This window comes from Strix uralensis, chromosome 14 (genome assembly GCF_047716275.1).
Source record: "Strix uralensis isolate ZFMK-TIS-50842 chromosome 14, bStrUra1, whole genome shotgun sequence".
Classification (NCBI taxonomy): Eukaryota; Metazoa; Chordata; class Aves; order Strigiformes; family Strigidae; genus Strix; species Strix uralensis.
This window is the reverse complement of record NC_133985.1, coordinates 9,477,133-9,621,311: the sequence shown is the minus strand read 5'-3', so window position 1 is coordinate 9,621,311 and position 144,179 is coordinate 9,477,133. Positions and strand designations below refer to the sequence as shown.

Below are 144,179 nucleotides of genomic sequence, written 5' to 3'. Positions count from 1 at the left end.
GTCGAAATTAACATTTTTCAAGATGGTACGTAAAGCATCAAATATGAAATCATTCAATACAGGAGTAAAAAGCCATGTTCTCAAATTGATTGGATTTTCACTTCTGTTTTCCCCTCCCCCTGAATGAGAAAAGCTACATTTAAAAAAGAAAAATAAAAAAACCTAAAGCTACATCCCCATTAAGAAAGCTTTTAATCTCTCAGAAGGATAAAATAAAGTTATTTTTGTTCCCTAGATTTTTAAGGAAAAATGGATTTTAAATGGCCACGAACTGATCTATCAATCTCAGTCATTCCAGTTTACTGAAGCTCATGTTAGCAGAAAATACATAATGGCATCCAAAATTAGCTGTTCCACCCATTTATACTTAGCTTTATAAGATAACTTAATTTGCAGACTTAGACATCCATCAGGTAAAAGAAAGAGCAAAAGGACACTTGGCTTTGAAGAAAATCCTGCCTTCACAAAAAAAAAAAAAAAAATCAGAGGAAAATAATGTCTGTCAACTGGATGAGTTAAGAAACAACAAGAAACCAACTACTCTAGTGGAAAAAAGTACACAGATTTAGCATTTTATTTACTCAACGAATCACAAGAAATAGGGTTCAACATGGTCAGTCTTGCTGTAAAGATTAAGGACCTCGATCATCCATATGAATGAAAAAGCAGAGAAGTTAGTTTGTTTCTACAAAAAATGTTCTTGGATTTTTTAAAAAAAAAAAAAAAAAGACTCCACATACGTGACACTTCCTCGAACTTTCAGCAGGAGAGATTTCCAAACAGGATCAGGTGTGTCAGTAGGAAGGAACTAGTGATACCTATAAAGTTCTTTCTTTTAACTGAGCTAGTTGTTGCATTTGATTCTTATACAAGTCACTCAATTTACAGTACTAATTTACAATCTGATAAAAATACTAGATTATTTGGAAGTTGCAACATTCTCTCTTATTAGCTTTATACAAAAAGTATATGTTATAGAAATAATTCCCACATCACTTAAAATTAATCCATTCAAGGTGAGAACAACTCCGCTAGATCATGACAAGACAGATTATTACCAACATACTTCTTCCCTCCCTGATCCCAAATACAGCTCACATAACTGGGTTTTTTCTTTTAGAGCTCCTTCAAAAACTCCACTTCAAAGGCATTTATGGGAGTAAAATTCCGCAGCATGTCCTGAAGCTCTTTCAGACTATTATGGGCCAATTCAGATGAGTACACATGAATATGCACACACATAACAGAATTTTGCTTACATTTAAAAAAAATATTAATTGATAGAAACTCCACTATAAGCATCATATTATTAGAGATTCTTGGAGATCTAGGAAGTTATGACCAGAATTTGGGCACCAAAGAATATTCTCCTGCTTGGCAAACTGAATTGATTTACACATTTTGCCTCCGTATAATAAATCAATGGTTTCATGTCTAGCTAACCTTAATTACAGCTACCTTAAAACAGAATGAAGTATTTTCCCTAACAAAATTATCTAGAGAAGCTTCACTATGATAGCTGTACCACTGAAAGCATATAAGCTTCACAAAAGTATTGCACTGTCCTATTATACCCATGCTTCCCATGCCTTCTTGATTTTTAAATGCAACAAAAAGACTGTAATCTGAATGTTACACACTGCTTTTTTCTATTCTTTTTCACATGCTAGTGTCACCATATGTACTGAAATATTCCCCATGCATACAGTGTCCCTCATGCAGTATTATTTCATTTTCCGTCACAAAACAATGTCTTAGAAATCAGGTCTGTAATCTATACCTAGTCCACACATACAACTCTTGATGATGCTGTCAACAGGGGACCAGCATAATAAGAAAACCATGCAGTGCTACAACGTGCGAGATACTTGGACCTAAATCAACATGTATGTGCCTCAATGCACGAGGTGAGTAATTCGCATCATCAAGGACAAAAACATTGCTTTAAATGAGTAAGTGTAAGGCCAAGTGTAAGTAATTTTTGAGTCCTAACTCCAGTTTTGATCAGAGATAGTAAAGAATTTTCTGACAGAAGATTAGCTGAAACTCAAATGAATACTTTATAAGTTATGTTTTGATTGGGAAGGAAGAGGAAGAAAAAAAGATTTGGAGAGCTGTAATGTAAGTAAAATCAATATGGTCCATCCATCCCAGAAGAACCAGCAACTGAATGCAAAACTGCCACATGCTAGTTGGGCCCTTATCACTGAACACATGCACACACACAGTAAGAGTCTTTCTCTCCTTATATTTTCACTGAATCTCTTTTAATTAATGTAAATGATACTCAGAGAGAAGAGTGGAGAGAGAGAAAGAAAGAAAAAAGATATTATGTCTCAGAACAGTTGGAAGTCTTATTTAAACTGTTCAAGGAAGTGGAAAGAACAAAAGCACCGCTCCTCTTCCCTACCCCAAACACCTTGGGGGTTCCAAGCTTATACAGAATGAAACCAAAAACTCCATTTGATATTTTCCAAAACATTTTCATTTTCCATCTCATCTTAACTCCATTATTATTTTTAGCTACTTCAGAACTGGGTACCTTCTCTGTGTCAATTTCTATTCCCAGCTTTCCCCGCCTACTTCTTGTTAGAGACAATGAGATTAAATTTCCATTAACATTAAATAAAGATGCTTCTCATAGTGCAGTTTTGATTTTTTAAAATCACAACGAAACCCCACTTACATTTTTGTGGTGCAAATGCACTGGTACTTGGAGTAGTACTAGTACTTTTGAAAATCATGATACAGCTCTACTCCCTCAGACAATAAGAAATACCACCTTCCTCCTAGACTACTGTCAGAACAGGATTTCACATAATCTAAATGTCTGTATTATTCAGGGTTCATAATGAGCTTAGTAGTCCTGAAACTGATAACTTTATATATAAACTGCCACAACATCCTTCCTACAAAGAGCATAAGGGGATGCAATGTCTTCATATGTCCATCTTCCCCACTTATAGAGTGAATACAATTCATCTTTGCAGGTTATCCTGAGATGCATCCAGAGGTCAGGTGTCAGAAGCGAAGAATTCCTCAGAGTACTCTGCTAAATCGCCAAGGAAAAAAAACATATACCACTTTCATACACAGAACATTTATAGTACAACTTGTCTCTCATGACTTATCAGCAGTGTTGTCAGTGATAAAATTTTAAAGAAGTTTTTTAAATAATTTAAGCTATTGCTTTATCTGCAATCACATTTTAAGTACAGAGGTTTTAGGAAAAGTTGTTACTAAATATTGAAGACTGAGTTGCATATCAGTTAATAATACACTTGCTGTCTTCTCTAGAGATAGCCAGTGATTGACCAGACTGTTCCCATGCTGACCCAAAGTAAGAGTTAACACTATCCTTTATGCATAAAAAAACCTCTCAGAGCCTGAAATCACTATACTTAACCTCTATTAATTAAGGTCAAAAATAAAACCTTAACTTGGGCACGTCAAGTTCCTTCAGCAATTTGTATCTTTCTTCAGGAAAGAAAAATTGTCCAACATTTTTGAGATAAGAGTAGCTTCATTCATCATTAGTTTTCAGTTCACGTAGTCAAGCAGACAATGTTTCATTGTGCAATTGCTCACACCGACATCCCTCGTGCTCCACGTTGCTCTGCGCTCCTCCCCTGGAGGAGTGATACCTTCCCCCGGGAAGTATACGCACCAGGTACATCCGATTCTGAAAGTGGGACTGTGACTATAAATAGCTTGAGCACAGCATATGCTGAGGAGACAGACTGATGTTGTAAGAGGAGACCGGGCAGGAGCCTGTCCTGTTCCACCAGCTCAGGTTGCAGATTTCCCCCCTAACCTGGCAGAACACTAACAGCTGCATTTTGAAACGTAGCAAAATTGAGTGCAACCACTAACTGAAGTTCTCTGGGTACTGGCTGGCCAGAGCAGATCTCTTGGATTTACCTACACAAACCAATTCCATCTAATAGGTCTTTTGATGTTTGCTTATCAGTGCTAGATATGGAAGCGTCCTAATACAACAAGCTTTTGTCAAACCTAGTGCTGCTACGCATCGTGACTACTGCAGCAGCAGTAACAATACAGGCTTACACATTTAACTGCAAATGCTGAAGCACAAAAATATTTTTACCTTGCTCTCACTGTACCCCCAACCCTGCTCCCCAAGAATCGGTAATAAAAGGCACCAGGATGACTGTGCCCTAGGTCTGTTTCAGGAACAAACACTGGGGTTTTAAAGAGTAACATTAAAGAAAATTGGAGTATTGGAAACCCTATTTTACATTTACATTCCTGTTAATTTGAATTTATACAGAAATAGTAGACTTCAAGACTTCATTTCTCCACCACCTACAAATACATAAACAGAAAAAAAAAAAAAAAAAAAAACAAACCACTTGTTGGCCTTCAGTAATCTTCCCATCATCAACATTCTTGAAAACAATTTATAGGACATACACCCTTTAATTCTCTCTCCAAATTCATGTAGATCCTTCAACAAATACCAGGCCGTAACCTTCAAAAGGTGAGACTGAATTCATAAAATAGCTGTTTTAAAAAAGGAGAGTGTGTTAAAGAGGCCAGGCACAAGTGTATCTCTAGTAGGTCCATTCCACACACAAATTATTGTCCTCTCTCAGCTGCCACAGAAATAAGTACAAACTCAAAGTTTATTCTCTTTGTGCTAGTAGTCTGCAAGTTTTCATTGCCTACTTTTAGACAATTGGAAAATTGCACATATTGAAGTCTTAAGTTACTCAGGCCCAAACCTGATGCAGCCCTAGTGATTTTAAACAGATTCTCCCTACTGAAAACATAGAATCACTAAGAACCACGTTTTGGCCCAGAACTTTAGACTTTCTTTTTGTTACAATAAATTTTCTGAGTTGCTCTCTGCACGGTTGTGCCAAAGCTCTTTAACCAGAACCTGCAGCATCTCTTCTTTCTTCTACCAGTGACCTCCAGGGAAAAGGCCAGCTCTTTGCTCAATCATGTCAAATACCACAGTGTGTTTGTGACTTGGTCAGAGGACTGCTGGGCCTTTAATTGCTACATATTGTCAAATCATTTTGAGAATTTTTAAAGACCTGATAACTTATGAAGAAACACTATTAAGGAAAACACCAAACGCTATTTCCTACATATTAGTAAGAGAAAGACAAGCCTAATTAGGGAAAATAACTTCGAAGATAAATCTTGAGCTTTCATCAGACTTATTACAAAATTAATAGACCTAAAGTTAATTAAAAAGAGTATAATCATCTTCACCTACATTGTTTTGGACATGAAAAAGATGTTGATAATTTCCAGCAATTAGTAATGTTTTTCACTTTCCCTGCCTTTGCCAACGCTTCCCACAAGATGAAATATTTCACATTTTATTTCCCTCAAAATACCCCTCTTTGGGTCAGATGTTTCATGACTTCTTTTTGTAGACTGTATGCAATAGGTAATTTAAGAAAGATCGTGCAAGGGAGGCGATTGGTCTTGAGCCCAGAAACTTGCCCACAATCACACAGAGCGGATGAGGTAAAAGCTCTTTAAGTCATATAAAAAGCCTTGCCACAAGCCTAACCTTCTTTCCTTCAGTTGCCTGTTTTTGTATCCTTTTAGTCACCAAGACATGATCCGAACTTCAATTCAAACTTTGTCATTTTCTTGCCTTAAGTATTTTAAGGCTTGCAGTTAAGGTTGCATTCAGATGGTTATACTTCACCTAAAACATTATTACTAGATCTGGCCAAAATGTATGTAGGGGAAGCAGAGGAACAGAGTAAGAAGGTACAGACATTATAAGAGTTTCATAGCGCCATCTGAAAGAAGAGTGAAGATACAGGAGCTAAAACACAGAACAACTGTAGCACCTGAGGTTTTCTTTGCCATGCAAAATTACAATCAACTTCTGCAACAAAGCTTTCCACAAAGGTTCTTGTTTGTGTCTAACATTTGCACAGTTATCTGACTGGCAACACAACTTCAACCTATTTTACTCGATGCTGTATGAACACATAGCAATACAGAAGAACAGAAATAGGGTAATATGATTCACAGAATTCTGCAAAAGCTCTTTGTAAAAAACAATACAGAATAAACTTGGATTGCAAAATATGTTGAAAAGCTGATAAGTGGATATTCACTCCCAGTAAACTGTCAACACCTTCACATGAGAGAAGTGATAACACAATCGGGATTCGTCAAATGGGTCCAAAAGGCAAAACAAAATAGTCTTACTAGATTGCTATGCTAGCAAGTGTTAACTGCTTCCATCAAAAGTGACCAACCCAAAGATCAACCATACATCCCATAGAATGCAGACAGTACTATGCAACTTAAATTCAGGCTGAATAGAAAATGCAACTAGACAGTCCGTGAGTAATAATAGCTGAAGCATTTAGAAACTATCAAAAAAGCAATGGCAAATTCTTCCAGAAATTCAGCTGTAGAGGTATCATCTGTATAGGTAATTCATGAAGCAAATCACCTTAGTAAATTGGTTATTGGTTACCAGCTCCAGCTGAAACAGTGTTCTACATCTACAACAACACAGTCTCAGAAGATAAAAATCAGAATATGTGGGAGGAAGTTGAGAGGGGGTTTTTTAATAAACATATTTAAGTCTTGTTCTTTAAAACATCCCTGAAAATTCTGGAAGCAGTTTTTACTGAAAACCACTATTTTATCAATAATGATAATTAAAAAAAAAAGTCTCTTCTACTGTCATTTTATTTTTGTGACTCAAAGTGCCCAGACCCTTAAAAAGTATTTTATAAGAACTAATAGATTGCATAAATGAGCCATAATTGTTTTCATTAACTGGTCATTACAGCAACATTCCATCACTTGCTAGACTACATGTCTTTTTAAAATTATGGAAATAACACAAGTCAACTAAAAGCCAGACACACCCTCCTGAGAGCTACCATGCTCGGGCATTATCACTAAGAATCAGAAAATATTTTAAAACCTACCACATCCATTTATATTCTAAGGAAAATTCTGATATCCCATTGTGTTCTAATTTAACACCGATATGCCAGATAACATTAACTGCAAATACACTGGAGCTATATTTTAATTTTTTCATAGCTGCTTAAGTTTTAAAGTTGCTTCAAACAGAATGTAGATGACCTGTCTGCACACCCTCTTCCAAGTTACTCAGCAGTCACACCGCCTACCCCCAGCAGCTGTCAGCTTGGCTTTCTGATCTCTAACAGAAAGACCAGTCTGAAGCCCATTTGTCCTTTTTATCCTGAGCCACGTTATGTGGCTTCAGAAAGATTCATGGTTCCAATGGTGAGGGAAGTCATATTCACCTCTTCTCCATGAGAGGATAAGTTGGCTTCTGTCACTCACAAGTTCTGATTTATTAAGAAGAAAAAAGGCTGAGTGGGGATCCTTGTCTCACCAGGCCAGTAAGGTTTGCAGGTACAGTGTTTCCTCACCTCAGAACTTAACTCCTTCCTTTCCTGTAGCATTGGCAGTTTCATTTACAGGTGACTGGCATTGAGCAAAAATGATAGCTTCTATCTGAAAGCAGCAATTTGCATTACAGAAAAACAATCTCTGCGTTCTAGCCTACCATAAGAGACAATATCAGTGCTGTAACAGCTTTCAGACACAGGAAACCACTCTTCAGTCCACAAACAGAGAAACCTTTTTTCATAAGAAAAGCAAGTGCCATAGCATCTCTCCATCAAGGCAACGCATAGTTACGGAGAATATAGCCCTTGATCTGCCAAGTTTTTGGATTTCGAGTGTAAAAGGTATTCAATATATTTACGATAACCCATAGTTCACATAACCACCAGTGCTTTACAACTGCCTTACTTAAGGGAATTCCAGTTTTATACTGTCTATGACCTTCCTTCCCTAAGATACTTACGCCCAGATCCAACAAAGGACTTACAAATTCCAGTCAGAGGCAACTCAACTCATTAGTGCTTCTGTATCATCCCCAGATGCCCAAGACTGTTCCAAACTGAACAGTTATTACTGATATATAGTTAGGTGATTTAGGTGAAAAGATCACTGCCAAATCCTCCCAGAAAGTCAACCACATAAAGACACTTTGAAGAAAAAAGGGAATGGTTACCCCTTGGATGCCTCACTAAGACACTACAGAATTTGCTATAATTGAAATACAGTGACTCCAGCTGGCAGTGATGCTCAACCCTTTTTAAATGACTCCATGGTCTGAGCAATGAACCAGCAAACAGAACTCAAATTAGCTCTTACCTTCATCTAAGAAGTTCAAGCTCCTATTTCCTGGACAGACACCACCACAGTTAACTGTAGTAATTAACGAGGTTGAAACTGTTCTTAGAACTGAACTTTTAATTTCCAGTTCATGGACAGTTACCTGAAATTTGGTTATTTCATTGCCTTTCCTTTGATCTGGACCATTATGTTCCTTTAGCTTGAATATAGCGTAGTTTTTCTTTGTATGACTGCAGAAGAAATATAAAATGCCATTTCAATACTGGGCATAGATGCATTTGGACTACAAACACGGAGGGACTCTGTAGTTTCCCCAGACTAAAGGGTGACAGTATTTCCTTCTCAGAGATCTGCGTGAAGACTGTTCCACTTATGTTTTGCAAGACATTCCAGCCCCAGAACGATAGGGGTAGTACTAGTCCACACACTAAAAAGTACATTTTTCTGTGCTTATTATGGTACAAGGCAGAATTGTGTTTTCAACATTCAGAGCCAATGAACTGACAAAATAAGGTACAGAAGAAAGAAGTCAGCTATATATTCTGGTGAAAACATTCTTACACAGAGTATCTTTCAAAAAGACACAGAAGCATTCCATAAGGAAAAAAAAACCACTATTTATTGAAGAATAGTTTTAAAACTATTACGAACTGTTTCAGCTTCAAGTTGCTAAGCACAGCACAAACTGCTGTAGCACACAAGGTAAAGACTGATTTCATGCCTCAGTATTTTCTTTTGCTCATTTCCTGTGAGGGGAAAACCAAATTTATACAGAGATGATGGCAGATTTGGTCTTCCAGAAAAGCAAGTTCCTTAATAGGTTTATTTGGACTTGAGCCCTCCTCTAGAACATAGTTTACACCAGAAGTTCTCTTGTGAAAGAAGGACAAGATTAAGAAAGTCAAGCTTCACTAACACTTTAATGAAAAATTACGTAGTTGAGCTTGTTAGATCTTTTTCCCTTCAATTGAGCTGTGCATTGGGATAATTCATTGCAAAGCTTCCAAAAAAGCTTTTAGTCAGCAGCACTTCTGTCTGCCTTAGGGTAAGAAAAGCCTCCTGCCTTCATCTCCCACAGAGCTTTAAAACTGGGTCTGATTTCTCTTCATGTGGAGAGCTGCCATCTAACTTTCACTAAAGGCTAGATTAGGGTTAGATCGGAATCTGTGGTTGGTCAAGGAAAAAAAAAAAAAACCCACAGGAATGAAGGATGTCAGCCTGAGGGAAATTCTAAACAATAATAATACTTTATCATGCAGCTTTCCTTCCTCCTTTCTAGCAAGCCAGCCTTTCTGATTCAGAGTTCAGTACACCGAAGATCTTTGTTATTACATCAATTCTTTTCATACTCTCATTCAAGGGGTTGTCTACAAGTTTAAAACAAAATGACCATAGGTTATCACTTGTGTTGCTTTAATTCATGAGAGGAAAGAGTAAGGTGCATTTCCATAACAGTCCATTTACCAAAACTGCTCCCCTGTTCCTCTCTCAAGAGAAGCGACATTTGTGTGACTGCCCAACAAGCAGCTGAAAACTAATCACTAGTGAGGAAATGTAGTCTTGGTTTAGATCACTTAAACCAGTTCACCCTAGGGTCACACACATGTCAAATCCAAGAAGAACATTTGGCAGGGAAAATGGACCTGCAACCACACAAAATTAAAATTGACTTAAACCACTGTAGGTCCATACTGTGAGACTCCCTTTACTTTGCCTAGTTCAACTAAAGATTAATGGTGCAAGTGATCAGATTATTAGATGCTGATTTCATTCTAGAATTACACCCCCATTTTATCTCAAAAATTAAGTCAGGCCCATGCTTACGCCATTCGGGTTTTGAAATTCTTTAAGTGAAATACTGATACAAGAGCACGACTGATGATATTTTACTGTATGATTTACACTGAGACAGGACTGCTTTCCTTATTTCCCTGCAGTCACCTAAACTGCATTCCCTGTACTGAACTGAGTGAAGCTACTGTGCTGCACTTTCCAGTCATGGGTTTTCTCTCCCCACCTTCCCTGGTGTATTCAAGTGTTCTGCTGAAATATGCAGCATGAGGCAAACATGCATCTTGCAGAGCATAAACTTAAAAGACAGATTTTGGGGGTCCTGATGGGTGTGTCGTCATCCCCCCCGCTTCCCCCAAAGTAATTGGGAGAGAAAAATTTTCCACAAATGCCAAGTTTTAGATTCAATGAAGTCTTAGACCCAATCATAGTTGCTAAGATTTTAATACTAGTTTAATCCCTTAATATAAAAAAAGGAAATTACTTATCTAACTTCAGTAGTTCAGAAAAGTCAGCAAAGTCTATTTGATTAAAAAATAATATAGGCAGGAAATAACTTGTGCATACAGTGTTAAGATGTCAGCTCAGTCTGCTTCTCTTAACAACTGGTCACCAGAAGTTTTTCTTTTCTCAGTTTCGTTCAGAAAATTACCCTTTCCAAAATGTACTCCAAATTCCAGACCTTTATTATTCTAGGTCCTGCTGATAAAGGTTGGAAGATGAATAATCATAAACCCCAAGAACTGGGATGCCCCACTCCCTCCTCAACCATCCCCCTATGGATCTATTTATGTATTTGGCAGAGCTGTTAAAGGAAGTTGTTTGTATTGTGCCAAAGTGTTTTCCAAACTTCTTGAACATCAGGGCCATGATCCACGATGGGAAAAAAAGTTAAGACTATAGTGATCCCACTCACGCTCTGAAAAGCTACTGGAGGGAGGGTCTGGGTGCTCAGGCAGGAACAGAGCATCCTGCTGCAGCTTTGCTTTCTTGGGCTCAGTAAGAAGTGTTGCTCTAACTGCTGCACAGCTACTGCCTCGCTTCCTCACAAGCTAATTGCTACTCTAAATCCTAGGGATTAAGAAGCTGTGAGGAAATATTGAGAGAAGCAAGACTTAAAAACTGAAGAACCGAAGTAAAAAAAAAACACCCTCGTTTCATCTGCTGCCATCCCCTGTCCCTTCCCCCTAACCCACACATTCCCACCTGTAGTTGGGAAGCGTTAGGAATTGCTTCTCCAACACAGCGCAATATTGCCACCTACGGGCCTCGGGAATCAGAACCACTCCACTCAGACAACAGCCTAAAATTGAAGAAAAACGAGCATGAAACAGGTTGTGTTTTCCATATAAGTTCAGGCCTTTTTTTATCATCTCACTACTTTGACTCAGAACGTGAATCTACAGTTCACAAGTAGAGTAAAAGCTATGGGCTCTGGCACAGAGAGATTAAGTAGACATGATAAAAATCATTACATTTTCAGTGAATTCTTCTACATATTCATGCCCCAGCTCTTATCTTCTTATAGCTCTAGGAGATTGTGATATGCTCTTGCCTTTTAATTTTTTTATAGTTTTACGTTCTCTGTTCATATTTTGGTAATAAAGCAGAAGCTAAGAACATATCCACCAGGACTCTCATACATAGCAGACAAGATTATCATAAAATTGACTGGGTCCAGCCTGACTTTCAGAAGGAAAATAGTTTTTTATTACTACTGTTATCTTGGACTGACACTGAAATGATTTTTTACAAAAACTGTCACCGTGCCTGCCTCTACACACAAAAACCTATATCCCCGTGTACCCACAGTGAATACCAGTTCCACATAATATTACTGAAGGAGGAAAAAGCACCAGAGATTTGCTTCATATATGCTCTGTATACTTCAAGTGGACATAGGTTTCAAAAACATCTTTTTACCATTACACTTTTCTCAGTAAAACAGTGTAGAAAAAGTTGGCGAAGAAGATGACCAGTATGCAACTTAAGAAGCGGCATGTAGCAGTGAAAGTGGTCAATTCTACACGCATCATATATAAGTTAAATGCTGAACACTTTTCTGCTTCAGGGACGAAGCAAGCTAGAGCAAAAACCCTTGACAGGGGCAATTCTAATCCTTAAAACAAAGAGCTACTTTAAGTCACGGCTAAGATCACATACTGGGGCTCAAGAAAAACAAGCATTACAGGGATACAGATATCCTCTACAAACCAAGCACCACCAAGGTCAGATTTTCAAAACTAACTACATTTAACAGGATCCAACCATTTGAAGGTAAGCAAGTACACTGGTAATGCATCAAGCAATTTCAGACTCAGTCTGAAGCGAAACCAAACCAACAGCTGGTGTTTCTAGACTTACAACGGTACAGTGACTTACTGGAGAACTGTATTTTCTGTATTTCTCCTCTTTATGAAGAAAGATCAATCAACCCACAAAAACTTATCTACCTACCTCATTAAAAATCCAGAAGCAAATAATGAAAGCACCTTCATAAGGGACCATGCACTGTACACAGAATGTACATTGAAAGTGAAATGTCTACTTGCTATGTAAGTGCTTTCAGCAAACAGAGCTTTTTTTTTTTTTAATTTAAAGATGTGCAAATCTTACCATTCTGAAACGAATTTATAATCACTACCACATAGCAACAATTCACCAAGCACATTACACATCTTTATCTGAAGTCAAGAAGTATGGGACAAAGTGACATTTAACCAGATCTATTTTGTAGTTCCTTTTTTGCTCTGTTTTTTAAAATTCCAAACAACCATTAGAGATTTCAGTACCTTACCTGAAACACTGAAATCATCCTGCTGGATTTGGTCACCAGTCAATCAAGTACCACAGATCAGCGATCCAAGTGTAACATGGTCAATATGATTTTAACAAAACAGTGCAAATTCAGTGTATTTCAGCATAATGTTTTAACCAGTTTAGATTAAGCCACTTTAAGGATAGATAAAGAGCTTCAAATCTAGGTTTTGGGGACAATTTGCACTGGTTTATTTTGGTGAACTTAAACCAGTGCAATTTTTTCTGGATACACTGACCTGCCTGCTAGTAAGAAAGTGGTGGAAAGCTCAGCGAAGACTCAGTTAACCTCATCCTAGATTACATTTATTCTGATAGCTTGCTCATTTCCAAATGGAGAAGTAAACACTAACAAGAACATGAGAGACATGACTTGCTGAACACACAGAGCTTCAGCTGAAATAAATGGGGATGCTGAGCCCTTCTCAAGAGCACATCTTAAAACACATAGTTGGTCTAGATATAAATGCAGGGAAGATCTATCTTTGAAAGCAATAGGAAAAGGAGTCTTACCAGCTGAATAGCAGCCTTTCTTAAAGCTGGAAACCATGAACAGAGCAGTGACAATATCAAGAGAAATCACCAACCTGAAAGCAGGTTGCAAGAAGTTACCTTAAGTGAGCCCTGTATTATCAGCCATTGTTGTTATTTCTGGCTGAAGGAGGACTTGAACTTATTCCTTTCCTTCCCCAGCCATCATCTACAGCCCGAAGCAGAAAACATGAACACTAATCAAATACACCAAGCAGAAATAAGGTGAAAAGGGAAGCACTGAGTGATTGCTACTAGCAACTGCAAGCAGAGATCACAGAACAAATTATTAGGAGACAAGCCCGATTAGAGTTAGAGATGCACAAATAATGGAACGAAGTGGTGGTGGGCAGAAAACCCATCCCACAGGTGTAATAGCAGATGGACCAAACTAGTGACAGCACAGAACCCTGGAGAAGTCATAATACTTCTTTGTTTGACTTCTCAAAGCAGAGAAATATTACCTTTTATCTTTTTTTTTTTTTTTTTTTTTGAGAAGTGACATGAGCTCAGAGGGATTGAAAAAATTACAAGAAGCAAGAAACTTTTGGGGGGGGTTTTTGACTGAAAAGGAAAAATAACAAAAGATGTCTGAATTGCAATCCCTATGCCTTTAACAAGTTCATCCTTCTTCTAGCTACTAGGAGTTTTCAATGGCAATTATCTTATGAGCAGGGGGAAGCAGGCATTAGTAGTGTGTTTGCTGGTAAAGAGGGCAAAGTATGCAAGAGTTCACAAATATGTTGGATTGAAATATCTCTGCTTATGTTGAAGTATTACCTGAAGACAGGTTTTCCTCATACTCATCATAGATACATGATTCTAAGTTAAAATCGAATACATTCTCCAGATTGTTTGTGAATACCTACAGATAAGCCCAGAATTTTGTGTGTACATCAGCTGTACTCTTCCAGCACAGCCTCTAGTTAGCAGCTATCATGCACTCATGCTTCATCCTACAAACTAGAGCTAACAAGCTCTAGTCAGACATTGAAATCTGTGGTTAAAGCTTAACCATTACAGCAACTATTCTTTTATTTCCTGGTGTTCGTCACAAAAAGTCACTATAAAACATCCAGGAATGGTAGAAACACAGGATGAAACACAGAATACATAATAATTAATACTTTGACAAAAACACTACCTTCAGTCAGTACTCCTTTCACACTAGGTAGTACCCAAATATTTGCTGTAAATATATTTTACACAATAATGCATAAGCAGCAAACTAACTTCTCTGCTTTTGCTAGGAAGGAAGCAGAAATCCTCCTCCTTTCCTGCACCCCCCTGCCAGCCCACCACCCAGCTCGATTTCTAGTTTTCTTTTAGAATATCAGTGACCTTTGTTCTTTTCTGGAGAGCCATAGCTGGAAATAATGGCCAGGGATCAAGGGCTATAGCTGTTAGTTACAGCTGGTAAAGCATTTCCAAGAACATCAAATCTGTGAAAGGCTTGTGTTGCCTTATTCACAAAGAGTGCACGACAGATTTGTGAACTCTGCAGTCCCGAGAGATCTCACCTGCCTCTCCTTGAGAGTTGCTTTCACTTTCCCTCAGCATTAGCTTGCTTGGCCCCTCTCTCTTCCTATGACCATCTGCTCCCTATATCTCAGACTGCAGAATACAGGAAGGAAAAACACAAAAAATCAAATCACCCTTCCCTCCCAGGTAGACAAATGCCTCTTCCTCTTCACATCCAAGGCTTCTGATCACCACTGTTTTTTCTTGAAATGTATTGATCTTCCTGCTCACCTCAAGTTTCCTGAGAATAAATACTCCATAAAAGTGTTTCCAAAGATTTTCAAACCTGTCTCCTAATAAGATCCAGAAAAGAGACTGAGGAAATACTATATTCCATCAGTAAAATCATCACAAAGTGTTACTTGTATCACGTCTTAGAGGTTTGAATGAAGAGTGGCCTAAGATTTGTCATACTCTAGGAGGCCAAATACTTCGTGCAAACCTTCACTGTTATTCCATGACTTAACAATACTGATGATCACGTAAAGTACCATGTATTAAAACTACCTATGTACCTATCAAGGTCTTTTCAGAGGGATTTTAGTTAGACCCCTGGTATCCCACCAATCATTCAGAACTCTGGAATTTAAAATACCTAGCAAATAACTTATACTAATGTACAAAACACTCTGCCTTCAAGGCCATACTACAAGTAGTAGGGTATTTTCAGTTTTTAAGGGCAACAGAAGGGCTGAGGAGAGAAAGGAAAAACAGAACATTTAGAAATAGTGAAGCAATGCCTGGGAACCCAATGTATGTTTTATCTTAAATACTATCTGGCAGATTTGTAATGTGGTATACAACTGACCATCTTGATACTGAACATCAGGATCAAGATAGGAAGAGATAAGGACATATGTTGGCCCTACAGTGTGGAAGTAAGGCAGGAATTTGCCCACTAGAAATTCTAAGAAATAATATTGATGGATCTCTGGTTTTCACACCCTTCACAAAAAGAATCAGAGTATGATCGGTTTGCAAAAGCAGGCTCGGCTGGCAGGGGTTTCTCCTTATTACTCAGGCACAGTGAGACTAGCTGCTGGCCCATAGGGACCGACAATCAAATCAGTACAGAAGGCATCACATAGTACCATGTGTTCCCTTCATACCACAGTCAATTTCCAGAGTTAGCAAAAAGGATACAAGCAAGTGAGTATGCCACCCTATCCTTTTAATTGGGAAAAAGATGTGCTAGATGAGCATCATAGGTAAGCCCCAACACAAAGTCAAGGGAATGCATTAATACCAGTTGATAACAGTTACTCTATCCTTCACAGAAAAGCACGTGCATGTCTAAACAGAGAAATCTGAATTAACAGATAAAGATTTTTAAAAGATGCTTAATCTTTGAGAGACATAGGGCACTATGCATATTTTCAAAGGGTCGTTATGAAATAGCTATAAATGTCAGAGCAGAAAGAACAACAAAAAGCCTAAAATCTCCGTGGAATGACTATATCAAAAGCACGTGAATCGAGATTGGTAACCTGCAGGTGGATGAGAAGACCACTTAAAAATGTACACCCTTCAGTCATATCTTTGAGAGGCTGCTGGGAGATCCAGTCATTGCATTGCTTCTGATAACAAGCATCTTTAAAGTCATCCAGTGAAGAAAGCAGACCCCTTTGGGTAGCTTGCTTAAAAAAACAACATTGATTTCACAAGTTGTTTAAGGAAATGATGGAGAAAAGCTGTCTAAGCAGGGACAACGACCTCTTGTAAAGAAGACAGCCTGGACCACAGGACCTTGCTGAAGCTGAATATAGTAGCGGAAGGCAGTTATGGAATGAGAACATCTGTTTGTATTGGCAGTTGTATAACTTAATTGGTTTGCAGTTCATATTGGTACCACTGTTCTTTGTTATACTACTCCTTTAAGTTGCCTTTCTGTAGAACCACAGAATCTCTGAAGTTGGAAGAGACCCATAACGATCATGAAGTCCAACTCCCTGTGCCTCACAGGACTCCCTAAAACTAAACCATATGACTAAGACCATCGTCCAGACGCTCCTTGAACTCTGCCAGGCTTGGTGCGTGACCACTTCCCTGGGGAGCCTGTTCCAGTGACCGACCACCCTCTCAGTGAGAAGCCTTTTCCTAATGTCCAACCTGAACTTGCCCTGACACAGCTTCATTCCATTTCCACACATCCTATCGCTGGTCACCAGAGAGAACAGATCAGTACCTCCCCCTCCACTGCCCTCCTTGAGGCAGTTGTACACTGCAACGAGGGCACCCCTCAGCCTTCTCTTCTCCAAGTTGAATACGCCAAGTAACCTCAGCCACTCCTTGTAAGTCTTCCCCTTGAGGCCTTTCACCTTCTCAGTGACCCTCCTCTGGGCACACTCTAATAGTTTGACATCCTTCTTATATTGAAGCACCCAAAACTGCACACAGTGGCTTGAGGTGGGGTTGTAGCAGTGCAGTGTAGAGTGGGACAATCTACACATTGAATTACTACTACATTATGTTGTAGTAATACAATGTTACTTCTGCCTTCTTACAGAAAAAGATACTGTCTTCAAGATGCATCAGCTCTCACTATATCATAGAAGAAAATTATAAAATGTAAAATTCAGAAAAAAAGCCATGCTATTAGGACGCTTACAGCGACAACTTCTAGACAACCTGCATAATTTGTAACAAGACCCAAAAGGCACAGATGTCTTCCTAAAATTATATTCAACCAAAATTTTTGCTCATAACATCAGGTTTGATCATAATGAATGCTTTCTGGCACTGCAGACTGAGAAATCCAAATTACATTAACTAGTTCAAACTGACCTCAGCTATGTGGCTGTAACTGCAGAGTAACCCTGGCTACACATACAAACTACTCCCAAGTATCAGAAATCAAAGTCTACACGACCTTCCAGACAGGGGAGTTGGTCAGCAGTAAGCCATTCATTCTGTGGCAGAGCAGAGGTGATAGACATCATGAGAACATTTGCTTTGCTGCAGTATATTTTCCTGCAACCATTCTATCTGTTCTTCCAGATTCTATTAATCTAAATACCATGTCAACCTTGTAGTCTTGTACTGACTAAGATCCTTCCTACCACATTAGCACTTCTATTTAATGTATTTTTTAATTCAGAGTAGAATATGAAATCATTTGGGAAAGCCATGCTTGGCTTTAATCTTTTCTGGGAATAATTTGCAACTTGGCAACAAAGGACACACTCTCTTTCTGGATTGACGTGTATTCCAGTGTCAAGACATCTGCATTTTCACCAAGGGGCTTAGTAATACTCTGTTCATTGCATTTCTGGTTTTGCAAGCTAAAAAAGGAAAGTGAAGTTTCAAGGAAGAATCCAGGTCCAGTTTTCTTTTAACCGTGCTTATTTACCAGTGTAGTACAACAGATTTGTTTGTCTTCCTGAGAAGTAACATTCCTGTCATCCAACTACAATAATAATCCTGACACAGAGACAGAGCCAGAAACAGCTACCAGATGCCAAAGTTAAGTTTATAGAAAGCATTCAGAAAACTGCTGTTGATTTTAGGTCAGCGTGCACACAACTACAGTTCTAGGAAAAGCAGCTACTCCTCTCAGACATCCCCAAGCCACAGCTTGGTACAGCTTTCAGTGCGTGCCACATACTTCTGGGATCTTTGAACGGCACCCATCCTGATTTCACTGCTGTTAAGCAGTATCGTATTTGACATCCATGAGCTCCACCACAAATATCAGAAATGGCAGCAGTTTATTGCTGGTGCACATCTGTTAGGGGATGTAACAAAGAATCACCACTTCGTACATACAGAGGAGGGAGCTGTTACCCGTGTCCTGCCTGCCTCCTCTCTGAGGAAGTTGGTCACAAGTGACCTTTGTTTGGACATAATCCAGTTGTGATGTCTCCGCCATTACACTGTGAATTTGAGATTTTGCAAAGCCTAGAATTACCACTGAAGACAAGAGAAGTGAGGTGGAGCAGAAGGAGAGAAAGGTCAAGTAAGAAACCAAAGTTAAGGAAAGCAATACAGCTGCCTGGAGTCAGTGTCAAAGCTGAAAAAGCACAAGCCTGTGGTTTTGCATTCTGTTCACTAAGTGTCTCTATCTGTAGATCTGGCAATGGAAACAGCTGAGGTGCTCAACAGCTTTCTTTTTTACCTGATGAACAGTCCCCACATGCTGATGTCCTTTTAAATTGAGGGAAATACTTTGTATCAAAGCTACTATCTGGCAAAACTTAATCCCATATGTCCCTCCAACTCCTCTGTACACAAGATGTACCAGTACAGTCTAACAGAAACGCTATTTATGGTTTGTTCAAGGCAGTAGTTAATTCAATTAAGTTAATTGAAGGGGAGAAATCAAGGAAAAAGAGTACTCAAAAAAAGTAATTTAAACTTTTTTCAGCTCACTCACCAAGTGAGACAGAGAAGCTCTTCCACAACTAACAGTCACAGTCCAGGATATCTAGTATGAATCTGGAGAAAACAGTAACTGGCCTTGAATTACCAAAATGGTGACTATCAAGGCCGATAAAACCTTACTCTCAATTTCACAGTAAGGACAGAGGCAAACTAACTTTTCATTAGTAGATCAGGGTTGGCCTGCAGCAATCTAAATAAACCAAGAAAAGGAAATAACACCAAAAGAATTAATTTTTCCTCTGCTGGTCCTTGCAAATCAATTGGAAAGTCACTTGGATAGGCTTGTGTTTGATGGGGGGGAAGAGTGGAAAGGAAATTAGACCTAGTAGGAAAGAATAAAGAACTCCTCTAATAAGATGTGCAATAGTAACCACAATAAAGGACCAACAAACATTTTCTCACATTTGTTTACAAAACTAAATCACTTCAGCTAAAGCCAATCTGTAAGCTGTTCAGCTAGGAGCCCTGATCCTCACTCACTGAGAAGGTGGCCTTGCTCTCTCAGGACAACTTCCTGTCATAATGGATAATAAAGAGAGATTGAAATTTCAGAGGTCACGTTCGCTGCTCCTTACACGAAGCATAGAGTTTGGATTGAAAAAGGTATCTGTGACTCTTGATGTGGATCCCTTATACCCTCTTTTAAATTTTAAGTAATGAGATTTCATTTTTCTTCCTTTTCTTGCAACAGGAGTAAGCTATATTGTCTAGTTTTGTCTGCATGAACTGCAGTTACCAGATAAAACACGTATTAAACATACAAAATTCATGTGGTTAGGGCAAACAACTAACCCAAGCTTCTCCCAAGTACTTGTGGACAAAAAGGACCCATATACTTAGTCCAAGTGAAGTCTCTGCAGGCTCTCCAATCAGTTCTGAATTTAACACCTCTTGCACCTTTAATACGTTTTAGCATAGCATTCTTGAAGAAATCCAAGATTCCTACTTTGCAGATACATCCCAACCTGGAGAAAATATCCTGGCCTGGAAAGCATCAGTTTTGTCATTAGAATGTTACAAAGGCTGAGCCTGAAAATACTCAGTTTAATATTTTCAGAATTTCCTGTCTCCTGGAGAAAAGAAATACAGGACTGGTATTGCATAGACAAAAGAGGTTATCCCTCAGTGTCAATAGCATGAAGGTTCTAGTCACACAGCTATAGAAGTAAGGTAGTGAAAGCATTTGGTTGGTTGGTTGGTTTGGGTGGGGGCTTGGGGGTAGTGGTAGTTTTAGGTTTGTTTCTTTTAAACTGAGAGGCATTTTGTAATTTAATAAAAACAAATTCACAGCAGTTCCTATGACAAGGCTACTGAAGATCAGGTGTAATTTAACACAGTTATCTATACAAAGAAAACAAAGAAAAAAATAATAGAATTCCTCTTCAAATGAGGCATAAAGATAGGAAAAAACATTTTACTTTTTCTTCCATACTACCATGCAGGAATACTGAAGACATAACTTCAATAATATGGGAATGTTTTGTACAATATAAATTGGTAAGCAATTTCTACGCTTAAGATGTACCAGTTATATGACTGAATTCCCCCCCCCCCTCCTCTTTTGAAGAAGGCTAATCTTTGAATAATAATTTCTTAGGCATTTACAGAACTTTAATTCTAAAAATTCTTTAAGGTGCTTATAACCTTTCAGATTGCTGTGAGATGTGTCAGGCACACTTCATACCCCACTGAAATACATTCTTCAGCTAGGGTGGAATACAGCGACTGTTCAACAGGCAACAAGAAGAGACATGAAAAATATCAATCTAGGAAATTATATGGATACCTGAGGCAAGGAGAACAAAATTACCAGAGCTAGAATTTGATCAAGGTACAAAGATGCTACTGTTGGTAAATGGTTTGTGATTAACAATGGTCTGAGGGTCATTCTTTTCAGCGCCAGCAACTTGAAAATGCAGGGCAAGACGAGAGAAGAGAATTACAATTGCAAATGCAGTTACTTGAACAAAAATGAGAAGAGAGCGCATTGCATTGCGTTATTGTGACCATCCACATTCATTGTGTAATTCAGAAGTTCATAGATTACAGGTTATACACAGGCATCCTTTTTAGCATCTGTGTATTTTTAAATACAAACAAGCAGAATCAAACTTTCCAATCTCAAGTATCACCTTTAACCTATGCTCACATAAATTGGTTCAAAAGTATTTAAATGAGGAAAAAACTCTTTAAATAGGAAGCACCAACATTAAATCGTTTTATACACAATGCTGCTGTTTCTGTAGATGTCTTCCACCTGACAGGAAATAACACAAAAACAATTTAAAGACAAATAATGGTACAGTGCAAACATGTATGAAAGAAAGGGGAATTAATAATCAGGTGGCTTAACTTTGTAGTCCACTTGGCCTTCTGTCAGATGTATGTGATGACACAATCTTTGTGAAGTGCTTAAACTCTTTATGTTATGCCTCCATCCTCAATTTTCTTTTCTAATGGTGCATCATTCACTATCAAACCTGTAAAAAGGCACTAGTGTTTTTCTTTTGATTGTTAAAAGAGAAGCCTATGAGAGTAAATTTGCCATGGTCTTTGTGTCCAAAACTGCACCCACCTTAATAAAACTTAGTCCAAATTTGGCCACTTTTCCTTCCACATTTCTCTAATGTTCTCTTCCTTCTTTCTCATACATTTATACTTTCAAGAAAAAAAAATCTTATGTCAATCTCTACTGTCTACTCTCTATAGCCACTTCTAAGCCTTCAGTAATTCATTACTTGATAGTATTAACATAAAATAGTTAGAATTCAAGGCAAAATCATGAGAAAACTTGCATCAAAAAAAATTCACTTGAAGATTTCTCCCCTCCCTTCCACAATTTGATGTGTATGTAACACAGCTGGATTATGTTTTAAGAACACTTAAGACAAATGCTTTCTAAACATAATTAATAACTGGTTTTCAAACCTCTTTTACTGACAAGCTGAAAATTTTAACAGTACTACTTCAGTGCTCAGGAACTGCATTGCAACCTTTGCATAAAGTAAGCATGCAAAATCATTCAGTGTTGCAATTTCTCTTTTGAGTGCCTGAGATTACCAGCATGCCCAGTATTCATCTCAAAGAGCTTTATTTAACATACAGTACCTCCTTTCAGAGCAATGGACTTCGCCTAAATTGTAGGTTAAAAGAATAAATCTGGACTGACAAAATCTAATTTAATTTTTAGTGCTGATTTAGTGCAGGATTAAGTTAAGCCTTCAGTGAAATTACTGCAAATTTGCACTTAAGTATCAGATGAAAATTTCATCCAATATCTTTTACTGAAGTCAAATAAAAGCTTTGGTTTCTAAAGACAAGTAATCACATTTACACTCTACAGATTAAGTCAGCACCTCTCCTACTGCTTCTGGTACTGTTTTCATACAATGATCTTCTCACTAAGTACGTACATGGACATACTCCCTCAGCTATCTTCTGCATATGACAGACACAAGCCCAGAAAAAGAAGACCTTACTGATATATTGTCAGGTACTAACTTTTACAGGCAAATCATTTTATCTCCTACTATACTTACCAGCAAAGTTTCAGTAATGTACCTTCTAACCACATTCTAATATGCAGAATCTTCTCATAGCTTCTGAGTATGCATAGGTCCCAAGAGTCATCTTATTTCCATTAATTCCTTCCCAAATCCCTTTTAATATTTTAAGTTACTTATTTCTGTAGTTATTAGGCATTGATTTGTACACTTGCCTTACCACCTAGCCTTCAGAGCCCTAGAAGGCAAATACAAAATTTTTATTGCACATCCTACTACTTTTACTGCTGAAATAATGAAACCTTCTATAAGTTATTAATTTCATTGTAAAAGTTTATTACACTACATGTTCCAGAAAAGCCATTCAAAACAAAACTGTGCAGTCAATTACCCAATAGAATGAAGCATTAATGCTAATTAGCAAGTTAATGTTCAATTAGATTTAACAAAAATACTGCTGGGAACTTGAGAAGAGCCATAATACTGATGGCCCTTTATTATTAGAATGATAGCATACAACAATGCAAGTCCTGCTACCAACAAGACCTCAGACTATATAAGAGTCCCAAGAACAGATGACTTTTCCTGAGATTTGAGCTTCCTACAATCCCTACAGCTCCTTGGGGAGCCATGTCAATTATACTATCATCAATGCAAATGGCATTTTAAAGAGTCTCTGCAACAGGCAGAGAATGCTAATGCTGATCAGAGGTGCCAGTGGAAAGCACATTTCTCCCAAAAGCTCTTTAACCTGTTGTGTGTCTATTCAATTGGTTCTAATCCTATCATTTTTGTGACAGGCCACTGGTGCCCTCTCTGCCTTTGTCAGTCAAAAATCAAACATTACAACCAATCCATTTTCCAACATCAGAGCAGTGGGGAATGCAATAGTGGTAGCAAAAAGATAAACTCCTGTATAGAGAGTGGGATAATGTGAAGTCTGCTGGCTGTCTTGCTTGATAGGTTATTCTTATTAAGATAAAATGTTTTTTTCAAAAAATACTCTAAATAGAAAGTTAATAAAAAAAAGGAGTGATGGAGCATGAAACCACTTAATACTGCTATGTGGCATGAGCAGTAAGTGAAACTTTTCCCAAAATTTAATTATCACTATTCTCCAAAAAAAAGAAAAATCCCACAAGCTGATTTTCCAATGTCATTTAATCTCTATACTCCTGATGCTCCACTCATCATATAATAGGGCTCTTTTGGGAATAGATGCAACGAGTATAAATGAAGTAGCCATACAAATCAAAAGGAAAACACAGTATTACAGAAACAACTGGCACATCACTTTGAAAACAAATGAGAAGCAAGTCATCCCACTGCAAAAACATTCATATATGTGATATATCCACTTGACATTTACATATCAAGGAAGGCCAAAGACATTTTAAGTTTCCTATGATTATAAGCATTGAGAAATTTTGATGTCTACCCAAAATGTTAAAGCAATTCCTTCTGCCTTCATCAAAATTTTGTACTGGCTGGCAAACTACTACAGTTTTTGAATGATGTAGTTCAGCTAACCAGCATTAGTTTTTCTCTAAATTACTTATACATACTACTTACAGTTTCTTTTTTTTTCCTAAAGGTTGTTTCTAATACTGGTTCACAGATGGACAAAGGTGAAATAATTTCGTAAACCATACAGATATGCACAAGAGAAGCAAGAGCAAGAACAAAAATACTGAAAGAAGAAATCAAGAGCACAGGTGGAATAAGCATTTAAACCTTCAGTTTTAAGAACAGCAGAGAGCAGCTTTTGAACTGTGCAGTGTTAGGAGGTGTTCAGAGAAACCAAGTACCTGATTCTAACATCAGCTTTTTACTAAATAGCTACTCCCTTCTGATCTGAATTTTAGCCATACTTTGGGGTATCTGTAGACTGTTTAAGCTAGAAGGCAGGGGAAAGGGGAAGAGAAAAAAGATAGGAACTCAAATCCAAACATACTCATAGAACAAGTGTTACATTCAAAATGGGGTGCAAGGTCCCCGCAGTGCCTACATCAAGGGTGGGATTATCTTTCTCTTAATTGCAAAAAACATTAAGAAACAAGCTCTATTTCAAGGACTGTAAAACCTTTATGGTGACACTGAAGTTCAACAAAAATAGAAGACGGCACAGGAATGTGACCTTCAAAAGGGATATTTTACCTTCCAGAAAGTCATTCCTCTGTTCAAGTTGTTCTGAACACCTTTCCCCATGCACACTCTTTCACAGTACAGAACGGGTGCTAATATGCTCTTTCTCCACATAACTGTAAGCATAAGTTCATGTAACTTTCTGGAAACAAGTTGTAAGCTTTTTTTTTTTTTTTTTTAAACTTTCTGGCAAGCAGAGCTTGACAATGAAGTAGATGACTTTTAAAATTCTTATACCTTTTAAGAACTCAATAGCTCTACATTAGTTTCATGGCCTTTAATAAGACATAGTCTCTTTCTGCAAGAAATTCTGTCCTTCTGGAAAATAACACATTTTCCTACCACGAACTGAACACCATTTTTGGCTTCAGTAAGAGCTCCTGTTTTCAACACTGAAGTCTGATAACTCCATATGTCAGTACCAGAGACTCTCCACTAATCAAGCAGCACAAGTATCAAGTGTTGTATTTCCCACACAGCAGAAGAAAACTTTCAATTAACATGAAGTTAGTATGACATTCTGACCCTGCTCCCCTGCCCCCACAAAGGTAAATTCTCCAACTCCTTCGGAACACACTTACTGCTCAACTGACCAATTTATATATCAAAATAAGACATTGGTCTCTTATGCACAGCATGACAGCAACAGTTACTGCTGGTAGTGTTACATACCTTCCATTTTCACTTTGATGCTCAGCTGGAGAGATATGGTGGGGTGGCCTCAGCTGGGCCCTCCCATCCCACAGCTCCTTTCTGTGCCTGTGCAGATGGAGCCAGGAGAGCTATACAGGCACTGCACGTCAGCAGTAGTGATCCCAACTCCCATCCAAGCACAACTGCACAAAACAAAAGCTGCTCTGTCAGACATGTGGCAGCATCCGTGATTTTTCCTGGCTGAAAGTTCTCACACATTCAAAAGCACTCTGGGCACATGGATCCCTTCCCTGCAATTAGGTTCACTGGTTTATAGATTTCTATGCTTTAGAGAAATATTTTTCTTCCCACACAAAGGGTTTTATCAGAATATGACACCGTTCATTAAAGAATCAGTTTTATGTATATGCACCAATAGAAGATTTGATGTTACCAAATGCAAGTTAATTTGGGGAGTTTTTAGAGTATCTACACCATATTTCTAAAGGAGTTTATTCTGTTCACCTGGATTTAGCTGTAAAGAAAGAAAACAGGTTGCAGTTATACTCAGCTCTCCAGTCTGTATTACTGTCTTTATAAACGTATAAGATTATTCCACAATCATACCCATTTTTCAAAAATCAAAGCACAAAAACTTCACCTGAAACCATGTGAACTGAACTTTTCATGTCCACTATGGAACAGGAATCCCTACTGCAGATAATTTAAATTAGCTTTTAAATGAGTGAGATAATCCCTATTTTTAATTTGATATTTCAGTAAAGGTTTTCATTGATCTCAGTTTTCCAAGTACACTTGAAAGCTAAGTAACAGCGGTAGGCTGATTTTTAATTTTGCTTTCACACCACTTGAGTGGATTCAAATTCTATGAGGCAAAATGATATTTGGCAGCAAATGACACAAGATGCCACTTGGCATCATATTCTAATTTTCAAGCAGAAGCTGTTGGAAGGCTTAAAATAATTTCTTTGTCTTACTCCACAGTATCTGAAATACAGGTCTAATTTGTTAACTCCAATACTAGAGAGAGGAAGTAGCACATTAAAACCTCCTTTTTCTGTAGATTAGAAGGACATTGATTACATGAATTTGGGGAAGTTCAAAATATTGCAGGGTAGTATGTCTGAACATTAAGATCTACTACATGGTCAACAAAGCTACAGACAGAGTTTCTGCAGTTCAGTGACATGATAGTCAGTTTAGTAGTTACATGTATATTTACAGTCCACTGCAAATTAAAAGCACAATTTGATCAACCGAGGGTTATATTATGTACACCATTTAAATCAGTATATTTGACTTTGTTTTGTTTAGCTGTCACAAACTGTTCGTAAACAAGAAACTCTTCATAAAGTGGATGTCTCAAATAACTCGAGTGGGATGCCCTGTGGATGAGAAGCAGAGCAAGCTCTGTGGAGGTGGAATGTTGGGCCATTTCTCTTCCCCTCCCTCCTGTGGTTGCCCAGAGACAGAACTTGCCTCACTGCACAAGTACAAGCCAGAGAAAATGAGAACCTTCTGGAACAATCTATTGGACATGCCTAAGAAAGACTATATAAAGGCAACACCCCATGTGTGTCTGTCGACCCACCACCTACGGACTAAACTCGCTACTCTACGACAATGCGGGATCCGAAGGCGGTGATTCCCCTTTTCCTATCCCCTCCTCCTCTCTTTGCTCTTTCCTCTTTTTGCTCTCTCTCTCTCCATTTCTTATATATATATTCACATATATAAGTTTTGTATGAATTGTGATCAGTTCATCATTGACAGGTTATTAGGAAAGTAGTCTCATGCCAAAGTGTCTTTATTTTGTTCTCAGAGGTTTATCAGTTGATTGTTGCCACACTTGGTCATTTCTCTGTATCAGTTTCCATCCACTCACTGAAGTGGTCAGTTAATAAAGTTACTAAGTAAATTGCTCCTCTGAGTCAGAAGACCAGCTCCTCCACCAGCATGCAGGCTCTCAGAGAATTCAAAAGATTGACCCTCCTCGTATCCCACCACATGGGATGAGATACTAGCCCACATAAACACTTATGCTATCTCAGTTGAGCTGCAGTACCATGAATATTATTCTCATGCTTCCCTCACCCACACCCCACCTTCCACTATTCTTTGTTATCCTTGCTTTCATCTCAGTGACTCCGTCATTTGTATGCCAATTTCTTCTAATAGATTTACTCATGCTTCCAGAGTGTGCAAAATGCTGAACAAAGCAGAACAAGTAATTCAGGCACTTGGAATAGCTTTAGGAGGAGTATACAGTCCTTTACAAGCATTAGCTAAGCTCCTGAACAAACAGTATTTATTCTGCAGATACATTATCCCTACGGTCACTGAATTCCACAAGATCCAGAAGAAAAACCGGTAATGAAGCATCTACAAGGAACACCTTTTCTGTTGGGGCATCCCTCATTTACTTGGAGAGTACACAAACAGACATAGCAAAGAGATGAATGGGATTTAATGCTTTAAAAGCAGCACTAGTTCTTACTTACATTTGCTTCTGGTAATTGAGAAACTTACTGGGACAAGAGAAGAAAAGAATAGAGCAGTGATAACATGCCTCTCCCAGTCTTCCTCTGGTACTCTAGGGAAGGATCCATCCTTAGCTGTTGAAGTGCCAGGAGGTCTTAAGTGCCATCTCTTGATACTCACACATAATACAGTGGTCCAGGGGTAGAGTTCTTCACATCTATACTTGGTCAACATACATTTCATATCATTAAAGTTGAGACATTTAAAAAACAGTAATGGAATTTGGTTCTGAATATCCAGAAGGACCCAGTATTAGTACATTCTTCTGGTTTATCACCAGGGATGCAGAAACCACCCATTCAAATCTCTACTTTAGGAGTGTCTAAATAGTCTAGGGTTCAACCCAAGTTCCCCATAACTGTAAGTATAGAAGTAGAGCATATGAGCTGCTGGTGGTAGGGGTCTCTCCTTTCAGTTTTGACCAGAAGCAACATCTTGACCTTTTCAAATCAAGCTTTCGTTGAAATGGGCCTATCCTAAGAAGAGTTATTTTGTCAGAAATTTCTTACCCAGCTCTCACTCAACAGTTATGCACTTAAGTTTCACAACGGCAGATTTTACTTTTTTTGCAGTTGCTACTTCATACAGCTTCAGTAAAAATACCCCTATTTCTCTCAAGTAGCTCAAGACTCACTTATTAGCATGTCTCTGCACAACTGCCTAGTAATTCAGTAAATGCATTTTCACATTAAAGAGTGAGAAATAAGAGCCTGGCAGTTGCTGTTTGTATACACAAAAAACAAGAATTATTTTTGATAGCTGACAAAAATGTAAAGCAGCATAGATTTAGAAGTTTAAACATCGCTAAATAAGCAGAAGGAACCAAAACCGACAATCAGTTCAGACTGGCCAAATAGCCCTTGATTTGTAGTTCGAAGTTATGCATCTGTTAGGGTTTGGGGATCTGGAAATATCCAGATGAGATATTGCAGTAGAACACTGACTCATAAAAACAAAGCAAAAAACATAAACAAAACCAAAAAAACCCTTGTGCTTACAAGTGACTGGGGTCCCATTGCAAGTCAGCTCCCCAGGGGATGAAACAAGAGCCTTTTTCTATGTAAAAGAACCTGAAAGTTACACTGGTGTGTTTACTGCCTACATAGAAAAACCCTTGCCCTGCTGCTTTGCATTCAAAAGAGTATTCATGTACTCAAAGGTCTGTCCAAGAGTACTGAGAAGTCTCTCAGGTTCATCTCCTGTAATTACTTCTTTTGAACAATAACCAGAAAGCCTGGCTCAGACACAGTGTGCTGAACAGGACATTGAAAGACAGACCTGGACTAACTGCAGAGGGGAACAAGTGCAAAACAGTCTCCATGGGATTACGTATTCACTCACTTCATAGCAAGGGCCTGTCTGCTTCTGTCTCTCCAGATAAATCCTGTGAAGACGACAGTTCTTAAACCAACAAACAGCACAGTTAAACTTTATAATTTTTCACAGAACAACATCAAAAAGACACAAACAAAACGTTGCCACACATGCACTCTACAGAGTTTGTGCCAGCCAGTGCGAGCTCTGAAATGCTACATTTGGAAGTGCTAAAACGATTGTTCAAAGAAACAAAGCAAAGCAACAGAGGAACAGGGCAGGCAGGCAAGCACAGCCTACCTCTGGACAATAGCCAGCACTAGAGCTGGGCAGGAACCCAATATTTCATGATATTCCTACTCTGACTTTTGCCTCAAAAGACTTTTTGTCCTCAGTCCAGCTCCTACTGCTGCCAGCTTTTCACCAATTTCAGCAAAAGGTTGATTGGGCCTCAGGGCTTAAGTTTCAGACATGCTGGATGTGTGTTGACTTCAGCTGTCATTGTGAATGCTCAGGAACACACATCTGGAAGAGCAAGTCCTTAGCACGCAAAACAATTCTTTACTGCTCACATAATCGCCTTACAGAAGTCCCAGAAGCATAAAAATCTTTTAACATGGAAGACAGCCCCAGAAGCACGGTGACCGAGGAAACTGTAACAAAACACTCAAGACAACCAAGTGCAGCCTGTAGGCTTGCAGGAGGACAGCCCACATCTACTGGTTTCTATCAGAGGTTTCAAAAAATAATTACACATCCAATAAAGTTCTCTATAAACTGAAGCAGATTATGAATGGGGAGATGGGAATTTCAACATACTGACCTTAAAAATCAATGTAGTTCTAAATAGCTTGCTGAAAAAAAACTTTTCTTTTTTTCCTGGCTTATGGGTAAAGTCAGTCATGACTTATATTTTCTTCTCCATTCAAATATGACTGCCTTCTATTGAAATTCTTGTTACCATTAAAATACATAAAAGGCACTTAGGTACTTAAAAGGTACTTCTGCAGTATTTGGTTTGCATATATCCACAATAGTGATCACTGCCATTTTTTTCCTTAAAATATTATTTTTATTACATGAGAATTTACACAAAAGCATGTAGGAGACCATCTAGAACATGGTAGGCACTGTACAAAGCTTTTTTTTAAATTTTTTTGTAAGGTTGAAGTCTCCCAAAGCCTCAAAGCACCATTTCTGGTGGAGGAATAAGCAGGGGGTTCAACTTAACTGAACCTATTAGGAAAAATAGTTCCAATAATTACATGTTGTAAATATGTGATTTCTATGACATGAGGAATCCACTTCACATTTTCTCAATGTTATCAACAGTTCTCTGTTGAAAGAGTTTTATTTTAAATGAAAAAGAAAAAAACAAAACACCAAAAAGGAAAGCCAAAACCCCATCTATATCTTCCTTTCTAAACCCTTTTGTCCTGCCTGTCAAGAATAGCCTTTTTAATCACAAACTAAACACTGTGATGAGTTGTAGCGTAGAAGCTCTGGAATAGTTTATAAGATCTACTGGCTTTCAGTGCTGTCTCAGATATGTATCAAGCAAGAGTGACTCCATTAATTATGAAAATCTGTAAACTAGGATACAGGTACAAGGATTGCTAAATAGAAGCACTGGGTTTTTTTTAAAAAAAATGCAAGGTATGTTTCTGATGAAACATACTAATGAGGATTTAAGGATTCACAAAAAAAGCTGCCATTTTACTTCACCCATAGTTAAGTCTTGACTAGTTACCAGCTATCAAAGATAGGAATTCTTGTATTACGTCTAGTCAATGCCTGGTACCATCATGACTACAGGTACTGTTAGAAGCATGAGACTGCAGACATAAATATCATAGGTCCTGGCTAGATCCTGGGATGTTTACAACTTTCCATGCACAGAGAAGAATTGAATACGAGTGTCTGAAATAGTTTCACTTTAGTAAACTGTGTACCATCAGCGCATTGACATGCTGCTGCTGCTTAGCAGACAAGCAGCAATACTGATTTTGAGTAAAACTCTGGGTGAAAGTAAATAAAAAGGCAGAGCTGAAAATCTTTGGCAAAGCAGAAATCCTTGTCACATTCCCAGCAGCAGGGTGGGCCCACACTACCATGCAAAGTAGCTCTTGTTTGAGGCATGTGGGTCCATGCAGATTTATCAGCATAACAAACACTGGAACTCACAAGTATAGGCAAGAGGTTGAAGAGAGGTCTTGGACCAGGACAGGCAAAGGTGGCTGATAGTACACCACCTTGGCTACTTAGTCCTGCCAGAAACAGGGCAACAGACAATTCACAACATAGGACCCAAGAAATTACAGGTTGGGTTGCCTGTGGATCACATTCAGAAATAATCTAAGGGATTTTAATATCAGGCAGTTTTTCACTTTATGCCTTTCTCAGATAAATTGTGAGACATTAGTTGCCTCCAAGTTTATGGAAGTAGCTGTTGATCTTGCCTTTCTTTCTATTTTAAAGTTTTAAAATACTTCCTAAAAAATTATTTTTTTCCATATAGAATCACAGAATGGTTTGGGTTGGAAGGGACCTTAAAGATCACCTAGTTCCAACCCCCTGCCATGGGCAGGGACACCTTCCACTAGCCCAGGTTGCTCACAGCCCCGTCCAACCTGGCCTTGAACCCTTCCAGGGAGGGGGCAGCCACAGCTTCTCTGGGCAACCTGTGCCAGTGTCTCACCACCCTCACAGGGAAGAATTTCTTCCTTATATCTAATCTAAATCTACCCTCTTTCAGTTCAAAACTGTTACCCCTCGTCCTATCCCTACACCCCCTGATAAAGAGTCCTCCCTGGCTTTCCTGTAGCCCCTTTAAGTCCTGGAAGGCTGCTATAAGGTCTCCCCAGAGCCTTCTACAAGACACGCTGGAAACAGATTTTATCTGTTTATCTACTGGGATAAAGAAAACAGTTATTTGTAATTCATCTCATCCTTAAATTATTTTTTTTCCTCAATAGGAATTGGGATGCTCAATAGGTAAGCATAGAAGGGAAGAAAAGCAAAAGCTCCTTCCAACATGCTGTAGGCCTTTATCTCATGGCAATGATCATGAGGACAGCCTCTACAGGTCCCCTTCTGTCAATCTGAAAAAAGTTCCATGTAACAATTAAATTAAATCAGATGCAAGAAAAGCACAGGCTAGAGATGCAGAGCTTAAAGATGCTCATTACTCTGAAAGAAAAATGAAACTGCCTACAGAGTAACTGAATAAAGCATTGGTTCTCATGTCACCAGCTGATACAAGAGGCTTTATTGATATATATTTTTTAATCTGACATTAGCTTGAAATAACATTTTCAAACAATAGTTCTTTCCTATTGATTTTCTGTGCAATCCATTACAGTGAATGCTATCACCTTTGAGCCAGCTACAGGGCTTTAACCTTCCAAGATGTCTGGGAACAAAAATATGACAGTTTTCCCAAGCAGCATTGATTGCCATGTATTTTAAGTTATTCTGAATGGGAACACCAGGAAAATAGCTTCTAAATGCATAATGTATAAGCTCTTTTACAGGAAGCAAGGAACAAATTGAAAAGAGAGAAGTGACAGAAGAAACTGATAGAAGCAACAGTAATTTTGTCAAGATAGATAACATCATGGAAATTTAACCTTATGGAAAACTCTATTTAGAGCAGGTACTTGATAAACAGCTTTTAAATTTGCAAACCGTGCTTCCCAGAGATAATGAAGAACAACCAAAATTACAAGAAAGAGTACTGCCCCATGTTTCTGAGCCCACTGCACACAGATAACCTGTTAAAGCTCCAAAAGGCAGGCTTCCCTCCCACAAACCCCCACCACACATGGAACATGGTACAAAGCTTACTGGCCATTAGACATATTCACAAACCTCATGATAAATGGTAAATAAAGGTTTTGCAAGCAAAACACTACCTTAATCATGGTAATACATGAGCAAGATCTAGCCAAACTTCCAGTAAACTGACCATCCACTTCTCCTCACCCCAATTCAAAGAAAAGCAACTCAAACATGCACAACAGTTTAGCTTTTCTAGCTCCCACATTTGCTGCAGTTCCTTGGACCTATATTTGTGCTAGATTCAGATCAGCTGCTAGGTGTAAACACCTACTAGAAAGGGCTTCCCAAGCAAGAGCAAGCATAAATTCTATTTCACAGTTTTAACCTGAAAACCACACTGTAACATATTACAATGTAACAAACATCCAGTCAGGAGTCCCCAGATATTTAACTTGTCAATTTAGGTTCTCTCAGCTGGCTTGACAATTTACAGCTGGTGTGCTTAATGAAGCACAGATTCTCCAGGCAGCCACAAGGCTCAGTAAAACAGGGGAGGGGTGTTTTCCCTGCCTACTTTCTAAGAAAAGATTCCCATGCTCCCATCACTGACCACTGTCCTAACCATGCACGTATACATCCACTTCAAAGGAACAAGCCAGTCCCTCTTGGCTCCAGTGCACATGTGGCAGACTGTGCCTCACACGCTACTTCAGGCACAAGCGTCTAGCAAGGATGCTGTAACCTACACATTCCTTATAAAGAGAAGGTCTACAGAGCGTCTGAAGACATGCAGGCACCAAAATGGCTGCTTCAGAACAGAAGGTGTATTTGTACTAGCAATAAATTCCCACACAAGAGTGCAAAGTTCAATTAAAAAGTGCCACTTTCTCTTTTTACACTTTGTGAAGGCAGCAGCCACACATTACAGTGCAAACTGTAGCGTGCAGTTACGCCTTTGACAGCCTATTGACACCCCCCAATGCTTTCCTCATCCCATAAAAAAGTTTGCTGCCTACATATATTTGAAAACATGATGTTGTATTTGCCAGTTTGTTTTTACGCAGATTTAGTTTAGACTCCTAACTTCAAGGTCCATCCACTCCATTGCTTACTATGCATAGAAAGCAGGAAGCATTATTCTATAGTATGTTAAAACTCCACTGACATACTGGCAGATGAATACAACAAAGGAAAATTTAGCTAGATAAACTTCTTAAATTATAATTAAAATTATGTGCAACCAAAGCTAATACACTTGCTTTTCTTTAGCCTAAAATAAAAGCTCTACCTAACAGTTCACACTTGAAACAGAACTGGGTCTGTGCTTCCCCGGCACACCAAAGCAGCAACTCCACTTTAACACTTTTCATCATCCAGGGACTAGACATATATCTTTCACATTGCTTTAGCAAAGCCTTCAGAAAACTCTCATAATCTGCACTGCTGTTAGCAGGGATGTAAATACACACACCCCACTATTGACAAGTCAGCAGCAGTTGTGCTTGCATGGAGTTACTCTTTCCACTTCATTTAATAGATCGACGGAGTCTTCTGTAGAGAGACCTCAGTTCACTGTTCTGCATGATTATTGCCTTGCAATTGCAGAGTTTCTAGATTCAGTGGAGCACAAGCACAAGCTTATGTAAAGCTGAGCAGACATGCAGAACAAACAAGAGCAGACTGCACATCATATCAGCAGTTTCTTAAAACCATAATACCCAATTACATCATTAATTCTGTTAGTGATTCCACTAGGCCAGTCCTTGTGCCACCTCAGCAAGACACTAGTCCAGTTATAAGATTATCTTCACTGCTATATTAACTGCCCCCAAAATCATGTCTCTAGTTGCCATATCAAGAAGTACTCCACTGGTAGAGAAGTCATGCTTCAGAAGATGACACTCATTAAGTGAGTGTCATCTTGACACCTACAACGACATATATTGTTCTCTCCCTAATCTACTAAACTACTCAATACTGAGAGCCAATTAAGAAAACATGACAGGTCTCATATTAAGGCAGAGGGAAGGGTAATTATTCATCTAATACTTCCATAACTGCTGTTGCAAAGCAGCCACATAAGGATGTAACAATTAGAAGTACATGATTTAAATACATGTAAATAGACTTTGTGGGTATTGAACTAAACAGTGAAATTAAACACTGTGGATGGAAAAGCATCCTTCAGTAAAAATTAAGTTTCATTCCTGTAAAACTTGACCATCTCCTGAAAACCTAGAAAACTTTGAATGCAGATTTGCCAACTCTAGTTGTCAAGTGATAGCATTTTCTTCCTTTCAGCAAGTTGTCTTGCTTTTCTTCGGAACTCAAAAATCATTCTAGTGGGAGGTTAAGTTGAAAGTCCTCTTTATAAAAATATCTCCCTTCACAGTCTTTTCTGGTATTTCTCAACTCTGAATTTATAAAAGTAATTCCACAACACATTCACTGAAACACCTAATATAAATACACCAAAGCTCACAGTCTTTAATGAGTGTTACATGAAACATGAATAAGGACTATACATATCATGTGCCACTACTGCCCTCATTCGGGACAAGCCTGAATCTCACACTCTTCTTTCTCAAAAGACTATAGTTTTCCACACAATTATTTTTATTATGAGTTTTGAAAGTATAGATCTGAGCATATGTATTGTTGTTTACACTTTCTTTCAACTTGAAGTGTCCTCTCCTAACAAGAGGGATTTCTATTAGATCCCTGAGCAAGACAGGGAGAAAAACCTGCTAGTATACTAAACCAAAAACAATCCATGAAACCCATGGCATCTGCTTAGACACAAGTAATCAAAAGCAAGTGATTTCAGTGCTGAATCCATCAACGTACAAATGTAAGTACCAAATATACAAAAAAAAATTCAAAACCTGAAACAACTTGGATTCAGATCACACAGAAAGAGGTATTAGAACAAAAAATAATGACAATGGAAATAGTTTAAATATGCTCCACTCTTTCTCATAAAGGCGTAATCAGTGGTGGATGGAAAACAAAGCTAAAGGGGACAGGGGAATAAAAGCTGGTATTGAAAAGACATGATTTTTTTTAAAAAGTGTCAGAAAAAGCAGAAAAATGGAGGCATAAGCGACAAGAAAAAGTTGGTTAACCATTATTTTAAGGAAATTGATGTGTCACAAACAATAAGGAGCCAGATCAGTTTAAAGGAGCAGAAGGAATCTAATAGCCTTGGCTCACTATGACAGACAGTAGAATTATCAATGGAAGAAACACCAATCAAATATCCCTCTGCTCTCCTCTTTAGTAAAACACAGCCCTATCAAAGTAATTTTGCATTTTAAACAATACATTTGGGTATTAACATTTGATTTATAGAAAAACACTTGAAATGGCTCTATTCCACAAAATGTACATTCATAAAAAGCATTCTGTGCTATCATAGTTGATTTCTAAACACTTCTAAGCAAGTTGGAGCCATCATAATATTTTAAAGGAAATAAAGAGTGTTTTGTCTAAATCAGTCCCCAGTAATACCATTAAATATTTGGCATTTATTCCTTCAATGCACTACTCATTTGATCCTCTTTATCAAAAGCTGACTAAATCATCCCTTTCCAGACTGGTAGCCCAGTCTGTAAAACTGGCAGAAGATTCTAAGATCCACAAGTTAAATTTTAATCGTTTACTAATCAATGCTGGTTTCTACAGAAAATACTTCTCTCGACTTTGTTTCAGAGCTTGTAAGGGGGAGAGAGATGCAAAGACAGAAGTCAGATTGCTCACACATTATATTTATTTAACCAAGGAAGAATGCTGTCTGTGTTTTCATCAAGCACAGCCAGCAGCTTTGGCCAGCTGCAAGTGACAGGGCACTTACCCCACTACATAATTACTGAGTACTTCTACAGCTATTTGAGTCTGAACAAAGTGGTATCAAAGAAACCAGTAACCAAAAAAACCTTTGAACTCCAAATGCTGTCATTTAACAAAACTGTGCCAAAAATAAGTAGGGACACATGGATTGGAGGGCAAGGTAAGGGTGGCACTAAAGCAGCTGCAGCAAGCTCTTTCAGGTACCAATTAATTTTCAGAGCACCTCTAACCTATTTATTAAAAAGTAAAAATAAAAAAATAGACTACCTTTGCCCTCCTCTGGAACCTGCTTTCCAAATATGCAGTACCAGACAAGCAGCAGAACAGGGCTCATATGTTTATCTCAGAGACAACACTGTCACTCCAGCTACATTTGTCTGACATTTTACATTCACACATTAGGAAACGATGACTATTTCTGGACTGCAAAATACTATCTGAAGGACAGACAGATTATATACCATGCATTCTAAAGTGGCAGGTTGCTATGGTTTCCCACTGCAAGAACAAAATCCGCTTCATTAGGTTATCTGAAGATCTCCCCTACTAAACCAAAAGGGTCCATCAGGGAAGCAGACTGTCCTTTAATCAAAGCTTTGCCTTTGTGAAAACCAGTCCATTTTTCTCCTAAAACAGCTTTTGAAAAGAAGGATGTAGCTCTGCACATGAACTAAAATATCCTAATGCTTCATGTTCTGAGCTGTGCACTAACCACTGAGTTCTCACAATAGCATGGATGCTAACTGACTTTCAAGCTGCTGTACTCAAAATCTATGGTTTGGAAAAAGATATTTAATTCTTGATTGTTTAAACTACTACCTGAAATATTTAACTCATTCATTTGGTAAAGCACATTAGCAATTAAAATAAATGAATTGACTCTCTTGAAAATAAGAGGGAGATAACAGGAATTGAACTATTTCCTCTTTAAAAAAGAGATATATAACTCTTTACTGGGGCATTGGGAGAATGACTTACTCCAATCTGACATGAAGCAATCTTCTGAATACTCAAGTTATTTATGGGACTTTGCAGAGTGTGACAGAGCTCCACTTTTGAGGAAAATAGCAAGATTTACTGGAGGACAGCCTACAGCAAGGTATAGGCCTGGCTCAAGAGGCTGCTTCTTTTCCATCAAGCTAAGACATTCACAGGATTCAGCCCTTAAAGATACTGTTCTACTGTCGTTTTAATACAATGATTTAGAGGGGGGGGGAAAAAAGTATCAACTCAATCTGCTCTCTGGTCTAACTTATGTGACAAATGCTAAAGCTGGGCCAAAAGAGGCCATTCATGTGCAACCAGAGACAATCACCAATACAACAGTGTGGAAGCACACCCTCAATCCCATCATTTTAAAGGTAATAAAAAGGAATTTGCATTACAATCATGAGACAGTTACATTTCTCAATCAAAAAGCTTAAAGTATCTTTGCTGTAGAGCTCATTTATTTGCAAATACATCTGAGTTAATAGCTCTTGATGTTGGATGGAACTAGAGTGAGAGGAAGAAGCTTAAACTGTAAATATTACTCTATGGTGAAATCAAGGCACTAATTAGTTAAAAAAAATTGGCCACAAGATCAGATCCTGGGGGTGGGGAGGAGGATCAGCTCAGAACTAAGAAGATGAGTGAATGATGGGAAACTTAACCCCACATATTTCAATGCATTCAATTCCAGTGCTTCAGAGAGCACCTAATCTTTGTGACACAAAACCAATCAATATGAATTCCCTGAACAGCGCTGCCAGGCTGTCACCTTGCTTTTGGAGGGTGTGGCAGGGAGAATGCCTTCACCCAGTTACTTTTTTTTCAACAATCTTTTCTGTGTATTTTTACTTATTTCCACGTACTTCATGATCCATCAAACTAAAACAGTTGTTCAATCCATCTCTTTGGGTTCATCAGCCAAGCACTGTGCAAAAGATCCCCAGGTACTGCTTTTAGCAAACTATTTTCAAACACTTTTAAGCCCCTGAGCTCTCAATTAGTCTTTCAAATCTATTGAAAAGTAGAGTTTTTGTAAAAAGCTTCTAAATTCCATTACTTTGCTTCCTAATATTTTTTAACAAAAACGTATTTCTATGATGAGATGAGGAGCTAGGAAATTAAAATAGGATATAGAAATTAGGCACTTAAGAAATGAATATATAACTTAGTTTAGAGATAAAGATGGAAGACTCAGAGATCAGACTAGGGGCTAGAGGCCCATTAGTTAAAAGATAACTAAGATTAAATAGGATAATAGACCATAGTTGATGGGCCAGAGAGCAGAACAATATAGAAACCTTGATTAATAGAAGCTGTGAGGGAATGCTTCCCGATGGAATAGGAAGACAGCCCTAAAAACTGGTCAAAACCAACCCTGTGGTCTGGCCTGAGTCCAGGAGGCTATAGAGACTGCGCAAGAAACGGAGGTAAAAAGTTTAACAGTGAGGAAGAGGAGCTACTTCATCTCTGCAACCCCAGCCCACGACCACCTGGACACACTGTGCAGACGCAACTAGGAGGACACCGGGGCGGAACATATGAAAATGACTTTCAGGCTCATTATAATACGAAGCAGGGATGGGTCATGCATATGTATAGCTGTGTTATGAATACGTGATACTTTGTAGCATAAAGCCAAGACAAGGTGCCACTGAGAGGTGGGCACGTTTGTGGTGGAGCGATCCCCCATGCGTCTCAGCGCTGAATAAACATACCTACTTTATAACCTTATAGGTTGTGGAGTCGTGTTTCCGCAAGTCAATGATGTCAAGATGCAAGATGTAACTAACAGGGTTCACAAACTGGTGTTCCAGAGTAGTCAGGAACAATCAGCTCATTAACAGTAAGCCTAGAGCAACTGTGCAGCACCCACACAACCGTTGCAAACATTTAGTCTGCAAGCCAAATAATACTGAAACATGGAATGTGACTTTGTATTGTCTTGTAATGACTGAACTACTTCAAACTGTTCTCTCCCAAGAAAACTGACACTGTCCCCAAACTGCTCCTCAGGGTGATTAACAAAAACACACATACCTTTGCAGGCTTATTGTTAGTAATCACAAGTCCCTGGTCTACGCTTTAGCTGTCTATTCAGGAAATTACTCTGTGTTCTGAATCCAGCTGATGCTACTCTTCCTAGAAAAGCAGTCCTGCATCTTCTCAAAGTGGGAGGACACACCTAGATGAAAATTAAGGGCAGAGAAGATGTAATTATGAAGACCTCAGGAGTGCTGCTATTTTTTAAGTTTCCACCACAAGATTTAAGATTTCATACCCCATGCCCTTTCTTTCTAGGACAACTACACACTAGTACTCTCACAGAATCGTCTAGGTTGGAAAAGACCTTGAAGATCATCCAGTCCAACACTTAACCTAACATTGACAGTTCCCAACTACACCATATCCCTCAGCCCTATGTCCACTCTCCATGATGTTTGTTGACTGCTTTAACAAAGGCTGAGAGAAAGGGGTGTGAAACAGCAAAACATTTTCCTGCATGACTTTCATTTTAAATACCTTCAGAGTAAAGGGGGATTATTTTTAAAATCAATGCATTACAAAAACAACTCAAAAAGATCACAGTAAACATATGCACAGATACAGATCAGATACATACAAGAGACTGAAGCATTCAGATCACATGTTATTCCAATACACTAATAAAAAAAGCTAACAGACTGCTATTATCCCTACCCAAAACAGGGATTTGTGCATTAACATTGCAATCAAGGTGGAGAAACACGCAATAGTCTGCTTAGCTCAGCAATTTCACATAAGTTTGAAAAAGTAAATATTGTGTTATTACCTTTTAAATTTTCTTTATTAAGAAAATAAGTGGAGAAGAAAGCATGGAACGGATGTTTGACTAAAATCAGTGTAAGAACATCAAGTAAGAGTTAATTACAACTTCCAGATCCATTCCAGGCTTTAGTATTTATGGAAAGTGTTACAATCTCCATATTCAGTCTGACAAAGTGTCCTTCTCCCAGTTGATTTACAGCAAGGAAAAGCAGAGCCCACTGCCTTTCTTTTTGGCCTGTAGAGTTCTTTCTGTGTAAAAGCTGAAGAATCCAATGGAAAGCAAAAGTCACAACAAACTTTTGAAGTCATTTAATCTAAGTTTCAGTCAAATCACTCAGTGTATCAGTGTCCGGGCTAAGGGATGCCCCCTCTGATTTCGATGACCTTTCTTCTCCAGTAAAGTTTAGACATCTAAATCCTTCACATTAAGGACAGTGGGAGTTAGGTGTATAAACACCTTTGAAAGCCTGGATCTCTGTGAGCTTAAATGAAGCCTTTGAAATTAGAATTCCACAGTTCTCCTGTGCCTATGCTGGACTTCAAATTACAAACAGACTTTCCCTACAGCAGGTCCAAATGGCTTAGAGACTTGTCTCCTTAGCCTCCCAGGTTGTATTCACAAGCACTTGTACTTAAATCCACCCCAGAGATCTTTACTCTCTGACATATTCGATATGACAGGCTTCAGTAAAAGAGTAACACCAGACAAAGCAAATCTCTTACAGGGCCTTGCATTTACTTGAGAAGCTTCACCTCATTTTTATTTCCCTTTCTTTCTCATATGCACTTCTTTACAATTACATTAATGAACTAACTCAGGACAATTATTACAATTAGGGAACAAGCACAACATAACTACTGACAAATATAATCAAAACCCCCATTCTCCTTGTGTGTGTGGATCTACCTGAATTGTATATGACATACAAGAGAAGGGGCAGGGAAAAACCTTTCTGGCTCTTACAGTAATATTTTTTTTTTTTAACTGAAATCCCAGCAAAAATAGTTTCAAAAAAGATTGATCTTAATTCGGATGCTATAGTCATAAAACATTATACACTGAAGCGTGAAAAGCCAGCATTAACTTCAGTAGTTGTCTTGAGAACACAGATCTCTTTCCACAGAGAAAAAATAACAGTATTTCCCACTCCCAAGGACTCAGACTGCATACGCACATTTCTCTAATGAAGACAAACATGTTGCAGTGTTTCCTCATGCTGTTCAGGCAAGTTAGTAACTGTAACCAATCACAAAACAATCATATTTCTGCTACAACAGAAATTCCTCTAGCTGATAACAACAGGTTTTAAGTCTCTGAAGGACTTAACTATAGGACCTGTCCTCTGCCAATTAACCATAAACTCTTAATTTTGTCCAGAACAGCTCACGGAAAAGGAAGCCTTATTCATTTCTGCAAGTATCCTTACAGAGGCATTTTTTAAAATCTTACATGAACATGTAATGGGAATTGTGAATGTTACTTAAGATAAGTACAGCAGAAGGATAATGAGAAAACTATATACTAAAAAGTACTAAGATTTCTGCGTGAAAACCTGCTTTAGATTAAAGCACTCTTGTTTATAATGCTACTATTCACAGCAAGACACATAGAGGATTTTTCCCTTTAATACAAAGCATTTCTAGACAAAGTGAAGTGGAAAGGACACAGGATTTTCTGTAGAATCAGTCAAAAGTTTTCAGGTCTGATTCATAAAGATGAAAGAGCCAGGGAGCAGCACTGCTCCACCAGGGAAGGCTAACCAGAAGCTGAGGACAGCCCTGGCAAAGGCAGAGCAGGCCCTCAGCCATAAAGACGCCATGCCCAGCAGAGCAAGCGTCAGTCTGGTGACAGCCATGTGTTACTGATTTGTTATTAATTTGAGCTGATCTTTATGATTTTTGATGATTTGGATTTAAATAAGGAATGATTTAGAGTAACTATATAACCAGTTATGCTGCTACAAAGTTCTTTTTAAAGTCCCAGGCTGAGGCCATGTAGACTAGTGATAATCATTAGCTAGATTTCTATACAAAGAGTAAGAGTCATGATGAGCTACCATTGTTAGACTGTTTGGTAAGGACGATTTATTGCCCTGTAGACCAGGTGTTCCAAAAGTTACATTGTGAAAGGGCCTCAAAGCATGTTAAAATTGCCATGTGAGCCAAAAATCCTTGAGTCAAGAGCACTGCAGAGTCTTTTTTTTAGGTCAGTAGTCCATGGTGGTCACAAAAGCAGCCCCCTGACTCATTTCAGGACTCAAGTGCACATGACCAGAAAGAGGTGGGAATAAGAAAATGAGTTATAGGAGTTAACATGTTTATGTATGAGACCTTGATTAATATGTATTACTGTGTCCTATATAATCAGCATGCTACACAAGTTAGGCATGTGTTGTTGGTGAGACGACTCCCGTACACACCTGGCCGTTAATAAAAGAGCGTCTGCTTATCTACATCACATTGGTGCATGGGCTGCACTGGCACTCCTGTGATTACCAGACAAACAAGAGGTGACAAGGCAAGTCCAAGGTCAATCCAGGAAGCCCAATCAACAAGTCTAGACAAGGAAGAGAGAGGGCTGACCCTAGTCCTTCCTAGACCATAGCTCTGATCTGAAGTGAGGCTCCTGGAGCCCTGGGCAGGGAGTGTGAGTGGAAGTCCCAGGTGAAGCTGGTGCAAGTAATTAAGACCTCCTGGTGCTCTCTGACTCTGGCAATAGGGATTAAACAGACTTTTACACAGATTTCTGAAAGACATACAGACATAGATTAAATAGAAAAGAGGTGAAGATGTCACTCCCACAGCTATCCACTCTGCTCCTATGGCAGGATCAGCACCCACCCCTGCAACAGTCCCAGGACTGGCACAGCCACATACAACCGGGTCAATGTGCCTTCATCCACCAGACTGATTCACAAGAAAATTGGATGTTCTTGCTTCAGGCATGACAACCACCAAAGAGGTAGAATAGACATGTAGCTGAGAAGCTGTAACACCTTTAGCTATCCAGCCTTAATCCTCTATCTCATACCTGCCAGAGCTACTGGGAAACATCTGCAACACATTTGAGAAGTTACTGGTGCCCTGTCTGTCTTCTGCTACTCTCCTTCAGGAGCCTTCTACCCCCACACAGCAGACTGCTGAGCAGATGGAGCGTGTGCAGTCGCTTCAGCCACTTCAGCACAAAGTCTGGCACCTTAGAGCCAGACACCTCACAGCTGCTGCCCAAGAGACTAACAGCAGCCTAGACTGCACCAGGGATGTTAACTACATACACTGATGAAGGTGTTTCGGGCTTCCATTTGCTAAGTATCTAAGCTCTAGGAATGTTTCTGAATCAAAACCTGTACACCACATTTAAATGACATAAATTGTTTTTTCTTAGCATTGCTTCAGTCCTGCCTCCTTACTGCAAGAACACAAAATAGGCCAGTGGCTTTGGCGGCTGTGGCTGGCTTCCAAGGAGCTCCATGGCCCACTGCTTTTTAGAGTTCTCAGTCTATTTTTAACAGCAATTTAAGAAATATAAGCTATTTAAAACAAGCAGCATAAAAAGAAGTATCATTTGCTTCACATGATTATTATGTGCATAGTAATGACAGGAAGACTACTGCAAATGTTTTCCAACTCTTAAAAAAAAAAGAAGAACGCTTCCTTTGCAATATATAATTTTGAATTTTAATTTAGATAACTCAGATTATTTACTGGCAACAAAAATATGCATATTCATGAGATCTGATTTACTATAATCTTTATTTCTGATGTTCTGCATCTGTGAACACTTGAAGTACTTGAGTTTGCATTCATGGGCAATTACACAGGAATCTCACAGAGTAGCAACAGATTGATTTATAGTTAAGCGTTTGTAGCCAATTCGTTTTCTTTCAGAAGGGCTGTGGCATGAGATTTGGGATTGATGCTTCCACCCTCATTTTTCAACAAATTACTTCTTGTCTAATAGACATACAAATCAAGGTCATTATAATGAGGGTCAAACCAGGGATTTTTAGATGCAGTCACTCTACTAACAGAAAGTTAAATAGACAGCAAGTGAAATAAAGGTTAGCTTCTATGCAAGTGAACGGTGCTTTAGAGAGGAAAACTAGACACACTATTTGGTCATTCTAACTTCACACTCAAGGGCTCCCTCAAGTTCCCTCACGCTGACTTCCACTGAGCCTTCTAAAAATCCAAACACTTCCTATGCAAAACACGTTTTTCTTAAAAACCTCTGCTTCCCTAACCATGCTTCTTTCTGGTCTTGCCTTTCTTGTCATTCATTCCAGCCTTCTGAAGTACAAAGATTCTTCTAATAAAACAAACTTTAATTAATTTCCAAAAGTAAGTCATAGGGAGAATGAAGTAAACCCATAATAAATCAGCAGTACAATGGAAGAAAGTACGATGAACACAGCTTTTGATGCATAGCATATACCGAGTAAATAAGATGATAAAGCTCACTGATGCATTAAATAGTCGCTCTGTTTTACACTCAGACTCCTTCAAATGAAGGAACACAATGGCAGAGGCTTCCCAGGAAAGCTCACCTTCCTCTCATTGTGTAACAATAGACCAATGAATGCTGGTAATGACTGCCATTAACACCGAAAAGGGGAGGACGTGCAAAGTGTTTTAAAATCGAGTTTGGATCACTGTATTTAGAGCAACTCAGGCTAACAGTTGCTTTGGTAAATCTCACTCTTGGTGCAAACACACATAATGTCCTTGCCAGTATTTAGCCAATGTTTCTAAACAGTAGAAAGCCCACACATACAAGCAATTTCTGCTGAACAAAATTCTCTTATAATTAATCTTCATTTTCCACACAGTCTGCTTTAAGGTGAAAGTAATTCCACATCATTACCCCAAGCTATATGAAGATAATGAAAACAACTGCACTTTCTGGTAGCCATAATGCAAAGACTTACCTCTGAGAGCAAATTATGATGCTGTTCACTGGGGGTAGAAGGGAGGAGAACTTATGCCCACCAGATCATAGTTAATCGTTGGGCTCAACTATATTAGACATACCTCTGGCTAGCAAAAATACAGTACTGCAGTATTATCTATCACATGGCAGCAAAACCGTCTCATGTGAATAAATGACTTATTTTTTGTTTCACAAATATTATGCTAATTTTACCCCAAACGGCTTTAAACTCACCTTGTCCTCTACTCCTGGCAGATGTGACAAGCTCTAGTGTTGTTTATAAAGAAAACACTGTGCTATAGGGGAGGGCAAAACACCGCCTGGTAAAGGTGATGGCTGTTTGCAATTTGCCACCACTTAAAGTGTAACTCATCCTCACTCCATTTTTAAACAAAGGCATAAAACACTTTAGAAATAATGCTTAGAGCAAATGCAAAACAAACATGTTGGTAAGCAGAAAACGTAGACAGAAAAACATCCTGTCGCAGGGGACAGAGCAATATAGCAGTTATAGCTATCTGCTTTTCAGGTAACAATAGGGTGACTTTTTTGACTTGTGCTTTCAGTTGTAGATTATCAGTAGGGCTGGCTAAAAGTGGTACCAGTGGTGCTGTCTAAAGGCTACACAAATCATTCAGCCTTCCTTTCAGCAAGATTTTTGAACAAAAGAGAAGCTGATAGCAGAAAAGCATTTTTCTCGGATAGTTATCACCTAGGTTGTTCTGAACTACTGGGACTGGATTTGAACTCTTCAAGCCCTTCTGAGATTCAGAGAACTTCCTCCTATCTGCAACATGCATATATCTTCAACATCTATATATTTAATGGTAAAAAAAAATATTGAAGCTGCATATCACCTCATTTATTAGTCACATATCATATATTTTCTCTAAGGACTCTGAAGATCAAACATAGCTAAGAGTTTTGCCTTCCTAAAAACCCTGCATTACAGAAAATGTTGTTGGTTCACTCCTTAAGAATTTAATTTTAAGCCTTTCAACCAACTCATAGTAACTATCACAACATATCTTGATAGTTTTAAGACTAAAGTAGAAATAACACCACAACGGTTTTAGGAAAGCAAGTACTTAAGCACCTTTGACCCATTGGAAAGACATAGCGTCCATTATAAGTCTGCAAAATTCCTCCATCAGCCATTTCTCAGCCTTTATAAGAGACTGGTATTTATATTTGATAAAATAACAGATAATGGAACATTAAATAAGTCAGTCAGCTGTGTGCCTCGAGCATGCTCTAAACAGAAGCTCGCTATAGTAAGCAACAGCCTTTACTTGCCTAAAGTCAGTTCAGAAGTGGAATACTTTCTGCTCAAAACAGTTTTAAACTGTTTTAAGTGTTTTCAACAATACCGTATCTTTTCCAGATCTTGTAACGTATCTACTTCTCTCAAACAAAAAATGCATGTTTATACTACACAACCTGACCTGATACCTACACAAAATAAACTTTCACTGGCAACACATTCACCTTAACATAACCCTGAGTAACTCCTGTCAGTGTTCTGAGCAGAAAGAGTATTTATCATTTCACTTAAGCAAACCCACATGCACAAGGAAGGGGGAGGCAGGTGTATTTGTGAATGGCCACCTGAATCCCCAACACCGCTAGCCAGCTCAGGTTGTGTTAAGCAAGAGGTTGATCAGGTCTTTCAGTTAGTTGCGACCTTCAATGAATATACAAAAATATTTCTGAAGGACTGGAAGGTGTTAAAAAAATAATAAAACTAAAAATCCTTACATATTTATACCTAAATCTCAGCCGTGTAGGAGGCAGGACCCGTCACACAGCCAACTCCCTCCAGTCCTCAGCCCGCTAGGAAAAGGGTTTCCCCTCCCCTGAGGGCAGAGCCCCGCGGAGCTGGGACAGACGTTCCGAAGTCGCTAAGGCGGGGGCCTGGGAGCCGGGCAATAGGCTGCAGCTTGCCAACGACCGGCCGGACCGAGCCCCTCACGGCCCCGGGCGCCGCGTGGCCAGACCTTACCGGGGCTGCTGCCACAGGGGGACGCAGGCTGCAACCTTGGCGCTCAGGGGTGAAAGCTGCAACAGGGCGGGAGCCCTCGAGGGCCCGGGCCCAGTGCCGCGCGGGCGAGGGCCGGTTCGACGCCCGCTCAGCCGCCCGCCCCTGAACTTGAGCCAAAGCGCCACCAGAGGGCGCCCACGAGCCCCCCCTGCCTGTCTCTTAGCGACAATGCTCCGCCCAATTTCCGGCATCCGCGCCGTGATTGGTGTGTGTGGACGCCTATCAGCCCTCAGGCCCGCCGCCCGGGCCGGGCCGGGCCGGGCGGAGCGGAGGCCGGGGGCGGTGCGGGCTGAGTGCGGGGCGGCGGCTGTATGGCGTTCTGCCGGCCGGCCGTGGTGCCCGAGCAACCGGGCAGCGCCCCAGAGTGACCCCGCAGCGTTGCTGTGGTTGTCGCCGCGGCTCGCACCGGCTCCGGACCCACCCTACGAGAGAAGGGGCCGAGGCTACAAGGACAAGGTAAAGGGCGCGGTGTCGGGCCCCACCAGCGGCGGGTTTGGGCTCCTCCGCCCCGTGCCCGGCCCGGGCGCGGCGCGGGGCGGGCGTTGTGTTGCCCGGCCCGGCCCGGCCCGGCCCGCCGCCGGCAGACCGCTGGGCCGCCGGCCGAGCCCCCGAAGGGCGGAGGGCAGGCCCGGGCATGTCCCGCGAGGCGGCGCGTGCGCGGTGCGCGGGCCCGGGGGGCGGCGGCGGGAGCTCGCGGCGGGACCTGCCGGAGGGCCCCGGCCGGGCGGGCCTTGGGGCTGGTGTGGCTCAGCGGGGGTATCCCCCAGGCCGGGGGGGGCCGTGCAGCATTGAAGCGTGAGTTAAAAATTACTGTTGCGGTGAAGGGCAGGGTGCCTGCGCCCCCCGCCCCCAGCCCCACAGCCGCCCGGCCTGCGCAGGCCCAGCTCGCTGCTCCAGGGGGAGCTTCGCTGCCAGCTGCATCCCTCCCGAGGGTTCCCCGCCAACGGCAAAAGTGTTTAGACTTACAAATGAGTAGTTGTCATACCTACAGAGCAAGGAACGTTTCTCTCTGCTTTAGAGACATCTGGAACTTTGTAAGTTTTTCCCCGTTTAGCTGTTTGATACACGCGTAGGTTTGTTTCTCGTTACAGATGATTGAAACGCTTGTAACTACTGAAGCTCAAGAATTGTTGTACCAGCTCACAGCCCTGTTGGAACAGGAGTTAAGATGCCAGCCAAAGGCCTCTGGCCTGAGACTAATTGAATCTGCTCATGATAATGGTCTCCGAATGACTGCAAGGCTGCGAGACTTTGAAGTGAAAGATCTCCTCAGTTTAACTCAATTCTTTGGCTTCCATACAGAGACGTTTTCGTTAGCTGTGAATTTCTTAGATAGATTCTTGTCAAAAATGAAGGTAAGGCTTTTTAAAGTACAGACTCTCAGTCACTAGCTTCTGCTTGTTGCAGTGTTGTTCTTAATGGAAGTTAGAGCATCTTGGCTTTAGATGACTAAAGGTTAAGCTCCTTGCAGATATTCCGATGGTGCAAAAGCTAAAAAACAGCTTTCCCTGTTCAGATTTTACTATTGTTGAAAAAGTTGTGTCTTCTGGGGAACAGAAGGAAGAAGGCATCAGTTTCAACTTAAGGGTACCCATAGGCTTGGAAATCCAGGCCGTATTAATGAATTATGTCAAGACAAATTGTCTTGCTTGTTGCATATATATGAGAACACCTTAAATTACTTATTCATTGCGGTTTCAACTGACCCATAAACCTTGTCTGTATCAAGAAGCTTGATGCTGTTCAGCACTCAGAATCTGGTAAAACATTTAGTTAGCTCTCCATTCTACCGTGCATCTGTGGCATGCTGACCTGGGTTGTTTTTAATAGTCTAACGAGACAGGATTACCACTGTACTATTTGGTCAAGAACAAAAGCTTGTTTTCCTTCTGTGTTAAAACAGAAATGAGAAAGCTAGATGGAGTGGATAGGAAAATGATGATTTGAAAGGCTTCTGAATCCAAAATAAGCAGTAAAAGTAGGGACTGTAATGCCTATATAAGTCAGTTTTTATATATATATTGGTGTGTATATATATATATAGAAAAGAGTTTAAAAACGCTTTTTTTATATAAGTCATTATGTACAACACTAAGTCCTAAAAGCTTCCGATTAGGCCATTATAGAACCTCATTAAGAAACCAGCTCTTCCTCAATCAAAATACATTGTTCTGCAGTCTTGCTTTTTAAACGAATGTGACAGAATTTGTACTGTTTAACAGTCCTCTTGTTTAGTTAAGTTAAAAATGTAAGTAGATAAAAAACTGATCTCTTGATCTTCAAAAAGCAGAACAACCCTCCCAGTCCCCCATAATTTTCCTGAATTACACTGGTGCCTATATAGTTTGGTACTTACATTTTGAAATGGCCAGTCAAAGGCCTTCCTCTTTGAAAGTAACAACAATTTACTTTTCTTTAGGTACAGCCTAAACACTTGGGCTGTGTTGGACTCAGTTGCTTCTACTTGGCTGTGAAGGCATCAGAAGAAGAGAGGAATGTTCCCTTAGCCACTGACTTAATTCGAATAAGCCAGTATAGGTTCACTGTTTCTGATATGATGAGAATGGAGAAAATAGTATTGGAGAAGCTGTCTTGGAAAGTCAAAGCTACAACAGCCTTCCAGTTTCTTCAACTATATCATTCACTCATTCATGAGAATTTAAGCTGTGAAAGGTAAAATATGTGATACTTATTTTGCTATGACTGCATATGATCAGGAAGTCTATGTAGAAAAACTAAGCGGGGATATTACTTGAGTAATTGGCCTTTCTATACTTAAAAAACTCAAAAAATTTCCCCCTTATCAGTAAATATAAATGTGAATATCTGTGGCTTATTATTATTTTAATTTTAAATGTTGTTTGCCTAAATTGAAGAGTATTGCTCTCTGAGCCAAAACCCAAACTTGCTCAGTAATGATGGTATAATAAATCTCTGCTTATGCTGCAGTAAGTATTGCATGATTGGAAAGATTTCAAGATCTAGCTTAGAGATTCCTTTTGCTGGTAAGCACTGAAATTTCTTGTTGGTAAGCCTATTTTGACAGTGCAACTCTCCCCAACATAACACAAGATTTATTTGTGGCATTGGGACTGCCAAAACTGAACATCAGTTTGTCTGTAGCCCCAGAACTTCTGGGAGAAATGAGGCCTCTTTTCAGATAATGAATATTCTTGCTGCTTCTGAGTTCCCAGGGTGGTGGTGCCTTGATCAAGCTTGTGTTCTTCTACAATCACTCGTCTGTTTTTATTGTAGGAGGAAATACCTTAATTTTGAGAGACTTGAAACCCAGCTGAAGGCATGTCACTGCAGAATCATGTTTTCTAAAGCGAAGGTAAATGTCTTGAAAACTCGGAAGACAATGAGACTTCTGAACCTTAACAAAGCAATGTTTAAAAACATTTTCTTTCTCTCCAGCCTTCTGTCTTGGCACTGTCTGTTATGGCACTAGAGATAGAAGAACAAAAACTACTGGAGTTGACAGAGGCATTGGAATTTCTGCAGTTGCATTCCAAGGTATGTATGGATAAAGTTGTAGGGGAGGAAGGAAGAAAAGTGCATGCAAGGGCCTACACAGTGGGGAAGGGAGAGGTCCATTGGCATACTGGTTTCTTTTGTGGCTTTGTTGGGTACTTTTTTTTTCCATTTCGCTTGGCATCTTTGGCTTCCTATCTTATGTGAAGGAGCTGAAAGTACATGTGTGAAATAAGGATTTAATGAGTCATTAACATATGAGATTCTGTCTTGCTATTTAGATAAACAACAGAGATTTGACCTTCTGGAAGGAACTGGTGTTAAAGTGCCTTACAGAATATTCATCAAGCAAGTGTTCCAAACCAAATGTCCAGAAACTAAAATGGATTGTGTCTGGACGTACAGCACGGCAGCTTAAACACAGCTACTACAGAATAACACACCTTCCTACAATTCCAGAGACCAGCTCATAATAGGTAACTCCTTGTAAAATCAGCTTCTGATACTGTAGAAGTATGTAGCTGTTAACTACCGCCAAGTTTCTTATTCCATATAGGTAACCCCTTGAAGACATGTAATATAAGCATAGTAGGCTGGTCAGAGAGGCTGGTCTATTCTCGTGTTCATGCTTGAGCTGGTGCTGTACCTAAAGAAGTGGCAACCTACTGTATGAATGCTGGAGAAAGAACTGATTCTCTGGTGTGCTGTAGGAGCACAAATGTGTTCTACAGACATTGGGACCTCATTCCAACTAAAATGTGGAGTAAAACTGGTAAAAAAGCAGAGGAAAAACTTGGCTTGCTCCTGTCCTAAAAAGAATCGGCTGAGAGGAACAGTTGCCTGTTAGAATGAGTTTCTTGTAATCATTCACTTAAACCACTTAAAAGACAGTTTTATACGGTTTTACTTGTGTAACTGTCTGTTTAGTAAAGTCTAAAAACTATAATTCTGTTATATTACTGGTTTTTTACTCTGTAGAAATGGTGAACTACTTCTTTATCTAGCCTTTAATTCCAAAGGCTACGTATAACAGCTGTCTTGCTCTTGTCTTGTTATATTAAAGTCTGATGCTTTGTTTGGCTCCTGTAGAAAGCTCTGCAATTGACTGTTTTGGTTTTGCTGTGTGGGTTGTTGTTGTGGTTTTTTTTTTTATAGGAGTACAATAAAATGAGGAGAGAACCATCCTGTGACCTTGTCAACAGACACATGAATATTTGAGAAACGAAGTCTGAAACATGAAGAACTCAACTCATGGAAAGAACATGTAACATTTCAGACTGAAGATCCTTCCAGGAAATTGTTCTTTTCATGATGATTACAACAATATTCAGTGTCAGTTTTCAGTCTTATTTGTTAGACTGTTTACTGTTCAGTGAAATACAACAAGACCAATACAAGGAATTTTAACACCTGATAGTTTGTAGAGCAGCTTGTGTAGTATAACATTGGTTTACTGTAACTGCAGGTGCTGAATTATATATTTAATTTTAAAAATCTGGTTCACTTTCCAAAGATGATGTGACACTAGGGAATCATAGTGTGCAGCAGCGCAGTGCTGCAGTGTCTCAAACTAGGGACTAATCCTGCTCAATGTTGATGACAATAGCAAATGCCTGTCAGGCCACCTGACAAGCTCTTTGGGCAGTGTCATGTGTCCACACGTTCCTGCTGGGCACGGCACGGGCCTTCTACCAGAGACGCATTAAAAACTAAGCTAAGTGATACCCACTGAACATGTCAAGTAACTAGAGCAGGAGCAAGGAGAAACCTTATTTCATTGCCTTATAAAAGGTAGTCACTAACACAGCATCAGTAACTTCAGTATTTTAGAAGAGGTGTAGTTTACAGAGATAATGAATTATTTCATAGAGTGTAAAAACTTCCTAATACCTAATGAAGGCTGAAGGAAAGTACAGGGTCACCTGCCCCGAGTCTGACCTGTTTTCCAAAGTTTCACTGTACAAGAGGTTACTGCTGATGCTGACCAGGTGCATTTTTACAGGCACTGTAGGAGCAGGGCTAGTGCCCCATCTGGGTGTGTCTGTAGGAGCAATCTAGTTGAGAAACACCGACGATTGCTTCAACTCTGATCTCTTGAATGGTAAGCTTCATAAAATATGTTTTTTCTGAAGACCAGATCAGCACTTGATGCATATCGTGCTTCTTGTGCTAACAAGGAAGTGAGTAGTAAGAAAGTATTACTGTATGTAAGATGAATAGGGGTGTTGGGGGAATGTTGCTAATGTCCTCTTGAATTCTGCATCACGGTGCAGCAGAGGCTGTTAGCGATAGGCTGGTAATACCTGGCTGCCAGTATGAACTGACTCGGGAGAAGGAGAGATCAGAATGTTCTGAATATAGTGGGGGCTTAGATATTAGCCAACCCCCCCTTCCCTTTCATGGCAATAGCTGAGGGGGAAACCAATCTTTGCATATCTCAAACTGGTTAAACCTTTCACAGAAGAGTTCATACCAAAGCTCTATACTGGACAAATCAAGCCTTCTCGTGAGCTCCTGGGAGTGATTGCACCGCGTAGAGTAATTGGGGTTTGCATCTGCCAGTGCGCTCTGTGCACGGTGCAGGCCTGTAAAAAGTATACAAGTGATTTGGACAAAGGTGTGGTCAGCCTACTGGGAGAGGGAGAAGATGCAATGTGCAATTGTAATTGTTGTGTCCCACTATGAAGATATGTACCTTTCAATTAAACATTGAAATGTGCTTAACTGAGTAACTCTTTTCCTGTTTGTTATAAAACATCTTTATAGGCTTTCTACTAAGTGACTTATATCTGAATGGTACCTGGAAAACTTCCAGGCAGGAGATAAAAGATTATGGAGGTTTTCCTCAAATTTATGTTTTCTGAAGAGGTTGAGGCTGTGTGGGAAAGGCTAAAGAACCAACAGGAAAAAACTCAGGGTGCCTGATGGAAATTATTTCAACTTGGCCCATGATTACTCTAAATCCTCTGAAAGTGTTAAGATAGAAAAGACTGACTTAAGTAGCTCAGACTGTTCAAATTTGACTTTATTTATCTAGCTGACTTCCATTATTTATCTAATAGTACATTGTACCTGTTTCTACACATGTATGATGCTTGCTGAAGAGAATCTGGCACTCATATAAGGTTTTGCACTGATGTGAGCATCCCAATTTAACTAGTTAAAGTTTAGCTATACATTTCTGTGCCTCACTCAGAGCAGCTCTGGTCCTTTTGATAGAGAGCAATGCTGGGGCATTACTCTGAGCTGATCTTGAACCAGATGCATGAAAAAATGCCAGTAGCCTGTCCTCCACTCCTTTACATAGCCAAGTAACGCTGAAAGAGTGCACAGGATAGTTTCTGATAGCAGGGGTTGCTCTAGCTACTCCATCACGTATCCAAATTTATGTGTCTGCCAAATACCTGTTACTGTTTGTCTAAAAAGCAAGAGATTGAATCACAGTGACGCTGTTGTGAGATGGAAAACAAACCACTTCAAGTCTAAACTGAGAACTGAGTAGATGCTAAGGAAAGGTATAGCATCAGTATCTTCTTATTTTCATCTACCTTCTTCCAGAATTGGAGGTCTGTGACTTGGGGTAGATAACAGAAGTAGCTAACCAGGTACTTCAAACCTTTCCTCTTACAACAGTTCAGAGCTGAAATGCCTGAATACATCCTTCACATTTGTCCTCTTTCCCTGACATCAGCCTTGGACTTAGCTGTAGGATGACTATCATGCTACTTCTTAAAACAGAAAGTATGGTAATGAAGTTCAGCTTTGAAAGCGTATATAGTAAATGTAATTTCATGCACTGAAGTGTTAGATGCCATTCTAAACTTCTGCTGTAAGCAAAAAGACATACAAAACTGGCCTGTACAAATCAACTGCTGTAACAGAAACTACTATTTCCCTGGATAGCTTCATTTTGATGCAATGTTAACCGTTTTCTATTTTCCTCTGTCTTCAGTTACTTTTGCAGCAGTCTTGTTCACTTCTTAACTATACCATCTACTGTAGATACCAGAATCATGGTAAAGATACAAAATTTTGTAGCCACAAATCAGCATTTGGTATCGCACAACTTTCCTTGGTTTAGTAAGGCAAGTTCTCTAAAACCCAAGCGCAGTGTATGGATTTACTTTACATTCTGTAAAGATGATATGGGTAGAAGCAGCACAACTGATTATTTCAGAAGTATTAATGCTTGCTTGCTCGTACACCAAGAAAGCAATGGATGTAATTACAATGAAAGCATTCCTCCCCAACTACTGCTTTATTTTTGCCATATGCCAACTGAAACTGATACAATTTTAGAAATAAGGCTCAGCAGTATGATGGACAACTGCTGCCAATTTATCTCCAGTGAGACTTCTGCTTAGGACTTAAGTAAAGGCAGTAGTTTCAGTGCTCAGAATACAGTAGGATTTGGCAGTCAGGTTTTCTTCCTCTGTTAGTCTGACAGAGCCTTCATCCTGTGTAATACTGTGGTTAGACACTTGCTCAGCTGCATCCTTAACGAGTAGAAAATTCCTGATACGTAATTGGCACATGCAAAGTGTTATATCGCGCAATAGCTAAATTTAAAATGCAGCTATTAAATTTAAAACTCTGCAAAATCTACAGCTTCTTACATACAATGTCAACAATTTGTGCTATATGTTGGTAATGAATAGATGCAAGATACCATTTCCGACCTAGGGACTTCCTATGCCTTTCCGAAGTCATTACATTCACTTTCAGAATCTTAGATACTTATATGGAAAGGCTATATTACATTAACACATAAAATTATTTATAACCAGACTTTCACCTGACCTTTCAGTTTTGTAGGATCGCTTACCTGGTAACAATTATTAATCATTAGTGCTATACTTGACAGCACAGTGGACTGTAAACCTTATTTGAGGCAAGATGCAGTAGTTTCTTTATTTAAATCATTTTAGAATGACATTTACGAATTCTCAGAGGGGTGCTACAGAGGGAAAGTGTAACTGTACTCATCCTAATATCCTTCCTGCTGCAAGTTAAGAGAAAATATTAAATAGCTTGCTTATAACACCTATTCTTTGCTGGTGAATAAGATATTCTTGCATAAAGACAAATTGTATATTTCTAACTGACTAGTTTACTATGATGTTTATAAAAAAACCCACCAAAACCAACATTCTGCTTAAAGATGTTACTTTTTGGTTTACACTGTTCTCTGTGATTTGCCCCGTAGTATCAGAAAGTTATTGCAGCTTATAAATCAGCTGTTAACACTTTGTCTTCATTCTACTGGAAGAGATCGTCTTTCTCTTCACTGAAGTAATTTACTTGACAACAATCCATTGAAGAGAAGACTGAAGTATTCACCAGTCACATGATTCCAGTCCTTAAGTGTAATGTGCAATTCCTTTCAAGGAACAGAGATAAAAACAGTTTACTTTTCAAGACTAGAAAAGTCTGGTCCTCCTTTGCTGTAATTTCCAGAAATTTCTGCCCCACTGAAGTCAAATCCAGGGTTCTGATGGGGGTAAGAAAAAGGTTTAATAGATTATTTGTAATAAAAATGTTTTTTAAAAACCCCACTAACAAAAAACCAAAAAGCCCCAAACTGTTTCTGTTAATATTCTGCCACTGTAACAAGAACATGTGACTACCCATTTGTCATCCATTTGCCATGGCGCTGAAATTCTTGGAAAATGCATCAACAAATAAATATTGAATTGTCATAGTTTGATTGACTACTGCTGAAGTGACTTTGTTCACAATTTTGCAAACAGTTAGATCTCCCAGTAAAGAAATGTTAAAGAAAATTTAAGAAAAATTTCTGGCTTCTGGTGTCACTTGAAATTACTATTTGAAAATCTAAGTACCTGCCATGCTGGATAACAAGTTTCATAAGAATTATGTTCTTTGTTGCAGTATGCCGTGTGCTGATTCAGCTGTTAAGTCATAAGTTGTAATTCTACAACTTTGCAGACATACACAGGAATAATTGCATGCTAAAGGTGTCCCAAAATAATTCAAGCAGTTTTGGTAAAAGGGCAAGGAAAATATTTTCCAGCTAACTATTCTACATCATTTGATGTTATACTGAATAGAGCTTGATGTTAGAAGTTTGTTGTAAATATGGCTATATCATAATTCTGGATAAAACCAGAAATTGTGTGTAGCCTAACCTAAGAGAAAAGTTGTTAGTATTATGCCACAAACCCTAAAACAGCAATACCCTCCCAAACTCATCTTAACTTTTCACAAAACCTTCAGACAGACTACAGACAGAATAACCTCTTGAAAGTACGCTGATAAAGCCTCGTGAGCATTCTACATCTATTGAACAACAGTATATGTTTCCATGGCACTGGACAGCAGAACAACTTTGCTCAGCTTTCATGGCCATAACCTCTGAGTGCAAACACAAAATATAAGGAGTAATTATGGTCCTTTAACTTGCCTCTCTTTGGAATCGCTCCAGTGTAAGTTTCCTCTGCATCTGGTCCTGTACCCAAGGATCAGCAGCATATTCATTTTCTAACAGAGACGTCCAACAATTTCCAGCATCTCGATTTGTCTTCATTAGAACAATTCGTATCAGCTTCCTGTCTTCTGTTGAAAGAAAACAGACACAAAAAACAACCATTAAACTCAGTCCTACATGCTGGTCTTTTCTGTTGTTTTGGTGGATTCACCATTAACAAGCACAGGATTTTTTTTGGTGAAGTAATTTAAACTCTTAATGCCAATGCCAACAGTGTTATTGATAAATAAATAAACATTAACAAGAAACAGAAAGGCTGAAGCAAAGATAGCCTATACAGCCATCTCGCCCCTTTCTGGCCTGTAAAATGCTGAAGCTGTTTTAAGGGACTAAAACACAGAAACACAGTTCATAAGTACTTCTGTTGCAAACATAAACTAACCTTTTAGAGAGGTTCACAAGAGAGAAAAGATTTAATCTATTAATATATACAGCTCAGTTAAGGCAATAATGAAAGATTTGAGGTTAAGCTTTACAGACAATTATTACCACTAAAAGCCAGAACTAAGTTTTAGTGACACTAGAGGTATAATCAATTTACTTAAACACAGACAGCCTATAGAAAATATACTAGAAGTACATTTCAAAGTTAACATATAACTAAAGGATGTTTAGTTCTACTTAACTGAATAAATATAGAATGATAAAGTGTATTTTGAAATTATTCACATACTGGAAAAGAGTAGGCTTCACTTCACAATGTTTACACTTCTAGTTTTCATGTTTAAGTTACTAAATCATTAATCAATATTTAGAATAAAGATTGTATGGAAAACAAAATCCATCACATAAAAACACTAAGTGAGGGGCACAGTCCATAAATATGATTGTCAAACCCCAAAATATTCTGAACACTTTACAACATTATGATGTAACGATCAGTGAAGCTTGTTTTGCTCATTATCTGTAGGTACCTTAGTGTGATTTTTTAAATTGCTTTTTGATTCTCTTGGACTCTAGGTTTTGTCACCCATCCTAAAAATATAATGCACATAATGTCACCTATCCCAAAAATATAATGCCTAAGCAGAGAAAAAACAAGAAAAGTAACAATTACAGAGAGGCACGGACCACAAAACTGGACTTTAATTATCCAGCTTTAGTGAGGGTTTGCAAGGAACTTCTCACTGTATGGGAGTGTTGGTAATCCACTGACCGCCACCTTTCAAGATACAGCATTTTTCCATTAACCTTAATCTCTAGGGGTTTTGTACTACCTTGGTTCCTTAGTCTGGCAATAATGATTGTCTTTTTTACAAAACTACGTACAGGGAAGAAAGTAATCTTTCCCATTAAAACAAGGGGGTAAACTCTTCTGCAGCATATTTTGAAAAATTCTACTATCCTCATGATGTCATTTCAGATGCAGGTTATTACCTAACGTCCATGTTCCTTCATCAGTTATTGTGGAGTCAAAAAGTTTACCCTGCAAAAGACACATACAATATTACAAAACAGCAAAACCTGTTCAGTGTCCAGTTCATATTGAATTCTGAACTATTACTGCCAACTTACCTTCTTGTTTTCTACTGAAAATGAATGGGTGACCCAGCCCTACAAATATAGACTTGCACAGAAACTATCAAAGAAGTATTTTTTGTTACACAACCCTTATTTTTTTTAATGAAGCATTTAATACAGTAAAAATATCTGTCAGTATTTCACTATCTCACTTCATTGAAAGGGCTTATGTTTCTCAAAGGAATAATGACATTTTTAATAGACTTGCCATGAAAATGCCAGTGTTTCTGCCAAGGGTAATGTACAGCTCTGGTGCAATGTATACACGTTACGCCACAAAAACCTGTTTGTTACCAATGTAAATCTGTTTTTTTGGCTTTCCGCAGCGATCGAAGCTATGCACTAAACTCCATCCAAATCACTATAAGAACACAAACTCACGTGAATTTGTGTTTTTTATTTCTTCTATCCTCTTATAGGATCGTGCAATTCAACAGAACCGTTTCTAATGGAATGGGCTGCCCAGGGCAGTGGTGGAGTCCCCATCCCTGGAGGTGTTTAAGAGTCGGGTTGACATAGCGCTGAGGTATATGGTGTAGTTGGGAACTGTCAGTGTTAGGTTAAGAGTTGGACTGGATGATCTACAAGGTGTTTTCCAACCTAGACGATTCTGTGATTCTGTAATAGATTTTCTTTCTAATTTATCAAAATGTAGGTATCTAAAGAAGGAAAAAAAGAGGACGCAGCACAGCAGAGAGGTATTTGGACCCCCCCAGGCCGGAGCAGGGCTCCCCGGCGCCCCGAGGCCCCGCCCGCCCTCCCTCCCTCCCTCCCTCAGGCCGCGGCGCCCTCCGCTGCCCGCCGGCCCCGGTACCTGCAGCACCTCCCGGCCCCGCACGGAGAGCGCGATGTGCCGGCTCTGCAGGCCGCAGCGGACGTCCTTAGCCCGGGTGCCCGGCGGCACCTGCACCTCGATGAACACCTCCTCCAAGGTCTGATACCAGCGGCCCCAGGGCGTCCCGCAGGGCACCACCCCGCTCCGCTCCTCGAAAGGAGCCGACATGGGAGACGGCGGCCACTCCGCTCCGCTGCGGCCCCTCCCCGCCCAGCCGCGCGCAGCGGGCTCTGCACATGCGCATGCACTCCGCCCCCTGCACAGCGCCGCGAGCGGCAGCGCGCGTGCTCCGTACCCGGAGCGCTGATTGGCTGAGCGAGCCGCCAACGGGAGCAGCCGATTGGCTGTCCGAGGCGCGCGGAGGGGCCGTTGGTGCCTTTGAATGGTGAGGGTGTGCCGCACCGCTATCTCTCCGCTGCCATGGCCTTCGCCCGCGCCCCGCTCCGGCGCTTCAACGAGAGTTCTGGTACGTGCGCAGCGGTCGTCTGGTCTCGGGTGGTGGGGCGGGGGGACGCAGTCCGAGCCCTACGTAGTCGTGCCGGGAGCCAGTAGTGTGCCCAGGTGGCCGAGAAGGCCAATGGTATCCTGGCTTGTGTCAGAAATAGCCTGGCCAGCAGGGACAGGGAAGGGATCTTACTCCTGTACTCGGCACTGGTGAGGCCGCCCCTCGATTACTGTGTTCAGTTTTGGGCCCCTCGCTACAAAAAGGACATTGAATTACTCGAGCGTGTCCAGAGAAGGGCAACGAAGCTGGTGCAGGGTCTGGAGCACATGTCGTACGAGGAGCGGCTGAGGGAACTGGGATTGTGTAGTCTGGAGAAGGGGAGGCTGAGGGGAGACCTCATCGCCCTCTACAGCTACCTGAAAGGAGGTTGCAGAGAGCTGGGGATGAGTCTCTTTAATCAAGGAACAAGCGATAGGACAAGAGGTAATGGCCTCAAGTTGCACCAGGGAAGGTTTAGACTGGATATGAGGAAGTATTTCTTTACAGAATGGGTTGTTGGGCGTTTGAATGGGCTGCCCAGGGAGGTGGTGGAGTCCCCATCCCTGGAGGTGTTTAAGAGTCGGGTTGACACAGCGCTGAGGGATATGGTGTAGTTGAGAACAGTCAGTGTGAGGTTAACGGTTGGACTAGGTAATCTTCAAGGTCTTTCCCAATCTAGATAGTTACGTGATTCTGTGAGGAAGGGGTCTGGCCTGTGGTTATCTTGGCGTGTCCCAGCCCTTCTGCCCGTACTCTCCCTGTGAGGGGAATTGCCTGTAACCGTCTGTTTGGAGGACTCTTGTCTCAGTCCTTGTAGGAGCCTCCCTTTGAGGGAAAAAGATTCCAACTTCAGGTCGGATCCTGGTTGTAGGTAAACAGCTATTAAATACAGCGGTGAACGTAAATATGTATGTAGTAAATAAGACAGTGGTAGGCTAGTACTTGCTAGTCCTCTGATGCTTAAAGGAAGGTTTTAATTTTTTATAAAAGCTTAAGTAACTTAGTTTTTTGGAGGGAAAAATTTGGTATTCAAAAACATCTAAGTAGTCTTTTCTAAACTGGAGGAAGATCTTTAAAAAAACACTTGAGTTTGTTTTTTATCTTTCAATAATTTAGACCAATTTTTCACAATTAGCATGAAGATGCTCTAACCGTTTGCGTTTTTTTCTTTATGGAAGTTAATGCGCTGCTACTGCTAGTAAGATGCCTTGCAATATGGTCTATGTAAATCATGGTTCCTAATTTTATTAGCTGTGTAATAAACCAACCCTTTCCCCTACCATGTGTGCTGTATATTTTCTTTATGTTTATGGTGAGGATGAGGAGAACTGAGACTCTTGTTGGTTGTTTGGGGTTTTTTCCTTTTTAAAGAGATCTAACCTAGATTTGTTACCAACCTCAACTCTCTGAAGTTGAAAACTCTATCATTTACCTTAATAGTTCTCTACTGTTCTGAAAATGTCATTTCTAGTGTGTACCCCACTGCGAGGATCCTGTGATGTTAAATCCTCAGACACACTGAAAAGCTCTCTATCTTCTGAAACATGTCAACGGATTAGGAAACAGAAGAGTAAGTAGTTGTAAAAGATGCACAGAGCACTATGGTATAACATCTCTGAAAGCAACAACTGTTAGTGCTTAGGTGCTGTTACTGCTTTGTTCTTGTTTGGAAATTGTTTACTGTTGCAGGGGCTCATTACCTACCTTCTGGCTAAAGGGGAGAGCAGCTGTAAAAACATGTGTAACTGAATCTTCCAAAAATAGTTTTATATGTGACTTCTGCTAATTAGGGAGACCTCTGGAGATAAAATAAATTTTTCAACTGCTTCATTAACCTTGGTTTTAGTGGTAGATTCATGGGTTTTTCGGGTATAAAGCATCCCTTCATTGAAAACTAACATCATGTATCTGGACGATGGGGGGGAGCCTTGGCAGAAGCTGAATACTCAGAACTGGTGGTCATCTGGTAGTCTCTGTCTAGACTCTGTCAGTTGCCCAGATGACTACTGTTTAACTGCCTGATTGCAGTAAGAAAGCAGCTGGCATTGGGTTGTGAAGTGAATGGTCTTAATAATCAGGTGGTGTTCTGTCTTCTGTATAAAAAGTCAATTAAACCTTGTCTAGTTGGGTTAAATTTCCCTCGCTGTGTGTGTGCACATCCTCCTTCACCATTGTTTTCTGCATCCTTCTGCAGGTGAGACAAATCTGAACAGTGAGAAGAGTGCACCTACTCCTCAAACTGCGAGGAGACTCACCTCTCTCGGATCAACAGTAAGACTCTTCTGTGATGTCTGTAGCACTGTTAAACTCCATCTAAGCCTCACTGTGACATGTAAATCATGTAGCCCCTTTATACAATAAGTATTAACCTACCTGAGTAAAGTATGAAACGCATTATTGTGCCTGTATTCCTTAGTAGATAAGAAGGAAAAATGAAACTGCAGCATCTTTGGGAATCGCGTGATGATTACTTGGGACTACAGAGTGGCTTGTTGTCTTTGGTGTTACAATGTTGGGGGTTTTGTCTCTTGCTTATCATGTAATTATGGTGTGGCTGCTTCTTCTTAAGATGACGTTTCTGCTGTCATATGGTGGACAGAACAGAGTAGAAACCTAGTAGTAAAAGAAACAAAAAGGGGATGATTCTCTAAGTACAGGTTCTCAGTGCAGTGTGTGAGGTAAAGGATTTGAAGATGCTTAACAAGTTGAGACATTATAACCCTGATTTACTAATTTAGTCTACTAGCACTCATGATGTTCACCACCATCAGTGTTCTCTGTCCTTTTTGGCTCTCTTCAACAGCTGATGTACTTCTTTTACATCATGCTGCACAGTGATAGGAGTCTTTTGTCCTGTTTCTCATGCTTGTTGTAGAAGATAGATTAAATCATGGTGTTGGAGGAGTTGCTTGAGTACGGTTAGGTTCATCGCCATAGGTGTAGGTTCTAGCTTGCAATATAATGTGTAATCAAAAGATAAGTCATTATAGGTAGTTATTAGCACAGAGAAATTAAGATCACGACCAATAATCACAGAAAAGTTAGGCACACATAGATTGAACCGATGGGTTATGTTATAGACAAAATCATCTACTGATAAAGAATCACATAATGTTTGCATGCAAGCACATCCTTTTCCAACACCTAGCACTATGGTTTCAGGGGTTTTGTTTGAGTGGATTTCCAAGTGGCAAATATTTTGTTCAGTGTTAAGACAAATGTCTTGAGCTTCGAGAGTACTACTTCACGAATGAAGCCTTGTTGTTCTCGCACAGTACATGCATTTACATCAATTGTTTGCCAGTTTTTCTCTTCTTGGTGGGCCCACACTCTATGCTCCAAGGGATAGAGTGTGGTTCCACGGTGATTCAGTCCAAATGCAATGACTGGTTATATATTGTACACTAAAGCACTGCATAAGGTGAGGACAGAGGCAATAATCTTATTGCTTTCTGCATGGTGAATGAAGTTGTCCAGTTGCCACCGTGATTGAAATTCCCTTTCAAATTCTGAGGCCTTGTCCCTGAAAAATTTACACATCTCAGTGGGTGGGGTTCCTCCTTCTCTTTCTCTAATAGTGGCTGCTATTATAGACTGTATCCACAATTGCACTTGGATACAACTCAAGGCAAGAGGGGTATTACCCTGGGTTGCTCCGAGAGCTTTTATAATTAATTCATGATAATTTTCTTCAATTTGTTTCCAGTGAGGTAAAATGTCTGATAGGAGCAGGAAAACTCTCCTGAACAGGAAAAGAGAGTGGGGAAGGGGCGTGTAGCCATTGTCGTTGTGGCCACTGATGTACAATGGTGAGGGAGAGAAGGAGTGGGTACAATGCTGCAAAGATGTCCACCTCAAAGATTGCAATTGTTCCCACAGTGCTACTGGTGGAATTGCTGGCTGTGCTGTTTGTTCCCACAGTGTTGTTGTTAGAGTTCATTATTTCTGAAAAAGAAAGGAAGAATCAACTGTCTTGGTAGGGAAGACCAAACGGGTTATCCCCTATGATGTAGGATAAATCCATTTAGTACTGATTTAGAGTTCTATTCCATCATTGTCAATAACATCCCATGCTAGAAATCCTCGTGGTTTGGTTAGGTTACTGGAATTGTTCCTACAGATGGTATTTTTGCCATCACAGGCTGTCCCAGTTTCATCAAAGACCAGGTATGCTCATTGTTTAGGGATTTTTCTGGAGAAGGCCTTCAAAAGGCTTGAGTAATTGGACTTCCATAGGGACCATACCAATTATTTAACTGCTGTGAAGTTTTAGAAGGATGGTTGTCCCATTGTCCTTCATGTGGTTCAAGATACTTTTTCAGTAGTTCATTGGCTCATTCAATACAACAAAACCTAGGATATTTTCATGGTGCTCTTTGATTGCAGAGTGAAAAGATGTTGTATGCTTTGTGTCAGGGAGTCATGAAGTACCTTTTGCTCTTTGGCACACAGTGCTAGTTCCCGTCATGCCAGTAATTTTAACTTTTTGCTGTCCAGGTCATATGCCTAGCTTACTGGCATCCCGTTGTGTAATTGAAATTTGTGCTCCAGTATAAACTAAAAATTGTGTTAACTGTTGTCAAGGACCAACTGGAAATAAAATGTAAGGGCTGTTCTCGTTTAACCACTGAGAAGCTTCTACTTGCCGACTGGCAGGCCCAATTGCCATTGGGGCATAATTAGGTTTTTTTGCTCTTGTGTTTGGTAACTGATCCTTGTGAGGGACGAAAGGGTTATTTCTCTCTCTGGGAGCTGGTGATGGAGGATTTGGAGTGTTACATTTTTGAAATGCTTAAATTAGACTCAGAATAACACTGGTAGGTTGTCTCTGAATCACGGCTCTAGGAATTCCTAGGGCTAATGCTTGCTTCCATAGTTCATTTCTCTACTCCTGGCCCTTAAATTGTTGGTCAGAGGATTTTTGTTTGTGGGAATTGTTCTGATGTGATTGTTTAATTTGCCTAACAGTGTGACCTGTATTTTTTGTTTTACTGGGAATTTCATGCCGTCCCACTTCTCATGATTTATAGTTTCATGCATTAGCATTGCCCAAGGGGGTGATTCTCTCTGTTCTAATTCTCCTTTCTCACCATTTCCAACAGCCTGTGTTATGTTTACCAATTCATTATAACTTAAGTCTGTCTGGATCTTACCTCATTTTGCAATGAGGAAAGGTTGGAGTGTGGCAGGGGCTGCTTTTATCAGTGGTTTAAGTATAGCAGGAGCTACAGGTGCTGAAACAGGACCATCACTAGGATCATGTTGATGCATGGCTTGAATACAGGCAGCCTTTGTAAAGCTGTGGAGAGCTCGTTTAGAGATGTGATAGTTATTAACAGAGGCTCTCCTCTCCCTAAGGCATCGATGCCACCAGCCCAATATGCCACTCTGCTTGTTAGTGAGTGGGGGTCATTCGGGGGGGTGGGGCCAGCATTCAAAAAGACACCAGGACCCCAATCACTGTTGGCTTCATCACCATCTAGCAAAATTCTATCTCCCCCATTCAGAGATGCTCTCCAGAGGTATTCAGTTTCAGTTTCTCCAGGCTCACAGCTGTAACTGTCTTGTAAATTAGCCATCTCAATTGGATCAAACAGGGTTGTTCTGCTAAAGTGATTTCTCACACCACCCTGATGTCCTGTTGTTTCTTCTGTTTTGATAATGGGTCTGATTGCAAGTGGGGGCTGCTCAGGCAGTTGAAAAGAATTATTTTCATCTGAGCTGTTCTTTGAATCACTCCAAATATTTCCATCCCAGTCTTCAGGGGAGACAATTTCCCAACTTGAACTGTATCAAGGGGTTTTGGAGACTGCATTAGCATCATTTCAATGCATTCCCCCAGTTTATCCTGTTTTGATGGTATTCCTTAACTTGTTTTTCTGCTATTTTATTTTAATTGATAACAGCAGCTTGCTGAATTTGCCCCCTGCAATCTCATCTTGTAAATTTTGTATTTTACGACTGAATTTTCCTTGTTCCTGGCAGGCAGCTTCTAGGCACACTCCCAACATTTTACAAACTATACCTTTATCTTTTCCAACTTTAGTTGTATCTCTAGGATCAGTTAACTGTTCTTCTACCTCTTCCCAGTTACAACAATTATGACAAGCCCAATACTTTAGGAAGGTGGGATTTGGTTGGATACTGTGTTTTTGTAAGTAGTTGGTGATTTTTGCTTGTCATCCTGCTGACTACACCAATTTGTTGCAGATGAAAATATTAACACAGTAGTGATTTAGCAGCAAATCAAGACTTCTTAATGACTAGTAGCACTTAATCATTAACCAATTTAAGGATTTACAGAGTAATTTAGTAAAATATGTTACAATTAAAGTAGCGACTTAACTACAGATTCGATGATTACAAGATTTACACTAACTTAATATAAAGTATCCTAAATCAATATACATATGTACCTTCATAAACACAAGATGTACAGACAAAAATATTTGTATCCAGTGAAATATGTATGTACCCACACTTGTGAAAATAACTGTGTATACCCAAACACACTGGTAGGTAGAGAGGAGGGTGAAAGAGAAGCTGGCCTACAGTTAAAATTTTCCTCTTCTCGAGTTTAGAGCAAATACTCACAGTGCATCAGTGTTCCTCAGCGGGCGATAATTGAGACTCGAGCGGGTTGGCTTCGCCCTGGGCTCCCATCGGCTCTATCAGTGGACGGTCCCTTGAGGAGTTAATGCCTGAGAGGCTCCCAGCTCAGGGGAGGTGCTGGTCACCGGCCCAATGCAGCCCAGGAGAGCTCAAGGGGTCTCACTTGGGGCTGCTGTTTATAGGGTCCAAGATAATTTGCTTTCATCAGGTACTTTTCCATTCTGGCCCAACTCAAGTGATGAAATATTCTGGTGTTTTCCACCAGTTGCACAGATCGAGAACTTGATGAATGTGCAGTTCTGTTATTGTTCTCCCTCAACCATATCCCAGGTACAGGCGTACCAGACTGTCAGGCGGTGATGGACTGTTATAACTGTTCCCAAGCAGGAGCCAGGCTCGTTAAAGAGGTGCCTTAACACTCTGGTTCACTGCCATTTGCAGCCCATACCTCCCTAAGTTAGTATGTGGCCCAGGAGGGGGTTGGAATCACACCAAACACAGAGCAGCCCAGCAAGGAGGTGGGGGGAGGAATCGCACCACCACAATGTAGGATGAAATTCTGCAAACAAACTTGTGGTTAAGAGAGGAAAGTGAGGTTTTTATGGCATTTAGGGGGTGCTAATGTCTCAAACCTGCTGTCATTATGGTTATGAGCTGTCCATTCGGAGTAATGCTTATGAGCAAGTACAGAGGTAAACCCCATCCGAACCTGATGCTTGTCTGCTGTATGTGTGGGAGAGACATGTTTGCTTCTTATTTTGTGTCTGTATCTTTAATAGTATTGTCTATATGAAGGTGTCCACTCTTATGTTTAACTGTGTTAAACTAATATGCAGCTAGAGATGAGTTTAAATATTTCTAATACATCTGTTTTCAAAAGCCAGCGAATAGGACTCTGAAGCCTAAAAAAGATCTTATCCTTATGAAAGAGAAAAAGAAACAGAAGATGCTGGAGAAGGAGGTATGAATACATTATGAGTGCAATCTTTTGTGTAACATAGCATGTAAGTAGTTCACAAACAGCTTCGTGCAGAGCAGAGATTATCAAATGTTATGGTATGTAGAAAGTATTGGGTTAGAGTTAGATTAATTCTTACTGATTGTGAACAGCTACGCAGACAGTTTTTTGTAAAGAAAAAAAGAACCAAGTCCTATGTTCTCCACCCCTAAAAGGTTCTGTTTAACAACTGTTTGAGATTTTTGCTTAGTAATTGACCTAACTTTTAAGTTTGAGTCAGCTAGCTTTTTCTTATCAGTACACTTCTGTGTTCTAATCTATGCCTCGAGTCTCAAATGTCGCATAGTGTCCTTCAATTCCACAGCCAAAGCAGAGAGTTAGCTTCTGTTGCAAGTTGAAGCTAAGACTATTGTAACTTTAACATGCTGTATGGCTCAGTAGCATGAAATAAATCAGATGAAATGCTAGGACTGCAAATCTGTTGTGTGTAATAACAGAATTGCGGTGATTCTGTTATTTCCATTTCCTGTGAATGACAGAGTTGAAGATATATGTTCTGAATGAAAGTTAATACAGTGTGGATACTTAGCCTCTCCAAGAAAATCACAGGCATAAACTAATGATGTTATTGAAGAAGAGTAATAGTAGGAAATAAAGAAAATGCCTCTTATGTTTTAGATTCGTGCATTAGTGAGAGAGCGTGGAGAGCAGGATAAAAAACTTCAGGCTCTGGATGAGGATTTTGTTAAGATTGAAGCAAAGCTGAGTGCTACAGTTCAGGAGAAAACATCTCTTCTGGCAAATGTTGCATGCCTGAAAAAACAGCTTCTGGAACTAACAAGAACCAATGAACTACTGAAGTCAAAGGTATTCAGACAAAGAAGCACGTATTTGCTTTGCCTTTGCTGTTATTAAGCTCCCTGGGCAAGAGGAAGCTTCAGTTGCTGCTCAGCGTCTGTTTTGATGTTCCTGGTGCCTCTTCATTGGTACAGGGCTGGAGTGTGTCTGGTTTGGGATCTTGTGCACTTCTGTCTAAAGACGCAGTGGGACTTGCTAGCATCCATCTCACAGATGGGTGGAGATCCGTGTTGTGGGTGGGAGGGAGGCACTTAAAGGATTGTGTAAGGAGTAATTCATATGAAGGAGTTATCCTTAGTTTTTAATTTCATCTCTAATAAGCTGTCTGAAGATGGCGTGCAGAAGAAAATGAGCAGCCTATGCATGGAGTTAATGAAGCTCAGAAACAAGAGGGATGCTAAGGAAAAGGTATGACTATTTGCCCTGCACGGGGTAGTAATTGTGAGCTGTTCAGGATCAGCTAATGAAGGGCTTACCACAGAACTGCAGGTCATGTGTTGTTTCTGTCCTCAACTCGGTAGTTTCCTCTATTTTCTGTAGAGTGAAAATAGAAAGATCAAACAACGAATGTTCTTCATCTTGCTGTTGATATGCAGAGTAAACCTTTGTTCACGTAAGGAAGCCTAGAAATACCTCTGTTACAATATCAATCTGTTGGTCACACTTAATTTCTTTGAAAACCAGTGGTCCTAAGTACAGTTTGGAGCTCTTATACATGTTTAAGTTTTTCAGCTGGTATTGGTGGTTGGTTTTTTAGCAAAGGGCTAGTATCTTTACAGAGGGATACTTTGAATCACATGTAACATAGTAGCAAGCACTATCACTAAACTGTAGTTATGAATCAACTTCAGTTTACCACTGTCTCTTAGCAGATGGATTTTTTTTTAATAAATCTCATTTTGGTGGTGATATTTTTCTTTTTTTTTAGACTGCAGTTGCAAAGCAGGAAGACATGGAAATGAAGCTGCAGGAAGTGCAAAGGAGTCTAGAGCATTCAAAAGGAAAAGTAGCACAGTTAGAAGAAAAACTGTAAGTAGTAAGGAAGGGTATTGACTTAAATGATATTATATCATCTAGCTGTGCTTACATGCTTATACCTTATAGTAAGCATGTAGTTTAGGGAAAATACAGGCTGTCTCCCTACTGAGAAGGAACAGAAATTATTAGTATTTGTAAATGGGAAAAAATTTGATGGAATTAAATTTTAGCAACTGCTATATTCTTATAAAAAGAAGAATATTGTTTCTCTACTGTATCTAACATTTTTCCAAAAGACAAACTGTATCATCTCAACCCTTTGCCTTCCAGTGTGATATGGGTGGATTTTTCTTGGTATGGGGTGGGGAGTGAAGACATGTGTCTTGAGCAAAGAGTTGTTGTTCATCTTGGAGCAAGACATGCATGTAGATTGGGTACTTCAGTGTCTGGCCCTTTAGTCAGTTAGGAATAAGCAAGAATGGAAAGGTATTGGACCAGGAGTTGAGATCCTAATTCAGTAGCCAGGCATTTGACCCAGGTTCTGTGTTCTCCAGCTAAGTGTATTGAAGAGCAGTTGTGGTGCCTTCTAAATGGATTCATAACAGCCACATTCTCTGAAAAAAGGCAGCTACAAAGTGTCTTGGATTAAACAGCCATATGTAGGAAAAGAGAGTTGCTATTCTGCCCAAATACTGTCATTTGCCGCACAGGAGCAGTGCACTAATGTATAGGCTATTTCTGAGGATGGCAACCTAAGAAGGATGGACTTAAAAGGTATATTTTATGGAAATTTTGCGTGATTGGCACTGCAGCATCCTTCTTATGCTTTCTGCGTTTACTTAACATGCAAGTGCTCAAATATGAGAAGAATTTCTATACTTACATTAGAGCTAAAAATACACAAAGCTAATCATGCAGGTAGTGCAATGCACGAAAGGAGGAACTGGTAATTTGTCTAGCTAATGCAACTGTTCTAGCATACTTTCTTGGGGCAGCATATGGCTCAGCATCTTTACTACAAACGAGAACACCACATGGAACAAGTATCAAAAGAGGGTACAATCACCTCATAGGGCCAATACCAGTTTGTCAGCCAAACTGAATTATGAAAAGTATGTATTGCTACTAAGTCACAATTCAATGGTTTATTTATATTTGCTTATCCATAAACAAATAGCTTAAAAGTAGCTGTGAATTTGTTTAAAAACAACCATAATGGAAACTTCCTGGTTTTAGGTCTGCTACTGAGAGAGAGAAAGTTGAAGAAAAGTCTGACACTGAAAAACTCCTGGAATATATCACAGAGCTCAGGTAACAACAAATTGTTCTTGAGTTGGACTGGGTAAGTTAAAAGGCAGTGAAACTAAGCTTTCTTTATGACTGGTGAAGTAGAATCTTGGCAGCAATTCTGTCTAACACTATCAGAGGCAGAAAAGAAAGCAGGAATCTTTACACATAATGGAAAGGAGTCATAAGGTATTACTTTAATGAAGTTTCTAAATGTCTCTGCTTTTCTGGGTTAAGCAATACTATGGAGGAGTTTCATATCAAGGTCCTGAAATCATGTTTTTAGCCTGAGTTATTTGTACATAAATCAAGCTAAATCCTTTTCCTCTAAGGTACTGGCAGTAATGTCTTTTAGCCCTGCTTGTAAAATGATGTACAGTAATGGAAAAAAACCCTCAATCGTGGCTTATGGTGAAGTTTGCAATACTCTAATTTGCATTTGAGCTGTGTTGAATTATGTATGTATGAGCATCAGTCTGATTCTAAAGATCAATAATCCAGTGCTTTGTAACTGATTGAAATTCTAACCAGGCTTCACAGTAATGTATCCCTAGCTCAGAACTTGGTGAAAATACAAAAGTATTTAAATTTAACTAGTTCATTCTTCACCACCCACGCCACTGTCAATTTAGTTATTAAGAGATACTTCATTAACTGGCCATCTTAAGATTCTGATTATTCTTGTGAAAATGGTTTTATTAATGTGTATGCTTTTCCATGAAAACTCAGCTTTGTAAAAAAACTGGATGTAGCAGTCATCTGTAAATCAATTATAGTGACTAATTCTGTTTTAATCAAACCTTTATATTTTATTTGTGTGACTGTGTAAGTTCAAAACAAAACATCAGTGTTTTAAATAATTTGGTTATAATTAACTTGCCTTAATGTGCAAAAACTTGTGTCTGGGAAGGTAGGTGAAGGCAGTTTTCTTGTTGGAAGCCAACAGTCCTAAGCATGTTTTCTTTGTGCTGAAGTTTAAGCTTACAAACAAAATTTAGTGGTAACAAATACCTGATTTCTCCTACAGTAGCATTGCAGAAACAGTTGAGAAATACAAACTGGATGTTGCCCAGATGGAGGAGATGCTGGTAAAGAAAGACCAAGATATTGAGATCCTGAGGGATACGCTCAAAACAAAAGAGGAAGAATCATTTAAACTGATAAAAGAACTTAATGAAAGGTGTCATTTGCTTCAACAAGAAAAAGGTATTTCTTAGTGCTTGTATGCTGTTCACATATGTGGGATCACTGACATGTCTGGAAGCATCTCAAATAGGTTTGTTCTGAAATGTCAATTTAGACTGTTTTTTTTCAATTTAAGTCATGTCTCTGAGCTCCAGCTGAATGCACCTAGGTATATTTCTAACAATATGGAAATTGCCTTCAATCTGACATCTGTTAAGTCTAAATTTTCATTTCCATGGAGGGTTACTAAGGTAATAGTATAGAATTAAAATTGGTTACATAGTACAAATGGCTTTAATCTGCAAGGTGAACACAGATGACTTGTTCCTTGCTCTTCATCGAGAAGCAGTATGAACTTGTCTCAATTCACTGTTAGCAGCTTCTGTGGAAGTTCATTGAGGTATTGGGAATGTGTCTGTGAATCCTTCTTCACCTCTTTCTTCCTTTCCCTCAAAACCAGCAATTCTGCAGGCTGAGACTGGGACTCAGTTCTCTGTACCAGTTGGCTTGTATGTGCTAGTATTATGCAGAAGAAGCTTTGGGGAAATCATTTAGTTGTTTTTCCCCAGCTGTACTGCTGTTCTGATGAAGGCTAATTGCTTGATCCAAAGATTCCTGCTGTTAAAATTATTTTAAGTGGTGTACTTTCAGCCAACTTTGAGGAGTTTCCAGATGGCTTAAAGATGTTTGTTTTGTTTGGGGAATTTTTTTTCCCCTTGCCTAACTAACTTTAAAGTTAGAATGGAATTACTATGAAGGATAGATGTAGTTCTCTGAAGATACAGAAGGCAATTTGTGTTATATTGACAATTACTCTGGGCAGAGCAAGAGTTGTGGGAGACCAGAGGAAAATTCCTGAGTATGAACGCTGAAATAGAAGACCTGAAAAAAAAAATTGGCTTAGATGACCAAGAACACAAAAAACTGCTTCAGAAACATGAGGAGATAGTCTCTCAGCTGCAGCAAGAGAAGGTAAATACAGACTACAAATTAGTGTAAAAATAGACTCTAATCCAGTTACTTGCACTGAAGGTTCTGATTTTTGGTTACACATGAGATTGCTGTATTCATTATGGTCGAATCTGGGGAATGTACAAGTGGGTGCTGGCCAGCAGAAACTGTGTGTGGTCCAATAGCTCTAAGAATCATAGCTGCTGTGGTGGGTGCTTGGGTTCTCCCTGTAGATTTGAACTTATTTTGGTGTTTTAAAGTTTGAATGCTGCAAATTAGACGTTCATATCTAGAAAAGCACTGGTATTTTTAAAATCCATGGTATTTTGGCATGCAGGAGTCATCTGCATCAATGCACCAGAAGTTACTGGAGTTTCAAGATGAAGTAACAAGTGAGAGACATCTTCTTGAAGAAGAGCTGAATGATACAATGAATGAGCTGAATAAATTACATGCTAAGGAGAAGAAAGCGGAGAAGTTGGTGAAACGGTTGGAACAGGAAATCAAATCTCAAGCTCTTGAACTTGCACAGATGGAAGTGAAGCTGAAAGGGTTTGTGAAATAAATTTTTGATTCTAAAGCTTTGAAAGGAAAAATGTTAAATCGGACATAAAACAAAGCTTCTGAGCCTAGATCAGGTTTTGGAGACCTGAACAGATCTAAACTTATTTCTTGCTGATTGTTGATTATTGATAGTGATTAGATTCAATCACTATCAATAATGGCTTGAATCAATTTTATGTTGTCTTAATTTAAAACTAATTAGTGTGCTGAGACTTGCTTGAAATGCCAGTGCTGTGGTAATAGTAATACTATTAATTGCCTAATGGTATTTGTGCTATTAATTATCTAATAGAAATTAATAGTAGTAGGGTAAGCTAAATGCATGTTGTCTTGGATGTTTCTGCCCTGGAGAGGTCAATGACTAGGAAAGATTTTTCAGGCAAGTTGAGTCTTCCTTTCCTGTATTGAAAATTTACTATTAGGTGTTCAATATATTCTACAGTTATCTTGGAAACTAAGGGGAGGGAGAAATTCTTAGTTAAATCTGCTATGAAGGTTGGGCTTTAATTCTTGAAGTTGTGGCAGAGAAGTTACTGTTTTGTCACCATTAATTTATTGCTGCCACTGCAAGCATTCTGTAATTGATAATAACATTTGGTAATGTGTTTGGACGTACTTACGTTCAGTGTGGAATACTGAATTTTTATTTCAGGAAGAATGCTGAGTTGGAGCAAATCAATGAAAAGCACAGCAATGCTGTTCTCCAAATCCAAGAAGAGCATAGCAACACGTTGCGTAAACTTGGAGAGACTGTTGCTGAGTTTGAAAGGTATTTAAATTTCATTAAGATCTATGATGGGGTTTGTCTCTAAGATTACAGTAAAATATGCTGTTTATTCATGTGCCTTGATGTATAACACTGTATATGAGCACTGGTACAGTGTTAGAGCAGAGGATTTGGTGACGGAGTATTCAATGGCATTGAGAAATTAATTTATTCCTTTTGAGTACTAATCAAGTGTAATGACATACTTAATATCTAGTTCAGGAAACTGGATGTTTCTTCCTCCAAAGTGTAACCAATTAGAACACTCAAGTGTTCTTGCTTCTCTGAGACCTGTAACTAGTCATGGTGTTCTCTGCACTGAATTGAGATTATTTTTCTACAGTTCTTGAAGATCTTTCCTCAAAATATTCAGATTGTGGAAGTATTTAAAAGTGATACTGTTATTGCTATGTATGCAAGGCACCCGTGACAGATCCAGTGGGATATTTGCCAATGCTATCTGAAGATAACAGGTCTTTTGGTGTTTAAAATAAGCTTCAGATATAGTAGGTCTCTTGTGTTTTAAAATCTGTATTGCAGAATTTGTCATAGTGTTACTGCTTATGGTTTTATGGAAATGTGGGGTTTTTTAACTTTAGATTTATTAGTGCCAGAGTAGTGTTGCATCTCCAGATTATAAAATCTCTTAGCATGAGCTTGTATTGCTCTGAATATGTGACGTCTGAATATGTCAATTTGAATTTTGTCTAAAGTAACAAGATTTTGCTTACTTGCATTGTAATACCAGCTACAAGAAGGCAATAGCTGAAGAAATACAGAGTCTTAAACTGGAGAACACCTCTCTGCAAGAAGAAGTGGCCAACCTAAAAAAAATAGGCCAAGATAACTTACAACTGCTTCAGGAAGCAGAATACACCAAAAACAAAGCAAAAGAAGAATGTGCAAGGTACTAAACAGACTAACTTTTTTTTCTTAAGCTAAAGAATGCCAACGAAGGCTTGCCTTCTTAAGTAGAACTTAACATGGTGCTCTACCAGATAAAATCAGTATTTGGTGTAAGCTTAAGCTGCTTCCTTTTCCCAGTGCAGAGGGTTGAAAATAGACAAAATTCACAACGTTTATATGCATTAGAAAACTGGTCTGTTCAATCAATTGCTTGGACCGTCCTTTATATGGAACATACAGGAAAAGGACAGACAAACAAATACTTAATGCAGAGCTCACCCTTTGCCGCTTTATTCTGAATAATGTGTCACCTCAAATTCTGCTCACAAGCAGATGCCAGTCAAGCATCCATAAATACCACAGTGTGGTGAGGTAAACAAAGGTCCTCGTTCTGCCTTCTGTGGAAGCACCATAGTGCAGCTGATTAGTAACACCTGAGAAACTGTCACAGGCCACTAGCTGAGGGCATGTTTCTCTGACAGCAGCTCCAGTGATGTATGTTCTCCTTCCAGCTCACTGCACAGAGCAGGAGAAAGTCCCCTGCTGTGGGCGAGTGACTGACTATCTGAGGAAGTGGCGAAGTTTGGTCTTAAAAGGTCCTGGTGTACAGTCACCTGTATTGGGCAACTGTGGTAACTGTCTGTACGTGACCTGTGTTATAGAACATATTGTGTATATGCTGGAAGATTTCCTTCCCTGCTTCTTTTAATGTAGTTCCTAGCTACCATCTGAAGTTGAAGCTGGATGTAAATCAATGACTATGCTCTAATGGTTTTATCTGTTGCATGGGGATAAAGTACTCATTCAGCTATGCTAAAATGCTGTTTTGGCCAGACTGAAGTGGGCATTTCTGATCTTCCCAACTCTATGTTGTTGCTGACTTATACAACCCTTTCCAGAGGCATTTTATGCTTCTGCTGTCTTGTTTGTCCATAACCAGTATATTAAGTCTGTCCACAGGACAATTACTGCTTACCCCAGCTTATTTCAAAATACCTGTGCTGCTTAAGACATTGCCCTTTCTTTCCTCCCCACCTCCTTAATACTGCCTCCAGTTTCCATTACTGCTGGTAAAAGAAAAACAACTGAAGAGTAATTTCCTTTCTGATTTGCAGGTTGAGTGTGGCAGGGCAGGGACTCTTACTCCCCACCTAGGCAATATAACAAACAGCTGAGGCTGGAGAGGGAAGGCAATGCTTTTAGGTGTAGAGTTTTCGAATCCTTGAGTACATCCACATGGAACAGCCTTGATTAGTTTCTGCTTGAGCAAACCTTTGCATGTAGTTTTAATTACTGAAGTGTCTTTCACTAGAAGCCACGGGTGTTAAACAGCCATAAGTAAGAAACATATTATCTTTCTTGCTTCAAAAGCTTGCTTCCTCATAGGGGAAGTTAAAAATACCATACATGTTGACCTTGACTGCTTTCTATATTGTTGTTCTTCCTTGTAACACTGTTTGTGCAAACCTTTATTTCAGTTCTTCTGCTAACAGCTTTTCAATCATGGTTACTTGTGTTTTCAGATTTAGACTAATAAAAAAAAAAATAAAAAAATAAGGGTTCATTAAGGATGGATGGTATTTTCCTTAGGATGCTTTTAGAAGTCCAGACAAAGCTTGCACTAAAAGAAGCAGAAACAGAGAGAACAAAAGAGTCTTGTCTTGTACAAATGACTAAACTTCAAGAAAAACTGGAAGAGCAAACTGAAGATCTGAAAAGAAAACTCGAACTGGAAATATCAAGGTGACTTTTCTCAAACTAAACCTGCATATTGTAGGATATCAAAGTTTTTTAGTGTGAAGAAGTGCTGAGAGCTAACAGTGAACATAATGAAACTCAACTTCTTGCTTTTTAGGAAAACGATAAATGAAGATGTGATCTCTAACTTAAAAGAAGAGATGAAAACCTGGCGTAATCTGTACAAAGATTTACATAACAAAACCAAGCCTTTTCAGGTGTGTTATGGAGTAGGTGTTGATTACTATCTGTTAAGACCTGTGCAGTTGATTGTTTAAGTAAACATGTTATTTCCTATTCTAAGGCATTTATCCTGTAATGATTTCCTAAGTTACTATCCCTTGAGCCAGCTATTCCCCTTCCCAAACCAATTTTCTTTGTAGTTCAATGAAGTGAAAAGCTATATTTAATATAAAGATTTGTAAAAGATTCAATATGTATTTCAGCAACAACTAGATGCTTTTGAAGCAGAGAAGAATGCACTCTTAAATGAGCATGGTGCAGCCCAGGAAGAACTGAATAAACTAAGTGATGCATATGCCAAACTACTTGGCCACCAGAACCAGAAGCAAAAAATCAAGCATGTTATGAAACTGAAGGAAGACAATATGCACCTTAGGCAGGTTTGTGAAATGAGAAGTTAGAAATCTTCAAGTTATTTATTTACTTGATTTCTTGGTTAGTTGCTCTAAATATTTATAGGCTAATCCTGCAAACTACTTTCTATGCTTGTTAAATTCCCTGGAAGAGCTAGATTAGAACAAACCACTGGCCTCCAGAAACACCAAGGGAATCTGTTTTAGTTTTGACTGACTATCTGATATACAGAGGGATCACAAGTGCAAATAACTCCTGCTCCTAGCTTGGTTTTTCTTAGCTCTTTCGGAGGTTCTAGACTTAGTAAACTCTCTGCTGAAAGCAGCACCTGAAAAGTTCAGGCTACCATACTGCTTTGTGGTGTTATACAGTCATTACACCATGCTGCTGGTTTCTCTACAGCTCTGATTTTGGCTTGTTTTTTAACATCACCAATAATTGTATGTGTATGTTTTGTGTTTAGTGTTAGTCAAAAGGGCTACTTCAGTAAAGGAAGAAGCAAGCTTTTCTCCTGTTTTTAATCTAAATTTTAAGTATTATGTTTTCTTTAGGATGTCTCAAAACTGCGTGCATTGCTAGCAAAAGAAAAGCAAACTAACAGAGATCTTCAGGAGCAAGTATATGCAAATCAGGGCATTAGGCGTTTTGATCCTTCCAAAGCTTTCCAGCATGATAGCAAGGAAAACATTCCTCCAAAAACTCCTTTTAAAGAAGGTAAGCTTAGATACTGATGTAACCGTGTCCTTGTAACACTTAAACTTAACCAAAGAAGGTATGACGGTCTTGTATAGTCTGCTGCATTTGGGGAAGGAAGGAGAATGGCACCTTGTGTGTGTCACAGCAGATGTTGGAAGGCTGCATCAATGGGGCGCTTGCAGTGCTCTGTTTGCTGTTGCGCTTCCCAGCCCAGTTTCTTCCAGCCTGCGCTGAGCAGGTGGTGTGTCAGGTCAGACCATAGAAAGTGTGTTTAATGGGGGGAAGAGGAAGGAGAGGGTTACAGACTCAGCTGGTTTTGCATCATCTTGCAAGATGGGAACTTTGCTTTGCTGCTGTGTATTGTCTGCAGCTTTCCTTCCCTCCTGCAGCTTCCCCTTACAGCTGATGGGGTGATGCGGCATCTCCCGCACTGGTGGTAAGAGTACAAGTGGCTCAGCCAGAGCTCTGGGCCCCGGTTCTTTAGCTGATACCTGGCAGGACCTTACACTGCTGTAGGCGTAAAAGCAAGATGCAGAAGGCCTGCAGGTGACTGGAGTGGAGGGAAAGATGGCAAGAGTGTAGGGGCACATGGAGGGAAGCAGTGTAGGAGGGAGGGTGAGGCTGTAAATCTCAACCAGACCTTCATTTCACAGTATATTCCAGGGTCTGAAATTCTGCCTTGCCTGTTACGTGGAGTGTAGTGCCTTCCTGCCCCCAGCAGACAAAGAATTATACAATGTGGTAGGAGCAATAGTAAAAACCCAAACTTAGTAATATTTTTCCATTGCAGGTAACAAAAACAAAATTTGATCTCTTTTTTGTATAAAGAAAAATATCATAAATCGCCAACAAATTCATGTGCTACAGAAGACTTCAACAGACTACTTACTCAAGATGACCTTGGATGCTGTATATAATACAAATTAGTAGGAGTACTAGAGAAATGTTCTGAAATGGTATAATATATTTCTAGAAAACCGAGGCTTGGTTATGTTCTTGCTGAGAAGCCATGGGTGACTGTGTGTTCCAGACTCCTGGTAACATTGTTCTTCTCTTGAACTCCAGAAGTGTTCAGTTTCACTCCTTGGGTGTGCTGAAGCTGCTCAGTTTGATTTTGATGGAGCAGTTTTAAGCCCGGAACAGGTGAATAAGCACTGGAGAATAAGGATGGCAAAGGAACTCTGATTTCATGGAAGATGGTTTTTTGCATCTCGTGTATATACAATTCCAAGTTTAATGAATTTTGCTGTGGATGGTTTCTTCAATAGCCATGTCAGGAATGCTGCCAAGAGACCCTTTTTTCCTCTGTGGCCTCTATAATGTAGAACCAATGTAGAAAATTGGACTGTACAGTTAGTTTTGCTATTCTTAATGGGATCTATATTCAGGACATGCTAATTTAAATCCTGGGGCTAGATATTGCAGCTGCTAATCTTCAGAAGAGGATTTTCAGGTCAAACTCAAATTGACTGCATTTACCTAAATGTTTCCATGCTGTGGCCAAGATTAGTGTCTTAAGAGAAATGTCTATTTTATGAATGTTGTGCTCACTGGACTCTTCAATTGTCATAATATCTTGGTAGCCAGCTGCTGTAGTTGATCAGTGATACCTGCAGGGGAATAACAGAACTTGTTTTAACTGGGTGGGAGGATACCCATTGTACAGACCTGCATTCTGGCAAGGTGTAAAGAATCTGTTTAATTGAATCTTAAATTACGAATCTTTTAGCACAATAAAAAAATCAAATTAAAGAATTTGTCTGTTTCCTTCACAGACAAGGATAAAAACCAATGTCAAATTATATAGTGTAACTGACCTAATCTTCTTTGTTCTAGTGTTAATCTTCACAACAAAGCCTAATTCCGGTCTTGCTTCAAGGACTGTGTTTTCTCTAATCTTACAGGAATTGCTTAGCTGAACTGTACAATACAGACAACTTGCAATTCCCTTATCCTCAATTCCTGTGAATTTCTTCTAATACAAAAGTAAATACTGGAACTGAAGTGAACTGTGGAACTTGGTGTTCTTGTATCCTCTGCTCTCCTGCATACGGGTGCTGCAGAGAGACGGGACACAAAGTTCAGCATGTTGAGTATTTTGTCACTTATACTGACATTATTAACTTAAAGAATTGATAACACCTAGGAGATGAGATACCAAAAATGTGTATTAAGTCCAAGGAAAGAAATTGCTAGGTCTTGTCTGTTAATGTGATCTTGGCATATTTGTTGGATTACTTGAATTTCTGAAGGGTGAGGATGAGGATTAACTTCAGGTGTTTGGACTGAGCAATGCTTAGTGTTCACTTTAGCAGTTTGCCTGAAGTGTTGAGAGGCCTTGCTGAAAGAATTGAATACTGGAGTTAGCTCTCCTTGAGGAGAAAAAGAGAAAAGTTTTCTTGTCTGAAAGTTGTAAATGGGGTAAAACAAAATGAGAGGAAATGTGCATTAGTCTGACTTATTTGATGAGAACATGGTCCCACTAGAAATCCTGATGCTCCACAGCCTCTATATCGATGGGAAGTGAGGGGTTGGTTAAACCAAACCCCATCTAGTGAGCAACTGGGGAGAGGGCAATGGGGGGGTGGAAATCTGTAAACAACTGAAAATGGATGAAGTAACACTCTACAGCTCTTACACCAGAGTTTTTCCCTTAAGATGTCATTAATCTTTCATGCATGGTTGCTGAAAGTTGCTCACTTCCTCTGCTGTTCTACTCCTAGGGGGATCTTTAAGGCAAAATCACTTTTCATAAATCAAAATGTCAGAGTCTGTTGAAAAGCCTTCATCCCAAAAAATGAAAGACTTGTTTAATGTGTCTTTAAAAATGTAAATGAATCTTTTCTATTTCAAGAGATATTAGGGCAAGTCAATGTTAATAGAAGGTTCCACAAATCTCAAAACATGGATATGGGGACACTGAGTTAAGGTACTTTTTTTAACTGAACTTCATTTTTTGGTGTTTGACATGTCCTGCATTAAGTTAGCAAGGATTTCTTACAGGGTGGAAGTGTACTAAGTGATACAAGATACTGCAGCTATCACAGGACTGTGCTTTATGATGGCTATGTACTTCCTTCATACAGTCTCTGTTCTTAAAGCTTTCTAGCTTAATGGGCAGTTTGGCCTAAGTGTTATTTTAGGCTAGCAAGAGCATGCTTATATTGACAAAAATTAGGGAAATTCTAGCAAATAATTATGCCAGCCTTAGAGCAATATCAATTTTTGGTTTAGCTTTAAAACAGGTAAATAATGTAGAGCAGACAGGGGAGAGAAGAGTGGAAGCAAAGGGGAAATTTTGAGTGCTTTGTGTCAACTTCAGTCGAAGTGGCTTTGCCAGTTTCATGCACATATGAAATACGTTCTCAAACCTGAAACCTTGATACTGGCAGCTCAACTGACTGAAGTACTGCAGGAATTAATTACTTTCATGTTGTGGAACATACCATTTTAAGTGAAAGGATATATGATTTAACAATAATTTATTTCTCTGATTGTCCATTTTGCTGTATTGTAGCAAGGTCTGGGCTGTACTTACTTTAAATGTAAAATGAAGAGCTGCTAGAACCCTCCACCTGGCTGACCTAATTAGAGCCCTCCTCCTGTTTCCCGTGAAAGGAAAACTGTGTAAGACTCAGTGCCAGCGCTCTGAATACCTTTTATGCACACAATGGCTGCACTTGCTCATGCTGGCTGTTATGAAGTAAAAATTTAAGTTCATACTGAGCTGCTTAAATGGTACCACTGGGAATAAACCAAAAGCTTAACAGGATTCAGAGCCACACGCGATACAGGGCTTGGATTAGCGGTTTGGTTTCAAAGGTCAACTGAGCTATTGCTTCTTTCAGTCCATGTGCTCTCTGCAGGCAAAAGCAGACAAAGGGACAAACGCGCAGTTGAACTGCAATAATTTCCTAGGCTGGTAATTCCTTCTGTAGTTTGAGGCAATGCCTGAAATGCTGGTGGAAATGGAGCAGGTAAGGCTCTGGATACTTGCATTAACAGATTGCTGCTTTGATTACAGAATACAGGGAAAAGGAAACAGGAGGCGAGAGAGAGAGACTTAATTGCACTTTAGTCTCTGCAAATTACAATCTGACATGTTAGTTTAATGAGTAGTGCATTTAGTCACCCAGTGATACATTATGCTTAAATGACTGTTATAGGGGCTATAGTAAAATTTTTGTTTGTCTATTCCATGAGATCATAGTGTTTCACAAAGTAAATGTAATAATAATAATAAATTGAAATTATAACCTAGAATGCTGCTGAATTCAGTGTAAATACGTGAGAAAAAAATATACTGTATTCTGTTACAAAGCTAACACGTGTAGTTTTTGTAACTGTTATACTGGTGACAAAAAAGTGAAGATACTTCGCAGGCCAATTTCTGGTTCTAGCTTGAGACACCAGTGCTAATGTCTTCCCTACCTTCCTCCCGGAAGGCAACACTTCTATTTCCATGTCACTGTTTTTGCTGACATGTACAGTGAGCTCTTTGAGTCTGTGTGGGGAGGAGGAGGTGTGTCATGAGATGTGCTTGGAGTTTTCACTTTTGTGCTGCTGAACAGTTCAGTATTTCTTTGAAGTTTTTTCTTCTGAATTTCAAGTTATGAATTACTGATGTTTTTAATAGAACTCCAAGGTTGATGCAAGGGAATTAAATGTCCATAGCTTATTACAAGGAGAAATAGGGCATCTGCATTCCAAGCAAGCAGAAGCTGCTTGAAGTGGTTTATATATGTGTACTTCTTTGTCCTGTCAACGTCATTCTATTCAATTTTAGTAGATATTTCTGATTTCTCTTTAGCTGTGTGTTAATTCTTGTAGTATCAGCTAGTTTCTTCCCTTGACTACTAATTAAATGCTGTTTCCATCAAGTTCAAGCTGAACTAAACTTATCAGGTGAAGATTTGTGAACGTAGCTAAAATAACTGTTGGCCATTAATTCTTACACATCTACTTCTAGTCCTGTTGTTAAAAGCAATGTCTTCGCCTTTGCAGGGGGTGGAAGTATCCCAGTAAAAAGCTTTGTGTACAGAGTCATGTTCCCTTAAAATCTTGCATTTAAAAAAATGAATTTTGTCATCTTGTAAGCATAAAATTATGTATATAGGATGAGTATGGGAAGCAGTGATTACTTTCTCAAAGGCAATTCTACCAGGAACATGAAATAATTTCTATTGACAGTGACATTGTTAAAGGTGTCACTTAGCAGCCCCATAACCGATTTTGGTGTAATTATGAAGTCTCGCTTTGTAAAGGGCAGGCCTGGATCATTCACTGACAGTTGAGAGTTCACTCTGTACCCATGAACCGTGAAGCCGCTGCAGCAGAGCTGGCAGTACTGTGGCTCTCCAGGGACACAGCCTGTGCTCCCTGCCGGCCTCCGCCCCACGCCGGCTGCCTTGTGCCTGCTGGGGGGCGGCGCGCCCCGTCCCCTCTGTCCGCGGAGGGAAGGGCCGCCCTGCCCCAGTGTCTCCGCACTGTATTTCCAACAGCCCGACCCGGTCGCACCCCGCTTTCAGCTCTTCCCAGCCGCGTGCTGGGCCTGTCCCTTTGTCTCTGCTGACGCACAGTCCGGCGCTCTTGTGTTTTCCTATTTCCTGCTCGAGGGTTCCTCGCAGGGCTCCGCAGGGCTGGGCCCGGCCCCCGGGAGGGGCACCCCGCTCCCCCCGCTTGCGGCCTCGCCGCCTCCGCTGGGGCCGGGCGGGCCCATGCGCAGAGCCCGGCGCTTCCCCCGAGCGCCGCTGCCCCTTTAAACCCGTGCTCGGTCCCGCCCCCTGGCCGGCCTCAGCCAATGAGCGCGCAGCGGTGGGAGGTACCTGCGTCCGCTGCTGCCCAATGAGGGCGCGCCCTCCGCACGGCCCGCCCGCCCCCCCGCAGCGCCCGGCGCGCCCCGCGGGAGCAGGAGCAGGCCCCGGCCCGGGCCCCCCGCGCCGCCGCCATGGTGGGCCGGGAGAAGGAGCTCAAGATCCGCTTCGTGCCGGGGCGCTGCGAGCTGGTGGAGGTGAGCGGCGGCGCCGGGGCGCTTTTCTCCGGGTGCGCAGCGAGGGCTGGCGGGGGCTCCCGGCTCCCCGAGGCGGGCCCGGGCAGGGCCGCCCCCGCGGGTGGTGCCGCCGGGCGGGGCCCTGGGCCGAGCGCGGAGCGCCGCGTCCCCGGCGGGCTGGGCGGAGAGGGGCTAAGGCGGAGAGGGGCCGCGTCCCGCGGGGCTGGCGGCGGGCGCGGAGGCGCAGTGCGGCGGCGGGGCCGGCGAGGCGCAGGGGGCGGCCCCGCCGCTGAGGCGGGCGCCTGGGCCCTTCATTTCCAAGTTGGTTCGGCCGCCTCCTGCCTCCCGGGGGGCTCACCCGCCGGCTCGGGGAGCGCGGGTGCTCCGGAGCGCCTCCCGTTATTCCTGCGTTAATCCCCGCGGAGATCTCCGGTCGCAGCGGGCGGTGAGGGCTGGTGAGGCCGCTGCGGTGTCAAACCGCTCCATCTTAGCGGCCCTCCCGCACAGCGGAGATCCGCTGTAACAGCACCGCGGGGCAGGAACTCCGCCCGTCGTTACCGGTGTAGGTTTGCTATTCTCTGTTGTCACGTTTGATTGCTAATCACGTCCAACACGTGCAGCTTTTAGCCACCGCGGTAGCGAGTGAGTGTTGAACATAGAAAATAAATACAGAACTTCTTGTCAGGGCTGGTAGGCGCTGGCTCCTCGGGCCGGGACTCCGGGGAAGCCCCGTGGTTCTCCTTTCGCTCTCTGTTGCTGCAGGTGATGTCAAAGCTGAGGGAAGAGCCCAGACTTGGCGTGACATCCCTGTAGCGACTTGTTTGTCGTCATGTTACGTTACAGATCTGTGTTATCCCAGTAGCTTCAGGTTTTAGTGGGCGTTCCTTAAAGGTGGTATTTTTGATTTTATCAAGTTCAGTTTTTACATAAAGCTTAAAAAGTACCGTGAAATGCATCACATTTTACTATTTTTGTAAATTATACTCTTAATTTGTATTTTGGTAGTGTCCACAAAGTAGTCTTGGGTCTCATAAATTCCATTTTTTAATATTATGATGTTCTTGCTTGTATATTTTTATGTGAATGAGACTGCTGAGTACAACTTTTCTTTATTACATTGATTTTTAGTCAATATTGAACATCAGATAAAGCAAGGTGAAATCGGATGCTTTATTAAAAAGCTCAAAACTACATTTAAGTAGTAGTATTCAAAATTAGTTGCAAAGAGAACTTTTTGCACATTTGATGATTCTGAATGTTATTGCTTCTTCGTTGAGAAATACACGTATGAGATTTTTAAGCAGATAGGCTACTCTGAATAAGAAGCTTTAAGCCTATAAAACTTGCAGGCACAAGCATAACATTTGAATTCTAGAATGTCTTTTATTCTTTACATATAGTAACTGTCTATAAAATTACTGTAAGTTCTAAGTGTACTTTCTAGCTCATTAGGATAACAGTGAAGAGCAGCCTTATCTGTTAGATCCCTTACATTATTAATACTCCAGCCATATTTAAGAAAAAAATGCAAATTAACAAAAGTCAAAAAGAAGATGCTATGCCGTATATGATTTCAGTTAAGTACTGATACCAGTAGATAGTAGTTACAGATTTTTGCCGCCTTCTCTTCTAGAGCACCATGATTAATTCCTTGCAAGACAAAGCAAGTAACAGCAGTTAAATTTTTAGCTTTGCTAACTGTTAAAGATGATTTGGTTGATACACTGAGGAGTATGGTGCTGTTAACCGCCAGTCACTTGTCTGTGCCCGGAGAGCTGTGAGGCAACAGCAGGAGCTTCTGCCAGTCCCTGAGAGCATCTGCAAACAGCAGTGGCAGGAACGTCAAAGCTCTGAGGTCCCTTGGATTGGAAGTTCTGTTGTCTGTAGTTTGAGACAGAAACGCTGCTGCAGCTGCGTGACGTTCTGCGAAGGAGCAAGGCAACTTATAAGCAGGGAGTTAATCTGTGCAGGTTCTGTGTTACCAGAACGTTTAAGTTCTGGCAAGGTGAAATATGTTTAAGTTGGTAGTTGGTTTGTGTTGAATTTATGGGAAACATCTATCACTTAATCTTGGTTTCTCAGAAACGAGTGACTAAAATCAGTCTTGCAGACAACAGCAACAGGAAGCAAACTGTACTTGGTAAAAGTTGTGACTGTGTTCGGTTTAAGCTGTGCTGCTAATGTAATATCCTCTTTATGATGCATAGAATGAACTAACTTAGATGAATGATGCTTTAAAATGTCAGATTTTACAAATGATACATGTTTTTGTGTTGGTCACTTTCTATTTATTAAAAATACTCTGTGACATTTTTAGAGAACATTTCAACTCTGTTTTCTGCAACCAGTCATTGATACTTATTAGCAAGTACCATCTGGCTATAGAAGCGCTGATAATCTGTCCTATGACCCTCTAGCCAGACTTTTGCGAAGGTAAAAAGTACGTAATTAAAAAAACAACCAGTACTTCCATGTTCTCACTTATGCTTTTCAGCGAAATATGCACAGTCTTAAAAAATTGTAAACAAACTTGTGTTCTGAGGTCAAATTGACTGTAAAGATAAAGGTAGATTTTTTTAAAACATCACTTGCTGTAGTCTGTCATTTTCAGGAAACTGTCCAGATATAAATTACTAATTTTCATCCAGTACTGATGGAATAAGTCACCCTTTACCTGAAAGTTTGTAGTTGAGGAAAATACTTGCAGTGAGCTGGGAACTTTAAGCAATTGTTTTGGGATAGGCTGTTTCCATAACACACCTCTGCATGTACCCTGATCGAACAAAACCTTTTTAACTTTAAGGGTGAAAGACAGTAATTTGGAAGCGATTTCTGTTGCTTCCTGTGCTGCAATTTAAAAGTAGCAGTCTGTTACGATGCTGAAAACGTAAGAATGCTCATAAGTGACTGGGCTATTTGAATTGCATAGTAGAGAGCATTTACAAAATTATAATTAATTATCACAAATTGTTTTTGTGTATGAAGTAATAAGGAAAACCAAGATTTCTGGATTCTGCACACCTGAAGTTTTGTTCTGTACTAGCACGTGGGCATATGCTTTTGATTTTTAGCAGGCTCTTGTTCATGATACGTGCAGAAGGAAAGCATGAAAGGAAATAATGATCATGTTTGCTGCCTTGAAAACTTGATGGTCTGGTGGGTGGTGGAGAGAAATGAACTTTGTGTGAACTGATGTATGCAACTGCCTTAAGTGCTGAAACGTGCAGTAGCTGAAGTAAATCTTTAGTATGTTGTATAGATTGAGAGTTTAAATTATCAAATCACTTTCAGATGCGTTTTGTAAAACTGAGAAGAGAGCTGTATCTTTGGTTTCTTTATTATTAGACTATTGTGTTGAATAACAATGAATTACTGTTCTATTTAATAACAAAAGTCAAGTCTTCAATTCTTACAGTCATTGTATTGCTGCAGCCTCTAACAGGCACAGCCTATCCAAGATTATTTGTTGCAGGATGCGGACCCGAAATATTACATATTTTGTGTCCATTTTCAAATTAATTTATTTCCCTCATTTCAAATCGCACAGTTATCAGATTTTGGATTAACTTAAAATTCTGTCTTTATTAGTGGCTTGGTGTATTTTCCCCACTCGTTGTGCAAGTAAATGAGTTTCCCATTTAAGTTTTGTTTTCATTATCCTCAAAAAATACGTTTAAATACTTGACTAGGTACAGTATTGGTGTTCCCAGCCATTGTGTTCCATGAGATACTCCAAAACATTCATGTGGCAAGGAAAGCTGTTTTAGTACAGTAGCACTGACTGTAGCCCTGCATACTTTTTAAGACAAAACAGTAATAATAGTAGAAAGAAAACTTTTTGTGTTCTCATTTCCCTAGGAAGATGTTGATATTCCCAGTAGGCGAGTTTTGATTACTGGCGCTACAGGACTTCTTGGCAGAGCTGTGTTTAAAGAATTCAATGAAAATAATTGGAATGCAGTTGGCTGTGGATACAGGAGAGCTCAGCCCAGATTTGAACAGGTTAATCTTCTGGACTCTATTGCAGTTCATGACATTATCCATGAGTTTCAGGTAAGTTTCTGGAGTATGAAGTAGATGGACAGGGTAGTAATCGGTTGATAGTGCTGTTCTGGTGCTGAGTTCATGTGGCTTTAGTGGGGCTAACGCTTTGGCAGAGCTCTGAAAAATTTATGGCTGCTTTTTCTGCCACATCTGGAGTATAGATTTGCTCTGTAGATACAGAAAGTTCTGACCTTTGCCATCATCACCATAGCTAGACTGCAGGTACCAGATGTACGTGTCAGCACACCTGCACTGACAGTTGGAAGGAAAAGATGAATGTGAGTTATTGACATAGCAATATGAGGCAGTTCTTTTGAAGTTGAATGCTTGAATACAACAGCGGTAACTGTAAGTCTAGCGTGCGGTGCGGTAAGAAGTTCACTGTTTTTCAATCTAACTTGCAAGGGGAGTGTATAAAACCCATTATGCAGGGTGCCATTCTGTAAAAAGGCTTTAAATATCTTGTTAATAGTCTGCATGTGTCAAATAAGTCATGTGTAAATGGCTTATCTAAAAACAGTTCAGTGAATTTTTTTGAGTATCATTTTGTGTGTGAGATATATTTTATACTATTATACAGAGTTAAAAACCCCACAAACCTACAGCTTTAATCTTGCTGTAAAATCAAAACTACTGAAGATCATAATTACAAAACTAATGATCAATTTTTTTGGTATCTTGAAGCGGTATGGTTCTACTTTACTTCCTAAGGAAAACATGTTCCTCAGAATGCCATGATTAAAAGTAGTACTACTACTTTTATTACTTCACATAACTTAATGAAATGCCTTTTTGCCTGAGGGAGTTCATTGCTAGAGTTAGGGTGCAACTGCAATCTTTTGACAACGTTTGTTTAAAATTAGTCTTTAATTTCCAGCCTCATGTTATAGTGCATTGCGCTGCTGAGAGAAGGCCAGATGTTGTAGAAAGTCAACCAGACGTTGCTTCTCAGCTCAATGTGGCTGCTTCAGGGAACTTAGCAAAAGAGGCAGGTAAGGAGACCATCTAATGGATTTGGTTTCTTGTTAAAATACTGCATTTATTTATACATGGACATAAATATGAGTAAGTTACTCAACGTGCTGAAAGTCATTTCGGCGATTGGTGTGACGTCCATCCATTCTCTGTAAGGGTAGCAGGCATGTCTGTGTGAAGGATCAGTGAACGGACAGAGCAGTGGGAATGAATGGGGCTAGGAGATGAGGTTCTTTGCAGATTTGTTTAAAGGTTTATTGGGATTTCAAACAAGGCATGAATTAAAATAGACTATGTATACACATTTTCTTCCTAGCTGGAGTTGGAGCGTTTCTGATCTACATTAGTACAGACTATGTGTTTGATGGAACAAGCCCTCCTTATAAAGAGACTGATGTACCAAATCCCCTGAATTTATATGGTAAAACCAAACTGGAGGGTGAAAAGGCAGTTCTGGAAAATAATGAAGGTAAGAATACAGTTACACATTTTTAACGGAGTTTTTACTTAGTTGTATAATTAGCTTAATAGAGCTGTAAGTCAGTGGTAAAGTTGCAAAACCATGGAAATGAGATTTAGAAAATAAAGTGCTTAGGAGTCAGTCTCCTTCCTCATAAATGATTCCTATTGCTTATAGGTTGAAAAAAGCTTTATTTCTCACTTGTTTCGATCTTCATTTGTGTTACTAGAATCTGCTGATGGACATTCGCAAGCCTTTGTCTACTGTGAATCAACTATTCCTAAGGAAAGATAAAATACATCGTCAATATATTGGAACGATACAAGCTTTACCACGCTTAATATATAGCTGCTGTTATTTAGGGGGATGCATTGCAATTGCTCTAAATGTATGTTTACTTAAAGAGAAAAACAGACTTGTGACTCAATAATAGTGCAGATAAAATCAACATGGGCTTTTGTTGTTACTCTCAGTTTTCTTGCTGATCTCCTGTTTCGTTCTCATTACATAAGCCATCAGGCCATCCATTTTATTTTTACCTACCTAGCTTGCCCCACACATCAGATTCCTGCCTGGAACACTTTCTATAGGGTTAGTAGCATATTTCTGGTTTTAAGCAACTAGGGGGGTTTTCCTTATTATTTACATATTTTATTAATGAAAATTTGCATTCAAAATATACAAACATAGTTTTAAAAATTCTACTTGATAAGGGAAAAAAGCTTAGGACTGAACATGTTCCCTTGAATTTAAAACTTACTTCTTGTATAAAAGAGATATTTGGTTGTTTCTAGTTAGCACCCTCTCAGTTTGCATTCACAGACTATAAGGGAAGTATCACTTCTACTTTCAAAAAGAATTTGAAGAAAATAATCTCAATGTACTTGCAGAAGAAGCTTCTGATAAGTCAGTATGATACTCATGCTGTGATTCTGTTCTGCCTAACCAGAGAATTGAACAATTGATACATTAGTGTGATGGTCTTACAGTAAGTAAATATGTACTATATTTGAAAATGATAGGCCTCTAAAAAATACTTCGATAGGAAAATTCCTATTTAAGTAAAAATTAATTTAAATAAAAAGTTATTCACTCCACCTCTTACAGAAATTCATCTCTGAATTTGACTGTGATGCAGTTTGCTCCCTCCTCTAGATTGGTATTGAAGATAAGACTGCACCAAATTCAAGTACATGGGTATCTCACTAGATCCTTCCCCCAGCTCAGCACTTCAGTTTTGTTTCATGACCTTTCTGAGCACGATCTCTCAGGCAGTAGTGGGTTGCAGCAGTGGCATTATTAGCAGCAGGAATTTCGAGGTGGTGCTGAGTAAGATGCTTGATAATGTTAATGATATTGTTTCATACAAATATAAATATTTTAGATGTATTTGTCTTCCAACCACTAATTTGCTAATATTGGATAGGGAGAATTCAGTCTATTCTAGTTGCATGAAGAACTTCCTTATCTATTGCTGTTGTATAATGCAAGAATCTCCGCTAATAATTTTTTTTGTGTGTATTTTTTGAAAATATATTTTACTTTGGTTAGGAGGGGATACAAGTTATATTTAGTATTCATGCTTATAAAATTAAAATGTTTTGGTAATGAAATTAATGCTCTCCAAGTCTCAGCTCTCTGAGAACAAAAGGAAGGCAGTCTTTTTCTCAATGAATATTTCTAAAGATATTAAGAGAGGTATTTCAACCGGTATTTGAAGAGAAGAAGAACATATTTGCTGAGTGACCAAATAACTGTTTTTAGAGCAGCAGGAAATCAGTGTCATGTTGGTTTTTTTACTGTATTTGTTTTTCTTGTGTAAGTACTTCTTTTGGTTTACTTTTCTGTGTGAATAATTTGTTAGCTTTTTGTTTTTATAATAGCTGTTAGCATTTTCCTACAAATCTTTAAGAATAGCAATGATTTGGTGACTTCCACTTCATTTTCAAGACTGATTTTTTTTTTTTTTTCTTTTTCTTCTTTTACCTGTATTACTTTTAATGAATTTGTCATAGCCTTCTTGGATTTCCCTTCAAAGAGGCCTTTGGAGTCGTCATGACCAAGATAGACTAGTGTGATGTATTCTACCAGAAAATGTCCTTCTCTTTGCACTTGTTTGCTGTTATTTTAATTTCTCAAATCACTATCTTGAAACCTAATACTGTTTACTACTGTGTTCTGTGACCTTATTCCTTATTTGTGAAGCTTTTTATTCATTCCAAGGTTGATGTCTTTTTTTCTGGTAAATCTGCAGGAGGCTTCTGCATGCTGCATGAAAAATCTTTGTCTGTAATTGCGGCCTGAATATGGTGGTTTGTGGTTGGTGGGAATTTTTGTTCTTGCTCTTACCCAGGGAAGATGGGGAGTGCTGGAGTAACTGCATAGTCCAGTTGCTTTTTTTAATTTTTAAATTTTTGCTCTAACCCAAACAGGCCTTCTGTTTTCTCTTGTGGTGTTAATGAAAACTTGTTATACTTCATGGAAACCAATGGCATAAGTGAAAATATGTAAACTTAGTGTTTATAAACTGTTTTAATTGATATAAATTAAAATGATACTCTGAGGACAAACATATTAATTGCATTTTCTTTGTGTTTTGTAGATGCTTAATATCACAAACATATTTCTTAACACTTTCAAAACACTTCTCAGGTTATGCTGCTGCATTCATAGCTATTCATAACAATGTTAATACTTCTAAAATATTCTTTCTTTTAGGTGCTGCAGTACTTAGGATTCCTGTCTTGTATGGAGAGGTAGAAAGACTGGAGGAGAGTGCTGTGACTGTTATGTTTGATAAAGTGCAGTTCAGTAATAAATCTGCCAACATGGATCACTGGCAACAAAGATTTCCTACTAATGTCAAGGATGTAGCAACTGTTTGCAGACAACTAGCTGAGAAGAGAATGCTGGTAAGAATTTAAAGAAACAAGCCCCTTCAAGGTAAAAACAGTTCAAGTTCTTGGCTTTGTTTCTGAACAAATGAGAGCTGCACGTAGCCTGCATTATTCTTTGCATTTCTGGAACACTGGGAGGAAGGAAAGAACTAGCCGTAATACTACAGTATCTTTACATGACAGTGTGTAGATACTCTGATATTTGAAACAAAAGTGAGTGCAATGATGGAACAGATCCTTCTGAAAATTGTCATGTGTCTTCTAGTGTACAGGAGAAAAATGCAAATACCTAACTTACTCTAATAGGCCTTTTAGAAATTGCCATTTTGGACTAAAAAAACCTCATGGTGGTTGGATGTAAATTCTCAAAGATGCCCTTGTTTATTGTATTAAGAATGCTGAAGTGGCAAAACCAAGCCACTGGACTTAAATACTGTAGTGTGTTTATTCACCACAGCATCTTCAGATTACCACTTTTGCAAGGTAACAAAACCAAAGAACCACTTTTATTTTTCATACATATAACCTGGAAAAAATTGGACCATGCACATATGGTGGATGTGATGAAATCAATTTGTTTGTTAGGACTTGTACATGGATTGCAGTTTAACTTTCAGAATGTGCTATGGGTGGTGCCTCTTGCATTTGTTTTTGAGTAAGTGAATAGTATAGAACAGCTGAGTTCCTCCTCCCCAGCTATTTGACCTTGGTTGGTTAGCTCACTCCTTTCCCTCCAGTTAATTCTACAGAAGAAAAGCTGTTTGTGAAAAGTCAGGTCAGATATATGTAACACCAGTTTTCAGTCTCAATCCCGTGTCAGGTGTTCTCTATAAAAGTGTGAGACGTTTCTAGAACATCAGTGAGGTGCCTTTCAGGATAGGATCTTGCTGGAAGATTATTCTGCACAATTCTTAGGAATTGTGGCTGAGGAATTAGGCTGAGGGCTAGCTAGCTGCTTTTTTTTAACCTGTGTTTCCTGTTTGTTCTGTAGGACCCATCAGTAAAAGGAACATTTCACTGGTCTGGCAATGAACAGATGACTAAGTACGAAATGGCGTGTGCAATTGCAGATGCTTTCAACCTTCCCAGCAGCCACTTGAGACCAGTAAGTGATGTGTTGTTCGACCTGTAGAAGGATGCATGTGCTTTATCGTTTCAGGTAGTAGTCTCACGCTAGCTAAATAAGCTTCCTCTTCAGGATGATCTCTGTGAGTCTGTCTGGCACAGCAGATGTATTGCGGAGGGTGCTGTCTGGTGTCTTAAGTCAGGAAAACAACAGCTGCTTTGACCTGCTGAATTATGAAAACTACCCAGTCAGTCAGTAACCAGTTTCTCAGTCTGTAGCATAACAGTATTTCTGCAGAAGAGTTCTCCTTAGTCACAAGTAAATCCGTATTTTTAATTGTATTTTTGTCCTTAAAAAAGCTTACAGATTGACAGAATATTAACTTCAAATCATATTTGATTTGCTTAAAACACCTCTCCTGCAGGTTTATTGACACTTAAAAGTAAGACTACTCTTAAAGACATACTTATAATGTTATGAGAATATAATGTGTAAATAAGATTTTATTTATTTCCAAAATAAATGACAAGGATTCTGAATTAGTAAAGGATGTAATTGAAATATGGCTTGGAAGATGGAGAGAAAAAGAATGAAGAACACTAAGTTAGTCTGAATTTTTTCTGTGCAAATGTATTTCTCTTCAAGTATATTGATCAAGACATGGTTCTGTCAGCATTTTAGAGCACTTCTTACCTTGTGATTATAGTCATAGGGTGAAAGTAGGAATAAAGCATAGAAAAGCATAAATGATGAGCGGTAATTGAGTGAGAAGAATTTAACTTAAGATACTTCACGTTGCTCTGCCTGACATCTCTTACGTTGAAATGAAGCTAACAATAAAACAAGCAAACAAATAACCCCAAGCAAAAAAAACCCCACAAAATAGTTGGAAGGGAAGAAGGAAACGTACCTATATAGAAAGCTATGAAGGAAGACTTCATGAGTGTATGTAAGAATAAATATTTTTCTGTCGTTTCTGATTATTTGTTGGTGTGTTGGGGTTTTTCTCTGTTTATTTTTTAGATCACTGATTGTCCAGTTGTGGGTGCTCTTCGTCCGAGGAACGCTCAGCTAGACTGCTCCAAGTTGGAGATGCTGGGGATAGGTCAGAGAACGCCTTTCCGAGCTGGAATCAAAGAATCACTTTGGCCTTTCCTTGTTGACAAGAGATGGAGGCAGACAGTCTTCCATTAGTTTGTAACTTTTTTAGTAAAAGTATGGTATGTGGCACTTTTTTAAAAGAAAAAAATAGTTTTGTATAAGTGTTCTTAAATTGTGACATTTATGAGTTTTCATTTAATCAGGTAAACATATGGTCTTGCACTAGTGAAATTGTTAGCCTAAAACAAGTTCAGTGACAAAAACTGAGCCTATTTGATGTCATGGATCTTTCCTTCCATTCGTACCAGTCTAACTTAATGTCTGTTCCTAGCGGATTATGGTTCTTAGTACCATTTGATGCTAAGAATGACTCAGATCACTTGTAGACTTACTTTTGGCTGAAATATGTTGTTGATGCTTAAGGTCTGTGCCATTGTTGTATATACCATTTCTCTTCATTAAAAGCCATGGTCAGATACTTTATCACCAAAAATCTGAGTGTTTTGTTTTTAACTTCTGAAGGTGGTGTTCTTACAAAGTTAAACTGAAGTAGGAATTGTTAAATGTTTGTTTTGCTTGAGCTCTGATCAAAATGTTTTTTAAAAAAGTGAAACTTTATTTTTGCAATTATCAAGTGTACTTTTTATGCTTGAAATATTTTCAGAATGTTCTGTAACTTGAATGCTTGCAGCTTCATATTTGTACAGTAAGTTGTATGCATTTGTTTTAATGGTGATATATAAAAGCTAGAAGAGGGTTGGGAGGGTGAGTAACATTGAGCTTTGACCTGGGTGTTTTTGGATGGGGGATCAGACAGAGTTGGAGGATTATTTTTTTTTTTTTGAGTGGGGAGTTTGTTTGTTGTACAAAAGCATGAAATATCTTCATCTTTCTCTTTTTTTGGGGCAGTATTGGGGATTGGTGGAATCAGTGGGAGGAAGATGTTAGTCAATACATATGAGAGGGAGAAGAAAGCTATTTCAAGAATTTATAGCACTGTGGCTTCTTTTGCACAGACTGTCAGATCTTGCACTGATATAGCTTGTTCTGGAACAGCAAAGCATGTATGTTGAAGGTTTGCACCATAATAATGTAACCACAGTAGTCTAATATAAGCAAATCTTTAATCTGCTTAAGTCTAGTCCTTAAAGTTGGACTCAGTAGCCAGGTAAAGTGGAGGAAGAACATGGTTTGTAAAGGTTAGCTTCCTTCTGAAGTTGTAGAATCAACAATATAGATGTTCTGAGATTGCCAGCAGATTATTAGTAAAACTAGAAAAACCTGCATTTGGATGATCATTTATTTTTGCGAGGTTAAAATGAAGGGGGAGGGGAAGATGTTCAGCTTTTAATTTAAAAAAAAAAAAAAGGGACACACCCACCCACAAAAAAATAGAGGAACTGAAGATCTTCTAAAGGTCAGCTTTAGATTCAGTCCTTTCATTTCCAACCGGCATAATTCCAATTTATTTTTAGTCTGAAGTCCTGATATACACATGGTAACCTATCTCTAGAATGACAATAAATATATATTGCCAGCATGAGAAACAGTTGTTGATTCTTTCTTTACCGTCAGGATTTGTATATCTAAATCATAAATAGTTACAATTCTTCTGGAAATCTGTGTGCGCTTTCAGTGATTTTCTTTTTTTTTTTTTTTTTTCCCCACCCCTGCTCCTTAATTCGGTGAACTATTTCCAGAGTTAGATTAGGCTGGATCAGTGTTTCTCTGTCAATGTGCTGCTGGCTTGGGGATGTGATAAATGTACACACAAAAAAAGGTACAGGAAGTTTTGAAAATACAAGCCTTGAAACATCCTGGGCCTCAGTGCTTGATAAGGAAGATTCTCAGTACATCCTCTACACTTGGAGGCAGCTAAATTTTTATTAAATTTGACATCATATTTTTTTAAAAATCACATTAAGTTTAAAACTGATATGAAAAATTGGAGATGGGGATAAAAGCCACAAGAAGAAAAAATTTGAAGAACACCGAGGAGGACAGTAGACTTGCTATTTCATTGTGTGGTTTGGTTTTGTCTGTTTTTTTTCCTTGGCATACATAATCAGAAGTGACAGTATTTTATTGAAATTAAGTAGCTAAATAATTCTTTAAGTGGTTCTTTCTTTATTTCCATTTTAAAAATGTGGGAAAATATATTAATATTTGGAAGGCAGTATATGTCATTCTGGATTTATTGCTGATTTTTGTTAAGCTCTTCTCAAATTGCTTATTGCTAGATCCACAAAAAAAATGTGTATGTTACAGTACTGACTAGGACAGTATCCAATTCTTTTTTTTTTCCCCCTTTTTTTTTTTATTTAATGAAAAGGGCTTTTTTTTTTTTTTTTCCCAAGATGATGCAAAACTGTCTCTTCCACCTACAGGAAGTGCTCTAACTATCCATTCCCTTCAACTGGTATAAGCTAATTGGTAAATGGAGCAGTTTGACCAGGAAGGGAAAAGGATGACTTGTCTCCCAAACATAAAGCACCTAATAGGGATGAGTTGGGCATTTTACTGGGAGGAAAGATTTGCAATTTTGAATTTTTCTCACACAGAGCAAGTGAGTGAGTCCCAGTCTTAGTGCTTTAAACACTGAACTGTGAAATAAAAGTGTATTGTTTACCCCTCCACCTGCGCTGGTTTGTTCAGCAGCCAGTGGTCTGTTAAGACTGCTGCAGCTACTGCAGGTGGCGTGGGCTGACTAATACCGACTTCACTTATCTTGCAGGGCTGATGGATACTGTTGAAACTATAAACCAAATGTGCTACAGGAGCAGAATTTTGGAACTTCTATCTTGAAAATGTATTTGTAGTTTTCAAGGTAACCTAGATGGCAGTTAATCACTGATACTTTTTTTTTTTGAGCACCGAAATATAGGAGTTAACTCTCCAAGTTTCTAAGTGGTTTCAATTCTTAAATATGGGGTGGTTCAACCTTGCCTACTCTTAAATTGGATTAATCTTTATATTTCATCCTAGGATACATGGAACTTCCCAGGTGAAAAAAAAAAAAAAAAAAAAAAAAAAAAACATCTGTGGACTTATTTTTTCTTAAGCTCTTTTACATTTGCAGAAGCATTTTTGTGTTTACTAAAATCTACAATTGTTCAAACAGGAATGGGGGTGGTTTGGGGAACTCTTGCTTCCTAAGCACCATTTCAGACAACATTTCTATATAAGGTGTTGGCAATATGATTTGGTTTATGTATGTGTTGCACCTTGTATATGTTGTTACCCAGCCCAATACTTAATTTTTCCACAAAAGTGAGAATATATTAATTTGAAAAAGAAGGGGGTGGAGCTAGTTACAGTAAAGTGTTGCAACTCTGGAGTAAGTTTCAAAGGATGACAGTATGACTGGAAGATACAAAGATGACAAGAGATATATTGAAAAAATGTGATTCTCTTAGCTGCATGCTTGAATAGTTGGATGACCAGAGATACAGAAAAACCAAATGTTAAGGCGATACGAGTTTTCCCACCTACTGCACCTCTTCCACAAGAAGTTGTTTAGATATATTCAAAGGCTATGTTCAATGAAAACTACGTTCCTAGCTAGACTGCAGTCCAAGGGTCTTGTTAGTAGTGCTTTTAAAAAAATGTCTTGGGTGCAGTTTTGACAATTCAAAATTTATTTTGAAGTGTAAGGAAAATCAACCTAAAAGGTTTTGAAGTAAGTCACACTGACTATAACTGGATTAAATGGGTAGCTCCTTTCATTCATTAACTTTTACAGCATGGCTCAAAAATATTACGTAGATTGAACCTTCACTATGTTAATCCTTTTAACCAGGAGTTTTGGGGTAATTCTGCCTAAGTTCTTGCAAAGTGATCGTGAACATCAAGCTGTCATAATTAAATACGTGGGAAGTCCCAAGCTGAGATATTCAATCCTTTTGTATAAATGTGTATTAAGATTTGGATTCTGTTCAGATAAATATACTTTATTTCAGTATGTTAATGATAAAATTTAGCAATCTATATTTATTTAGCAATGTATTTTCCATTTTGCTCCGTATGTAGTCTATAAAAAATAAATACCAAACTCCATCCGGCTATCATTTCTTTTTTTTTTTTTTTACTATTTTACAAAAGGCTGTGACAGATTACAAAGGCGAAAGGCAAGTATGTTCTTAAATGTCATGTCTGTTAGCTACATAGTTTTCCTGCCAAGAAAAAATGTTCTTAATGCTTACAAGGTGAAAATCATAGCTTTTACATATAACAGTTACAAAATCAGTAGCAGTCTGTCATCTTTGACATAAATATTTAAACGAAAATGCAGAAACAACAGTTCTTCTTACCTTTTTCATACCAAGTCAAGAATAAGGAATCATTATTTCAGGTGTTCCAGTAGGAAATGAAGAATTAGGTAACTCTGTCCTTTCTGTGAAGAAAAGACTACTGTTCAGTTATATCTTGTCAGAGGGGATCGGCCTCTTCAGCATCCTTCCACCATAAAGCCTTGTAGAAGTTGCCCTGGAGAATGCAGTCTCCAAGACACCTTTCATGACATTTCCCTCTCTTGGCTCTAGATACCTAAGAGAGCACTGTAGATACTGCAGGAGACAGTGGAACCAGCACTGTAATTTTGCAATCGCTTTTAAGCTCTGTTACTGTTGCAAGAATCCGTTGTACTCTTCCCTTCTCTGGCTTTGTGTTTCTGGCTCCACAGTTCTGTAGGTATTTGTGTTGGTTGGCAAGTGTCCAGGAATGGTTCGGGGTCAAAATCATTGGGATTGCATGAGACACGATCTCTGTGTGCAGAGGAGAGAATGGCTTCTTTTTACAGAAGCAATGCCAATTTCTGCCAGCTTAGTGATTGTGAAAGTCTGGCAATAATCAGTCCTGCTTGAATCTTCATTCTGGGTTATTTGATGTTTATATTCATTTATTCATTGCTCCCTGTCAGCCCAGGGGATAAAGAGAAGTCACTGGTTTTAAAGTCTCATTTTCTGTTTAGACTGCAAAGATGCACTTCACTTCTTACCTTCGAGGCCTTCTAAACCCAAAGGACAGATTTTTTCATGAATGCAACCAAGTTTCTTATATCATCTGGTCTCTTCTGATTTATTTCTGATGATACAGATTTCTCCCTAAACTGTACCAAAGTAAAACAAAGTTGAAGTTAGCATTTTATAAATGTTTCTCTTCTTTTTTAGGTCTCCACTATTGTTCTAGGGAAATACAATATTGAAATTTAAAAAATTTAATACAACCTATTTACTCCATTTCAAGAGAAATATAACTTGCTGACTTAGTGTTGTGCCCTTTATCTTCTAAAGCTAATTTTATTAGCATGGCTTCATAGCAGTCGTATCTTTTAATATCTGTGCACAGAGAAGAGTTGCACGTTGTTCTTCAAACAGTGACAGAACTCTTCATTAAAGTACTTTCTGGTTTATTGCTGGGCTGAGGCACTGCAAAAAGGTGGTCACTGTAAACCACAAAGTTCTCATTCTCTCCACTTGGCTCCATTTTGCTGTTAAAAATTTGTTGTAAGTAATTAAAGTATGGATCAGTTCCAAAAATGGTATGCTTCCCTTCTCATAACTGATAAACTGAAAAGCCCTCAGGGAAAGGTAGAGACTTCTTACTAGACCAGTGCTCTTGCAGCCATGAAGCAATATATACTACCAATTTCCCAGAAAGTTGGGCTCCTGTGAGTTCAACAAAAACCTGACATTTTTCAGGAGTGAGTCATTTGAGGAAATTTCTTGGCTGTTTTGGGAAGCACTAAGCTATAAGAAGTCTTTCCGTCCCAGTAGCAGCTCTGTAGCAGAAGTGCCACTGATGTAATCTCCAAGGCTTTTGTGCACAGCTGGACTTCCATGCCCATCAGATTTATAAAACAGGTTGTTGCTGGTTTGGGTTTTTTTTTTCAGAAAGGAAGTTTAAATTGCCTCCTTGCATTCCAAATTTCCAATTTACTAACAGACAAATTCCCAGTTTGCTAAGGATTTTGCAAATAAATAATAATAAAAAAAAGTAAATGTATGAACTGCACTTGCTGGATTGTGGAGTGCTAGATTCTCTTAAATTCCAAAATTTAATATTTTCTCCATTAAACACTGAAAGAAAAATAAAACTGATGTCATAGCTCTACATATCCCTCTGCTTTGGTACTCCAGGATTCATAATTTTTGGGGTGAAAGTGAAACAGGAAAATCAGATGATGCATGAAATCCTTTTGGTTATTGAGCCACATTTTTGCAAATGTGAAAATCTCTAGGAAAACATAACTTTGGTTCAAAATAATCTTTTAGCATCTTTCATTTCCTACTGTATGTTATATGGTAGATTTCAAATAAAGCCAGGTTGACAGAAGTTGGTGACACTTCTCATCACACAAACAGAAATGTAAGTTACAAAATGGCAGATTGGCATTTTTCCCATCTTCTGTCTGCTGTCTGGAAGAGGGTCTGGCCAAGTGATCAATGCACCTGTCACTTCAGTATTAAATTACTACAGCTGGAGGAAGAGGCAGAAGCAATTTGCACCAAATGCTGCATCGCTGAGCAAAGGAGAGACGTCATGCTGATACCCAGATCACTCTACTAGGCTTCAGTTGTTCCCCTCAAAACTAATACACTGATTTGTCGAGTTACAAGTGGCTTAGGATGCAACTCTAGCAGTAGCTTTCCCTCCCATACCCGTTATGGGCCTGTGAGAAGATGCAGGCTGTTGTGAAACATGGGCACTATAACTGAAGTAGTGGGGTTGAGGATTTTCAAGGGTGTATTTAATGAGAAGGATACCCCTCAGAGAACATCTCAGGTTCTGTGAAATAAGGAGATAAAATCCAGTCACCTTGCTGTCCAGCTTTTCATTGCTTCAGTATTTGTGTAAAGTGTTAGTTCCATTCTTAATACAGATTCACAGAAAAACTTCTTTAAAAATAATTCATATGAGTGAAGTTCTTCTGTGTGCTCAAGCTCTTAAGAAACAGCTGAAATATAATTCTCTAAGCCTTGCCTGACACCACCCATCTGTAACAACATGACACACACACAAGCATGTACCTGAACTCAATGCATTCGAGTGTTTTCTGCCTCAGAGATGAATATGGGTATCTGAATTAGGACAGCTGGCTGAAACCAATTTTTGGTGGTTAATATCTCAAGAAATAACTAAGTTTGTTAGGGAGAATTTGCCCCCCTCTCAGTACATGCTTCAGAGGGGCTGCCCATCTGCTCGGGAGGCTCAGAAAGGATGCTGCGTGTGGAGAGGATGATGGCAGCAGGCGCTCTTGCTCCAAAGCACACTAACGTGCCTTCAGGAGGTACCTGTGGGAGCTCCGTGGTGACCTGTGCCTCTGTGGCATCTGTCAGAACAGGCAAAAAGCAGGACAACCAGTCGGGGGGGGGGGGGTATGAGGGCAGAAGTGGATGCTCCCGTTGTGCATGGACTGGCTGCAGGGCTGTGAGGACTGAGGTGTTCACTCTGTGTGTTGGGGCGGGGGGCAGGAACCAAAGTTTCAAAACAGTGTTTCATTTTGCTTTAGAATTTTTTTCGCTTTGATTATTGGCTGCCAAAATGGACAATCCAAATTTAAATCTAATTTACTTCCTAAATGAAAAAACACATTAGTGAATTATGACAGACCTGTGCATACCTGTCAGTTAATTTCAAATTATATCAGTGATTTCTGACCTAATTTACATGACTTTGATTTACACTAACTCACTAATGACATAAATTACCCAAGTTTTTAACCATTCTGTTCCCACATACTCTATAATTAAAACTGGATATTCTTTTTAAGTGGCCTATCTTTACTTAAGCTGTTGGTTTAATGTGTTAACTTTACAACCACTCACATACAAAAATGCTTGAGCATCTAGGGATTACAGTGTAACAGGAGCTTAGATGAACTGTATAATAAGATAGAAATATATAGCCTCCTGCAATATACACTGTTTTTGATGAGATTTTGGAGTTCAGAGATAAATTGAATGGTAAGCTTAGCAGTGTCTTGAGGGACCTGGAGTTGTAGCTTTGAGCTCAGGGAACTTGTGGCTTTGCAGTGTTGTTTGTTTACTTTATAACTCTTAGTTGCCTGAATTTGTATTTAATTAAAACCTTAGAGAAATGAGACTTCTGTCTGAAATGGCTTCTTTATAACCTGAGACAGGGCTCTGGAGGAGGATTGGCTGTTTTGTGACACTAGCTTCCAAAATAATGACTGCTGTGTAATGTTATAGGGCATTTGCCAGCATGAAAAATTGTCCTTAATAGTTACAGAAAAAGTGTGTAGACAGCAGGAATTAGGAATTACATTAAGAAAACTATCACAGAAAGGATTTCTGTCTGTGCTTAATGTTCCACTGATTTCAGTAGGGTTCCTTACCATGCTTACATTTAAGCACAGGCATAAAACTTTGAAGCATCAGTGCTTGGGAGTATCTTGATGAGAGGTGAATAAGGATACAGATTGTCCCCTTACATGTATTTTTAAGTCTTGATAGTACTCTGTTGGGGTTACTGTAATTCATATCGGTATCAAAGAGTGGAACAGTTAAGTTCCAAATCTTTTTATTGCAATCTAGGAACTGGTAGTGATGGCAGTGAGAACAACCACAGGGGGATGGACCTGATCAGGTCCCCAAAGCCACTGCGCCTACCCCAGCCCCAGTGACGATTCTGTACTAGTAAGAATATGTGCAGATAGGGCTTGCACTGCATTTTATGGGGTTGTTGTGTTGGTAAAAGGCAAAGGAAGGGCTAAACAGCTTGTAGATTTTACTTTAAAGAAATCTGGGAAAGCTATCGCTCACACAGTAGTAGTAGAGCAGAGAAATTAGAGGAACATTTCATAGGAAAAGGTCCTCTTATACCAACACACACACTTCTACCATTTGAGCTGAGGGAACAGCTTACCTGGTAACCGGCAGTCACCGTAACAGGCTCTTAGTCCTTCAGGCTGGCCCACTGCCAGGAGACAGGAAAGACACATTTGGCCCATATGAACAGGAAAAGCTTCTTTTGAACCTTCAAGGCTGATGTACATGATGTTTTCTGACCTCCTGCTATCCTCCTCCTCCCTCTACCAGCACTCAACCACACAAATCTTTTTAGTCAACAGTAGGAATTTTAATTGCTTGGACTTTCTGATCCTCATTTTTTATATATATATATATAAATATATATATATATATAAAAATATATATATATATATATATACACACACTTTATTTGCCTGATACATTTGATGCACAGCTTGTTGTGCTTGTTGCCACTGCCTGTGTGGAAAGTTTCCAAAACAGCCCGGTACTTTACAATTTCAAATACCAGTTTCTGTTCTTGCCTGTTGATTCAACCAGTGTATTTTTATTTTTAACTCCACAAGTGAATGGTCTAATTTTCAGAATTACTGATCATCATCTAATAGTGAGTGGCTTGCAAATTTGGAGTCATTAGCATATAGGAAGATCAGGGCAGTAGTTTTGAAAGTCCTGAATGATGGATGGGCAAAAAAGGTATGGAAAAAAGGCTTAACAGGAGTCAAGGTTAAAGAATTGATTAAAAAGAAGCTTTGGTTTGTATACCAGTCCTAGCCACTTAGTTCTGTTGACTCAAAAGATATAAACAGGTAGCACAAATATCCCATATAAGTTCAATTAGTTCAGCAACAGCCCTGAAGAACTCATCTTAGAGGCAAATGCCAGCCCTGAGACAAATACTGGAAGAACAAGGCCAACTACACCATTTCTACTGTGAAGAAAATGGTGCCCTTCTCTAACAGCTGGAAGAAATAAATGCAGTGACCTGGAGGAGGTGATGGAGTGCATGCTCAACAAGTCTGCAGATGACACCAAATTGTGAGGAGCAGTTGGTATGCTCAAGGGCAAGGCTGCCATTGAGATGGATCTAAACAGGCTGCAGGAACTGACAACTGGGACCTTATGAAATTCATCAAGGACAAACACCAAGTGCTGTAGCTGGGAAGGAAGAGCCCTTTGTAGTTGATCCAGGCTAGGGAGCAGCTCTGCAGGAAAGGTCCTGAGGTCCTGACAGACAGGGAGCTGTTGAACAAGAGATAATGGACATAAATGGAAATATGAGTGGTTGAGAGTGGACATAAGGAAAGCCTTTCACACCATGAGGACAGTTGGACACTGGAACAAGTTGCTGAGAGAGGCTGTGCAATCTCTGCCATTGGAGATTTTCAAGACCAGATGGAATAAAGCCACCTGTCCTTACCTCAGAGCTGACCCTGCTTAGGTCAGGAGGTCAGATTAGAGACCTCCTGTCATCCCTTCTAACCTGAATTATCCTATGATCCTATGACAGAAAAAGATTAAGAGAATTAAGAAAATGTAGAAATAAGTGAAACACTATTCTATATTTATAAGCAGCAAATAGCCAGGGAGAAACCCAGTAAGAAAAGATGAAGATGAATGATGCTGGCACTGCCAGTAGTCTAAGTGAATTTATTTGGCCTGTTATTCATGAGAAGGGCTGACGAAGGTCAAATTCTGGAAACTGGACTGAGATGTTAAAAGGTTTTATGATTATGCTGGAGCAGACAGGCAATTAGAAGCATTACAAACCAACAAGGCACAAGGTCAAGATGAATTATGTATTTTAGTATTCTAGCAGGAGTGGGGAGAGAAATATTTTGAGCAGCAAATGCTTTGCAACAGTGGAGCTTCAAAAGATGGGAGTAGGGCTGAAGAACTGAAAATGAACAAACATGTCCTGGTATACAAGGGTGCTTTATTTTGTCCAAGTTCAGTTTCCAGAGGAAGACAGCAGGAAGAGTTTGTGAAAAGGAGAAGGGTCCCAATGAAAGCAAAACATGTTTCTTTTTGTCATGTTCTGTATATTTTCTCAACCTAATTAATCTAAATTGTGAATCAACAGTCTTGCAATAGTTCTACTGTTCCTTGCAAGAACAGGCAATACAGGCACACATAGCCCAGCAGGCGACAGCAGCAGGTATTTTTTATCCCCTCCAAGGTGTGTGAACATCAAAGAGGCATTATGAAGAGCTGCTTGATACACATGGGTGAAGCACTCGCTTCCAATTTTCTGCCTGAGGACCTAGAGCACCATACTGCCAGGACTGTGGGGGACTATACTTTCTCTGATCAGCTAAAGGAAAAATAAACAGGAACCAAGACTGTGCATGACTGTTTCAAGTCTTTAGTGGATAGTTAGCTCCAATATAAATGCAACTGTGTACACTGATGACAAAGGCAACAGATAGTAAGAAGAAAAAAAGCATGAAGAGACACAGTGAAAGTACAAGATAACCAGTATCCATAAACAGAGTCCTCTATCTGAAAACAAGTTAAACACATTAGCATAAATGAAGATATTAATGTGTAATATTCATCTTTTCATGCAAACAAGATGTAAATAACAATACTGTAAGAGCAAACCTCAGCTTTAGAGAGATATTTCATCATCCTGAGATGTAAGCAATGTTCACATTATACAATTTTCTTCTACAAAGGCATTTCAAGGCTCTTTGGGAGCCAGGCACTAAGCGGAACATGCCAGTACCTACCACGCCCACTAAGTCTCTAACCATTCTGCAGCATGCAGTGCTTGTACCAATCTACACACAGCCTGCGTACTTCATAACAGTACTGATCATTTCAACCTGACTTCTAAAAGCACAGAAGGAATATTATGTATCTAGTCAATGTGAACTGGATGCATAATACTTATCTGAACCTTTACTTGTAGTTTGACATCCCCCTTCTATGTTATCTACTCACTGCAATTAAGCGGAGAGCTTTGCACAGTGTCCTCCTCCCTCCTGCTGAGAACTGTTCTAGTCGATTCTATCAGGAGAAAAGGACAGCTTCTTCTAGAAACTTGATTCATCAAACTGTTACCACAGGGGCATTCCTGGTAAGTGCCAGCATATCCCACAGATATAGAGGTTTCACTTCTGGAGGTTAATGCTAAACTAATGCAGAGGAAGGGAAGAGAGCAAATTAGAAACAAGAAATCCAGCTGAAAGGTGGGGAACTCTGGAAACACTGGCTGTGGGCCCCTCACAGTACAGAGCTAATGACTCTTATTTCCTCCTCTCTCTGGGGCAATACATGTGTAGTTGAATGGACGTTCAGCAAAATATTACCCTCTGTATTCAGTCTTCATTTCTATTTTAGTTTCAGATCTCAGGTTATGATTGGTCTCATATGATTTTTGAAGAGGACTTCAGTAGGGAAAGGAGAGTTTTAACACAGAAGACTAAGAGTAGGGCAGTAACTACTAGGGACAATATAGGAAACAGAAGAAATACTAAACAGATATGAAAAATGTAAGGGAATATTTAATTATGAAGTGATAAGCTTGGAGATACAGATTTAGATCATGAGGGTATACTGCTCATAGATGTCAGGGCTCTGAGGGTGCCACCAGCCCTGCAGCCCCTTTCCCTGGCTGGGCCTGGCTGCCGTGTGGGTCAGCCCTGGCTCACACCCCGCAACTGCTCAAGGATCAGGCTGCCCGGAGCGGCTCTGTGGGGAAGAGCTGTGGGAAGCCTCCCCTGGCCCCTGCCCCAGGGCTGACTGTGGTTACCCCACCACCCACTCTCCCTGCCAGGTGCGAGGGGCTGTGGTCAGCAGACAAGGAGCTCTGCTGGCTTGCTTGCCCCGACCAGGGAAGTGTTAAGAAAGGCACTTTCAACTTGGATTTTCAAAATTGTCAGGCCTGTAAAAAAGGAAAAGCCTCTAGGCTGCGTGAGAGTAGACACACATAGCTTAGAAAGTTTTCCTTCTTAAGTCTTGGTGGTGGCCATTTTGACTATCTCTTCAAAAAGTATATATTTTACTGAAAATTAAAGGACAAAACATGACATTAGGCACCAGTGAGCATCTAATAGAAGCAGGATGACTAGAAAAAGATTGAGAACACTGCAGGCTTGTAAATCTGATCTCAGTGGCAGAAAATACATGGAGAGCAATTATGCACACAGAACATTTAGATATATGTAATTGCTTAAGGGGTAGTCAGCATGGATCCTGGAAAAGAAGATTAGGGGAGATAAATGCGCTTGGCAGCTCTGAGTAGGCAGGACAGAGTGTATATCATTTATCTGGATTATGGGGAGGGAGGGGAAAATTTCTTAATCCTACATAAACCAGAAGATGACTCATTTTCAAAGTTCATGAACATAGTTTGAGAAAAGATAGCTAGTGGACTGGATTATGGAAGGTAGAGACAACAGACATAAATATCATGTAACACTTTTATTACAAAAATTCTCCATCTGATTTTCAGAGACTGCTTAGTGAACCCCTGAGGCTCTGTGTTTCTCTCTATTGCATGTAAGTAACCCCAAATGACTTTAGCCTGTCCCAATATAACCTGAGTCACTACAGCAGTTTCTATAGCAGAGGCTTGATCCTGTATTAATTTATGAATATCTACTGTCACAGAAGTTAGGAATAGAGAAAGGGCTCCAACCTGGCATCAAGGACCTTGGTAGTAATTAAGTCACATATTTTAAGATGTGGTAGAATGTGTTAAGACTGTTACCATAAAAGCCAGCAGAGGAACTCTCTTAGACTCGTTCTGGAGTTTTAGAAAGCAGGTATTCTTTATTGCAGCCCTTGATGCCCGGGGGATCATTCCACCTAATGTGCATACACTAAAACAAAAGTTAATCCTTTATATACCTTAAATACATGAATATTCATACATTTTCCAAGAAGTCTCCACCTTTCTGCCTATCTATCACTTTTACATAATGTTGGTGTTGCAAAACGCATGTGCGGGGGGTCTTGGGTGGTCATTGGTGGTTGTTTGGGGAGTTAGCCCCCTACTCCTTTTTGCCTTTTATGGTCACAAGTCTTTTGAGGACAATTTCTTCTCCTTGGATGTTTCCCAACTCTGTTGTCTAGCCAAGCTGTTCTTTCTTAACCACCTTGTTTGAGAATTTCTGCCAGGATGTATCTATTCTCAAGGTTAGAATATTGTCTCTGTACATTTTAATCACTCAGGCCTTGTTAAATACAAAGTTAAACATTGTTCGGTAAAAGAATTTCTTACTATTTAAAGTGTAATGGCACACTTCTCTTATCACTAGTTGTTACAGGGCCTCAACTTGCAGGCACTAGCTGCTCACAGGCATCAAGACCATGTGTTGCATTAACTCAGGGACGGAAAAAACTGGAGCCACGACAACTCTCTGGGTCTCCATCTTCATTTCCATTTCCATCTCCAGCAGCCATTCTTATGATTTTGCTTTTATGCTACATGAAAAATTTCAGAACTTGGCTCAGAGCAGAGCAGGGACATTTTCACCTTAGAGTACTTTGTCTGGGCTGGAAAACTCTCCACAGATTAGACCCCCGTGGGTTTTTCCTATCTTCAGTTGCAGTTGTAGTTGGTGTCCATCTAAGGCATGTCCTAGGCATGTCCTGCATAAGGGCTCTCCTGTTTAAGGCCTTATTGCTGGCAGTGCCACCACTCCTAGAGCGTGGCATCCAGCACTCCTCAGGGATCTCAGAACAGCTGGAGCTTTAAAATGGAAATAACTTCAAAATCTCATTTTAATTCTGCGCTGAAGGCTTCACCCAGTTTACACAGGGAAATTATATTGGTCAGAGTAACTTTCATAAGTGACTTTAGATCATAAGTCTCATTTTCTAGTTCTTGAGCACAAAGTGAACTGTTTCATGGGGGCTTCTAGTATTATGAGAACACGTTTAAATAAACACACTACCTGCTTCTTGCTGGCCAGACTTTAAGGTCATAAGCACTTCTATTCAAGTTGAGCTTTACAATTATTTCCTCCACATGAAACTACTTTTTTGTACAAACCAATCCTGAAGCCTGAGGCCTAAGTCATCTTTACCCCTTAAACTGCACAGCAACAATTAGTTTAAAAAGATTAATGCAGCAAGGTTTTTTGTTATTCCATTTATCTCCTCTGAGAATGAAACCCCGTAATGTGCAGCACAGCTTGTAGCACAGCAGAAATGTGAAAGCAGAAAGTTAAAACTGAGAGGCTCACCTCACACTGGCAGGTCGCCGCTGCACGGCCCCTCCCGCGCCCCCTCCCGCCGCGGGCTGAGCTCGCGGCCAGGGGCGGGGGATGGTTCTAGAATTTAAAATGGCACCGCCCAGCTGAGGGGCGGGGAATGTTCGAAGGGTTTCGGCAGTGTGGGCTTGAGGGAGTGGCTATAGGTTTGTTTTTATTATTCTTTTGATTTTGTGCATTTAGGTTTTTTCCAGCATTTAGTTTGGAATTACTGTATTCTTGTTCTTTCCTTTGCACTGTTACCCTCACTTGAGAAAATTTCAGGAGAAATTGCTGTGCTTGTTCAGCTACTATGGGTTTAATTTTTTTTTAAAGTATAATGGTTTAAGCTGCTTACTTAAAAGGAGTCTTGAGGAATCCTTTTCCCCCGATCTTTTAATGCTTCTGACTTCTCCAAGTTGTAAAATGAGTTGGCTCTTGAGTTCTGAAGTTTTATGGTTTTGCTGCATGCTTCCTACTGTGCTGGTGTAACCTCAGCGACTGCTGAGGCTGAGACCTTCTGTGGAGACTTAGCTGGGCCTCTTAAGTGCTTGATGTGCTGGTTTTGCTATAAAAAGCATAGCTCTTGCAGGTATTCTAGGTAATGCACGTGCTGTTCTGTGTTGGTGTGTTTTATGACTACAAATGTTTCTTTAACATTGTGACTGTTTGGACCATCTATTTCTGTGGACTGTGGGTTACTGTAATAGTGCTCACAGATATTTTGCATTAGTGTATCATGTTTTGTTTGTTTCCTGTATTTCTCTTTATTTAGATTAGATTAATAAAAAATAAGTGATGTTCAGGGTCATCATCATCATGGTAGTACCCAACCACAGCTTGTAACAAGTACAAAGGTACCTAGTGCTGCTGGTGACATGTATGAAAACTGGATGAAGCTTCTAGGTGGTAGTTACGCTTCTTTTATAGATTAGGTCTTAAGGATACATTTTTATTTTGGTTTTGTGCTGGGAAGAGGTTACAGGACAGAGGTTATGAACATCTCCACCTCTTCCTTCAGGTGGAGAAGAAAATCACCTCTTTTCCTTGGCCTTGTTCCCTAAGGTAAATGCAGCTAGCAATCATCTCAATGCCTACAAAAACAACAGCTGTCCTTTGAGCATGCTAGTTTTCTCTACAAAAGGAACAAGCAATACAGAAGAGATGCTAATGGCTTCTAGTAATGGATGAAGCAGTACAGCTTTACACGTGATAATGAACAGTCTGTGAACTACAGTAGGGTGGAATTTGTGTAAAGCTGGTGTTTTTCAGGACAAGTGAGCTACAGATGCTAGCTTGGGAGGAAGCCTACTCCAGCGCCTGGCCAGAGCATAAGAGCAAGCACGGCTATTCCTGGAGGAGTTCACCATGCTTGTTCTCGAGACCAGCCCATTCTGGAAAGTGTACCATCTTGTTAAATGATCTGTTCTTGTGCTTAACCATCCTGTTGTGAGAAAGATGTTTGTGTGTGTGTGCGTTGTGATGGTGGGGTTGTTGGTTTTGTTGTTTTTTAGTTTTGATTTTGCTCTTTGGGGATTTTTGGGAGATCGTCATGTTGTTTAATTTAAATCTCAGTGTGCACTGCCAAAGAGAAGAAAGAGATGTAATAGACTTAAACTGAAGCAAGGCTGCAAAGATTATTTGCAACAGCCTTCCGTCTTTGAGCTTTGCTACCTTGTTCAGTCTGTCTCTGGGAGCTGTGGCGTTCGCTTTGACTTTGAAGTGTGTGTCTGAGGCTGAGAGCCCCTGCCAGTGACTAGGGATTTCACCTGGAGCTGCAACGACATGGTAAATGATGAGGATAGTACATAGGAAAACTCCCGCGTTTTCAGAAATGAGCCATTTGGTTCTGAAGTTGTTTCTCTGCAAAGCTGCCGCAGGAGGTCAGTATTGTCCCATTTAACTGCTGCTCCGGTTTATCAGCTTTCTCAGAACAGATGGCACATTTGTTAGACTTCATTGAGTGTATTTTTTTCGTTATTGAAGCGTGAGGGAATTTCATGTTTGCAGGTAGAAGCAGATAGGTAGTTAAAAATTTATAATGTTTATTTTTTTTTTATGTATTTATATTGATGGAAGCAGCAGAGTAGCTGATTTATCTTCATTTGTCAATTTGATGGACACATGCTAATGGTGTGAGTAGGACGTTCATTTCCTCTCTGATGGAATACTTGTAGAATAGATGATATTTAGTTGGTGGTGTGTATGCATCACTTGCTGGGTGCTACCTGCCAGGGCTGTCATTAAAATTACAGGTGTGTTTTTCTACAGGGAGGTTAGAATGGCTGAAGGTGTGTGTGGAAATGTGCAGAATAGCCGAGAAGCAATAACAGTGGCCCAAAGTCTGAAAATGTGTGTGACTTTAAGCAAGTTGTTGCATTGTAGTTTTCTCAACTGGTAAGAAAATCAGGATCACAATTGGTTTGGGAGTTTTCTTGCAAAACCTACTGAGACCTTGGGGTGGAAAACACTATATAGAATTTTGTTTTGTTTATCTAATTAAAATATAAACAGTCTCATTTTAATAATGTGTGAAATCTCTGTTTTAAATTGAATGTTCATCTGCTTCATTTGGAAGTGTCAGTTGCTCATACGTTATGACAGAAGTGCATCAGCAAAGCAGCCAGGAACAAAATACCAGAGCCTTCTCATTCTGCCTCTTGACACCCTGGAAATCCTAGTGTTTAATTTTCGCTTACTACAGCAGATTGCATAAGCATTGAAAAGAAACGCACCTAATCCTGAAATGCACTTTTGACCCCTTGTCTTTGACCCTGACACACATGTTGGCATTGGAAATAAAATTCTGGCAGTTTTGCTTGGTTCAGTAAAAGGCAAGTTTGCAGAGATGGACAGGAAATCCATTCCTACTCTGTAGATTTATCACAAAAGTGCCTAAAGCAAACAGCAAAGTAAGTTTGCTTTACTGGAGACAAACTCACACCTTTGCTCTTTCAAAGACCCTGTTTACAAGTTAAAGCCGTGGCTCAGTCTGTCTTTCTTCTTAAACTACCAATCTATAGGTGCTGCCTGAAGGCACTTGCAAAGAAAAAAATCGGGAGATATCCTGCTGCTATCATGGTCTAACAGAAATGCTTGATGTTCTGAATATAGAATGATTGTGTTTCAGTAGTCTGAAAGCCCGGAGAGCTGAAGCTGAAATGATGGCACATGTGTGCTGTCACCAGCAAAATCTGATTGCTCTGCATAGGAGAAGTCCAATTGAAGTTATCCAGACCAATACAAATCTTTCTGGTGCAAAATGCATTCCCAATAAACCTGTTAATGGGCTATATCATAAAAAGATTTCAAAAAGGTCAGTTGAAATGACTCTTTATGTTATCTTCCTCAAAGGCTCTGCCTACGCTTGGAATAGAGTTGTGTTTGAAAATGGTGTTGAGGCACAGTTTGAGTTCAGCTCTTGCTGTTCCATTACGACAATGGTTTGGCAGCCTGGCAAGAGCTTGGATAAGATGTTAGAAGCTATGTTTTCCTCTTGGAGGAGGAGGGGAAGGGTTTTACTCTTGTGGTATTTCAACAAAGTGCTGTTTGGCACAGGTACTTTGAATTAATTTTTTTTTCCTTGATGTGGCTGGTTTTGTGCTAAACATTTTTCTGTTTTACAGGTCATGGATGACACAGAATCCATCTTGAATTGCTTTTAAGACTGTTTTTAGCATGGTTTTCCTTCTCAGACCCAATCTGTATTTGCAAGGGGCAGAGTTAAATGAAATTATTATAGATTATGAAACAGAACTAGCAATACAAGTGTGTTACAAGCACATAACAAGAAATTGCTGCTGTCACATGGTGCTTCTGAAAGTAAATGAACGGAAGAAGGTGATGGAGGAATAAAGGTGCAGATTTGTTATACTGGCTAGAAAGTGAATGCAGCAAGCTTGTAGTACAATTGGCAAGAAAGTCCAAGTATTTTGATACCTAATTCTGTGCTCTATTTGCTGGACGTGATGGATTTGTATTTAGGCACTCTAAGGAAACAGTAAGTGGTGGTTATCTGTTAGGGATGCAGTTAACAGGTCAGTTTTCCACCGGGAGCTGTTGTTGGCACAGTTTCTGTTGTGAAACTCCACTTTAAATATAGAAACAGATATATTAAAAAGAAGTAAAAATTTCTCATTTCTCTTTCTGTCTAGGAAAATGCTGTTAACGTTTTTCTCAAACTGTTCCCTCTTTCCAGAAGATGTTGTTACAGTTAATAAGGTAGGCACTATGATGTGGTGAGGACTACCAAAAAGAAGAAAAGCTCCAAAATTCTTATCCATGGAAGCTGCCAATGGGAGCATCTTACCTCTTTATGGCTGGTTCTGCATTATCACTTGCTTGTGTCTGTGTTTATTACATTCTCAGTTATGTCATGGAATTTTTCTTTGCATTGAAAGATCACCTACAAATATAATGGAAATGAAAGAGTATTGTTGCAATGCCAGATCTAAACATTTGCTCGTGAATAGGTGCCTTCTCTTTAAGATCCTCTTGATGGCACTGGAGCCTTGAATATATATGCTCAGAAGCCCTTTCTTTCGAGTACCAAATCCTATTATCTAGGTTAGCTCATCTGTATTCAAAAGATCAATGTTGCATTATTACAAAGATCCTTTCAAGTGTAAAAAGGATGGCACTTCATTACAGAAAGTAAAAGAAACTAATCAAACTTTCTTGGTGAAATCATTGACTTTTTTAAGTAAAGGGCAAATTTAAGAATTTGAAAGTCCGAAATGTAAGAGAGTCTTACAGTTGAGGCTCTGTGCTGCTCTAACTTAAATCTCCTGTAACACAGTTCTTGGATTTTCGTATAATCTGAAGAAGAAAGTGGTGTGATGCAGCTTTCCTGATGGCTTCCGATTAAGCCAAGTTGCCGTTTGCCCTCCTGAAATCTGATGTGCTATATAGCTTTAGAGAACTGTCCAGTGTGCAGAGAGGGTCTTTATGTGGGAGAACAGATGAGATCTTCTCTTCATTTAGGAGAGTTAGGCTGTGCCTTAGCACTGTGCAGATTTTCAGTAAACCAGTAATCATAGTGAACTTAATTGGAGTCCTTGTCTAGGTTGTCATGCAGGGTTGTGCAAGTTGTCGTAACAAATAATCAGCTATTTTTTTATTTTTTATTTTTCTTTCATTTGTGAAAGGACAGCAAACAGTTGTACAGTTCCCATTTTTTTTTTTACTGAGAGCTAGTTCTACCTCATGCTTCTTTGTAGCTTTCCAAATGCTTTGTTACAGAAATAGTTATTACCACTTTACATTGCCTGCAGATGGATCCAGGGCAGAACCCAGACCACTGAACTTTCACTCCTCAATGAATTGGTACTGATTAGCAGCTCATCTGTGAACACCTCACTGTGAATATTTGTAATTTGTGCTAGATTTACTTTTTTGTTTTGTTTATTTTCCTTGTCTGATTGGGTGACTTGTGTAGCTCACCAGCACTGGCAGACCTTGCCATTGAAAATGCTGCTCAGAATTCCCTTTTGGTGACTGAGTGCTCAGTTCATTTTCATGAATAAATCGCTAGCATCTGATCATCCACAGAAATGAACATAAATGGGTTATGAATGCAGCCAAATCAAAATTCAGCTTTAGTTTGCATGCATATTCATGAATGTTTCTTTCCACCAATTCCTTTCTCACAACTTTCATGAGTGTAACTGAGTTGCCAAAGTTCAGTGCAATACCAGATCTTGCAGGCACTTAGAGCAGATCAGTCTGGCCAACTTGTACCAGTTTTTACTTTGAACTTGAAGGAAGCTGGTTTGAATTCAGGATGCAACGGGGGACTTAAGTCATTTGGGAAAGATAGAAAATATGCCTTAAAAATCTGAACCAAGAAAGCAAAATCACTGAATTGCTTCAGTGATACACTGAGAATGAAGCAGACTAGCCTTATTGGCTTCCAGCCCCCTTGTTGTGATTAATAGTTAATAGCATCACAGTACCTACCCTTTCTATACTTCAGGGATTTTTTTTTTTTTTTTTTTCTTTTCTTTGAGTTTCAGGTTCTCTGAAATGACCTGTGATGCACATGCTAGGAGAAATCTAAAGAGAGTTGTTTTAAAATAGAAATCTTAAAAATTAATCTTATGACATATCTAGGAAGAATTTGCAGGAAGATGTGGCTGTAAGATGTAGTCTTGGCTACTGACATATGCACACTGAGCTAAAATAATTCTTCCAGTTTGTTCTTATCTGCTATTTAGTACTGAAATTAGTTTTTGTGCCTAGAAGTTGCAAGATGTGTGACTTGAAGTCTGAGCACGCGTTTCCTCAAAATACATGGCTAGAGTCCCATTCTTGACTTTGGGGACACAGGATAGCATCATGCTGTATTTAAACCTCATCTGGACTTACGCCAGAGCATTTGTCTGTTTACGAGCTATAAGTGTTGTGCTCTGCCTTCTGACATTGGAACACTGGAGTGAATTCTCTTATTTCATTATTCTGTGGATTCTTTTTTTCTTTGCTTCTAAGAAAACTCCATATACTCGTTACATGCGAAGGAAGCTGAGACTTGTTTGTATGAGGAGAGAAAAACCCTTGCTATAAAATTGGCTTCTATAACTGTGGTTAGTTCCAGTTGAATTTCTCAAAATTAGCTTCTGTAAGAGAAGTAAATATTCCTTCCCACCCAATTTAGTTTACAGGTAACTATGTAAAAGGCTTTTCCAGATAATCTGATTAAGATGAAATGAAAAGTCAAGGTAGGTCATATTAAGAAAAAATATGTTTGACAACAAACTGGGATTCAGTGACTGTTAACTTTTTTTACATACAAGGTCTATATATCACTCAAAACACTAAAATGCTGTAGACTTGGGTTAGACTTAAGCAGTCTATAGGGCTCAGATTGTTTTTCTGCACAGTGGTATACTTTGCCCTAAAAGAAGGGTAAAATTGTTCCAGTTGTGCTTTTTACACTATGCTAAGTAGTTTTTAGCAGTGTGGGTATCTTAAGCTAGTACTGAATCACTTAGTTTTCAGGTTGATGTCACTGAATTCTCCAGGAGATTAAAATTTTCATGTTGTGGCCAAGGCTTTGATTATTCCTTGCTGTCCCATCAGTGTATATAGGATTTAACATGTGAAATGGAAGATCGGTTTTATATGGAGCACCACTCTATTTATTCTTCTCTCTGTATCACAGAACTTACTAATTCAAAAACCGATGATACAGTCTGATGTGTGGTAATGATATTTTTTTTTTCAGTTCTTCAGTTACGGTAAAGACACTGATAATATAAGGCACTCTAGATAGCTCTCCCTGTGGTGACTCCAACTACAGACTGTTTTTCTGGGGGTTGACATAGTCCCATAAGCACACCAGTCCAGCCCTTGTCCCTTTGATAGTATGTTAAATAAAGTGAGCCTGGCCTGTGCTAACATCCATAGGATTATGTATTATATGTCACTTCCTAGGCTTTGCACTTGGTCAGGAGGGCCTTATGTGACACATCTTCTAGTACTAATGAACCAGAAAATACCCAAAGAAGGGGGCCACTTTGAACAGTGGACTCCTGTAGCTATTTAACTATCAATGACAAAGACTTTATGAACAGGTATGCTGTGATGTACTGAAGAAATAGATTTATCTCTAAGCTTGCTTGTGTGAATAAAACTGGTTCAGAGTATTACATGTGCCTTCCACCTTACCCTGTTTAAAACTGTTGTTAAGTATATGTACCAGTTTTCTAGAGCTTGAGAAGATAACACTTACTTTGTCTGGTGTCAGGCAGAGACTCCTGTGATACACTTTACTTAGTTTATGTTCATCAAGAGATTACATTTATAAAACAACCTTGGCTTTCTGGTTGTTCACTAACTATTTAAAACTGGTTAAAAGTATAGAGTATATGAGTAACGTAGGATGAGGAAATTATTCCATCAAATTATATTTATTCAGTTGGTTTCAGACCCATAAAAATGGATATTGCTTGTGGTTTCAGCCTGCAAAGTGCTATTAACATTACCTGTGAAAATCAGTCTGGACTTCTCGATTTGTGGAAAGAGACCTTTTTATACGTTTGGTAATATTATTTAAGACAATCTCTTACTGAAAATGCAAAGAGGTGAGAACCTAGGTCTTGCTTCTCAAATGAGAGAAACTTTCCTTACGTGGATGGTGTCATTTATTAGAGTCATAATCTGCTCATTCAGCCATAGTACATGGTGGCACAACCAACCAGTTATGAAAGTTATTCCATTAAAATTATGTGCATCATAACCCTCACCTTGGGAGGTGTGGTATGGATTTGTTAATGTCAGGGTGTTCTCTGTTATGTATCCAATAAATTGGAGTATAAAGTGGTTTTGCTCTTCTGTTTGTTTAAAAATAATTTTTAATTGGAAGGACAAAATTAACCAAACATCTCTGTTCTAGTCTTCGTGCCCTCTGCTCCACTTATATCAGCTGGACAGTGAACTCAATATATATGGAGGCTGGCAGAAATCTACAAGTGGGGAATCCAGATAATAAACAAATAGAGGTCACAGCATGCTCTGGACCTGGGCGGGTAACATTTTACTGCCAACACCACAGTACTGTGATCATTTTTCTTTGGTAGCTCTGTAAGGTTCTTAACTTTCAGACTTTTTGTCTAGGGATCAAAAAATAGTGAAATTTCCCAAGGAATGATGCTGGATGTCAGATTTTTCTAAAGCAGAACTGGTGTTTGGCAGCATTTGATAGCTGGTTGTTCAAACATGCTTGTAAGCATGCTGTTTATGAGCACACAACTCCTTGTCAGGTCTTCCTTGTTTAAGCTGCTGGAAAAAAAACCCAGACCTAACCTGGATGCAGCTGAGTATTTTCTTAGAATCATTATGTAACAGAAGTGGGTGTTAGACCAAGGCCATGTATCTTAAAATGTCAGTAGTTGCATCTATTATCTGGCAAGGTTGAACTGTCCTTGGCATCTGTCACTACAAAGCTCTGTCCCTCCTGTCAATTTTTTAATTCCTGTATTTTCTGTTCTTTTGTCCTTTCTTACCCAGTACAACCTGGAAGGTAAGACCAGACTCCAGCCTACCACTTTGACTAGTAATCATCCTTTCTTCAGACCAACATATCTCTCTATAGGCTGCTTTTTCATGTTTCTCCAGTGTTTGTCATTACTCTCTGTAATACTCGTCAGGTGACTGAGAAACAGGACTAGCTAAAGACTTCTTTTTAAAAGCTGAAGATTTGGGCTAATATTATGGTATAATAGAAGACAAAAAAGGAAAAGGAAAGAAAAACTGCCTCAAATGTGGCTCTAATCAGATATACTGACAGAATTTACTCCCTAATTTATGATGTGTCTGTGCTCTGCTCACAGTGGCTTGAGTTGAGAGATAACATCTCCCTTTAATGCAGTAATTCTAAACAGGTCTGTGAATTTTGCTGCTACAACTTGAACAAAAAATTGGAAAAAAAGTGATTTTATTTCCTAGTTCTTACTCCTTGCACTGCCTCAAAGGCAGCTGGCTTTCAGTGTTGGTTCAGTGACTTGAGGTTTTCCACTCCTCACACCTGCTTCTCCATTATGTCTTAGATAGTCTTATATCTCCTTTGCACAGGAAATGCTAAACTGGCTGCTTTGTGCTCTAAGTGAGGCGTTAGAGACAGCAACCCTGAAATAAATTATTGCAGATATAATATTTGATAGTCCAAATACTCCATCCTCAGTTTTCCACTTCAAGCTAATAATGGTCCTTGGAGAAAACTGAGCATAAACTAGTATTTACCTTAAGGAGAGAAAGAAGCATCTTTCCTTATGTGTTATGACAGGTTCACCTTGGGGTTTCCTTGTATTTCCTGAAACATCTGGTATTGGCTGCTGACAGAGATGAGATGCTGGATTAGACAAGCATTCGACAGTTGTGGGTTTGGGTTTTTTTTTCCTTCTGGAAACATTAGCAACAAATGTACTACATAGGTTGTGCAAGTATATTAAAGAGTAGGAATGTGTCTTGGGATGAGGTTTTGCGTTACCAACTATCCCATTAGAGAAGATTTGTAAGAACACATACAAATGTAGTTAGTAATTATTAGGTTATTGGTGGCAATAATGGAAGGACAGTAAAAACCACTTTAACTTAGCAGTAATTATATTTACAGTTTGTAACATGATTTCTAAATCATGTTAGATGTGCTTTTATTCCCTACTTTTTTTGTGGGTATTTACATTTTATCTAGTTTGCTTAGGTCATGTAACAGTTCTGTTACAACTGTCCTTGGCACTCCGGCCCTAGAACAGAATGTGCTAAAGGAAATAAATGGAAGTATCCTATTTTTTTTCCCTTGGCTTCTATTTGCTATTTCTGTCACTTTTATATTGCAGCCTTAGAGGATGCAGGACTGAAATCCTCTGCCATTTTACTGTGACTTATGAAGGCTAAAGTAGAGTGCGCAAAGCTATCAAGCCAGATTGCAAGTTCTTTTATGGGGCTGTTTTCTTTACATTTCAACATTTTATTTGCTCACCAACTGTTTTGACTGATTCATCATCTTCAGGTGTTGATTTCAAGGGGAATGCTGTGCTTGATCTAAAGAAGGACACAAATAAGTGTGGACTGTATCCATAGCCTGATTTTTTGTTTTTGTTTTTTTGGTTTTTTTCTCAAGGTAGTCTTACTATTCTTCTGCAAAAGTAGCAAAAATTGAGGGGGAAACAATTTTTTTCACAGAAAATATATGTTATTGTTATCTATCCTTTGTAAAATATGTCCCTATTTAAAGAGATGTATTAAAAATACTTTTCTGTATTTTTAGACCTCTGTTTCTGACTTAGGTAAATGACTTGTACAAAACCCAATGAAGGTCAAGTCAGCCATGACTGGCAAGTGGATTTATTCAATTTCATAGTAAACTATGATTTTGGTCTATTTGTATCTTAATATAAGGAAATGAATCTACTACTGAATTTTTTTACCTCTTAACCGTATTGTCCATAGCTTAAAATTTGTCCCTGAACTGTCTGACTGTTCTTCCTGTGTCTTGATTTTTCTGGTGGTGTATCCCATGTGAATTAGAGCAGCTAACTTACGCAACTGATACGTGGTACTAGGGGGCTCTATCATCAGAGGATTTTGTTTGACAAGAGCAGGATGTTTCTGTATCTCAAAACATTAATGCCTTAATATTAGCTTTACTGTTGGGAAGCACTTTATTTCAATAAAACAGTTCAAAAGGTTCACTGCTTGGGTTCAAAAGGCAGTCCTTGGAATGTTCAGGGTATTATAAACACTCTGTGCCTGATGGGTTTTAAAAACATTAAGAGCATGAGTATAGTTCATTTATATCAGATCTTCATTTTGTTTAGCCATGCCCTTTCCTTGGTGTATTAGCCATGTGTCAGGGACCAGCTATCTTAGCATGCAAAAACAGCACAGGCCAAATCCCTAATAGCTTAATTTTCTATTTTGTATGCATTGGTGAGGGGGTTTAGAGTACAGTCCCAAAATAGCTTTGATTCCAGTAAAGAGCTGTGTCTGCCTAAAGTTAATTTTCTTCTTCGTTATGATTTTGACTCATGTGGCCCTGACTATGTCTGGGTTTCCTGTTAATCCTTACAAAAAAAAAATCACGAGATGCATTCACATATTCTATTAAGCCTGTCTTCCCATCACTTTATCTCATTAACTGCTTGATCACTGTCAAAAAAAAAAAAAAAAACTTCCATTAGCTCTCAACTTCAAAAGACTCAGATTTTCAGATCAAACAGTCTTCAACAACTGTTTAAAAATCTTTAAATCCAAGAGGTTAACTTCAAAGAACACCTTCTGGGTGTTCTGAACCCAGTTGACAGGTAAACAGTAATTTATGACCAAAGATATGCATTAATGAAATGCCTTTAAACCACGGGCACTCTTATTCTTTCTCTTTTGATTCTAGTGGGAGGTTCCTAGATTGACAGCAGTACAAGTGGATGGCTTAATTAGCCACGGAGCAATCAGTGATGTTCTTCTTACAAAACCATTCTACCAACATGCTTAAAATATGCTTCATTTGGAGTGGCAAGCTACTCCAAATATTAAAGGAATAGCTAGAATTTAATTTTCACTTGTTTGTAGGCCTTTTTGTTAAGGCTAGTCAAATTTAATTTTGAGGCCAGTTGGCTGATGTGTAGTGCCGCAAAGTTTATTAACAGTCAGTGTTCTACGGCATAGTGGGAAGGAGGAGGAAAACTAGATGATTTTGTGCTCTCTCATATCCATCTTGAAGAAAAACGGTTCAGACAATTATTTATTCCATGACTCAGGAGGTCTGACTGTTCCTTGTGCTATCGTGGGGAAACTCATGAAGTGATTTTAGAGACAACACACAGACGAGTGGCAGTTGGGAAGCGAATGTGGGTCTTCTGGCACAACTGCTCCACATACAAGTCCAGCCTATTTCCAGATGCTTGACTAAGAGTATCCACGGAGAACTGAAGTGCTATGGAATGTGGTCTGATTCAATGAATTTATTCCTTTCCTCTGAGATTTGAAACTTGTCACCTGGTACAATGCTGGAAATTTTGGATGTTTTAAAGAAATGCAAAGTTAGTATTTGACGGTTGAAACTTTTTTTTTGAGAGAGAAGAGTATTAATAGCCAAGATTAAATGTGACTGTTTGCATACTGGTAAGCTACTTCAGCAGTTCCATCATCCCTGTCATCTGTGCTGTTGTGGTTTAACCAGCTCTTACGATCCCCTCCAAAACAACTTCAGTTCTGTGCTAGGCAGGACAGTCCCCTGATCTCTTCTTTATGGTCACAGAGCTATTCTGAAGCTTGTTAAACTGTTTTATAAATAGTAATTAATTAGAGACCTTAGAGATAAAGAATTCTGCATTCTTTTTAGATTATACATTACTAATTGGTATGGCTTTGTCATGGTTTAAACCTGGCCAGAAGCCAAACACCACGCAGCCGCTCAGTCAAGCTCCCCCACCTGGGCGATGGGGGTAAAGGGAGACTTGTAGGTTAGGATAAAAACAGTTTAATAATTGTAATCAAATAAAACAATAACAATAATAGAAAGTACAAACAGGCAATACACAATGCAGTTGCTCACCACCCACCAACCAATACCCAGCCTGTTCCTGGCTAGCAATTCCAGAGAAGCCAAGATCTCAAAACTGCAATCCCGGAAGTGAGAGAGAATCCCTCCCTTCCCAGCTGATCCTCCTCTGTGCACGGAGCATGACGTTACATGATATGGAATTTGGCCAGTTTGGGTCTGGCACTCCGGCTGTGCCCCCTCCCAGCTTCTTGTGCACCTGGACACGGACAGGACATGGGGAGTTCGAGAGTACTCGATCTCTTAGCAACAACTGAAAGCATCAGTGTATTATCAACGTTCTTCTCATACCAAATCCCATACTAAATCCAAAACACAGCACTCTTCTGGCTACTAAGAAGAAATCAACTCTACCCCAGCCAAAACCAGGACCGGGTTATAAACATTCCAAGTTTGACAATAACGGAATCTTTCTGGGGCACCTGTTCCATTGCTTTAGTCTTGAGGTTATTAATTAAAAAAACAAAACAAAACAAAAACAAAACAACACAAACACCTCACAGTTTTGAGCATCCTTCACATCCAAGGTTGATGGAGTATCATTAGAGAGGAGAAAACAAAAATTGTTGGGTAATAAAGAGCAGGAAAGGGTTTACTGCTTAAACTGTCTAATTAAGCATCCAGTTATTCCATACTTAGTCTTGATAGGACCTAATGTCACATTTGGTCCATTCCTTTAACTGGGATGTTTCAATTTTGAGTAAAACGGGTAGAATTTGTTAGAGAGGATGTTCCATTTACAAATACAAAAATAATCTGTGCTGTATGAGTGAATGAAGGGATATATATTTGCATAGAGTATTTCAATATCAAATTGTGATCTCAGTAGGTAGGCTCGGCAGTTTGGTGAGTTTATTACCTGCTTCTGTTGTGATTATACCAGAACTCTCAAATCAAGTATTTAGACTTTTCTTTCTAAAGCATGAATGTTTTGGAATAAGCCCAAGTGATCAGCTTTGATTCTGCTCATTCTTCACCTCCCCTAGCAGATGGCTGGGTGGCATTGGGTCTCTCATCTTGGCAGTATGGCTGCCTCTATAATTTAGCTGGTAGGGAAAAAGACAAAACAGAGCTGTATCATTAGGTTATTAATAACCTATGAAAGAAGCAAATTAGGATCACTCTCCTGTTTCAGAAGAGACTTGAGAGAGAGTTCTGCTGAGATGACTGCTTGTCAGTCTTGCCAGAGCTTGGACTGGGGCAACCTGCTCAGTGCCACCCCTACGGACACAAAAGGAAGACAGTAGGTGCGAGAGGGGCGTTTTCTAAGTGAAAAATTAGAACTGATATGAAGAAAGCAAACCTTCCTGTGTGAGGAAACACAAATCAAGCAACTTGTAAGAGACAGACTGTTCCGTGCTCAGCTGGATAGAGTTTGCATCAGGATTTAGCTTCCGTCATGCAATTATCATTATCCAGTCATTATGATAATAAAATGGGCTATCAAAATAGTACCCTGTCAGTTAGGATATTACCAGGTCGTCTCCCAAAGGAGAGGTAAAAATACCTTTATTTATGATACCTAAATTATTCAGTAGAACATAATCCACTAGGAATCCAGGCCTAAGGAAAGGAAAATAGTAAAGGCCATAGCAGGTCATTGCTTCTGACATTTGTGACTGTATGATCCTGAATGGAAATACCTGAATTATATTCTTCTAGAAGACAGATACTAGTATGGCCCTCTATGGGGATGGGGGAAAAGAATATTGCTTTTAGTTAGCAAGAAACAGTAATACCACTGTTTTAGACTTCTTCTCTTTGAAGTTTCTACAAACATTTATTCTGTTGCATAAGTATTTTTCTCAACACATTATGGAATTTTAATTCTTTGGACTTTGATGCCTTTTATATAACAGCTCAATCTTGTAACAGTAAAGGGGGAAAAAAATTTCTTCCATGATCACTGCAAGTTCAGATGGGATTGTAAAGTGAGATACGGTCTAACATCGGCTTATCAGAACCATAATGATGGCATTGCTGGAACAGAGTGAACAGAGAAAAGATTTAATCAAAGACAGTTCTGTTCAAGAAAACCTTAAGCAATTTCACCCATAGGAATACTTTTGAGCTGAGGATCATGGGAAAAACATTTTGAAATCTATCTTTCTTCCTTCTTAGTCTTTCAGACTTATAATATTTTAGTATCTGCTAGGCTGAGCAGAAGTAACCCATTGTGCTCCTCGGTGTTGCAGTCTAAATGATTTCAAGCAGTGACAAGCCAAACATCCTAGCACGTGGAATCAGGATTTCCATGCATTAGGCTGCCTGTGCTCAGCAGGGAAGGGTGGTCTTACACAAAGATCCTGTAGCCTCAGGTCCTACACCCACAGCTGTATGCCGAAGTAGAGGCTCTTAACTGGGTTTATACCTAAATAATTAAGTAAATGGTTAAATCCATTTCTAACATAATCTGAATCCAAATGCTCTAAGCTGAACAGTACATCACAGCTTATACCTTCTTCACGTTCACCCTTATAGTTACATAGTCCAAACCATGTAGACAATAAAGCTCTTGGTGTGTGACATATGATGGTAGAACAAACATATGTTTTTATTTTCTTCATAATATTGTTTTTGCTCTGAGCTGAACTGACAGCAGGTGATTTATCAGTGAATAAATTATAATTCAATGTGAATATTTCCTATTCTTCCAAGGGCTGGGCTCTGCCAGCTTGAAGTGTTTTCATCACTCAGGACAGTGTTTTTGTAAAAATACAGGACTGGGATTCATTTATTGATTATTTTTAGCAGTTCACATGTATGGTATAGTGGTTTTTTTCCTTTTTCTTTTTTTCTTTCTTTTTTTTCTGAATGATATTGGACCTTAAAAATTTTCATGTGAATTTCTGCCATCTGCAGAGTGACTAGTTCCCATTGCTTTCAGAGATATTTATACATTGAGTTTCTTTTGAACTCAGTTGTTAATACTTTCAGGGAATTAAGGTTAAGATACACATGAGCCAAATAGCTGTTAAAGTCTGTTAGGAAGTAGGCTCCTGAGATGTCTTTGAAATCCAAACTTACATCTGTGGGTAAGTGACTGTCTAGTCTGCCTGACTCGGAGAGGAGTGCTGCAATCAGCGACATGGACAGAAAGAAAGAAAACAAAGTGACAAGGAAGAATACTTTAAAATCAAGTAATGGGACAGGGATACAAACATACCACAGAACTAGTAAAATGTAGCATGATGCTGTAGAATGCAAAAGCAGTGAAATTTGTGTTATAAAGCCTTATTGATGAGTCTGGCTTCAAGCAGGAACTTCTTCTGCAGTGTAAGAAAAACTGTAGATTTTTGGGAATAGCTGAATCAGTGCACTCCCTTACAGACATTTAGGATATTTGTCACAATGGTGTATTCATATCTGGAGAAGGCGGAGATAGGAAAGTCCACCTGAGTGATAGTTTAGCTAAATTGCAGGTCACTGTCAAAACATGGAAGAGCCAACTTTTTTTTTATTATTTCATCTTTTTTGTTAGAGTGTGAAAGGGGGGAGATCCAAGAGCCTGACTTCTAGCTCTAATAACAAGACTACAGGTGTCCTAGTCCGAATAGACTTTTTTTGATCTTAACATAGATCGTGGTATCTACTGAAAGAAAAATGTTACTTGTTTATCTGGGCTGTTGACTATTTGGTAGCAGGGGTTGTTTGGAGTATCGTATTAAGGTTTCTGTTGACTGTTGCCTGCAGCAGGACAGGGCCTGCAAATATTTAGCTGCTTCTGGCAGTTTTTGCCTGTGGTTGTTCATGTCTGTTTTGACAGAGTTCCAAAGTCTGTTTGCCTTTACAATGCATTTCTAACATTGTTTTGTGTTTACTCTTTAATAATTGTTTTTTCCTTTTTCTTTGAAATTGGCTTAACTTCTCCTTATCGATATGACTTTTTTCCTGCTCAGAAGTAGAACACCAGTATTTCTGCTGGAATATTATGAGCATGTGATCAAAATAATTGTTACAAAGCAAAGTGGGGGACACAAATTTAGCAGGTAAAACTTTCCATGTACCATTAATGAAGTTGTCCAGAGGAAGTTAGCAGAAGTCAAAAAGACATCTACAGTTGTCTTCTCTTGCTAGTGGTCCATACTTGAACTCAGACAAATGAGGCTGCAAGCAGGTGATAGCCTCGTCTCTCCTGACAGGCTCTCGCTTCAATGCTGTTGACTCACAGCTGAAAGTTTAGCAACATGGCATGCTGTCGGCCATTTGACCCCCTGAGGTTTTTCTTTTTCCCCAACTCCTTAAAGTGTATAGTAATTTTCAGGCATATTTTTGTAGTTGTACAGAAACAGATAGATTCAGTTTTTTACTATTAAATATGTTTTCCTTCACTCACTTATCAGCAAAGACTTAGAAGTGACTGGAAAGGATTGCAGTGATAGCAACAGAATGCAGAGAATAAAGATGGCAGTTGATAAGGTGTGATAATTAAAAATGAAATTGTTCTAATTCATGTTTGGGTATTAAAATATGTGGCACCTGCACAGGTATTCAGACAGATTGAGCTAACTGAATCGGGCAAAATGGTATGAGGCATAATTAGCAACACACTACAGTCCTTTCAGCCAAGCTGCCTCTTGGAAAAGAAAGTAAACCCTTAAAACATCAACAGTGTATCATACATATTCAGTATTTCAGTTTCTGTTGTTTTTATGAAGCAGACTGGAGTGGGAAAAGTCAAAGCTAGTTCAAAAGGAGAGTTGAAATTACATTTGTGGATATAAGATGCTTTGCTTATACGTTGTTTTTTCCCCATTCTCCAAACCTTTGTCATTCTTGGTTTGCTGATGTTAATTACACAGGTATTTCCATTCTGTCAACTTGAGTGTTGCTGTCCTGCCTGTTAGTTCATTTTTTTGTTTGTTTTTTCCTCTCTAATGCTTTTGTATCTAAAACTCATTGATCCATAGTTCTCAAGCTCTCAAGGTTCAGGCTCTAAGCTCACTGATCATTTATTACCTCAGCCTTCACTGTTGTGTTTAATCTTCTTGGATGGGCTGTGTTAACACATCTCTTGGTGTTCAGTGTCACAGCACATAGAATTTGAATGGAGGATCAGACCAATGAAGATCGAGTAGCTGTTATCTCAGACCACCAAACAAATGTAATCATAAAGGTCCTTGAGATTATTTTTTATGTTTGGTGATTCTGTGACTGACTACACGGTGTCACACTTAAAGCCATAAGCTGTTTCTTTGGGATCTTTGGGTCTGCATTACATCTGTGTGCAATATAAGTTAACATTTTCTCTGACAATTTGGATATAGTGGAATACAACTATGCTGCCATCCCAGCTATAGTGAGATAGTGGTCTGGAGGAAGCCATAAGATGGCCATTTTCTTTTTGTAAATGTCTATAAGGAACCTGCACAAAAGTTATAATGTCTGAACAAGGAGAATAAAAGTTCTCTAAGAAGGCTTTCATCTCTTCTTAGATGTTTTCCTATACCCAAGTATGAACTAGGGTGAAGCCCTGAATCTTAACAGCTGAAGTAAGATTTATGCCCCACTAGCAGTCTGTTTGCAGAATGGGGCTCTGAATGTGGTTGAAATAGTTGTTATTCAAGTAGTATCCCAGAAGGCCTTTTGCTGTAATTTTCAGTTGCAAATGAGTTTACTATTTTTTTTGTTTGGTTGGTTTTTACTGTCTTATTTGAGGTATGTGAAGTTATTATTCTGACTGGAAAGAGATTCTTTTTTTTTTTGATCAGAACTTTGGTGATTTTTTTCAAGGAAATTACTTTAGCTTTTCAGAGCTTTAACTCTACACATTGACTTGCAATAAAATTTCTTGCTTCCAAATGTATTTATTTTCTGTCTGTGATAGATACTGTAAAGCACACAACACCCAGTGAAAACAGCCTCCCTGATTCTATGATAACAACGAATGTAAATGACTTGATCAAAGTTGTGAGTGAACTTACTTATTCTGTCCCTTCCATTTTTAACTTCTTCCTTTTTAAGTGAGGAATGTCTATTGAGAAATCTTATTAAATATCAAAACAGAACAGCAGGTTTTTTCTGAGTCCCAGAAACTGTTTTAAATATGGGGAAGTCTTCTTTGTAGCGTCACGACAGTTGTTCCAAAAACCATCTCCTTCTGTCTTCAAAGTATAATTGCTTTTCATTGGAATAATTAATTTTCTCACTGATTTTTTTTTTTTTTCCCCTCTTCTAGATCTTGTTCTCCTGTCTTCATTTTTTCTGGACTTCTTACTAGTTTGGTACTCAGTGACTGTTACCAACATACTACTACTGATGCTGTTTAGCTAGATGGCGTATATTTTATTTGGCCTATGTATCTGTTGATAGAAATTAGTTTGGCAGTTAAGATTTCTAAAATACCTAGTTGTGTCAAAGAATAGCCAACCAAAAGAATGATGTTGAGAATGATGTACCAAACTTGGAGAACCTACAATGTTTTGCTTGTCTTTGTAACTATTGTATAACTTTTGCTCATGTGATATGGAGCATACCAACTTAGACTTTAAGGCAACCTACTGATTTCAGTAGGATTTGTTTTAAAATGTATGTGTTTAGATATATGATTATACACATGAATATTTTTGTCTTGAAGTAGAGATTTTCTTTTCCTTCCTTACTTGCAATATTATATGTTTCTTTAATAAATGTTAATATGAGGAGTTAGATTTATGATAGCTCAGCAGTCCCACCTGATTTTTTCTTTACACAATTCTTTGAACTTGATACAGTGTCTACAACTTAATTAGTTAACTTTTTTGTTTTGATGTACAAAGTCTTTCCTTGCTGTCTTCTTCATTCGTATTAGCAACATCTATCCATGCAGCTAATACTCTCTGTTCATAGTGTTATGGGCCCAGACAGAATTATTTATATTAAATAGATGTTTGAAAGGATGTCAAAATACTATAGATTCCTGGTTTCAGTCCTTGAAAACATTATCTGTATGTTTATTTTTTGTCTATTAATGTAAGTCAGTTTTGTGTCCCTGTGAAGGTTTTGTTGATGTTAGAGGTAGACACCCATGGAAACTCTTCACAATACCTTTGAAATTGGTTATGTTCAGATGAGTAAACCAATCTTTGTTGATGAGCATAAAAATACAAAATTCCCATTTCCTAGCTAGAGTAGGTTGTAGAGTTTCCCCCTGAACACTGCTTCCACCGGAAGAATCCCAGTTCACTTTTAAGTGAAACATTTTGAAGCAACATCTCTCTTTTGATTGAGGTTGGGTAGAATGAGGTGTGTCACAGGAAAGCAGGCAAATTTCTCTACCTCCTTAATAAACTACCTTAAAAGGTAGAGTGGAACCCGAGCTTGAACAAGGCTTTTACAATTTCTAGGCTTTCCAAGTGTATGGTGGCAGACTTATTTGACAACTCAGGATTTTTCAAGCCACTCTTATTTATCACAGTTTTCTTTTCCTTCCTGAACTTAGCACAGCTAACCATTCTGTTTTTTGTGAAAACACTGCAATTACTTGGAAAGGAAAAAAAATGAATGTGATTTTCAAGGTAAAAATTAAAATTGTTTTACTATTAAATCCAGAAATACTGGAAGAAGCGTTAGCCTGTTTCTACACCCTTACTTGATAGAACTACAGATGTGCTTCTTGACTACTGGACTTTGAATCATGGATGCCTTTGTGTTGTTAAAAAGTTGTCGACAGAAGTCCGTGTAAAGTCAGCTTGGCTATCTCTGTCTACCTTACTGCAGATGCTGTGAGGTGGCTGTTCTGGTGAGCCAAGAGTAGCTTGGAGTAGCTGCAGGCATCACTAACCATTTTTCTTCTGCCCCCTTTTATAACTGGCAATGTGTGTGTTTGTGTGTTTTTGAATGACAAGCCTCTGCCAAATCTATACAAAGTGTTCAATGTTTTAATAGCTTTATTTGTATGCTATGTAAAAGAGGCAGAGGGCAGGGAAACAACACTATCACCTCTTACTCTGTGGGCCATTAAACCTCTAGGTTGTTTTTAGTTAGCAACATTATACAGTGTAAATGATGACACTGTTGAGGCAGGGAGGTGTGGGAGACAGATAAGGTGTCTGAATTGATTAATTAGTGCTCTAGTGACAATACTAATTGTATGTGATGTTGGACTCCTGTGCATGTTGTCTTGTCTGATGGCAACAAACACAGACATATCCTCCTCCCTTCCCTTCCATTTAATTATGGTCCGTAACAACTAATCCCTTTCCCTAGCCTGAGAGCATCCTCCTCTCTGAAAGGTTTGTTACTCTTTCTTTCTCATGTCCTTTGTGGAACTGGATGACTCTTCAAGTTAAGGCACAAAGGCCACACACGCACAATTGCGTGTGTTCAGAAAAAGTGCAAAAGCCTTGAGGCAGGCAATTGGAAGTACTGGTCAAGTTCTTTAAAGGTGGGTGTCAGTGTTATTAAGACCAGATAAAATTGCCTGTCCTACTGCTCTTCAGCTGTACAAGAAAAGTACATTTAATTCAGACCCAACACTGGACCCATACCACTTAGTAGTGTTGTTAGCAGACTCAGCAGAGAACTCTCAAACTCTCAGATGCTTAAGTAGCCTCTGCTCTTCTGTAAGTGGCCCATCCATCTTGACGTTCAGGCGTACTGATGGGGCAGCATTTGAAGGCTTTACACCATCCTTGCCTATGCTACATCTATCTTTTGCATTACTGGAGAACTTTTAGTTTCTCTTGCTGTCTGCTGCTTTTTTCCAACACTTAAAAATCAAAAACCTCTTAGAGTGTACTTATATTATCTCATAGCTCACAGTGATTGATCAAATTATAGTACTGAACTGCTATTTAATGCAGATATGACAACATCGTAGGACAGTGGTGTTCAAATGAAAGACTAGATCATGTCAGTAAACATAAGGGGAACTTAGGAAAGTGTGGTACCCACCGAGCAAGAGATGAATGTTAAGGGTAAGCCTGGGCTAAGCATTGGTAGGGTAGACATTAATAACGGCAAAAGGAAGGCAGAGTGCTCAAAGGCAGTTGAGAGAGCAGAATGAATCAACAGCTGGATCACTGAAAGTTATTCAGAGGTTAATTCAACAGATAGATTTGTATGGGAGCTTGTTCATATTTTCTCATTTTCATGGGGAGTTTTGCCTGAATAAGCAAGATTGATTGAGCCTACAGATGTTGCATTACTATTAAAATTGTTATTTGCATTATGTGAATTGGACATTCAGATCCCTTAGGCAGCTTGGAAAATGTCAGCCTTACCCACGTAATAAATATGACTGATATTAATCTATCGTGGGACTTTGTTTCCCTTCTTCCTTGACTCCTGAAGTCACCATTACTGCCTTCAGGATAACTATCCTGGTCTCTTAACTCAGTCACAGAAACCTCTGCATTTGGGTACAAAGATCAGATTCAGTATGACCACATAACCTACTTCTGGGCATTTATACACAAAGGATAAGTCAATCAAGTTTATTAATGACCAAGCCACACAGACAGTGCCCCACTATAGGAAGGAATCTATTCCTGCAGCACCCAATTGATGATATACTTATGCTAATTTAAATGTCTTCATACTCATGCACAAGATTATCACTGAAATAAAAAAAAAAAAAAAAAAAGGTAGGCAATAAATGATGAGGAAGTCTGAAAAGGTTCAGTATTTAGACTGAGCTCAGGAAAATAACCGGTCTGAAACTATCCAGAATTTGTTCAGCATACCTGCACTTTGTGAAGCGAAAAAGCTGAGAATGTGTCCTGTTGTTGCCTAAGTTTGCTTTTCAAGAGCTGAGAACTTGACGTTTCAGGTTTTTTTGGCACTGTGCATGTGCACATCTTGTTGTGCGTCTTTTGAAAAGATGTGGACTGATTTGCATTTCTATAATAAGAAAAAGAAAAACATAGGCCACAGCTTGAGAACCACCTGTGAGTAACTTGCTCTTTTATTTTTAGCTTGTTTTGTTTTGTGATGTGTTGGCATATATTGATTACATGGGTAGATTTTTAAGATGATGAGCTACAGAGATTGAGCAGCACATGCAGTGAGAATAAAACAGTTTACCGAAGAATGCTATTTTTATCTTCAACTTGGATGCTATGTGCATTGTGCCATATTCCATCTTTACCTTTTCACTGCTTAATTGCTCTGTTGTAATCTTAAGTATAAACAAATCTGAATTTAGCATCATAAAACTACTTTTTTCTTGACTTTTTCTTTCTTTTTTTGACTTTTTACTTTCTTATTTTGGTATTTTCAATTTAAACTGACTCCTATACATCTTTCATGGTTTATAAGTGTGAAGTTTTATCTATACTAATTCCAGCTGAATGATGTGGAATGGAAGTGGTAGGATAGTCAAACCCTGTTGTTGAAGGGGGTGAAATTACAGCAATGCTTAATACTGTAGAAATTATCACTAAATGATTGATGGAAAAGTAGTTTTTCCTCACTGCACTTTCTCATCTCACAGAAAGTCTAATGGAATATGAGAATAACAGCACTAAAATATGTTAATGAGATAACTTGCAGAATATAGAACATGGCTTTTCACAGGGGTATAGTGAATTTCAGGAAAGATAGGCACCAAACTAAAGATCATTTTTACTATGTTTTAAATCTTGTCTATCTTTTTTTTATTCTTCCCACTTAGTGATTATTTTTGGTTGTTACTGTTCCAAAATGAATTAAGTAACTAAACCAGTTCAAACTGCCATAGTATTTACAGGGAATATACTTAAACGTGAAAGGCTGTGAAGGTTGATAATATTAAATATAATAGTCTCCAATCTGATTTGGACATGTAGGCTTGCTGTTTAATTAGCTTGATGTCTGGTGCCAGGAGCCACAAATAACGAATCAGAATTTTTTTCCCCCTATCGTTTTTCTTTCTTGCAAAGTTTCACAGTTAAAGCCTGTGGCTCATGGCGTAGGGGGCTGCAATCTTTGTGGCTCCATTTGCTCTAGTGGAGATGGAATGATTTCTTGCTCATAAGGAGTTATTTGAAATAAAATGAGCAGGAGGTGGAGGAAGCCAAGGGGAAAAATACATTAAGTGCTGTGTATTACACCCTGTGTGAGAGGGGAGGGTGTTACAATAATTTCCTCTGCCATAGGAGTTTTAGAACCCATATCTGTGAGAGAATGGCCTGGGTTGACCACGTGTGCGCATTTGGGAAGGTGACTTTCAGTCCCTGCTGTTGACCCTGCTCACCTTTGCGTAAATTATTGAGCATGCTCTGGAGCCATGACTGGAGGCTGATCCTCCCAGGTACATCTTCTAGTTGTCAGGGGATAGTATTGTTTTTATGCACTCTGTTTAGTATTTTGTATACAGTGCATCACCACTTCTTGGAGTGGCTGAGAAGATGTGCCTGAAAACCCATTTGAGGATGGGGAGTGGGGAAATTCTTCAGCTCCCTTTCCTGTACTGCAGATAGAGTAGAAGTGAAATTGTCTCTCATTTCACAGATGATTTTTTTCTTTTTCCTTCCTCTAGCTTATGTGGCATTTAAGACTATATTCCTCAAATTATTTTAGTGCACTAAGCAATACACTGGATAGAGAAGTACTCTTCCACTTGGCTCTCTGTAAGATGAGGACATGTAGTTTCCATGGAACTTCTACCAGAGTGAAAGTCACTGCCTTGTGCCACTGAGATCAGAAAAGCCAACTATAACCTAATGGAACTACAATGGTAAATAGCTTTTTTTTTTTTTTTTTTGGAAGCTGTCCTGTTCTTCTTCTGTGTACCTGTACTCTGGGGGGGGGGGGGGGGGGGAAAGGCAACCCACCATGTTTCATTAGCTCTTCTTTCTCTAGAGTGGAGACGCATCTAAAAACTGCAGATAGATGGACTCAAGGCATACCACGAGAGGCATGTTCTTACAGTGCTATTTGTGCTTTCCTGGGGACCTTCAACAAAAAGGTGGGATACTGGAGTTGGTAGATTTTCTGTCTCATGCAGCATGACAATGTTGTGATTTCCACCACCACCCTCTGATGTGCCTTCCACCAACTGCTCTGTGTCTGCCATGGGCTCTCTGCCAGCCTTCTAGCCTCTAGGAAGTAGGACTGACTGGTGAAACTAAAACAGAGGCTGGGTCCGTTCGGTATGGTGAGTCTGCATGTTTGAGTGGTGCTCTGAAGAAAATGTTGGTAAATCTGAAGATGAATTCTGCAAAGGGTAATTAGTACAGTATAAACTTGTTGATGGAATTAGAATTTAAAGGAGCTTGTAGGTACTGTGTGTGTAGAACCTCTGTCACCACAGGTGCTCCAGCAAAGCTCTGTGCTCTGAGTAGAGCACATGCCAGTAGAAGTCTTTTTCCCCAGGTAGCTGTACTGCATTGCAGACTACCCAGGCCAGAGGAGAGCTCTTTTCTGTCAGCTTGGTTATGTTTTCTCTGCTAGTCTTGCCACAGTGGAGATTTTAATGAGGTGATAGAAATTTTTGAGATCCTGATTTGAAATGTGAAAGGATGAACACCAAGGCTTGTTTGGCTTTAAAAGTAGCCTGAGCTGCTTTTTATGAAAATACTATTGCAGTTGAGCAGTGTAGTTCAGTGCAGTAACATAGTTCTGCTAGCCCTGCTTCAGCTCTGTGCCATGAAGGCAAACCTAAAGATAATGCAGAGAATGACTGTAGGCGGAGTACTGCTTATACTGCAGTACCACCATTTAGGATTAGTTTCTGCAGCAGGAATTCTACAGCTTTTTACGCGGTTACAACTAGATGTAGACAAGACCACACTGAGTTCCCTCCCTCATCTCCTGCCTTATGATTTTTTTTTAAACTCTTCTATACTTAAAAAACCTTAAAAATAATTAGAATACTTCTGTTTTAAAAGTCAAAACTTAAGGTTTGCATAAAGTTCGCCTCTATGGCAGCCCATGCCTCACTATGTAGTAATATAAAACGGGGAGCACGTAGGCACTTCTCCAACCGCCCCCCCCCCCCCCTCCCCCCAATATCCCTTTCTTGCTGATTGCTTCAGCACTCTATAATCAAGTGCTCAACTATTGTGAGCATACTTCAGCTTGTTGTAATTGCCCTTTGTTTCAGTCAAGAGACTGGTAATTGCTCCTGTGGGCCATGCCTCTTGCTTTAGCAGCATTTGATTGAAACCAGTCATTTATTGTGGTAGAATGTAAGGCTTTCTGCAGTGTTTACAGATAAGCTTTCTGTGTGACAGTCATTTAGTCTACCCAACCATCCATATATTAAAGATATTGCACATTTTCCCTTTCTCTATTCAGACAAATCAACTGCTGTTTTCGGTTTGATTACATTTCAGTTCATAGAGATCATCCTATGAGTCTCCTCTCCTAGATTCTGCTTGGAACAAGACTCCCTTTTGCTGGGCCTGTGCTATTTTTTTTGGCTGTTGGAAATTACTGATGTGAAACTCATTAATAAAATGAACTAAATACTTTTATGTATACTTTATAATTCCCTTTTCCTTACCACTGCATAAAAGAATATACCACTGGTTCATGAGGCCTTTTAAACGTTAGTGGTCTGGAATGTACTGATGCTTGCTTTATCAGTTCTTAACTAGAGTTCATTTACAGCAATATAAATCTTTCACTTATTACCAAGTTTTCTTGCTAATGAAACACATTAAGTCTGAAAGCGCTTTAGTGTTTATGAAAGAAGCCAGAAAACCTGAGAAGAAGAAAACTGGGATAGAATTCCTCTGAGCACTCTCAAATAGTGAGATGGCTGATATGTGTCAGAGGGTTAATTGAGTTGTTTCTGGGGTGGGCAATCTGGGTAATAGAGGATGTTTGGGTGATTTTATGTTCTAAGAAATTGAAATGGGCATGTTTCACATTACTCATTTAAAATTGGATTAAAGCTAACCATTGATAACCTGAATCTTGTTATAACTAGAAGTAAAAAAATGTACAAGTTGGATTCATGACCGGTGGGTCATTAGGAGCTCTTTCACTCATCTTGGTGAGCTTTGTGCAAGGCTTACCTGCTGTCACTCCCTTGGACATCTAGGATTCTGCTCCCTTCAAAAAGAGAGCATTCAGAAACATCATATCTTTTCAAACTGTCTTCTGTAAATGAAATGGGCAATAGTTGAGATTGTGACATTTGAGAACTATACCTTTATTATGTAAACCCTTCCAAATGATTCGTAGGAGTTACAGTCTCAGTCTTTGTGCCTCACTGGTAGTCAGATAATCTGTGGTCCTGAGGGTTATGAGGATGGATGTCTTGCTTGAGTGATTAAGACTTCTGCTTTTCGATCATGTGTAGCCATCTTCCAGTTTTACTTGGATTAGGATCACTTAAATCTGTAATTTGGAGTCTGTAAATGATAAATCTGTATGGACTTTTTAAGTCTGTGTGATCTATCACACTGAGGCACTGAGGCCCACAGTGTGTTAATGGTTTATAATCAAGTTGTCTTTCCAGTTTGTTTGACCTTTGCATAGCATTTTCTTTAACAGTTTTTTTGGTAGATACCTGTAACATAGTGCTTTTGTTGGTAGGGCTGCTGTTGAAGGTCATGAGTTTGTAGAACGCTTCACAAATTAAGGAGTTATATTTGCTGATTCAAATTGGCAGCAGTTGTTTTTTGTATATCTCACCAAGACTGAAATCCTTGACTGTGTTCATAGTTCAGGACAAAGTTTTGTGCAGCCAGTGGCTGACGCTTTTTGCTTTTATTGCTGACATGCCACCAATTACATAATGCCCTTCCATGTTTTATTATTCTGCTTGATCTTTGTGGGAGTTCTTATTGCTGCAGTTATAAGTCAGAAATATGGCTAGGGATACAGTTACACATGGGGAATTATTTTTGTGATCAGTTTACAGAGTTTTTAATCTGTTTTTATCATTGTCTTTGTTATAAGTAAAACCATTCTGGTGTGGTTTTTTTTTTTTTTTACTACCTTGGCTGGTATAGTAAAGGTTTGGGTTAGAACAATAACTACTCTGAAAGGGATAGTTGACATTTCGTAGGCAAATTGATTACTTCTTGGATCCTAGCCTCAATGATTTGTCTTCCTTTGCTGTGCTATGGAAAGGTGAGATCTAAGAATTAGCAGATGAGTGTAATAAAATGTACAGTGGGAATTTGAACTACAGACTGTAGCTTTTTGCCATTCCTAGATGTGGGTGGTTTTGTTAGTTGGTGTGGTAGTTTTTTGGTTTTTTTCTGTGATCCTGTTTTATGGCCTGTGCTTACTGCATGTGATTGCAGGGGACTGAACTTGAAATGCAGTAGGATCTCCTTGTTCCATTTTTCTATGTGTGTGGGTTTTTTTTGTGGTTTCTTTATTGTAATACTCCTTCTGGCTTGTACCTAGCACTGTCAAATTTGCACGCTGCTGAGCCCATGGGATTTGTATTGTCATAAAGACCCAGGTGTTCTTTCCTCTCCCTTCTTATAGAGGTAGGTTTTTCTTTCAGGAATTTTGTAGCTCCAAGGTCTTAAGTCTGTAGGAGACAGCAGGAGAGGACGGGACAATATAGTTAGGGCAAATGAGAAATATAAAATGCTCATGTCTACATTGTGCCTTGCAATAGTAATGATGAAGCTGACAGAAAAAGCTGTGGCTAGGAAGATGTGCTTCCATTGAAGAAATTTTCCTGCAATGTTGTATTTTCTGCAGGTATTTCTGATATTATTGCAATATTTGATTAGTAAAGTAGCTTTTCTTCATACATCTGAAGTGGTTGCACTGTTGTTAGTTTGTACGTATTTGCTGGTTTGAAAATATAAATGGAAAATTAATGTCAGTGTTGACTTGTTCGCCACTCTTCCTCTGGTACAAGTATGTAATGCAAAATCTCCCGGAAGATGTTTGACAGAATGGTCAGTAGAAGGTGGGGGTTAATACTGAATTTCTTTTTTTTTTTTTTTCTTTTTTAATGTTAAGTAAACATCAGCAAGAGCCAGAGGTGAGATCAGTTGCAGTGTTCCATGGATGGGTCAAGCTAGGCAAGGGGGCACGCAGTCATGGTGCCGTTGCTACTAGGTCCTGCTGTGATTTACACTAAAGTATTTAGTGTATTCCCACCTGGAACAATGATAGTATTTTCCTTTGTGGAGATCTAATTAGATGATTTTTTCCTTCAAGGCTTGCATAGCACTGACTAAGGGAATAGAGTAAAATACTTGGGCATTTGAGTCATATTACTGGTCCTAAACCAAAACTGTTGTGACAGACTATTAAATGGAAGCCTAGTTCAAACAAATCAGTCCTCCTTAGCAGAAAGACAAGTCTCCAGCTATTTAATACAGAAGGAGCAAAGAGTCAGATCAGCTTATCAAAGCTGCTGTATTTTTGCATACAGCACAAATACAGGAAACAGGGTCAACTGCTCAAGTAGACACCCTTGAAAGTGCTGCCTTGAAGGCAGACAGGTCAACAATGCTGAGAAATGTGCCAGAAATACAATAACAGGCAGGTTATAGGAGCTCAGCCATCTTGCCAACAACTTATCTACTTAAATTGTTACTCTATTCTCTTCATGGATATTGTTTGGACAGTACAGTTCTTATTGTCAGTAGTAGAACACCCTTCTGGATACTGTCATGTTGCCTACCTATGTTAGGTTAACTGGTTAACTAAGACATTGTGTAAGAACCCAGCATCTGTGTTCCTGCTCCTAGGTTGTCATCATTACTAATTGGAGTTAGCAATGACATAATATTTATGTGTTTAAAAAAACCCCAAAACAAACCCTGATCCCCAAAACCCCACAACCCAAACCACCCCTTTCCCTAGTAAGGACTTGGACTAAAACCAAAACAGCATTAAAAAAAAAAAGAAAAAAACCCGAAACAACAAAAAAACTCCACCACCACCTATTTAGCTTTGACTTTAGGGGTTGTCTTTGTTTAAGCTGACAGGTTTGTGTGTTCTTTTGTGTGCTGACCTTCTATGAAGTGAAATTTGGATTTAGTTGCATAATGCTGCATCAGAGACTAGGCTTGGAGCAGAACTAAGGACAAAAAGGTGTTTGGAACAGAAAATCCACTACCTTGCTACTCTAGTGTCTGCAAACACAAATGACTTGGCCAGTCATACATCAGCCTTGGCCACCATGGATTGTAATGATTTTACATGTATAATTAGCTAGTTGGGGTTTTTTTAATGCTAAAATTTTATTTTACTGAAAAACTCAGTCTTGCAGTTACATGAATTTTTGAAGTGTTCAGATTAACAAGATTCTAATGGATATACTCTAAGGATCAGGGCCTGGCAGAGAATGCTTATTGTTTCTTCTAATTCTACCTCTTAAAATGGTCATTATTGATAAAATGAGACCATAAAGTGCATGACACTACACAAACAAAAGGCTGAACGCTCACACTCTGGCTGACATGAGTTCATACTTACACATGTATACAAGTCAGTTTACATTGACAATGTATTTCCCTACATGCTCTAGTTTAATTTCTGTAGTGACATTGCAGTTCTCTGTAGATGTGCCAACAGCCCCCTATAAACTAGCATGGCTGGTTTATGGGTTCTGAAAATCTTGCTTGGAGATCAAAAAGGGACTCTTCCCACAATTCAGATAGAGAAAGGAACCCATATCCTCCCATTCTGGAAATAATCACCCTGTTTTTTCGTGGAGGCATATGTAGTCTACATACATTTAGATGAAAAGAGCACCCCAGCTCAATATGTGGAAATTAAGGGTGTTAAAATGAGCAGCATCTGGTCTTGAGGAAAAAATAAAATAAAATTAATCAGAGACATGGTGAACCTTAAATTATTTAAGCTCCTCCAGTGGTAGTGCCCTGTAATTGCTTTCCCTTTCTGTAAATGTTTCACAGCTGTGAAGTTTCCAAGTAAAGAGCTAAAGTGCTGGCTATTGTACAAAAATTAAGGCCAATTTCTGCTTGCCTTGCTCACTTGTAAAATCTCATCAGGCCTGATTCTTCCCATCTTGTGCTCTCTGCAGTCAATTACACCTGTGCAAGGTGGTTGTAAATAGCTACTGTTTATGAGCTGATAGGAGTTTTATCTCACATTGTGCCCTGTCTACAAAACTATAAAAAGTAGCATGCGGTGCAGAATCAGGCCTTCTCTTCTTATTACCAAAGGAATTGTACTTGATACAAAGACCCATAGAAAACATGTGAAAACAGCAAGAACATTGGGCAGGTGTCTAAGAGACTCAAACCCCAGAAATGCCCGAGATAAGACATCAGCAGGTTGCTCTACTGTCAGTGGACGCTTCAGAGATACAATGTAGAGCATCTCTGTGGGTGAGCTGCTTGGGCAGTCAGGCTCTGCAAGGAGCTGAACTCCTTCAGCTACAAGACTTAACTGAGCACCCTTCATATGTCTATGGAGTGTTAAGTGCAGGAATTATTAGTTTTTGTTTTATTCTTTCTTACTGCTTGGTCTGGAGTAATGACAGCAGTGGATTCCTTCTGCACTGTTTAGAGTCCGATTTTTCTCAGGCACCTTTACTTCAGGCTAATATTACTTCTGTTGCAGTTCCTGCAAAGGATGTAGGCCAGTGCTGAGTAGTTGCCTGGGTGGGTGGGGGAAACCATAAAAACAAAACCAACAAAATAACCCCAACCAACTCAGTAAAAGTAAGGCAGGATTTCTTGATCCTTGGAATTGGCAGAGATGGAAAAGAAATAGGAATACTCATGTACTGGCCAACCAAACTCATCCTCGCTGTAAACCAAAGCTGAATGAGACACAGGAAGCTAATGACGGTCTAAGGTACATCATGTGAATAGTTTGCTTTTAAACAGATGGCCTTGAAAATGGAGTTTTCATATCTTGCAATGTTCACAAGCTTACTTTTTTCTCTTAAAATTGGTCCAGTCTGACCAGCTAGTCACTGGTTTTCTTGCAAGGGTTACGTGTATTTAGTTTTCCATATGCTTCCCCTTCACTCTTGGATGTCACTTTCAGTGCATTTCTGTTCATGATAGTTGAGAATTCTGGTGTCAGTGTTTACTGTTAGTAGAAATTCTGTTTTACTTATATATTAGCATTTCTAAATGAATTTATTGTTCTCTGATTTTTTTTTTTTTTTAATGCCACTACAGGGAATTTAAAAAATCCCAGATAATTTACAAAGTAATTACTTCTGTTCTGATTGTGTGTGGACAGCCACTGTTTTGAGAAGTGAAAGAAAATTGAGTCCTAATAAGCTTAGGAGAAATATACCTTGTTATATGTCTGATTTGCCTTATGCCTCTCTGGGTTTTTCAGCATTGGTGTACAGTTCATCTAAGCATGGAAAATTTCCAGGATTTCTACTTGCTCCTCTCTTGAAAAACATGCAATTTCAGGCCAACATTTTAAACTACTCATATCTTGAGCAGTGTCCAGTGTCACCTGCAGGGTGGTAGCAGCACTTCTAACATTTGCATCAGATATGATGTGGAGTTTGTCACAGAGATGATTCATAAGATAAAAGTTCCAAATGACGTGGGAGGAGCTGAGAAGTGCATCTCTTCAAGGAAGTAAGAGGGGAGGAGGAGATTGGCTTACTTTCATATGATCCCTGGGATCAAGAACACATAACTTCGTCTGCTTTTAGAACATTGTGGTACTTGCATGAGGATTTTTAAATTTTACTCTTTCAGCTAATGTAGATTAGTGTTTTCTGTGGGGGGGGGACTCTAGACGATGTGTGTTACTAGGAAGCTGGTTACACTTCAGCAGTAAGCAGCCTGGATTTTGTTGGAATGACTCAAATGTGTATGTGAATGTATGTAAAACTGTGCTGATCAAAGGCAGGACTTGCCACAAAATATAATGGCATAAAGATTACTTTGCATAACTCATCTATAACCACTGCAGAGAGAATATGGTATTTGGTTACTTGTCTCCTGTGTTCTTTCTGCTTGTTCTCGGCATTTCTTTTTTTGGAAGGTGAATGGTGGCTATTGTGCATGATGTTTAATATCTTGGAATGTTTGGCCCTTTGTTTTTTGAAATACTGCTTTTATTTTGGTGCCAGGTTACACTGTGTAAACTGTAAAAAAATCCAAGCTAGCAACTGTACTGAGAACTTAAAATGCTACTGAATCTTTTAAGTGGTTTAAACCAGCTCTTTTTTCAAGAAGTGCAGCTCATTGATGCTACAAAGAAAATTTAATTAGCTGGCATTCATCACCCCTTCCCTATGGTAGAGTAAGCTAAAAAGCTTTATAAAATCAAATAATCTTGAATTTAACAAACTTGTTTATTTAAACAGAGTGTATTTTTTAGAGAAATCCATAGTCTACTGTGTAAATTCTTTTCAGATCTTTTTATTTTTATTGATTTTGATTAGCCAACTGATTTGTACTTGATCAATAAGTGTGATTCTGATTAGCTCATTTTGAAGCCTTAGCTTAGAAGGCTGAAATAAAGAAGGGATTAGCAAAGTGTTTTGCTGACATTCCAATCTATTTTAAGTGAATGCAAGCTTTCTAATAAATATTTAATGGGTAGTTGTTTGTGGTTTAATAGAATTAGATAATTCTATTAGAATCCTGTTTGGAGATTTACATGTACCATACATCACTGCCGAGGACACGGTTAATAATTTAGGCTAAGTGACTAGTAATTAGAAACACAGCCAGATTAAGTAGGGACTTTTTTTTTTAGGTCATCCAGGGATTTAAATGGGTATGCGTTTGCTGTGTAACTGCAACTCCATTCTTAGGTTCTCTCTTGCACAGAAGAACTAATTTGGTGAGTTTGGGACAAGCCTTAAATGTGATAACAAAGCATGAGGCCCCCGGGGTTTATTTAATATCTTATCCTCTGAGTTAATGAGTTGGAAAATAGTTCACTGTTTATCTACAGTAGATTGAGCAGATGTTGCCAATTCAATTTTATGGAAAGTAATCTCTGAGAGATTGTCTTCTGCCCATTACTTTTTCATGTGTTGAATCTCTGCTGTCCTCTTCTCAGCTTCAAGAGAACATTTCCAACACTGGTCATGGAATTGACAAAG

The 144,179-nt window shown here is 39.3% G+C and overlaps 4 protein-coding genes across 7 annotated transcripts; 3 read left to right on the top strand and 1 right to left on the bottom strand.

Moving 5' to 3' along the window:
• Positions 1–48,025: 48,025 nt before the first annotated feature.
• On the top strand, positions 48,026–53,983 carry CCNG1 (cyclin G1). 2 transcript variants are annotated; one of them, XM_074883214.1, is made up of 7 exons: positions 48,026–48,241; positions 48,877–49,140; positions 50,205–50,458; positions 51,041–51,119; positions 51,203–51,301; positions 51,541–51,735; positions 52,415–53,983. In XM_074883214.1, the coding sequence occupies exons 2-6, from the start codon at positions 48,877–48,879 to the stop codon at positions 51,730–51,732; spliced, it is 888 nt and encodes a 295-aa protein (XP_074739315.1). In that variant the 5' UTR covers positions 48,026–48,241; the 3' UTR covers positions 51,733–51,735; positions 52,415–53,983. The 2 variants fall into 2 exon arrangements, with proteins under 2 accessions (XP_074739315.1, XP_074739316.1); XM_074883215.1 differs by lacking the exon at positions 52,415–53,983 and adding an exon at positions 51,816–52,351.
• A 283-nt stretch (positions 53,984–54,266) lies between these two features.
• On the bottom strand, positions 54,267–60,372 carry NUDCD2 (NudC domain containing 2). The gene is made up of 4 exons (XM_074883216.1): positions 60,103–60,372; positions 59,145–59,193; positions 57,684–57,835; positions 54,267–56,750 (listed from the first exon to the last, which is right to left on the bottom strand). The coding sequence occupies exons 1-4, from the start codon at positions 60,289–60,291 to the stop codon at positions 56,667–56,669; spliced, it is 474 nt and encodes a 157-aa protein (XP_074739317.1). The 5' UTR covers positions 60,292–60,372; the 3' UTR covers positions 54,267–56,666.
• A 57-nt stretch (positions 60,373–60,429) lies between these two features.
• Positions 60,430–81,144, top strand: HMMR (hyaluronan mediated motility receptor). Of its 2 annotated transcripts, none has more exons than XM_074883213.1 (18): positions 60,430–60,589; positions 62,079–62,177; positions 62,802–62,878; positions 68,100–68,180; positions 68,856–69,044; positions 69,357–69,443; positions 69,964–70,064; positions 71,250–71,324; positions 72,331–72,506; positions 73,309–73,457; positions 73,774–73,988; positions 74,653–74,769; positions 75,515–75,673; positions 77,263–77,415; positions 77,528–77,627; positions 77,856–78,032; positions 78,558–78,720; positions 79,493–81,144. In XM_074883213.1, the coding sequence occupies exons 1-18, from the start codon at positions 60,544–60,546 to the stop codon at positions 79,510–79,512; spliced, it is 2,184 nt and encodes a 727-aa protein (XP_074739314.1). In that variant the 5' UTR covers positions 60,430–60,543; the 3' UTR covers positions 79,513–81,144. The 2 variants fall into 2 exon arrangements, with proteins under 2 accessions (XP_074739314.1, XP_074739313.1); XM_074883212.1 differs by having other exon boundaries at positions 72,328–72,506.
• Positions 81,145–82,634: 1,490 nt separating this feature from the next.
• On the top strand, positions 82,635–99,290 carry MAT2B (methionine adenosyltransferase 2 non-catalytic beta subunit). 2 transcript variants are annotated; one of them, XM_074883308.1, is made up of 7 exons: positions 82,635–82,679; positions 88,550–88,744; positions 89,613–89,727; positions 90,027–90,179; positions 92,889–93,082; positions 94,059–94,172; positions 95,157–99,290. In XM_074883308.1, the coding sequence occupies exons 1-7, from the start codon at positions 82,650–82,652 to the stop codon at positions 95,325–95,327; spliced, it is 972 nt and encodes a 323-aa protein (XP_074739409.1). In that variant the 5' UTR covers positions 82,635–82,649; the 3' UTR covers positions 95,328–99,290. The 2 variants fall into 2 exon arrangements, with proteins under 2 accessions (XP_074739409.1, XP_074739408.1); XM_074883307.1 differs by lacking the exon at positions 82,635–82,679 and adding an exon at positions 84,581–84,712.
• The last annotated feature ends 44,889 nt before the right edge of the window (positions 99,291–144,179 follow it).

Bases quoted from the DNA above. Each gene is read 5' to 3' on its own strand.
- NUDCD2 (XM_074883216.1), bottom strand. From the start codon at position 60,291: ATGTCGGCTCCTTTCGAGGAGCGGAGCGGGGTGGTGCCCTGCGGGACG. The intron at 59,194-60,102 runs GTACCGGGGCCG...TGTCTTTTGCAG, and splicing joins GGGGCCGGGAGGTGCTGCAG to GGTAAACTTTTTGACTCCAC. The intron at 56,751-57,683 runs GCAAGTTAAAGG...TACCCCCATCAG, and splicing joins TGGAGCGATTCCAAAGAGAG to AACCCTGGATTTGACTTCAG.
- MAT2B (XM_074883307.1), top strand. From the start codon at position 84,650: ATGGTGGGCCGGGAGAAGGAGCTCAAGATCCGCTTCGTGCCGGGGCGC. The intron at 84,713-88,549 runs GTGAGCGGCGGC...TCATTTCCCTAG, and splicing joins GGCGCTGCGAGCTGGTGGAG to GAAGATGTTGATATTCCCAG. The intron at 88,745-89,612 runs GTAAGTTTCTGG...TTTAATTTCCAG, and splicing joins ACATTATCCATGAGTTTCAG to CCTCATGTTATAGTGCATTG.
- CCNG1 (XM_074883214.1), top strand. From the start codon at position 48,877: ATGATTGAAACGCTTGTAACTACTGAAGCTCAAGAATTGTTGTACCAG. The intron at 49,141-50,204 runs GTAAGGCTTTTT...ACTTTTCTTTAG, and splicing joins GATTCTTGTCAAAAATGAAG to GTACAGCCTAAACACTTGGG. The intron at 50,459-51,040 runs GTAAAATATGTG...TTTTTATTGTAG, and splicing joins GAGAATTTAAGCTGTGAAAG to GAGGAAATACCTTAATTTTG.
- HMMR (XM_074883212.1), top strand. From the start codon at position 60,544: ATGGCCTTCGCCCGCGCCCCGCTCCGGCGCTTCAACGAGAGTTCTG. The intron at 69,444-69,963 runs GTATGACTATTT...CTTTTTTTTTAG, and splicing joins AGAGGGATGCTAAGGAAAAG to ACTGCAGTTGCAAAGCAGGA. The intron at 70,065-71,249 runs GTAAGTAGTAAG...TCCTGGTTTTAG, and splicing joins GCACAGTTAGAAGAAAAACT to GTCTGCTACTGAGAGAGAGA.